Source organism: Mastacembelus armatus, chromosome 22 (genome assembly GCF_900324485.2).
Source record: "Mastacembelus armatus chromosome 22, fMasArm1.2, whole genome shotgun sequence".
Taxonomy (NCBI): Eukaryota; Metazoa; Chordata; class Actinopteri; order Synbranchiformes; family Mastacembelidae; genus Mastacembelus; species Mastacembelus armatus.
Genome location: NC_046654.1, coordinates 9,811,043 through 9,951,793, shown reverse-complemented (window position 1 = coordinate 9,951,793; position 140,751 = coordinate 9,811,043). Strand labels below are relative to the sequence as shown.

At 40.4% G+C, this 140,751-nt stretch overlaps 8 protein-coding genes across 14 annotated transcripts; 4 read left to right on the top strand and 4 right to left on the bottom strand.

The window, feature by feature from the left end:
- Nucleotides 1-6,383: 6,383 nt before the first annotated feature.
- Nucleotides 6,384-21,252, bottom strand: grhl1 (grainyhead-like transcription factor 1). The gene is made up of 16 exons (XM_026309809.1): nt 21,087-21,252; nt 18,619-18,808; nt 18,292-18,365; nt 17,612-17,745; nt 17,286-17,521; nt 16,607-16,689; nt 16,118-16,271; nt 15,893-16,004; nt 15,448-15,542; nt 13,329-13,572; nt 12,730-12,857; nt 11,003-11,031; nt 10,678-10,763; nt 8,780-8,865; nt 8,139-8,203; nt 6,384-7,738 (listed from the first exon to the last, which is right to left on the bottom strand). Exons 1-16 carry the CDS (start codon nt 21,104-21,106, stop codon nt 7,624-7,626), a joined length of 1,851 nt encoding a protein of 616 aa, XP_026165594.1. The 5' UTR covers nt 21,107-21,252; the 3' UTR covers nt 6,384-7,623.
- A 30,639-nt stretch (nt 21,253-51,891) lies between these two features.
- On the top strand, nt 51,892-59,479 carry LOC113127164 (14-3-3 protein beta/alpha-1). Of its 3 annotated transcripts, none has more exons than XM_026301493.1 (6): nt 51,892-52,030; nt 52,622-53,042; nt 56,267-56,390; nt 57,072-57,235; nt 57,344-57,439; nt 58,417-59,479. In XM_026301493.1, the coding sequence occupies exons 2-6, from the start codon at nt 52,749-52,751 to the stop codon at nt 58,489-58,491; spliced, it is 753 nt and encodes a 250-aa protein (XP_026157278.1). In that variant the 5' UTR covers nt 51,892-52,030; nt 52,622-52,748; the 3' UTR covers nt 58,492-59,479. The 3 variants fall into 3 exon arrangements, with proteins under 3 accessions (XP_026157278.1, XP_026157269.1, XP_026157287.1); XM_026301484.1 differs by having other exon boundaries at nt 51,892-52,034; XM_026301502.1 differs by lacking the exon at nt 51,892-52,030 and adding an exon at nt 52,240-52,481.
- Nucleotides 59,480-60,397: 918 nt separating this feature from the next.
- Nucleotides 60,398-73,264, top strand: adam17a (ADAM metallopeptidase domain 17a). Of its 2 annotated transcripts, XM_026309742.1 has the most exons (20): nt 60,398-60,599; nt 60,925-61,057; nt 61,820-61,953; nt 62,174-62,262; nt 62,755-62,944; nt 64,335-64,465; nt 64,725-64,811; nt 65,522-65,647; nt 66,233-66,377; nt 66,544-66,635; nt 67,533-67,685; nt 67,886-68,085; nt 68,203-68,306; nt 68,427-68,561; nt 68,823-68,950; nt 69,088-69,166; nt 69,341-69,429; nt 69,600-69,659; nt 71,360-71,827; nt 72,453-73,264. In XM_026309742.1, exons 1-19 carry the CDS (start codon nt 60,494-60,496, stop codon nt 71,777-71,779), a joined length of 2,601 nt encoding a protein of 866 aa, XP_026165527.1. In that variant the 5' UTR covers nt 60,398-60,493; the 3' UTR covers nt 71,780-71,827; nt 72,453-73,264. The 2 variants fall into 2 exon arrangements, with proteins under 2 accessions (XP_026165527.1, XP_026165520.1); XM_026309735.1 differs by having other exon boundaries at nt 71,360-73,264.
- Nucleotides 73,242-75,843, bottom strand: iah1 (isoamyl acetate hydrolyzing esterase 1 (putative)). Its single transcript, XM_026309772.1, has 6 exons — nt 75,687-75,843; nt 75,527-75,579; nt 75,213-75,361; nt 74,167-74,328; nt 73,960-74,081; nt 73,242-73,617 (listed from the first exon to the last, which is right to left on the bottom strand). The coding sequence occupies exons 1-6, from the start codon at nt 75,747-75,749 to the stop codon at nt 73,444-73,446; spliced, it is 723 nt and encodes a 240-aa protein (XP_026165557.1). The 5' UTR covers nt 75,750-75,843; the 3' UTR covers nt 73,242-73,443.
- A 290-nt stretch (nt 75,844-76,133) lies between these two features.
- Nucleotides 76,134-78,127, top strand: LOC113131973 (uncharacterized). The gene has a single exon (XM_026309760.2). The coding sequence runs from the start codon at nt 76,183-76,185 to the stop codon at nt 77,137-77,139; it is 957 nt and encodes a 318-aa protein (XP_026165545.1). The 5' UTR covers nt 76,134-76,182; the 3' UTR covers nt 77,140-78,127.
- Nucleotides 78,128-78,155: 28 nt separating this feature from the next.
- Nucleotides 78,156-83,525, bottom strand: LOC113131965 (cleavage and polyadenylation specificity factor subunit 3). The gene is made up of 18 exons (XM_026309751.2): nt 83,305-83,525; nt 83,124-83,187; nt 82,915-83,012; nt 82,612-82,740; nt 82,342-82,519; nt 82,129-82,218; nt 81,887-82,037; nt 81,560-81,735; nt 81,289-81,447; nt 80,957-81,103; nt 80,711-80,863; nt 80,517-80,625; nt 80,341-80,439; nt 80,157-80,251; nt 79,972-80,059; nt 79,743-79,809; nt 79,496-79,592; nt 78,156-79,397 (listed from the first exon to the last, which is right to left on the bottom strand). The coding sequence occupies exons 1-18, from the start codon at nt 83,373-83,375 to the stop codon at nt 79,296-79,298; spliced, it is 2,073 nt and encodes a 690-aa protein (XP_026165536.1). The 5' UTR covers nt 83,376-83,525; the 3' UTR covers nt 78,156-79,295.
- A 12-nt stretch (nt 83,526-83,537) lies between these two features.
- itgb1bp1 (integrin beta 1 binding protein 1) lies at nt 83,538-87,199 on the top strand. 3 transcript variants are annotated; one of them, XM_026309801.1, is made up of 7 exons: nt 83,538-83,856; nt 84,675-84,781; nt 84,861-84,939; nt 85,039-85,169; nt 85,262-85,354; nt 85,739-85,888; nt 86,059-87,199. In XM_026309801.1, exons 2-7 carry the CDS (start codon nt 84,710-84,712, stop codon nt 86,128-86,130), a joined length of 597 nt encoding a protein of 198 aa, XP_026165586.1. In that variant the 5' UTR covers nt 83,538-83,856; nt 84,675-84,709; the 3' UTR covers nt 86,131-87,199. The 3 variants fall into 3 exon arrangements, with proteins under 3 accessions (XP_026165586.1, XP_026165578.1, XP_026165570.1); XM_026309793.1 differs by having other exon boundaries at nt 83,540-83,791; nt 84,861-84,948; XM_026309785.2 differs by having other exon boundaries at nt 83,541-83,856; nt 84,861-84,948.
- A 2,387-nt stretch (nt 87,200-89,586) lies between these two features.
- On the bottom strand, nt 89,587-134,897 carry asap2a (ArfGAP with SH3 domain, ankyrin repeat and PH domain 2a). 2 transcript variants are annotated; one of them, XM_026304709.1, is made up of 28 exons: nt 134,367-134,897; nt 119,732-119,804; nt 112,592-112,737; nt 111,628-111,702; nt 105,906-105,955; nt 103,147-103,276; nt 102,658-102,743; nt 102,491-102,566; nt 102,292-102,378; nt 100,953-101,056; nt 100,481-100,550; nt 99,650-99,737; nt 99,165-99,213; nt 98,648-98,814; nt 97,626-97,759; nt 96,897-96,991; nt 96,502-96,691; nt 96,270-96,355; nt 95,752-95,867; nt 95,294-95,361; nt 95,059-95,166; nt 94,123-94,357; nt 93,073-93,225; nt 92,402-92,507; nt 91,858-91,916; nt 91,613-91,692; nt 90,959-91,078; nt 89,587-89,724 (listed from the first exon to the last, which is right to left on the bottom strand). In XM_026304709.1, exons 1-28 carry the CDS (start codon nt 134,490-134,492, stop codon nt 89,650-89,652), a joined length of 2,952 nt encoding a protein of 983 aa, XP_026160494.1. In that variant the 5' UTR covers nt 134,493-134,897; the 3' UTR covers nt 89,587-89,649. The 2 variants fall into 2 exon arrangements, with proteins under 2 accessions (XP_026160494.1, XP_026160503.1); XM_026304718.1 differs by having other exon boundaries at nt 90,959-91,075.
- Nucleotides 134,898-140,751: the final 5,854 nt, after the last annotated feature.

The following is a 140,751-nucleotide window of genomic DNA, read 5'->3' as shown; positions in this document are numbered from 1 at the left end:
TGCCAGCCGCGAAACTAGGCGAAAGGTCGACCGAGTCTACGGTGCATTCACTGGGTGTGGGAACGACTGCTGAAAAGACCAGACCTCCAGATGCAAGATTTCTGTCATGACTTTTTATTGCAGCTAGAATATGTCATGTTTGTTTTATTCTTTAAGATGGTTGTTTGAATGTGCATAGATATTGAGCTAAATGTTTTGACTGGCTTTGAAAGTCAAATTCAGTGTACATTTTCTAAAAGTGTACAAATCATGGATTTTTCAATCAAATGCTATCTGAACTTTCCCAAATATTTGTCATGTTTAAATTTTTTTAAAAACATGTTCTATGAAAAGCATTGAAACTGCTTAATTTTACACTGCCAATATCAAGTGCTTAAATATGAGATGAAATGAGATTAATTCAATTTAATTAATCCCCAAAGAGAAATTGGGATCTATGAATATGGTTTTATGTGTAATGTTCCATGCCGCAGTAAAATATAACCATTGTCAGTAAAAATGCAAAGGAGGTGAAATAGAGAAAAATTTTTTTTTTTCCTTTTTACATAAGTTCACAAGGAGGTTAGTCAGTTTACATTACGTTTACACTTTATCGAAACGGTGAGCTAAGTTGCAGTATGTCATTAATAATTATGCACACATCATTTTTATGCATATTAGAAAATAACACCTTTCTAGAAGGTCAATCCTTGATATCATAAGGTATTTTTGCTACCTTTCCCACAGCATGTGAATGCACCCCCGAATCGCGGGTTTCTGTGTTGTTTTGGAGCTTTTGAACAGCTTTTTTTGTCACAGAGAAAGCATATAAACAAGTGCTTAATTGTTAAAACGTTCACATTTCTACCCACAAAGGCAAAGTCTCAAGGCTACAAAATGAGTAAAATGCTTTCCTTTCAATGCTATACCTTAACCACATTACCGCTGTGAGATGTTAGGATTCTCCCTTGAAATGTTTCCTACATCAAAAATTTTTGTGGTTTCCCAGTAAACTGGTTCACCTAAGAGAGGCCACCAGTTAAACTCAATAAGTATTAAATAAATTATGCCACAGTGTTACTCTGTAGTCAACGTTTGGTCATGATGTTGACATATCTTTTGTCTGTAGGTGTGGCTATTTTGTTAAATAATTTGGGGTGGAGACAACCCCACTGCCCCAATTATATCCATATGGACAATATAAGGGTTTTGATTAATATTACTCCAGTTACATTGTCAGACAAATTCCTCCTTTAATGATCTTCCTCCGGCATCCAGGGTGGAAGATGCATTATTCTGCGTGCAAAGCAAAGAATATTGTGTTTTGTTTACCAGATATTAAATCCATCCATCCAAGCTACACAGTTTATCCTGTAAAAGAGGGCTGCATTGGGGGCTGGGAAGGCCAATTCCAGCTGACAATGTGAGAGAGGCGGGGGTACACCCTGGACAGACCACCAGTCTAACACAGGGTTGATACTAAATATATTCTTTAAACTTCATGTAAATGTTGATGTGTGTGGCTCCTATTGTCAGCTCATTTTTACTTATTGCGAATTCTAATTGGTCTTGACCTACATTTGTTGTTTCATCACCAACTGCATTCAGAAAAACATGTCAGAAGGCACACCCAACTTCTGGAAGCCATGATTTGAAAGACAATTTTAATGCCTTTAAAAATGTAAATAATTTTTTATTTAAATTTTAAACCAGGATACTTTGGTGTCATTTTCATGAGCATGTCAGTGATATCTGACATTCATTTTTTTTTTCTTGCTTATATCCTACATGACCACATTTACAATGTGTTGCTTTTAAATTGTTTTTTTGTGTGCAGCTTGCCTGCAGCAGAAGGGAGTGTAGCAGGTGTGTTGGCCTGGTCCAGGCAGTGCCTTGCTGCTAACGAAGGCCTTGCTTCAGTATGACTCACATAAGCATGACCTCAGGGAGCAGGGAGGGCTTGGAGCTGTAGCAGTGCAGACTCAGTGCCAGCAGTTAGCAAGAAGGGAAGAGGGAGTGGTTACGGGGAAAACAAGTTAGCACGCAGGCATGACAGGCAGTGCAGACCTAAGTACACCAGGCTGTTTGTGATATAAGTGGGGCAGTCAGTTTCAACTTAGTTGGGAATCTGGAGGAAAGGTTACATTGGCCCTATCTGGGCCTCCACATGCACACCTCCCCTGTTTACCCAACTCCCCCAACTCAGGAAATCCAGGAGCAGACTTAGAAAGGGGGAATTGCCCCAGCAGGGCTAAATATACCACCCAGGCAGCCACAGGCAGTGTCATATAGACAAGACTACTCATCCACATGAAGTATCTCCACCCAGACTGTTAAATGCCATTCTATTTGCACTATAGTACCTTAATCCATTCTTCAGTTATTAGAGTTTGTCTATTTTCATTATTTTATATATTATTACATATTCTTACCAAACCTTTGCATCCATAATGGATTTGCCAGCAGGACACGTGAATCTGAAAAACCTTCAGATCCGTGCTTGACTCGTCCCTCGATTTAATTTACAACTAAAAACTAGAAATTCATTTTACTATTCTAAACTGCCACACGTCCTCTCGCAGTTACACATGTTGCAGATGTGGTTATTCATCAAGTCACTATTGTTAAATTACCACAAATTATCTTACACATATTTTTTTTAACTGGAATACATGGATTTGTGGACAACTTTTACTGTACCAACAAGGATTGAATTTATGATTTATAACTTTGTTAGAATACACCAAACAGGAGAAAACCAAATGATAATTTAAAGCACAGCAGAAGAGAAATATTTTGGTGTTGTAAAACCCCTCCAGTGTGCTGTTGTCACTGGTTTACATTTGTTTGATTTTAATAGAATGCAGAGCCAAAATGGATTAGCACCGTATTGTTTAAAATAATGTAATGACACTTGGAGATATGCTTCTGAATAACTTTCCTTTTATTTTTTATATTTATTTTCCATTCATAGTTTGAAATGGTTTGGAGGGATTACCTTAATCAGAAGAAGTTGTGTTGTGTAGGCATTCAGAATGCTCTGTGGTATCACTTGCATAAAACATTGTCAGTCTGAGGCTCCTCCCCACCATTACTGCAAGCTGGCATTTGGGTGAAAGGACACAGCAAGTAAAAACATTGCAGGCTGTATAGAAAACCCCCACAGAAGAACGCTTCATCATTCTTTCTATCTACCCATTCTGCCTTTCTTTCTTTGCTTCCTTTCTTTGAATCAGATCAATGCAAACATTGGACAGAGAACATAAAAACTCTCCTCCTGCCTTGGGTCTAAGCATTAAAAATATGATGAAGAGGCACATTCTGAAAAAAAGATAATACTTTACTATTGTCGACATGTGACGTTCAGATAGGTCACTTTCAGAAAAAAGAAGCCAAAGTAAGTGGAGCTACTGTGTGTGAGTTTTCTTACTGAAAAGATAAATGATTTTGTCATGAGTTTTGGATGCCATGATGCTAATTTGACCACCAATGTATTATTTATAAATGGGGGGTGGAGTCAGAGTCATGACCAATAATTGCACATTCGAAGTACATTGTAGAACATACCAAAGGAAAGCATAAGCTTAAATGCGACTCTCAATCATTGTCAAAATCTATTTGATATGAACTATGATCATGTGGTACAAGGGCACAACCATTGTCAGGCTGACATGTGGGAATACCTTTCATTTCCGGTTCCTGACAAAATCATATAGTATTTTTAAGTACTTTATGTGTTTATGTAGTTTATTTTTATGTAAATAAATCCTGACAACAACAACAGATGATGTTGCAAACCACCAACATGTGACTCCACCCTCTCCTTCTAATCTGGAGGAGGAGAGGACTCCTCAAGGATCTGGCTCCTGATTGGTCGGAATGGGATTCTAAAGTCTAAAAACTGTTGCTATGAGACCCTGACTCCAGTGCAGCAAGTCTGATGTCTGTTGTCATGACAACGTGAGGAACAGGAGGTAGGTTTGAGGGCTCCCTGGAGGAGCTACCCAGGAGATGGTCTGAGCATGTGTGGAGCCTAATGATGAAGGCTTGGAAATCTGTGATATTAAATAATGGGCTTTAACTGAGGGGGATGTTATTCTGCCATGGGTTACCACACAATGACATGATAATCTGCACTTACTGCAAGATCGTTAGTAGTATAGTGAACTATTTTTGTTGTCCATTTTAATATTTTCCTGTGATTGCTTGACAATAGATGAGCTTATTCAGTGGCCTGTAACTGCTAACTGGTTGATTATCAGAGTAGAGGTTGGTCCCCACTCCATTTTGCATTCATATAACCTTTTGTAGTATTGTCTATGAAAGATACTGCCAAATACTGCAAGTGTCTTGGAAGAACACTAAAAGGTCATAGTGTAACTGTGTGGGTACAGCATGTGTCGATTTTCAGTGGCAGATTATGAAGATCACCTATTTGCACTAGCTGCACAATGAATAATAGAGGTGCAATGCAAAGACATTTCATACTGGTATGTCACCAAGTCTTCAAATGGTGAGCAAAAAATAACCAGCAGTAGATTTTTTTTTCATTATTTTGAAGATTGTGTCTATAAAAATTTCTATGAATCATCCAGAAACAAACTCACATGCTGATTCAATGAGGACAAAGCAGACGTTTGTGACTAAGAACTAAACTGAAAGTCTGTATTGTTGTAATTGCAAGGGTAATTTAAATACGCATAGAAAGGAAATATAAGAAATCTAGTTTAAGAAACTTTATACGTTCCAGTGGAAACCAGTCAAAGACCTATCCTAATATGAGCGTCGAGGGCAACATTATCATGAAACTGTGAAACTGTATGTGCAAATGTTTATCCGGACTTCGGCCTGATCCAGATATGGAACAGGATGTATCTAAGAGGTCACTTGAGATGGATTATAGGACAAATGTGTTTAGTTTTCTCAAAGTTGAAAACCAACTTGAGCTGAACTTCAAAGTAGGTCACTCATGAGCTTGCGTGCCAAGATTATGCATACTGTCATCAGAGCATGGAATCTGAATCGACAGAACTTAAAGTGGTGCAGAATTTAACCTCAGAAAAGTCAATGATGTCAAGCTGCCGGCAGCTTGATAGGTTGATTAACCATGAGTCATCTGTTTTGACTGAATGTCTTGTGACTCAGCAGGGAGTGAACATCATTTACATGTAACTTCATCTGACGTTAGGTTATATTCTGTTATCATATGGGTCCATTTATATTTTGTTACATGACATGGCACAAACAATAAATCATCTATACCAGCAAAAAAAATCACAGGAAACAAAGAAGAGACACCACGTGTGGAGTCACCTATACAGAGGAAGAAACTGCATCTTGACACCAGCTGTGGTTTTAAATAAGGATGTCTCTGAAATTATAGAAGAAATGGGGAGAATGAAAGAGATAGTAAAGAGAGACAAACCACTTGGCCTTGCAACATTGACCTGATTGGTTATTTAAATTAGAACTAAATGTGTCTTCAGGTCATTCTGGTCCTAAACACCCAAACTGTTACTAATGTGAAACAGCTGACAACAGTATCACCTGACACAAAATATCATCACAAAAACTACAAATGGCCCATTTAACATATTTAGTTACCGATATGTTATATTCTACAAATTCTACTTTATATAATTTTTAAATCAAATTCAATTTATTTTACACCCAATCAACAACATCAGCATCTCTGAGCCTGTACTAAATAGCTGAGGCTGATGGCCATTAGCTTTCTATGTACCAAATTACTAGACAGTAACAATCCAGACCTGTGCCAAAAGTTGTTACGATTCGTTGTTGAGAGAGCATGATGGTGTAACACATTTAATGCCAATCCAATCAACAGGTGCTGCCACTCAAAACCACAAATGTCAACCTCACGATGGCACTAGAGGTTAAGGGATCACCGAGGTCATAAAAGTTTCTGGGATTGTTGAATTGCTGCACAAATTATAATGACAATCCATCTGATAGGTGTTGAGATATTTCAGTTGCCAGCATGGCTAAAAAAATAATATAACCAACAGCTTGACAGCAAATGGGAGCCTACTTTTATCAGAGGGTGTATGTAGGAATCTGTGGCCAGGTTTCCGACAGAGCAGCTTCTCTGCACCAGGCTGTCCTGTCAAGCCTGTTTCCTTTCCACAAGGATAGAGTTGATGCCCAGACATCTGTTCCTGTGGACAGACAGAAAACACTGGCACGGGCACAGTTAATTTTCAACCAGACAGACTAGCTATTATTTAATTAAACAATTTCATACCTAGAGTTTATTGTAAGATCTAAGTTTATAAGTGAAACACAATAAAATAATTCAAATGGTATGAGAGAATATGAGTAAGAACCAACCAAAGAAAAAACAACAACTGAAATATAAGCTACTGAAGAGCTTTTATTGGCCATCAAATCCTTTACAAAAAAAGAAACAATTAAAAACATGATAATAACTTTTTGCCCTCTGACATGTAATGTTCATAACTTCATATAAAAAGGCAGAATATTATATTATTAGGAATAATAGAAATTTGGATATATATTGTAAAAAAAAAATTACCCACATCCATTCTCTTAATAAATATATACACAATAAGTACTGAGATACAAAAGGAGGGATCATAGATCCTTTTTTTTTTTCCAGAGGATATATACAACATTATTTCCATTTTAAAAAAATCTGTTTTATCAGTTAATATGTGTATATACTGTTGTTGTGACAATAGAGGATTTTTTTCTGAATGCATCTGTACTTAAATATCATATTGCACTTCCAGAACAGTCTAAACTCAAAACTATCCTAGACATTCATTGACCTATTTCATCAACAGTCAGAAAACTACTCTACGGGTGAAGGGTAGGTGTTTTAGCATTATCATCAATATATTTGGTAACACTTACAAAAAGGCCAATATTTCAATTGATCTAAGGAGAAAAAAAATCTTTAAAGCCATTTCATTCATAAACAACATGTATCTTATTGTTCAAAACACAACAAACATTTACAATAGTGTATCCTAACTAAATGATGGCTGAAGAAAGTTTTACACACTAAATACTGCCATGTTGTTTAGTATTAATACAGGAAACCCACGGGTTCCATTTACAATTTGCTGTCTTCATTTTCTGTACTAAATACCTTAATCATCAGTGCTATGGCTTTAGGAAGGGAAAGATGAGCCGTTTCTCCTCATAAACTCCAAATATGTGAAAAACAGTGCTGCTTGCGTAGCATGAGGTATAGCACCACCGCAGTCACTCTGCACATTTAGAACAAAATTTACAAAAGTAGTAAGCACTAATATTTGAGCTGCAACCCATCTTCTAACTATACAAAACCAAGATGTCGTAACAATCAGGATGTCCTCACATGTAAAATGCCATGCACAATGAAAGTTTTAAAATGAATAAAAATGTATAACTTACATCTCTAATGATAGTGTCTATTAAGAGCTATGGCTTTTTAGATGTCTATTTTGGGACTTTGTTTTTCAATCTGTGTTTTTCAATCTGTTTGCCTGAAATACAGAACCAAGACAACATGATGTATGTTTTAGATCAAGTCTGTAATCTCTGCATAGCTACACATGTAAACCACTGGTCCTGATGGCACCTCTGTTCAGGATGATGTCACCTGCTCCTGTCCAATCAGATCTCAGTGAGGGTGAGTTTGTACATGCCGCCCAACTCCTCCATGCTGATCTGGAAGGTGTCTTCGTTGGAGTAGTGTTTGATGATGTTGTCATCCATGTGGACTAGAATACTGTAGTGAAAGAGATGTGGGTGTTATTGTCTCGTTTACTTCATTGTCATCCCAAAAAATGATTTTGGTTTTAAAGCTGCAAAGAGTGGAGGACCAATCCTGATGTTTTTTAATGTAAAAGAAGAATTAATAACATTACACTTTTAATATTCCACTTTTAAAGGATTACTTGTTAAGCTGGGAAGATGAATACTGCTCTTAGTTTGCATCTTTATTATTTGCATTTTAAAAGAAAACTATAGCAACAGCTTCATTTGCATACTAGAGGTAAAACTCACATACCTGAGGTATATAAGGAAAAAGATGGATTGTCATTTCTGTAGTTGGTAATTAATTTAACAGGTTTTCTCCTTCACAAAGTTTTAAATATAGTGTGAATGTGTTCATCACTGATACTCACCCTTTCTTACACTTCTTATACACCTTTCCGACCTTTTCCAAAGGCAACTCATATTTCTCTGAAATCTGATTGGAAAAAAAATATAAATCTCTTAAAATATGAATGAAACATAAAAACAAATACAGATTGTGCACGGAAGACTTGCTACTGTTTCTAATCAAAGACTTAACCTCTTTTAGTTTCTCAACTCGTTACTGTTACTGGACTCCATCTGTCTTCATAAACTTAAAGACCCATGAAGTTGTTTTATTTTACACCTGTGTCTTTTTTTTTCTTAGATTTCCCTTTGCCTTTTAGATGTCCCCATTTCCACTTCCTCTCCCTCCCCAGGACACCTCCACCTTTTTTATATGACCGTTAGGCCCCTTCTGTCCCTATCTTGACTTTATGGTCCTCCTGGGTCTCTTTTCATTAACACCTACACACTCTCTATGTCTCTTTCCCCAGTCCACTCCTTGTTCTTATGTTTCCCATCATTTTTTTCAGGGTTCTGTCACAGCTCAATTGGTCTGTTATTGTCCTTTAGACACAAGTGAGAATTTGGTCTCAGGCTGCAGCATGGAAGGCAGAGACCACCAATATTAATGAAAATAAAAAGCAATGTAAGCCATTTCTGGTTCAGTAAAGTGAAGACAACTTACAGCTTCCACCAGGCCTTTCAATGTGGGATTCTTCAGCATGAGGGCATCAAACACCTCCTCTGTCTCCTTGCGCACGTACAGCAGGACTGTGTGGGGAGAATAGAGAGAGGAGGAATGCAGGCGTTAAAGCCAAAGCACGTATGTTCATTGATTAGACACAAACCCAAATGCTAATCTGAGCTCTGACAAAAGTCACTGATAGGCACAAAACATGTATTTGCATCAGACCAAACAGATTGTTTGCTGGTTTGAATCATTTGTGTGGGTTTGAGGATTTGTGGGCTTACTGCATTCCTGTCTTATTCTAAGTAGTAAGGTTCAAGCACATGCACACATATGTTAAATGCATTAGTACATTTCTCTCTCTCTCTCTCTCTCTCTATATATATGTATATGTATCTGCAGGCCATTTTAAGAAACCCCCATGTTGGCACACATCCAGACTCTAAGCAATGGCACGGGGCCCAGACAAAGCAGATTTATCATCATCAGTACTGTGGTTCTAAAGGACAGAGCCACCTCTCATTCACTACACAGAGTTTCCTCAAAATAGATCAAGCTCCAAATAGCTTTTCTCATATTGTTTTCCAACATGTTTGCAGGAACTGGTGATATGTTCGGTCTCTAAATAAGGTCTCTAAGATGGGGTCTATTTAGAGACATAAGTTTTCACTAGCTTGATCCACATCTGTATATGGAATAAAACTAAAAAAGAAAGAAGTGAAACCATAAAGTCTGTGACTGTATGCTGATGTTTGGCTTCGTACTGCTATGGTTATTGACAGGCCACAGTTATGCTTCGCTCATTGTGGGCTTGAGCAGCCATGGATGACTGTTTGAGAACATTTCAAGACCACCAGAAAGCTGAGGTTGTTCATTTGAGATTGTTCAGAGGCTTTAATGGCTATAAATTAATGTTAAACAAAAAAATAAAATCAAGAAATCTGAAATAATATATAATATACAACAAAACTGAGTATGTATTTGCATCATCTTAGTATTGTATAGTTATAATATATAATTATTGTATATGGTTTAAGTTGTGTTCGTTTTGTAAAAAGGATTAGATAGACTACACTGAAAATATGGACAATGTTCAACCTCAGTGCATTAAAAATGATTTTATTTACAATTAAAAATAATGTACATTTGTCTGACTGGTAACTTTGTGCATAACAAACTACCACGACAATTGCCTGCAAAACAACACTGTTGTGCGGTGGAAAATGAAGTAACAAGTTTCATGATCATTTATTTTGATTAACTTTTGCAGATATCTGCTTTGCTGAGTTAGTGTTAGCATTTTGCTAATTATTGGCCCGTTAACGTTGTTGAACTCACATTGAACTCACATACTCATACACGCACTGTACATCATTTTGTGTGTATCTCAGTTTTTCTTGAAATCCCTGAACATCTCATCACTGTTAACTGAAGTGAGGCCTGTTTAAAACCATCCACTTCATTTTAAAGCATTTATTTATCTACTTAGCACTGGAAAAATATCTGTGTGCCTATGAATAGGATATAGAGTAAAGGTCATTGGCTTGTTTGCATGTGTGTGCACGCTTGTTTGGTCAGTGGAGGACTCGGGAACATGTGTGTGTTTTGAAAGACCTGGAATAATCACATGGCCCAGAGAGAGATAGTGTATGTGTGTGTGTGTGTGTGTGTGTGTGGGGGGGGGGGGGGTGTAGTGCCTTCATGGGTCAATGACAGTAAACACACATCCTACACGTACATTCCTGTGCACACACTTTTACACAGTGATTTGGCCCCAGTGAACGACCCCTGATCAGCATGTCTCATCATTTCACTACAACAAGAGCACACACACACACACACACACACACACACACACACACACACACACACACACACACACACACACACAGTACCTTTCTTTGGTTCCTCCAGCCTCGGCATCTTGTTTGTGGGAGAACCAAACTCTTCATCACTGAAGGGTAATCTCTTCATGCCTGAGCTGCAGCAGACACACACGAATCACTACTTAATAAATGACCTTAAGAACCAGCTAGCAGATTATACAACACACACGTGCACACGTATGCACTCAAAAGCTCATAGACATTTCCTAGAAACAGCGCAAGTATCCTTGCATGTCTTTAAATGGGAAGATGCCAAAGGTTGTTTTCAGTTCAAATCAAGTAAAAAGCAAGTGTCAAAAGAACACGTGTGAAATCAGAGCTTCTGTGAACTCACCTGTCCTCACCATCTTCTGCAGAAAAAGGCTGCAAGAAAAACAGAGGCAAAAATTTACTCAAATGGAACATAAAAAATAAAAAACAATACATAGGGTTTGCTCTGAAGTGCTAATAATATCTGCCATAACTATCTCATAGTGGGGTGTCAAATATTCATGAACATGCAGTTAAACATAATTTTGTCTACAGTATAACCTGCAAAGTGTAACTGCAGAAACTTCCATCTCCTCTAAATCACTGTCTGCTCAAAGCCAAAGGTTTCCTGTGTTCAACTTATTTTTCCTTCATCACTGAGAACTGTCAACACAAACAAATCTGCAGCTGTATGCATGCAAAGGCTGTGCAGATTCAAATGAAGAAACAATCAAAGTGCAGGTCTGGACTTTAAAAGAGGGTCATAGGTTTGATTTTTTTTTTTTTTAAATATTAAAATCAAAAGGGAAAAACAAAAAAAGGAAAAAGTATTTTTTACTTTAGTTGCTGTTTTTGAAGCCTTTTGTCCCAGACCCGTATTGATTTCATGTGTTTCCCTTAATAGAAGTCTATTCTGAGAGGGAACCTAGTAAACTCAGGGTTTATCAGAAACAGTGATAGCACGGCTCTGTGCAGTTCAGTCAGGTCCAGTGACAAAGTCAACACCTAAAATAATCTCCTGCCCATCCTTCATCCATGGAGTTACACAAAAAGAGAGTACATTTTTGTTATTTGTGCTCAGCTGGGACTGTTCATAATTTGACCAGCAGGGGGCAGCTAAAGTTAAAAAATAATGAAATTTCCTAATGGGTTAAATTCCTTTTACCTGCTGTCACTTTCTATATAACTAAACCAGCTTATCATACATGTTCACTGACAGAAAAGATTTTGAACAAAGCCTGAAACGCCCAACTGATGTTTTCTTTTCTAAATGAAACGCTCAAACAAAGCTTGAAATGCCCCACGAACACCACCCAAAATGTGTGCAGGCCAGGTGTACATGCACACACACCCACACACATCCCTGTAAGTCAGGTCACATGTTAGAGGAACCAAAGCTCAGAGTCCAGTTTAGGAAGAGATGCCTGCTGCTTGTCAAAACCCATAAAAACATGACAAACGTCACACACGGCACAGCCTTGCACAGGATAATTAAGTTAAGTTAGTTAAGTTATTTACCCTTATTAGTCACACAATGGGGAAATTGCACAGCAATGAACACACACACCGTGAACACACGCCCGGACCAGTGTAATAATGTATGGATATGAATATGTGTATGCATATGTTTGTCTCCTGTCTGCTAAGTACAGTAACCACATGCCAGTAACAAAACTGCAGCTGTCCCTCCTTATTAAAATCTACCTGTTTCCTTTACCCAGGGCTTAAGGTGGCAGTGCAGGTAGTATGTTCTTAACCCCCTGGTCTGTTTCAAGTCATTGGTAAATGATTCATAATGTTACTAAGCAGGCTGAAACACAGCCATCAGTATATAGGACTCCTATCAGAGCACAAAACCAGAACGTTATGTTCCTGCCAAATAGTAAGCAAGCAGGTCACTTCGACCCAGTTGGCTGCTGAGTGGGAAGAAGCTGCAACACAAACTGTTTATAGACCACCTAAGATGCCATGAGTGGTACATAACAGTAGCAAAAACATGTTCAGTCCCAGAAATGAAATACAAGACAGGTTATGTGCTATATTAAACAGAATTGGTGATATCAGAGCTTTGTGCCAGTGATCTGCACTCACGTGGCGCTGGAAGGTGGAGAAGTGAATGTCAGGAATAAAGAGGACAGGCTGGGTCTCGAGGTCATTCATCATCTTGAAGATGGTCACATCGTTGCGTTTCTGGATGATGGGAACTTTGACATCCACAACTGTAAAGAGAGAAAGATCATGACGGGAAGTCATTGTTAAGTCTATTCATGCAGAAGGTCATTAAAAAGGTTTTAAACCTATTTTTATAGACTTTTCTGGGCTGGGCTAAGTTGGGGGTCTGAAGCTAAAACAAACTCAAGGATAACCACAAAGTTATGATAACTGATAACTCTTTTGGTTCACCAGGATAAGTATCTACATTATTTGCATAAAAAATTGATAAGTGAAGCTTTAAGAGAAAGAAAGATCACCTTATATGATTAAATGACAGCAAGTTTGGCTTTGAGCAAGAGATATTTTCTACATGGCTGCATGTTTTCTACTGCAGTCGTGTCTGAACTTGTCATTTTGACTTTGTCGTGTGAAATGTGACGGCTCTTATCACTACGTTTTCTTTTCCAAAGGAAATCAGTGCATGTCGATGTTTAATCATTGTGAAAACACACTTAACACAGTCCTGAGCGACTCACAGGTCAGGCCAGGGTTGAGCTCAGCCACCTTCCCTTTCCGGCGGGACTGCTTCCTCTCCTCATCTCGGATCTTCCTCTCAGCTCCTTTGTCACAGAAGACTTTGATCTGGCAGTAGGCGCGGTGGATGGGCTTGTTGCTGCGGTTGTTGTAGCTGTAAGTGTCAATCTGCAGGTTCAGAGGAAGACCTTTCACCCCCTTTTGAGAGGAGAAGTCAGTGCTCAGACAGTTGACAGAGATGAAGATCTGTGGACAGACAAAGGAGGAAGAAAACATGAGAAAAGTAACATGAAAACATCCAACTACACCTGTACAAAATTGAGAACAATTAAACATCGAAGAGAAGACAAGATTTTTAATCTAAGTGTTTTATCATTTATGTAAGTGTAACAAAGGCTTTTCTGCAGCAGAGCCCTCGACTGTGAGTCCATTCAGTGTTCTCTGTTGCCCTCTACTGATCGACTTCAGTGATCACAGGCTCAATGTGAAGATGCTCCTTTGTCCTCCTGGTGCTTGTATTGAAAACAGGTTATCATTGTGTCAACAGAACGCACTGTCATAACAGAACATTTGAAACACCAAATAGAGGGGGTCCAAGGTGAGCATTTGGACATTTAACATTTGAACACAATCATAAAATCACTTTACATTCACATAGACTGTGTATTAGTTTTATTTTGGGCATTTTCTATTTTCTGTTAAAAGTTAAATAACCTGCCCTTTAATTATACTATGATACTTATCATTTTTATAGATGCCTGTGTCATTTTTTAATCATTGGTTTGGTGTTGAAGTCTCAAAATGATCAAGAAACTTACTGACTGATAAAGTATATCATACTACGAGGGCTGAGGGGACTTTAAAAGATAAAAAAAAAAATGCATAGACTGTGCCAAAAAAACGTCGACGATTCCTGTTAGTTGCCCCAGAGCAGGTACACATAAGGGAGGGGCTGCCCTTCGCAAATACATGTATGCTGCAGGGCAATCACCGCCAGGGCAGGCCACACATACACACATCTTCATCTGTCATCTAAAACACCACACCAATGAGGTGCTCAAACAACCTGGCGGGGCAATGTTTCCAAAAATACACACACAGTGAAGTCATGAACACACACAAGGATGAACATCCTATGGACACAGGCCTCTAGTCATGAGGCAGTTGGACCCACATCCTGGTGTGTGTGTGTGTGTGTGTTTATTTATGTTAAGTGAAGTCTACAGTGAGGAGGACGCTGGAAATGAACCACGGAACCATGTTGTCTGTTTGTTAGCCTGTTAGTCGTCGTCCATCTCAGGTTGATGGTGAAACCGTGCAAACGAGCGCCATGAGGGTCAACAACAAATAAAAGACCAGGAGTGAAAGAGAGGAAAGCTCCTCCTCTCTGTCACCTTTCTGATCCGTTGGACACGATTTGTCAACTGACCAGTCCTGTCTTCGTCATCCCTGTGGAGTTTCCTCATTCCTGCACCTTTTGTTGCTTGTGTCTGGCGTGCAGAAATACCTTAACAAGCAGCGCTACAATAGAAGTGACGGGCAGGTCGAACCAGTCAAGAATGCATGTAGGCATAGCGCAGAAAATCTCTTACACAGACACACATTTCCTCTACGCAGCCTGACTAATCACCCATTGGGTGGGGGGGTGTGGACATGACAGTATCTTCACTCTTCCATTTAAGCCCCTATTTTTTTCTAACGACTGTTTTGGATTGAACAAAGTGGTTTATGATCACCAACAAAGGGGTGTCAACACCTGACACCTTATTTCTGGTCTGTGGTGAAAACCACACAGGGTCTTAAAAAAATAGGAGCAGTCAATTCTTGGCTTAAGGGTTTAAAAGTGTGGATGTGAAAAGTTCAAGGCTCATATTAAGAGTTCAAGCCAAGGAAGTGCATGGAGACCTTGGATCACCAGTGATCCTGAGAGCCGAACGTTATAGTTTTTACAAGAACACTGAAGCCGAAACAGCAGCTTCTATGGACCCACATTGGATTACTTTTATTTTTTTTATGGCACGTTAAAGCAGTCTTTTGATTAGATAGCATCAGTTAGTTGTGAAATTGTGTGTGTGGATGTGTGTACATGTTTCATGTACTGTGGATGTTTTACTATCTTACTTTGGCCTCCTCATTGGTGTCCCAGGTGAAGGAAATAGCATTGTAGGAAATCTCCTCAATGTTGCCGATGGTGTTGAAACTCTCCTTGTAATCAGCTGAAATAACAACAAAGAGTTTACTGATCAGGTAAGATACAAAACGTGACTAAGTATCATCAAAAAGCAACTTAATTCTAATTAAATCAAAAGAAAGACGCTTAAGAAATCAGAAAAACTTGAAGAAGAAAAGGGTTTTTTTGGTCTCGTTACTGTTGGAATCTGGAGGTTTGTAGAGGCTGCACACTTACAGTTTAACAGCCAAACTCAACTGTCACAGCCAAACAACACGCCTTTCCTGGCAGCGACTGCTAAGCTGCCCTTTCAACTCAGCCTGATCCACGTTAGAAACTAAACTCTAAGAGGCCTCGGCTGTAACTGCCTGATTTAAGTCACTCATCAGTTCTTACCGATGTCGAGACACCTCTGTTTGGCAGTGTGCTGTCTGGAGTGCCAGTACTTCCAGTGTTTCAACTGATCGTCTCTGCATTTCTCCTCTCCAAACACCACCATCACCACACTCTGGAAACAATATTATACACACAATGACAAGTTAATGTGTTTTAATGATATTTAGCACACGATTACGGTCAATAAACCTGCGTTGTTTTAGATTTTCTATCCTTCTTTCTTACCCTGACTTTGGTGATGGGTTGCTGCATGCCTTTGGTGTCAATCTCCCTGAGGGTAATTGGGTAAAACTGGCCTTTGTTGAGGTACGTCATCGTCCCATCACCTGTTTTCTGACGGAGAGACTTGGAAGCCTCAAGAGTGTACTCAAAATTATTCCTAAAATAAGGAAAAGGGCAGGATCCAGTAAGTATTAAGAAGGAAGTAAAACTTCACAAACTTCTGGGATATCTCTGCATTGATAATAAGAAAATTTCAATTAATTCATGTCTGATGTGAGACAGAAATAAAATAGCCAGTTAAAACTTAACGGGGCACACTTCATTTAGCTAGAGTAGGTGAATCGTGACTTCAAATCAGCGTGGCCAGATAACACTCGTGCAGATTCTTGTCTTTCACACGGAGGGGTGTCTGACATCCCCCCCAGGCGGTGGTGTGTCAAAAGCTGAATGGTGGCGTGGTTGTGGAAGTCGGGCGGTGGGCCAGCGACTTACCCCGGCACAGTGTCAAACTGACTGTAGTCCTCGGGCGTCATGGAGGCCATACGTAACTGGAGATCCCCTGGGAAGGAAAACACCTGCAATGCAAAGAAAACACAGAAAAAACTCAATGAGACACAGAAACACCTACTTTCACTTAATTTAAAATGATTCATTTTATTTGTCTCCTGTTATAACATACCAAAGGAATTGTCAATATCTTTAAGTATTTCCCCTTAGGGATTTTTATCTCTTTTCGTGTAAGTTTTATTAATTCATTTCCTTCATCCCATTTATTTTTGTTCAAATGTCTCTATGATGTGCTGTTAACCCCCCCTCACCCACTCCTGTACTGGGGTTTTGTTGGGCTACTCTTTTCTAAGGTAATTCCCCTCTAGGTTAAAAAGAGAAAGAGAGAGAAAGGGCTTTGGCTATTGTAAGAGAAAAGTACAGCACTTTATTGTGTTGGTGAGACAATGGCATAATAACACACTGGCCGCTATTTTGGCATGTTCAAATAAAACCGGGGAAGGCTAAGCCCACCGCTGGCTCCATGGGATCAGGTGAATATCCTATTGTCTGACAGAAGAGATCTGAGAGAGAGGAGAGGAAAGCGAAGGAGAGGAGGAGGAGGAGGGGAGATTGTAGGGAGAGCATTAGTGGAGTTTTGAGAGAGGGGGATCGAAACACTCACCTCCTGGGAACCTTCCTTGAAACTCTCGGAGAAGGTGGAGTCGGGGGGCGTGCGGGACTGAGTGCTCGGGCTGAACTGGACTGTGTTGTGGGTAAGCTGGCGGTCAAAGCCGGGCACATGGTTGTCGGTTTCGTTGCAGTTGTTTGGCACGGTCACTGAGAAGCCGTGGGCAGGCACCTCTGTCTTGACGGGTGGGTAATTTGGCATGGTGGCAATGGAAACTGTGACTGTCGTGTCTGAGTAGACAAAATCAACAAACTCAGAATTAACTTTTCTCTGTTTCTTAAGCTCCTTGTGTCAGTTTCTGTTACTGACTCTGAACATACCTGGTGAAGGGAACTGGGCCCTTTTGTCCTGAGCCAGCTGAAGAATATTGAAGGGTCCCTTCAGGACCTGGATTCGGCTCTCCATACCGGCTTCTTGCAGTGGAGCTATGGAGTGTCCAGGCTGGATCTGGTGTCTGCAACACATTAAGAGTCTTTTCCAGCATGTTATGAAAAATATGATATTAAACTATAATGATATTAGATTATTATATGATTATATATGATATTAAACCATTTCCAATTAATTTGAAAGCTGTCGAGCTAAATTCTTCATTAGCCTTATATTTAATGTACTGTACAACTTCTGCGATTGTCTAGGTTGTTGATTTCAGTGAGATTAGTTGAGGAGATAAAGAAAACCTCATGAGCCTTGTGTTTTAATGCAAACTAAAAAACAAAACATATAGAAATATACAAGGTAAAAACAAGGCAGGTTTCTTCCTCAAAAGTCTTTTTCTCTCATCTGAGAAAAATAAATATGTGAGCAGATTTAAATAGATTTTAATAAATGGGCTTTTTAACCTGCACTTTACAAGGTTCGGCTCCCGTGTACATACAAAACTCCAAACAAACAAAACAAAATAATTAAAGAGCCTGACCCTCCCCATGCCCTTCTTGTCGTAGTTCCCCTCTGCTTTTATTTTTAAGGGGGGTGGTATTAGGTGAGGGCTGTTGTTTACCTTTTGTTGGGATCCACATCAGAGACCAGTGTGTCTGGCTTGCTCTGGGGTATTGTTCTCTTTTCCCTGGGCACCTGTATGGGAGGGTAAACACAGCCGCTCAACGCCTGACCACATCACACCCAACAACTCAGGCCACCGTCCTGTCTACATGGGCAGCTAGATTAGTTACATCACATAGGCTCCGCTACACAGACGTCACTTAATGGTCAAACGTCAGTATGAAGAGAGGTCATATAGGCAAAGATTCAACAAAGGAAACTATGAAATGTGGAAAATTTTATTCCTGCATGGTCAAGAAAGTAATGTCTAAGGTTTCTCAGATACCTTATAGTAGTCGTAGAGCAGGCCAAGAGCTGCAGCGCTATCCTCGTCTCCATTTATGCTCATCATAGCCTTGGTGGCGGCAGTCAGTGGGTTTTCCAGAAATGACTTCCAGGCTTCATCTTCTGTGGTGAAGGAGCGGCGCTGACCACCATAACCTGGCTCGTTCTGGAGAACCAGGACCGCACGCTTACTGGGGGAGGACAGGGTTTTCTAAATTACTGTCTACAGACCACGTACTAAGATATCAGTGCTGTTATTAATGCAGAGATCTGCTTACAGGACGTCATTTAGATGTATGACGAGGACGTCAACTGAAGGCATTATATCAATAAAAGTGTATGGGAACTACTTTTCATGTTTAAAAGAGGAAAAAAAGGGTTTATTGGTTTCTCCTCAAGCATTCAATCAGATTGATTCTCCTCACTGACTTTGTACAAGTTCACAAAGCCAAGACCTAAAATCACGGCCTCGTTCAAAACAGACAAACAGGTTTTTAGACGGAGAGCTCATGTAGATGGCCTTTATGTGTGAGACCTGTTGTTCAGGCTTTTCCATGATTGTGCAACATATCTCAGCCATCGAACCACCGAGGTGTCTCCACTAAAAAGATGCTCTACAGGCTCGTCCAGTGTGACGACTCTGGTTCGAGGACTCGCTCATTGGCTGAGACATTGACCGCGACTGACGTATGTGACCAGGCCACATTCCTGTGTCTTAACAGCACCTTGCTATTGTTTTCGTAAGGAGACCTGTTTGTGAAAAATAATCACGAGTTTTTATGCACCGCCTGCATCTTCTTCCTCCTCTACCATCTTTTGAGGCCTTGAGAGCTGCTGTTTAGTAAACAGCACAGAGTGGGACCAATGCAAATACGCCATCATATGTTTTTGTGTGTCTCGCCTGCTTGTAAAGGTTTAAATATATTAAATAATAATATATTAAATTTTTTAGGCTCAGTGAACTCAGGCGAACATCTTCAATTTAAATGGAAACAAAAATACAGCATGTAGTTTCACCAACTGGGAAAATATTGAGTGTTTAAACAGTGAAGTTGCCTGTTTACAGTAAATTTAAATGTTTGCTCAGCTTCTGTTTATATAGACATGTCAGGCCTAATGACTAGTGAAATCGTTTGGTGAGCTCTTCCTATTAAAGTTTCATCATTACCTTTACTTGCCGAACCTCAACAATACATCTCCAATCACCCCTCTGCCACAAACGGGTAGTTATGATAAAGTGGAAATGGACGGGCTCAGTTTCCATGTTGAGTATCTACAACAAATGCAGCTTTTTCTCCTCTCAATGGTCCAAGCAAAGTGATAATTAGTAATCCTATATCTAATTGTGCTGTTCATAACCAGCAACCTGATAAGATCCACCATTTACAGGCAATAAAACTCTCAGGAAATGTAACCCATTACTAAAACAAACTGTTCTTCAGACAGAAATGTAAATTAGATTATACTTGGAGAGAAAGACGTCAGTAGTGCGGCATGAAATTCACAAATTATATATATATATATATATATATATATATCCCATCTATGCTTTTCTATGTCAAGTTTAGAAATGTTGCATTTATCTCTTTAATTTGTGATTCATAGATTCAACACTTTAGAGTAGCTCAGAGTAAAATCCACTAAAACCTCATATAGCCCTGTGCCTGCTTACATTGTGTTAGTAGTCGAGCCAACGCCTAGCAGGTGTACAATTTCACCCCCCTCAAAAGTCTCCTTGTCATTACACTCAAAACAAACAAAAAAACCAAAAAAAAAAAACACATATATAGACTAATCATCTCTCTCAACATACATAAAATACTTTCTATATATGTTCAAAGCAGCTGTTGATCAACTCTCTTGCATATAAAAAGCATGTGCAGAGACAGTTCTCATCAGATGACTGCACGCTGCTGAGGTGCAGGTTTATTCCTGAACAAACACCATTAACATGAACATAACTGTTAGAGCTTAAAGCAAAATCAAACACTAAACCGCCCATCGCTATCACGGGACAGTTTTTTACTCTAACAGGCGCCTCCGCTCTCACGACAGGTGGAGATACACCTGTACAGGCTTGAACATGACAGGTGAAATAAGCGGAGTCAGCCTGGGAAACTATGAGAAAGTAATCGCTTTGCCTCTCGGCAGTCAGACTCAGAGTAAACGTACCGTATGAACAAGGAGAGATAATAATCCTAATATAGTAATGCTTCAATTCTAGGCAAATGCCACTGGAAACTTTTAACATTTCAGGCAGAGGCTGCAGGTCAGAGCTGGACCACACTTTGACTTCGGCTCTTAAAATCCGTCTGTGCCATGAACTTTTTTTAAAAAAGTGCAAAAAAAACAAAAACAAAACAAAAACAAAAAAAATTCCACAAAAAATATTTAGTGTCAGTATTAAAAGCTTATACTGACAAGCTGCTTGTATGTGCAGGCTAAATGTGAAGAGTCAGGACAACTTACTTGTCATGCTCCTGTGACATCTCGGTCGGTCGAACTGGACTTTCTAGTTGGTACTGAAAATCCGATCCGTCTTCTTTACCGTGGTGAACTCCGCCGCTAACACTGGATGAGGGCCGCGGCAACAAACAACGTGTCCCCTACTGAGAGAACGGGTTTTGTCGGCTTTTCTCGCTTTTTGGGGGCAATGCTGAAAAATTGAGGCCGGTTTTACCTGTGACACGGCCGCGGATTGGATTACAGGTGGATGGGAGGGCGGGGTCTCACTGTCAATTACCCTCTCCGAGGTCGTGATTGGCTCACCTTGTGGCCTACCTGGAGCTGTCGATAGTCTCGGGATGAGCCAGTGGAAGAACAGGGTTTAACAAATGTTATTTTAAAATTGGGAGTGAATGACTAGGGGGGGATGTATTACTGAAAAACACACACAGGACTGAAGGACTAAAGGCAAAGAAAAAATAAAAATAACTGAAGGATTAAAAACTGGACTGTTGAAAATGAGTCACAACCTTGTGAAAAGCACTGGAGAAGTTTATTTTCAACACACCCCAGGGGTTGGCTGCTGATTTACAGACTGCAAAGGAGGAAGATCTTTCTAGCAAATAATCACTACAGCATTAGGTGCAGATACTGTCTGAAATAATTTGCATGTATGGACTGATTATTGCTGCAATGCAACTTCAGCTCTGCCCCCCAGCAAGAAGCATTTCAATCATTTTTATGCAAGGTAACACAAGGCCAGAGGTTCCTGTGACACTAGAAACTGGCTCGGTTTATAATGACAAAGATGATGCATTTGAGGGAGAGTTTCATTTTTTCCACATCTCTCTTAAAACAACAGTCTGCACAGTGAAATAGATAGTGGCCATTACAAATTGTCTTGATGTGAAGCTTCCAGTGTAAAAGGTGGGAGACAAAAGACACACCCCTCACTCTGTGTAAAAGTACATTCAAATATTAGATGTATCTGGGTATTTTCTAAATAGTCTTTTAGGTTCAAAGTTAAAGATAGAGTAGAAAAATTGAAATCTTATTGAAATAGATTGATGAGTCTAACTTCCAAAATATCCACGAACTTGGATCCTAAATCTGGTTTTCAAGCATGCAGACAAAATGTGATATCACATTTTCAGTTTTGCATCCTGTGTAACTGCAGGTAAACCCTTCTCATTACTTTATGGATAGTCCCGCCTGTGTCATTGACAGAAAGTCCTGGAGGACAGATAACCATCAGCCTGCACAGCTGCAGGTTAGAAACAGGCAAATTAGGCCCCGGAACCTCCAGAATAATCAAAAGCGTGCAAATGAAATGATCATTTAACATGCAAACAAATGGGGAGGGGGACTGGGCTGGCACTGTTAACGGCTAACAATCTGCATCCTGCAGGAAGGAACACTGATGTTCACGTTTTTTTTTTCTATGGACGTCTGGAAAAGAAAGTGAAAAATGTATGAAAATTTCAGGTGCTTATCTATCTATCTATCTATCTATCTATCTATCTATCTATCTATCTATCTATCTATCTATCTATCTATCTATCTATCTATCTATCTATCTATCTATCTATCCTCTTAATAATCCTCTGCAACTCATTTCAATTAAAACCCTAATACAAACACACATTTACAATAAAACTCATAAGCCCAAGATGAAAAGAAACAAACAGAGGGGGCTTAAAAGATGCTATCAGTTATATTGAAGGTTTCTCCTCCACAGAGACAGAAAATAACGTAATTCCCCTCCCCCCCATTCACACACACACACACACACACACACACACACACACACACACACACACACACACACACACACATTCAACCTCCTGCTCCTGGATCCTGGTTTACTGTTTATTTATCTCTATGGAAGGACACCTGCTTCTGCTGGAGCTTGTCTGCATGAACACTGGAGGGACACAGGATAATCTAATATGATAGGGAGGGATGAAGAGATGTGTGCGAGTCTGGTTTTTGGAGTTCTGTGTGAGGATGGGAGTATGACAATGAGCTGACTCGACAGGGAGCAGAGAGACCAAAGACCCACTGAGTTACTCTCAGGGAGTGGAAGATACAGTAGATTTACAAAGATAATATCCTCGAGTCAAAGTACTAAAACATCCATTCGTTTTCTTCCCTTGGGGAGTCAGGTTGTTTATTCTAACAGTCACCATCCTGGGGGGGTCGGACAGTAAAATTAGCGGCAGGAAAGAAGAACAAAACATTCTGCAACACCAGTGTCACCACCTTTTTTGTACTTTTCTCTAATCTTGGCTTTTTTAATTTTAATTCTTTTGGAGTTAAATAAATGAAACCATCTGAAGTGATAAAGGACATGAGTTTTAGAAATGTATTTAGTCTCAAGGACAAAAGACATATCATGCAGATGCACTGTCAGTTACACGTTTTTAAATTTTCTTCAGCTCGATGCTGATAACAAAGATCTTTATCGGTGCCTCTGCTGGTGCAGGAAATCTCTCATCAGTTAAATCCATGCACAGAAATGCAGGTATCACTCTTGACAAGACTCTCTACTCTCTACTGAAAAGTGTGTGAAGTGTTTGATTTGTTTATGTATTGGTTTTATTATATAGTTTATATGTCATAACTCCCTCTTCACTTGTTTTAGACGTCCCTAGATTGTTTACAAAAAAAGTCCTCAAAATGGTCTGTTGTGGATCTGGTCTTGGGTTTTGTTTTTTTACACTGGCTCAACATCAAATTCAGAATGAAATTTAAATTTGTTACATCATGTTTAGACTCAGACTCAAAGTTGAGGTTCCTAAACTTTACACCTATTGGCTTTAAGATCCTCTGGCAGCTTTGGACTAACCAAATAAATAAATAAAAATAAATAATAAAAGGAGAACTAAAGAATACGATTAAAAAAATTTAAAAAAAAACTAAAAAGAGGACATTGTTTAATAATTCCCTAACCAAAACACATACCCAGGCCAGGCTTGCTGTAGTTACTGATGTTCAATAGCCCGAGGGAAAGAGATGATCTCATGAGTGTTTTGGAAGAGACAGAGAGACACTGAGAAACTAAAACTGCTGTAATAAAACATACACAAGTGAAAGAGCACAAGTCAAACATGTGCAACGAGGAGCATTTCCAACAATTTCCAATGACTCCAACCCTCCTGGATGCTTTGTGTCATTGCTGTCATTTTGAACCCCCCAGTCCTGTCTCCCACCATGCTTTCCCAACTCCGCTCCCGTCTCCTCCCTTATCCCAGAAAACAGTTGGCTTTTAACGCTGTCCCGCCTCACTCAAGGCATTTAACTGGGATGGAAATAAGATGCAAATGAGTCTCCACTTCTGCAGCGTGTGGGTACTTGTCTGAGCAGCTAGAGCTTGTAACTGTACTGAGGTCTGAGGACTGAGTCGCACCGGACTGTCAGTTCAGTTGCAGCTGACGTTTGGGAGCTCATGGTAAAGGACGCTGCTGTTGTGTAAACAGTGCAAGAGCCTATATGAACAATGCAGCCATGTTGTAATATGTTTGAAGATTATTATCACATTGTTAGTTACAGGGCATATATGCATACAGAGCAGTTGAGGTTTAAAAGTGATGGGAGCTGTGCAAGACTATTATTTACATCCACTCAACTTTAGCTGGAGGACACATGAGTCTGATCAACAAATATTCTTCTATTGACATTGTGGGATTGTCTTCCTCGTGTGTAACTGATTACTTGTTGCCTTTGCTATTAGAGCATGATCGACTAGGACTTACCCATTCATCCTTTTTATTTAAATCCTCGATAAAACAGTTTTAATCAGGAGGTGGATGTTTCAGAGTTGAAGAGTCCAAACGAATTGAGGGTCACAATGTTTTTGCAGCGTTTTGCTGAGGCCAGGGTTAGATGGTATCACACTGTTTCCCACTGATGACAGTAAAAACAGTCACAGACACTGAGGGTGTGGCAGACCCGCATGCTGCTCCATGATTCCTAAAACACTTGTGCTAATGCAAGCACACACACATACACAGACTCAGAAGCAAATAGCCCAGTGCTTTTGTTCAGGTGTTACTGGAATCTGGGATTTGTAATGGAGTGTTTGTGTTTGTGTGTTTTGCTTCACAACACTACTCGTGTTTTAGCCCTGAGCTGTGGATATTACTGACAATTCAGGCTAATTAAAGAGACCGTTATTATTCACAATATTAGTATAAGATGGACTGGACTGGATTAAATTTTTACTGCAATGTGCTGTGCCTCATGATATTCAGCAATACATCAATATCCTTTAAGTACTTAAATAATTACTGAGTCACTGAGGGCGTTAATTTGATTTGAATTATTTTATTAATTACTAGTATTTTATTAATTATTATTATTGATTATTAAAATGTAATTAATTTAAAATAATTCCATTTTAATATCATTGTATTTATATTTATACTTTTGAATCCTGTGGAATTAACTTGTTTTTCTGCATTAATTTGCCATAAAATGTCATATGATCTTCATCGAAGTCACAACAACAAACACAATGTGCTAAAGCAGATAACAAACAATTCTAATTTCTCCAGGCTTTATTGAACACACCCATTAAACCTTTACAGTTAATTAAACCAGGTAATTTCAAGAGGTTTTTCTTGCCAGTTAAATGTGTTTGGACAAATGCATGTTTGTGCAAACAAGCAGAGCATAAAAATGTTATTTTGACTTGATCAAATAAGTTTTATAACTAAACTAAAAGTCCGTGCTGCAGTATGATTAAACTTACAATACAGTCAAGCTCACTTGTACCTGAAAGAGCTGAGAGTTTGTGATGTAGCGTCAACTTTTTGCAGAAAAGAATAATAGTTGGTCAAATCTGAGAGAAAGTTAGTTGACAAAATGTACATTTACAAACCTGATCCACTAAATGTAATTAAGATTGAAGAAAAAGTAATGACTCATCCTGAACATGCAAAAGAGAAAACATTTTTTAAAAATCTGATGCAACCAATTGTAGTAACAGTCACCAATCCTTCATTCTGTGAAATCCTTGCTGCCATAAATGTGTCATCTATCAGTGCATGTGACTTCAAGTTGACTGAACCATTTCTTGAGTGATGAGAAGATGATCTGTGAACCGTTGGGATGTGTGTGAGTGTGGGATTCAGACACCTGACAGATGAAAACACTGACAGTAACCTGAGCGTTTTATTGTGCTGCAGATTCGCAGGCCCAGACATTTCCATGAGTAAATCTAGAAGGATTTTGCAGGCAACAGACACACAAATTACACTGAAAACAAACTCTATTACAGCGAATTAAAGACAAACATTTATTCTTTTCAATCATTTCAATCCACCTTTTCTCTGCTGTACGAACTGTACTGTACCTGTCTGTCTGACTACTTTGATTCATGCTTAATCCCATAAAAAGTGACACGTTATTAACTGTGTTGTATTTACAGTCAGCTGTAAGACTGAGGTCACACAGCACTCCTGTGTGAACACCTTAGTGCACTTTTATTGGACATGGGAGATTTTGTCACTGTTACATAAAGAAGTGCATTTCATAAAAAGATGATAAATGTATCTGCAGAAAAGAAAAAATCACTATTGAGTTTGAATAACACGTTCCAGTATAACATATAATCAGATGGAAAACCGGCTTTCTATTGTTAAACTCTCTCAAGTGAGTATTTTAGTGAAGAGGCGAGTGATGTAAGTGTGATTATATAAATCAAGCTGTGCTGCTGTAAATCCTAATCAGATAAGCTCGCATCAGTTCAAATTTTCTCATCAAGCTTCAGAAAAATGTGGCGGTTTGTCTGGATCGGCTGGAGTGGCTGGATGTTTGCAGCTTTGTCTTAATATATTATAAATTTCTTTCAACAAACAGCTAAAGTTTGGTACAATTATTGTAAACAAAATCCCCAGAGAGCGGTTGGTAATTGCCGCTACAGGCTCCTTCGTGACACAAAGATAAAGACAATGTGTGTGTTATTTACATGTCACATGGACGCTGAACACCCTGGTGGAGGTTTACGGATGGGACCAGTGAGGTGACTTTTGACTGAAGGCAGTTATTGTTGAAGAAAGCGTGAGAGACTTTGACAAACAAGCTCTGCCACTTGTCACCTGGTTCAGCCTCCCATTCTGCCCAGTCCAGTTTTCTTTCTGTCATGATTTATTCTATCTCGCCCACACAGGCAGAAATCACAGCTTGCTTACTTCTTGCTGCGAGTGAATAAACGAATCAAAATTACTAATGCACGTATGGCCCCTCTGAACTAATTATTAAAGTAACTAGTAATAACCTCTCTGAGGTGCCTCATGCTTGTACTTAGGTGCAGTATTGAGCAAATGCAATAATTATACTCCACCACTGTACTTAAGTGAAAGTACATGTCCACCATGTAAAATACTTGATAATTGGTCAAATGTATTTGAAGTATCCAAAATAAATGTTAAACTCAATGTGATTTCTGATGCATTGATATTTTAATGTGACAACTGCTCAAGGTGGAGGTAAACTTATCTATTAAACATACTATAAGGTAGATGCAGAGCATTACTCATTACAGTACAGGCTATGGGCACACATGAAAAGTAGAATGAAGTTGTACCTCTGATTTGTGTTTACTGTGCTTGATACAGTAAATTGGCAACTAAGTTACTTGGTCTAAATGCAGCAGTACTGCAATGTTGTTTCACCTCACGTTGTTCAGACAGACTCTTGTTCAAACGTCAGGTTAAGAAAAAAGACGCTCAGAAGATGAGAAAGTTAAAAATAGCTTGGTTTATTGTTTAACATGTTCAAGAGTACTTTAGGTTTTCTCTTACAAACACATTCGTGTACTTTTTCTCACACAGCAGAGAGGAATCCTTCCTGAACACATTTGTCGTCAAACCTGATATGTGTCTTTAAGCGGAAGCAGGAAACCAAAGCAGAATCTTTAGTGTTTCTCGAAAACGTGCTTAGAAAAGCAACAGGGTGATATTTGCAGACATTTTGATTTGGCAGCATGGATTTTTTTTTTTAATAAAGCTATTCTCTAATATCTCAGTGGTGGATCCTTGATCTGTGAGGAAGACTGTATCTTTCTCACTTTGAAAAGAATAAACACCATAGATGCAGAAAAACTTGTTCACGCATTTATCTTCAGTAGGTTAGATTATTGTAATGGCTTGTTCACAGGTCTTAGCAAAAAGTCAATCAGGCAGCTGCAGCTAATCCAGAATGCTGCTGCCAGAGTCCTTACAAACACCAAGAAACTGGACCATATCACACCAGTTCTCAGATCACTACACTGGCTTCCCGTTAGTCAAAGGATAGATTTTAAAATTTTATTGCTAGTTTATAAAGCACTAAATGGTTGTGGACCAAAATATATCCAAGATATATTGGTTCCCTATGAGGTTTCCAGACCCCTCAGGTCATCTGGGACAGGTCTATTGTGTGTTCCCAGAACCAGAACCAAACAAAGTGAAGCAGCATTTAGTCACTATGCTCCTCACTTGTGGAACAAACTTCCTGAACACCTGAGGTCTGCTCAAACTGTCAGCTCATTCAAATCTGGACTGAAAACTCTGTTGTTTACTGCTGCCTTCGAATAATTGTTATCTTTGTTTTCTTAATGTGCTTTTATGTTTTATTTTAATTTACTTTACTTGATTTAAATTTATTTTATGTTAAATGTCTTTATTTTTAAATGCTCTTTTCAATGCTTTTAATGCTTTTAATGTAATTGTATGCCTTGTAAAGCACTTTGAATTGCGTAGTGTATGAAAGGTGCTATACAAATAAATTTGCCTTTGCCTTTGCCTTTATATCATCAACAAGGTCACTGACACTGACCTGATGTAGTTCCTTCTGCTGTCTGTTGGCAGAGATGCTGCAACATTGGTCAGTGTCATGAGGTCCAAGTTGATCATTGCATAGAGGTGTGTGTTCTTCACAGTTTTCTACGTTTTTACAAGAGAATACGCTTTAGAAAGCATTTGATATAATATAATTAAGGAGTCCATCCTTTTCCTGGCTCAGGGTCACGGGGATATGCTGGAGCCTATCCCAGCTTTCTCTCAGGTGGAAGGCAGGGGTACACCCTGGACAGGTCACCAGTCCATCACAGGGCCACATATAGACACACAAAGACAGACAACCTCACACACTCACTTCTACGGGCAATTTTAAAGTCACCAATCAACCTAACATGCATGTTTCTGGACTGTGGGAGAAAACCAGAGTACCCGGAGTAAACCCACACAAGCACAGGGAGAACATGCAAACTCCACACAGAAAAGCCGGGATACGAACCCACGACCTTCTTGCTGTGAGGCAACAGTGCTAACCACTCAGCCACCATGCTGCCCTTATAATTAAGGAGTGAAAATAAAAACTTTTTTCTTCTTCATTTGTGCTCAGTGACTGAAAGATGTGAAGATGAAAGCAAAGTAGTGAGGAGCAAATGATAAACGAGAAGCTTCGCTCAGACATTATCAGTTTGATTTATCACAACACTCACACATCCTCACACACACACAACACACACTTTCCATACCCGTAAACCAAGTCAACCAAGTCCCCACAGTGTCCCCACAGTGTGAGTGTGTAAACGGGTTTCAGTCCCCACACAGTGAGTAATAGCAGACACACACATACAGAGTCTCAGATTTGATTTCTCTATGATGATACAGTCAGCAGGATCTCAGACGACATGTATGAACCTGCAGGAGTTTCTGTTGTGTTCAAGCCAACCGTTGCTGTGCTCTGCATAAGGTGAAGAAATTGCTGCAGTGTAACCCAAATGCCTTCTCCACTGTCACTTGTTTGAACAGTAACTATGGTGCAACACCGAGTTTGCTCTGCTCTTCTAATAAACTAATATACATATGTGGGGGGGGCAAGGGGAGAGCGTAACAGAAATTTTTGAGAAGTCTTTGTGAAATCCCTTGGAATGAAAACTGTTTTCATGCTGCATCCCGGTTAATTCTGGGTACAAGTGGGTCCCTGCAATAGTGAAAATTAAATGTGTACTCCCACAAAAAAAAAAAAAAAAAAGTCCGGAGACCTGGGACAAGACAGTCAAAAAACCTCCTATCAAGCCAGGACAGAGAGCAGAAGAAAACAGGGCAGTTTCACTTGAAACAGGGCCAAGACTCTGAGCCTGAGGGGAGTGAGATGCATGGATGTTTGTGACGATAATAGATTATTAAAAATAACAAGGTTTATTAGTGATAATATAATACAGTGGTGGAGCAGAGCAGGAAAGGTTCTCATTACCACAGTCATGCTGATTAACATGGAAATAAACCACAATCTGGTCAGATGAAGTCACGGCCTTTGTATTTTTTTCTGCCTATATGAGGTTTGTTGCCACATGGACCAAATTAAGCCACATAAACAGGTAAGCAGAGCTATATTTTTGGGAAACAAATGTCATACTGCTGGAAGCTGTTTTCATGTAAGTACTAAGTGTGAGCAAAATTAAGTATTATCTTTTACTTAGACATGGCTGCACTGCATTAATAATGGAAGTTTTGTTGCTTTTCTGTACATGCTCCTTTTAAGAAAAACTTGCATAGTCAGGTTTTTAAAATCTTTACACTCTGTATAGCTGATAAACTACTAAACTACTCTAATACTGACTTTTTTTCTATCTGTCATAACATCATGTGTCAGGCTTTCATGTGTGCACGGATTCGTGGGACAGAGGGACTGTAAAACAGTTTCTTTACATGAAAGGCTTTTGTCAACTGATTCACAGACCTGTCAAACCAGCAACACCTCTGTCCTTAGTCCATCCCAGGGTGGAGCAGAGAAATCACTGCAGTTGACAATCTGGATTAGACTAACTGCCACTTTTGGTTTTTGATTCCATGTAGTGTTTCTCTCACAGTGAATGGCAACTAAACTTAACTGATTTCCAGATGTGAGTAATTTGAGAGAAGATACAGAAACGCAATACAGCAGTAAACAAATAGACAAAACATTTTAAATCTTGGTTTACAAAGTGGCGGCATGGTGCATCAGTGGTTAGTACTGTTGCCTCATAGCAAGAAGGTTCCTGTTTTGAAATCCATCAAAACAGACCTGTCCAGGGTGTACCCCTGCCTTCCACCCAAAGAGAGCTGGGATAGGCTCCAGCAGAATCCTGTGACCCTGGTTAAGGAATAAGTATTCATAGATAATGGATGGGCTTACAAAGCAGGAAACACTGCGTGTTCTTATAATCGTACCACAAACAATGACTGGAGTGTATTACAGTTTAAACAAAAGAACAGGGTGACATCTTCTGGGTGGTGGAAAGATGGAAAGAGGTGTTGTTTTGCAATATTTCTTAATTAGAAATAATAAAACTACATGACAAGTAACAGAATGTTGCCAGTTCAATCTAGAAATCCGAGGTGATCAATTAAATGTAATAAATGTACAAAAGTCTGATAAACTGTCCAACAAAGGGAAATAGAGCTATAGAAAGAATAATAGGCAGAGAGGTGAATGATGGGTCTTAGTCTGGGTAGAGGTTGTGTTTTAATATTGTTTTAATAACCTCTAAGACAACATCAGGATTTGTTTAGAGACAGAACATCAGTTGACCACCCCCTCCCTGCTTTCTCTTCTTTAATAGCACTGTAATGGTCAGTGCAGCAGTGGAAGCAAAATGCCAGAAGAGGGCACTGTGTGACAACATTTATGTGAAACCCTCTTGCAATAATCAGATCTGCTCCTCCTCTGGTTTTGTTTTAAAAGAAACTGGTTGTATAACATTGATCATTTTCAAAGATTTGTCCCAACATGCCTTCTGTTCTGCCTTCAGGCAAGAAACTGAGCTTCACGCACATCTGCACTGCTGCATACACACACACAGCATCACGCAACCAAAGAGGGCTTTATGTGCTCTCAGCCTTCTCTGACCCCTCTATTATTATGCAAATGTCTTCCTGTAGGATACTGCACAGGAGCTCTTGTCTATGGAAATTAGCAGCAGGCTGTAACTAACACTGCAGAAGACTATGTTTAATACGAGGCCTCTTATTAGGATAATACTCTCCTTTTTCTTTACACACCGACACACACTCCCCTGCAGTGCTGCTCTGTTTCTGACCCTTCGTCTCTTTCCCTTCTGTTCTCCTGTCACTCTCTCATGAATATTTCACTATTTTCATTCCCCTGTTCAGTTTCTCTCTTAAACCCCCCGTTCCTCTCATCTTCTTCTCCTCTTTTTTCCTCTCACTCTTATCTTGATGAGCGTTAAGGTGGGGGTTTGGTATCGACCTGTTTGTGTCTCAGTCAAAGCAAAAAACAGGGATTATTATCACAGATGTGAACAGGAGGGTGAACGAGCGCCACTTGCAGAGCTGTGAGCTGCTCAAACACTTAGATTCAATGATCAAGGGCTTTTATTGTCATTTCAACCATGTGCAGTGAATATATTTAGGCTTGGTCACTGTATTGGTCATCTGTGTCCTTATATGTTTTCCCCTTTTGTCTCTAACTGGAAACCTCAGTCTGATGGTTTGAAATGGTTTCTCTCATAATTAAGGGTCTATTTGATCTGAAATCCTTTGTGTGCTGCATCTTTCTACACAGGACACTGGAACACGTGTGACAGACAGATCAATTTGAAAAACTGAAGACAAAAGGAGACAAAGAAGATGGACAGACACTCCACTCCAGTCCACACACAGGGGGAGGAAACAGGAAACAGGACACCAAGACAGGAAGTGCAGCAACAACATAATTCCCTCCCCCGCTGTCCCTGTCCTCCTCTTCCTCCTCTTCCTCCTCCTCCTTCTCCTCACACACAGTCGTTTCCATGTAATTTCCCTCCTTCCCAATCATCAGCACTTCAAAAACGTCGGCGTGCAGCTGGTAACCATGGAAACCTCTACGTGCCGACTGTTTGAAATGCATTCACAGTGACCATGCTGTGAAAACAGGCCTGTCCCACTCACCGCAGGGAAGGAGGCTGCATTCATCACCATGACGAGGGCAGCACCGAGTGTAAATATGGACGACTTTACTGTACACACAACAAGTCAGGTCCAAGAATGACATGTTCTCTTGTTCCCTTTCTGCTGAAAGCTCTCAGTGTGTATTTAAAGCAGTGGTCATACATACACCTGTGTGCAGTATTTCACATACACTTTTATTTATGTGCATGTTTAGTGGCCTCAATCTGAATTTAAAAGCTGAACTGAAATAAAGACTGCTAAGTAGCTTCAGCCTACTATTACACACACACACACACAGACACTGATTGTATTTCTTCGTCCAATATAAGGTTTGTCTGCAAACACAATAACTACTATAGATTGTCATGATGTTAAGAGTTGTCCTATGTTGGATTAAAATAAAAACTATATATTTACATAGGAAGAAAATTAATTATGAACCTTCAGTACAAATGTTTTTTGCTTTAATCTTGTTTTCAAGCTTTCAACTTCATTTGACATCCTATCTGATGAACTATCTGATGAAACCACACCACTTCGCTGTCTGCACTCACACCTTCCCGTCTTCTGCTCTGTCTGCTTTTTCTCATTGTGTCTACTGGTACACTCTGTGCTCCATCAGCCCCTAGACAGCTGGCATTGTCTATGGAGTTAAGACTCATCATTAGAGTTAAAAAAAAAAAAAACCTAAAAAAAAAAAACCCCATTAACACTAAAAGCCACAATGAAGAGAAAGACTTGCCCTTTATTCTGTCATTCTTCTTTTGTGTGTGTTTGTAGTACCAGGTGTCGGCCAGATTGCTGACCAGTCGGCGGTGACACACTCTCCCTACAGCCTCCCTCTGTCTGCCTGTCTCTGTCTGACTCTCGTCATCTCTCTCTCTCTCTCTCTCGCTCGGTTTACATGACCTCACTGCCCAAAGATCACACAGAGATGCTAGAGAGCATGTCAGTCTGTTTGTATATATAGATATTTTTTGCTGTCCTTGGTCTCTATGGCAACACTAAAAGTCAGAGAAAGAGAGAGAGAGAGAGAGAGAGAGAGAGAGACTGAGAGTCTGTGGAGATTAATCACAACAGGATGCAGGACCATCTATGGCTTTGGGTGTAACAGGGTGTCACAGGGAAATGCTGAGATTAGTTATTATACCTACTCTACATGCGTGAATGTACACTCAGTTCCCGCGTTATTAGTTAGATCTTGCTAGAACAGCGGCACTGTAAGCATAAGAAAAGAAAACCTTAATACATTGTTATAAAAAAAACCTTTCTGAATGTTTTAATACTCTGTTTTTGTTGAAAATCTTTGAGAGAGGTGTGCTTAGCTGCAGTGTGTTCTGTACTACATTATACAAAGAGGTGTTTCTAATACCCTCTGATATAAATGGGCTGAGCTAAATATACCCTTCATTAAAGCAGGATTTATTGCAGTGCTGTTGTATTAGACCTCATTAGTTTAGCGATGGGTGCCTAATAAACTCAGATTTGAGTGTAGACTTATGTAAAGGTTAATACTGTCAACTTTCTTCCTTTTAGGGACACATAGTTATCACCCACATATAATAGCCACACATTGCACTGTGGCAGTTAGCACTGCTTCCTCCTAACAAGAAGGTTCTCACCCTATTTGAACCTAGGATCTCCCTGTGAGGAGTCTGCATGTTCTTCCTGTGTTTGTGCTGCTTTTGTCCAAGTGCTCCAGCTTCCTCCCACAGTCCAAAGTTTGGTTTTAGGGTAATTGGTGACTGGTGATTGGTAAATTGCCCATAGGTGTGAATGTGAGTGTTTGTTTGTTTCTATGTGTCAGTGAGATGTGTCTCATACCTCACCCAGTGTCAGCTGGGATTGGCTCCAGCCCCCCTGACCCTGAATTAGATAGATAGAAATGGAAAATAGAAAAGAGGACACACAACATATGACGGAGGTGAGGAACTTGGAAATTAATCTTTTTTCATAGGCTCTCTGCTGCATCATCAGAGAGCAGGGTCACCTTTGGAGAGGAGAGGAGCAGAGAGGGAGGAGGAAATAGAAATGAGAGCAGAGTGCTAGTCATCAGAGCAGAACGTGACCTGAGGCCTGGACACAGATTGAAGCCTCTCTCTTCACTGCCATCTGTATTTCTCAGCCTTTTAGCCATATCACCTCACTGTAACAAAGTTTTGTGTCAACAGCTTAGTGTCACTAGTGTAAAACATAAAAAACAAGCAGCTCCCCATCTGATAGTTTTCCATAATCAGCTCAGAACAGACAATAGCCTAAAGTGAAGTAATAAATGATCTATTACTCTTTCTAATACAGCAGAGCACTGTTAATGTTACACTTCTGTAAATGTAATGTTAACATTACACCAATTAAAACATTCAAACTAAAGATGTTTGGAAAACTGATGAAGCACTAAAGCACCAGACATCTTATCAGGTTTTCCATATTTGGACAATAAATCACTTCCTGGTGAAGAAATGTCTCCAGGAAGACAGTGGCAGCATACTTCCTCCAGGGATATCCTTTGTGTGTTTATAGTCACAGGATATTTGTGCCAGTTCTGGCTCCCTGACTCTTCCAAAAATAATATAATATAGGACATTTTACAGAAATAGTAAATGATAATGATAATTTCATGTCATAAAGTGACCTTTAATGACAGAGACCATGTTTGCAATCTGATTACTGTGGTTATTTTACATACTCAGTGTCTTCTCTGCTTTCAAAGAGCCATTGTTTTTAACGATAATAGGAAGTGTGGGTAGGCAGCTCACATTGCTATGGTGACAACATCACAGCAGGAGGTAAGGAAGGCAAAGGAGCAGTAAACTGTAACATGAGCGGGAAGCGTGGCCAGTAAATAAACTGAGAGGGATAATAAATCACACTTTAAGTAAAAGTATAGACACAGTCTATCAAAACCTCCAAACTCTATATTTAGCACATTATATCTTATATCTCACTATATTTCTTCAGTCCAAAAACTCAAATGTAAAAAAAAAAAAACATAACCATGGCTTTGGATGAGACTTTATCTTGCTCACACACAGTAATTTTCTGGAGTCTTGACGTTGCCATGAGGTTGTCAGGCAAGTTACTGCACCCGCCCCAGGAATAATCTTGGACAAAGTTTAATTTTTACACGTCTCTTTGTCTACAATACAAAAAAACCCCACCCAAAAAACATTAATTCATGAGTTTTAGGTAGGTCTGAAGGCAGACTTTGTTACCTTTGATGGGACCAGGCTAACTGTTTCCCTTTGGCTTTTCTGGTTAAAGCTTTTCAGTGTTAAAGCTGACCTGTTTTACCTGCTGTGGCTCATTTGTTTCCCCCCCCCCTCACCCCTCCCTCCCCACACACACACTCACGCTTCCTCATTCCCTCTCTATCTTTCGATTAGGGCCGCAGTCTGACCTGACTAGCTGTTACTAACTTTATCTCTGTGCCAATCTGCGCCCCGGAGGCATGCAGAGGCAACCCAGAAAAGACAGAGTGCACTGTCAGTTAGAATAATCAGGGGAGGGAGGAGGGGATGAAAACATGCGCTGTCCTGCTCTTTTTTACATGAGCTATGAGTTGTAATAATCTGCAGACCAAGGGGGGCTGTGGGCGAGCATGTGTATGCAATCAAGTGGTTTTGTGAGCATGTGGGTGTGTGTGATGGTGAAGTGTGAGAAATCATTTGCATCACATAACTGTAGCATCAAAATGTTTGCTTTAAATGATAGTAGGGTGCTTTTTAATCATTAGAAATTACCACAGTGGCCTATTCCCAATGACCTTTCTGCTGCTGTTTTCATGCAAAGCTCTGGAACTGATTCAGCCACTTAATAATTAACACAAACCCCTGACTCTATTTCATGTTGCCCATACTAATTATTAATGTCTGTTTAATAGGCTCATATGCTGCAGCTTTTCTTGGTGATTTGTAAAATAAAGGCTTGGCTTCACACCATTGTTTGAGGGGATGGTCTTTGTTTGTGTCCTTGACAAAAGACACAAACAAAGACCATCCCCTCAGGTTATTTACAGGAAGCACTGACCCTTTTTAAGTCTTGACTTGTGGTTTGACCTAAAATACACCTTCACAGTTAACAGGAAGTCAGAAAAGAGTATTTATGGTCCAGAACAGAAGAGCAAATACACCACAGTTTTGCAGTGTAGCAGCACAGTATAACTGGTGTACTGGCAGATACGCCAAAACTATCAGTCAATATATTGATCCATGCTTGTGAATAATTGAGTTTATGACCTCTATGCAGTGAGCTGACATCATCACTGTGGGTCTGGATCCAAACGCCCTGCTGCACTGGAGAAGCCTCTTTGGCTAGAAGTGGCAGCTCTCAGCTGTGTTGTTTGATATAACACATTTTAAACACTGAGCTGTAGCTGGGTGTCGCTGTTTTTTTTTGTTTTGTTTTTTTTCCACTGACTTAATTTTAAAAAGGCATTGTGCAACATGTCCTTCCTCATTATATAATACTTGCAGAAAGTTGCCTAAGTCATCACCAACTCAACAAAAATAAATGGAGTTTCATATTTATATGAAATTATGTCTCCTGCATTTTCTCTCTGCTATTTCTGAGGAATGATAAACGTATCTATGTAATCTAAACATGTCTACTATAAGTGTCTTTTCATTAGTTAATTAGTAAAACTCCCATTATCCATTTAAGATTTAGCAGCAGGAACTTTCTCTTCAGGCATGTTGAAACAAAGTCAGGGCTGTGTCTATTTGCCTACTGGCCCAGTGGTTGAGCCCTGCCCTCTGATGACTCATTAAATAAAGCTTGGGACACAGAAAAAATGGGGACTGGGATTGTGCACTTTGCAATTATGCCCATCTCTTGGTCAAACTGTTGCTATTTTGTTTATCACAAGCAAACCTTGGCATTTATTAGTCATACACTGCTGATCTGTGCTGCGGCCACACAAGGGGACACACCCTGTGACAGACTGCAGAGCATGCCTGTGAGGGACAGAGCAGCAGCAGCAACACCATTTACCTCACCTTTGAGTAAACCTCAGGGAGTGGCTGGCATATCATAAAACCCACTTTAGTAACTTTCCATTTCAGTTTAATTCACCGCTAAGGAGGAGTGGAGGGGTATGTGTGATGTGGCTAGATGCTAAGCTTGAGTCATTTCATACAATATCATACAACCCCTAGATAATTGAAGGGCCACACCAAGTGTGTGTGTAAATATAACTATTATGTATATTCAGCATTTCTGTTGGTCAGTTTCAATGCAGCATTTGGAATATATTTAAAAATTATAAAAGTTGGCATCTATATTTTTATCAAAGTTAAATGTGAAATCACACAACACAGACTAATTGTATCAGTCTTTGCTTTGGCTGCATTAATATGGAACAAAAACGAATCCAGACTTTATGATGACTGTGTTGCAATTACAAAACTCAAGTAAGTTTCAATAATCTGCTAATGGCTGTTCAAAATGTAAAGAAATTTATGCAAACCAATTGATGCTTGCAGGGGCAAATGAAATGCATCCAAAGCAGAGTAGTTTCTAATAATTAATATATGTGATTGGGAGTAAATGCGGTAAAAAAAAAAAAAGGGAAAAAAAATTGTGTGAGCCATAGTGTGAGTGTGTGAGCCACAGTGTGAGCTCTCATGCTCAGGCTTTGCTTCCTGCTTCTACTACAAAAAGTACTCCTACTAGCACACCAACGCCTTTCCCCTCAGGAGACGCATGTCCTTATCATATACACTTCCTGGGAGAAAACATTCACTCTCTTTTTACAGTCTCCTCTGCCTCATTCTTGGCTGCATTCCTGTGCAGAGTTGGCTGTGCCTCATCCCTGCAGGTCGACACAGGAGCCCATCAGGCCTTCTGTCTGATCTCATGACAACTTGGACACAGGGTGTTGATATTTGGGTGGGTACTCTGGAAAAGCAATAATGCTTACTACACAGATAAAGAGATGATTTTTCCAGTGGTGGCATTGAATGTATGTGTGTTTATAGAGAAAGGGGGTGTGTTGTATATCCTCCCAAACCCAGCAGCACAAAGCAAAAATATGGTGAGGGAAAGAGGGAATGAAAATGAAACATGATAGAGACAGATGGCAAATGAGAGTGAAAAAAAAAGCACTTCAACCTACTCCTATCACTGTTTCATTTGGCTAGGTCTCTGGTACTGTAGCACCCTGGGTGGGTGTACTGGAAGCCCACTTGTTGTGTAACACCTTTTCCCTCCTCCACACTATCACCAAACTCTGCTACATCAAGGTTGAATCACAACAGCTTTCATCTTCCGGTGTGGGATAGTTCAAGTTTTTATGCTTTTTTTGTGCTCCCCCCCCCCCTTTCCTAATTGCCCCTTAATACACTGTAAAAAACAGTCTCGTTTGGAACATTGAAGATACTTAGCTGACCATCTTTTATAAATTTACAATGTTCAAAAATATAGGCCTAGGACTGTCCACTTTAACACTACTACATGGTAATGTACCATTATGTGTTCGTTCCATAAATATCGGACACGTTAGGTGAATGCGTATTGCATTGTCACAGTACAGTTATGGCTCCTCACTGTGCTGATCTGCTGTTCATGTATTTTTTTCATCTCCTTAAGATGAAATGAAACAGTGTTACAACAGCCTCAGCACCTTGTCGTAACTTCACTCTAACATTAATTTCTTATTGGTCCAGGCTAGTGCCCCCACAGTTGACATCATCATAATTAGTAGTTTTTATAACATTAAATGCACTACTGTGGGGGAACTCAAAAGCATTTTTTGCATTGATGACCTCCACTGTTTAATATATTACATTTCCAACTTCTGTTTTACTTTCTCACAACCCCACTGTGACAGAGACACATAGTCTTGCCAGATTGTGCCTTGCTTAGGGCTCTTTTGCAGCCAACTGTCACTACAGCGTGGGGGAATGGTGCTTTGAGCTTTGAGACTGGAAGTGCTGCAACATATTTTAATATATGCATGTGAATGTGTGGCTATGGCACTGCTGGGGGAAAGTTGGCGTATAGACATGTTCATTTAGGCACTAGGTCCACAGGACAGGAAGAAAGATCATAATGGGAAAAATTGGGAAAATTGGGCACGGCTCTGAACAAGCAGTGTGATTGTCTGCCAGTGATGAGCCGGTGCATATGTGTGTGTCTCAACATGTTCGCCTGTCGAGCATCCCTGGAAAGGCTGAGTCAGTCAGGAGAAACACAGAGTGAGTGAAAAGAGAGAAGGGAGGGAGAAGTGGTTTTGAGCAGATGCCATACATTATGAAAGCAGAAAAGGAAAAAGAATAGTGACAACACCACAGAGGACACTGTTTAACCTCAGTAAACCCTTTCAAAAATTTCGGGAAGAAAGCCATCATAAAGGTTTTCTGTTCATTTTTTTTTCTTGAGCACAGAATTCAGGATAAAAAAATGTGTGGATTTAATTGTATTTCAAGTCCACATATAATAAAATTATCTCAAGAAGCAGTTTTTTTTGAATAATTGTATTCAAAGTTGGAGTCAGGAGTTTCTGTACTTCATATAATGCAGTTTCAATTATTTCCAAAACATTTTTCAAAATTACATTAAATTCATTTGGTTAAATTTTGACTGTTATGTAAGTCTTGCGGCATAATGTCTTTGTGCTTTTTATGCCAGTGGTTAGTGTTGTGTTCAGTCCTCACTCATTTGTGGATGAACTTGACATTTTTTCATTTTAAGTCATTTTTAAAGAAGTATAGTATTACCAGCAGTGAGGACAGCGTCTGTAAAATTCTGCTTTCTCTGAACAAGCATCTATGGTGACAAATATATCCGACATGTTTATTCACTGTCTTCCAGCAGAATAGGAAAATGGAGTATGGAGTAACATGCACATATCTTGGTTTGTCAAGAAAAAACATTCACTGATGAATAATATGATGATCCTCCCTACCCTTTGGGCATCAAAGAACAATTACTCATCTGTCTCGGGGTGCACACAATATAAGCTGTATTTTCTTTTCCGCAAGACTGAAAAATACTGCACAGACTGACTGCAAATTGTAAATCTTTCATTGTAGGAGGAGATGAGAGGTGAGGTGAGGTGATCAGAGAGAAGAAAGCTATCAGAGGTTTTTCAGCTGAGTTTGATATGTAATGATGGCATAAGTAAGCCTGTACTATTTGACAGAAAGGTATATGAGCCTATAAACACATATACTGTACACACAGTATACAGTATATAAAGCATTGGTGAATCTCTACATGTGCACATGTGATGCATTATTCATACAAAGCGTGAAAGAATGATAGAGAGTGAATGTAATGCATACCAAGATATAGGTACACACACAGCATTTTATGAAGTTAATTTTCCACATAGGCCTTACCAGAGCAAATCTATGTAAAAAACAATGCATTGAAATGTACAGAAGCTGACTTCTAGGTGTGAGGACCGATAAGCTGAGATGCAGCTCAGCACATCAGCACCACTGAAAACTACTCTAGCTATAAGAAAAAAGCACACTGGCTTTGCTGAAACGCAGAATGAAAGTCTAAATCCAAGTTAATGATTTACTGACATTTGTATGGGGTCTAATTAGAGTCTATTGAAATACTGGTCTATTCTCGCATCTGTGTTTGCAAGTGTCTCTGTGAAAGAGTATTTTAATTACCACCAATTAGAGCTGAGAGATGATGAGGCCTAACTGTCATGAGACGACCTCCCATGAATGTGCAGTGTGGAGTGGAGACCATTTTCTTTGTCAATTTGCAGCTACAAGCCGCTAAATAAACACAATGAGGTTTAATTTCTGCAGTGCACGTGAATGCAGCAAATTTTTGTTAAAACTGACTATGACAGACAAAAGTTGATGCCTCTTAAACACAGGATAATAATCTAACAAGGTTCAGAAAACAGTCTCATCTCTCATCTATTATTCAACCTCCTGCCACCAGCAGCTCCACATACTATCTGTAAATGTGCTGCTGAAACTCCATTTGCAGTCGCACATTGAAAGTCCATCTGAGGCAAAATGAGAGAAGGTATTTAAGTGTGCAACACTGTGTGTGTGTGTATGAGAAAGAGAGAGAGAGAGAGAGAGAGAGGGAGAGACAGAGACAGAGATTTTATGTGTGAGTTTCATAAAATCTTTATAATATTCTCTACTGCATAGCCAGTAACATAGCCAGAGTTTCATTTTAATCTATAAATCACTTCTTCTTTATCTTTGCTGTAACTGAGATGGCTGTGCATGTCCTCTTTTCCACCTCAATACAGCAAAATGTACATTTATGTACCAGACACAGAAAACACACAGTAGTTACTGTAAATTATGATAAGATAAGATAAGATAAGATCTTGTAGTAAAATAGACATGTTAATGACTCATCTACCATTGGCTAAGGTGTTGTAGAGCCTGATGGCAGTGGGGATGAAGGAGCTCCTCTATCTTTCAGTCCTGCAGCACAGTGAGGTGAGTCGTCTATTGCAGCTGCTTCTCTGCTCCATCAGGTTGTTGTGACGGAGATGGTCAGTGTGTTCCAGGATGGCCTCTACCTTTGTCTGTCTGCATCTCTCCACCATAGCTTTCGGTGCACCCGGTTTTGATACAGTCACTGAAACAGCTTTTTCTCTCACACTTTACAACCTTCTGCTTTATGTTGCCTACCCAGCAGCCTGCAGCATAAAAGAGCACACTTGCTGCCATAGTCTGGTAAAACATGTATGGCATTTTCTTACAAACATCTAAGGACCTAAGCTGCCTCAAGGGTGCATCATAAGGGTGCAATAACTCATACTAATCGGCTTTTTTACAAATGCCATTTCTATTTAATGATTGAATATTCTAAAATATTTTATTTTAGGTTTATGACTTGATTTAAGGTTTTAAGGTTAGAATCTGGAATTCCCCCAGTACCCACTAGGAATGAAAACAAACGTGTGTGTGTGTGTGTGTGTGTGTGTGTGTGTGTGTGTGTGTGTGTGTGTGTGTGTGATATGACATCACTCCTTTGAGCTTCAGAATCCCTTGTGACATAATCAAACTCCATGGTTACAAACCAAAGTAACCTGCTTTGTAACATGACATCATTTAATTTCCTTCTCAAATAGTGTCAAGAACAGACAGAAACCCCATTGAGCATCTGAACATCCGTGAAGACGTACAGAAAGTTTCAAGCAAACCGAAGAAAAGCAACCTCATGAAAGAAGAAATGTCGACTGCAATGAGCCAGCACATTTCCACAGTGAACACTGTCATCATCAAACCAGAGGCTGTTGTGCCAATAATTCACAAACATTTTGAAAGACTGTCTGCAGAACAGTGGAAAATGATGGCTGCAGGAACTGGAAGCACCACCATAGATATGATAGTGAATGACATGTGCACCGAGATCATACAGACATCTGCTGCTGATGTCCTGAAAATTATCAGACCGCTGTTGGTGGAGCGCATAGTCAACAGCATTTCTCAGGCTGGTGCAGGTACAACGATGGAGAACTTCCATGTGCGCATGGGAGACTCCATTGCTTCTATCTTTGCTGCTGTTCTTCAAGTCCCACCGGAAAAATCTGAGAGTGGTGAAAAGCTGACGTCACTGCTGGAGAGCGAAGTTACAGACAAAGTAAACTCCGTTGTATCTGTGGCCATTAGCAATCCTGTTTGGCCTAAAGAGCCAGCTATTTATGTCAGTAGCACCATATCCATCAAGACTCTTCGTGAAATGGTGTCCCATGCAACCCAATGTCTAAGACAATTTCTATGCAAGATACACTACCACTGCCTGAGACTGTGTGGCACTGAGATAAATGTAGTGGAACCAGTGCCATACAGTTTGATCCAAAGAAAGCCCTCTACCCCCTCACCCACTACACCTTTGAGTGATATTCCCATCAAAAGGTCCAGTAAGACACCAGCAATGACAGAAGAGGATGAAAATATTGCCCGGCCTCTTCCCATCCTTGTGAAGGCTGATGAGGAAACACCTGAAATAGTCATAGACGTAATCGATGACCAGCCATTGCCTGACTTTGAAAATAGGATCCTGCCTCCTGCCATCCTTATGAAGGCTGATGAGGAAACACCTGAAATAGTCATAGACGTAATCAATGACCAGCTATTGCCTGACTCTGAAAATATTATCCTGTCTCCTGGCAACCTTGTGAAGGCTGATAAGGAAACATCTAAAATAGTCAAGACAGTAATCGATGGCCTGTCATTACCTGAAAATTCCTCTCAAGTCAGTGAGAAAAGCACTTCACCCAAAAATGCAAAGAGACATGCAAAGCTAATATTTAGCAAGTTAAGACGCTTTTTTGCACCCACAACTTCAAAAGACACAACCAAACCTAAGAAACAGCTAACCACCAGCTTTTCTGAATTTTCCCAAAAACAATTTGGCAAAATGATTTCAGAGCTGAAGACTGCCCTGAAGACAAAAGATGCTAAATTCGTGGTGAGTCTCACAAGCAGTTCAAAGGACTCTCCGAAACGTGTGAATTCCGATGAAGCTGCCGAAGTCTTACTTCCAGGAGTTGTCTCAGAATTGCCTGAACCTGCTCCTTCCAGTCCAATCGCAAGAATAACTGTCAGTGTGCCAGACGCGGCGTCTAGTCCAATTCACTTTGAGGACATCAAACCAGAAGTTGACAACTTGTTTTATATGCTGAAGCAGTCAGAGAAACCTGCAGCACCTTCCATCAAAACACTGGAAAACATCACATCCAGTGGTGAGATCAAGAGGTTTTCAAGGGAACTGACTGATAAAATATTCAATCATCTGATGGCTGGACAGACATATCAACTTCCCATTATCTCACCAGGAAGAAGTCTCTCTGACTCTGTCATTTCTGAACTTAAGACGAGGGTGACCACAAATGTGCAATTGCCTCCTGAAGTTCTGTATGTCATGACAGAGGATGCAGTGGAAAAGTTCTTGCAGCAGGTAATACTCTGGACTGAGAAAGAGACACACGCTGACACTGAAGGTCTAATCACAAATGTTGGAACCCCACCACAAGAACACAGCACCATCAAAAGCCCTTCCTGTCCATCACTGACACCTGAGGCCTTACCTTCAGCAAAAGACAGAACGAGCAATAAACTCATCAGTGCTCTTGTTAGGACGATCAACCTTGAAGTCTCTCAGAAAACCAAAAAATCCCTAAATATGGAAGACACATGTGCCCTCGTCAACCGTCTGTCCCTCAAGGTGGCGAGCAAGGTTGACATTGATGACATTCTTATTGGAAAAATCAGAGAGAGCATAAAAAAAATCAACAACGCTGTGTTTGAAGACCTTTACTCAAAGTATGGCAGTTCAGAGAAGCTATTAGAGGCTGCAATGGCATCAAATAATACATCTTTTGATGATGCTGTTGAGAAGTATCTGCTAATCCATGTGAATGCCTTCTTCAGTCCAGCGCCAAGGAAGTGTGCACTTTCCAGATTCTGTTCATCAGTGAAAAAAACTCTAACAAAGCCTTTCAACTGGTGTATTAACTAAATTACCTTCTCCCACTTCAAGTCCCCAACCACCTTCAGTTCCCCCTACTTCTTTTACCATCTTGAAGCAAATGGTATTCTTCTTGAAGGAAACAATTTAATAAGTTCACCAACCATCATGCCTTCTAATTCACGTCACTTGTACTAGGTGAGATAAGGTGAAGAGTAGTGGTGGTAAAAAATTCCATCGTAGAACCTAGAAAATTTCTTTCCTTCAAGATGAATACTACTATTAGACCTTTTTCACAGCGGGCATTTTAACATACAATACCAGTCCAAAGTCCAAAGTTTGGACATACTAAAACTGTCCGCTGTGAGAGACGTCCAGGGCTGCACGGTGGGTCAGTGGTCTTTGCTGTATAGAGTTTCTTTAGGGATGAGTTTTCTCCGGGTGCTCCGGTTTCCTCCAATATTAAATAAAAAATAAATAAATAAAAATCTTGCTTATAATGTTCTTTCTTTCCTGCCAGATAGGGTTAATGCTGTTAGGATGCTTTAGGTGGGTGTTTTCTGTTCAATTCAACAAAATAAGCTGATCTATGGCGTATGTAGATGTATGTTTTATCTGATAGCGTTAACCAGAACATATAAAGTGTTTTTGCTTCTAACAAAAGCGTAAAAGCTCCCTGAGCACAACAGAAAGATGCTCAGCAGGTGTCTAGTCTTCATCTGTGCATGACACCTGCCTATATTCTTGCTAACCGTCAGTATGTCAGATTAAAAACACAAGACAATATATAACAATGTAATTCTAATAATGATCTCTGAAAGTGCAGATAATGATGTCATTGAGTGGTAACCCATTGCAGAATAACATCCCCCTCATTTAAATCCCATTATTTAATATCACAGATTTTTAAGCCTTCATCATTAGACTCCACACATACTCAGACCCTCTCCTGGGTAGCTCCTCTAGGCAGCCCTCAAACCTGCCTGGTGCTCCTCACGTTGTCATGACAACAGACATCAGACTTGCTGCACCGGAGTCAGGGTCTCATAGCAACAGTTTTTAGACTTTAGAATCCCATTCTGGCCAATCAGGAGCCAGAGCCTTGTAGAGTCCTTTACTCCTCCAGATTAGAAGGAGAGGGTGGAGTCACAGTGGTTTGCAAAGCATCTGTCAGTGCACAGCTGACTGTAAGAGACCAGTTGTACAACACATCATCTGTGGGTTGTCAGGAAATATTTACATAATAATAAACTACATAAACACATAAAGTACATGTCACATGTCTGCCTGACAGTGGTTGTGCCCTTGCATCACTTGATAAGGATGGAAAAATATACTTTAGAGAATAATGTGTAAATTTCACTCTCACAGTACAGTTCTGTTTTCTTTTAAGGATATATTAAAGCACTGAAAGTGTTTCAATGAAATTCACATGAACTTGCCTCTTTCAGTATCTTTTGACTGAGACCTTGCCAAAGCTTGTCCATGACCATAATCCCATGTGAAACTTTAAGACCAACATGCCATCAAATCTGTTTTTGTTTCTCATAGCTTTTGCAGCAGTATCCAGATGTTTTTTTTTGGAGCCATTTGATTGAATTGGGGATCCAGTATAACATAACATATATGTGAAATAAAAGCTAAAGGTGAAGGTAAACAGGGAGGTATGTAAATAATGGCTGAAATTCTGTGTTAATGAAAAAAAAAAATATATATATATATATATATGTAATAATTTACCATATAATTCATTGCTGCAATTATAGGCTGACAAAGCTGGGACTCTCTGATACCATTTCATTGCCTTCTGTGGGCCATAAAAAAAACTTACAAACTCAAGGAAATAAATTCATCTTTTTGGAAATTAATGTCAATACAAAACCACATTATAATATTTTATAGTAGTAATATAATAATAAATATAATATATATAATAATAACATAATAGTATTTTAAATTTTCAGTGGAGAGTTGAAAACAGCTAAGCTTTTACTGTTCTTTCAGGACACTAGCACTAACACTTTCATTGATACCTAGTACTATAAGAGAATAGTGCACACAAAGAAGTGGGTCCCAGAAGGGGGAAGTATGAAAATATATCCTTAATAGCAGCTAGTATGGAATGAACAACTTCATTAAAGAATAAAGAGTGCCCTTTTCAGTGGGTCTATTTAACCTAATGTACTTAACCAATCTAAATTAAATCTGGTAAGATTTGGTTTTGGTTCATAAAGCTCCAGGTTCTGGTTAGGTGCAGGTTTGGTTATCATCAAATGCAATTTGTGAAAACATTTTAATCATTTCATCCATGGTGAGCAAAAGGTTTTTCAAACCTCATATTTTGGCTGCTCCACATATCCAATGAGCTATAGAAGCTCACACAAGCAGCTCAAAACTGGAGCTGAAGCCTTGGGATTTCCCAACCTATTAACCACTGCTATTTATATTTATAGCTGCGTCCTACTGTGGACAAGAGACTATTCATTTGAGATCATCATGTCTAATGACAGAAATAGACGCCTTAGTTCTTAGCCTATGGAGTTTAAGATGGTAATTCGTTCAAGTTGAGAGAGAGGGTTTGGTTGTGTTGAAAATAGAAACGCGCCTTTCAGCACAGGTGTAAAATATACAGTCCTTTCCGAATGCATGAGCACAGAATAACTCCTATACATTTTATCCCATTGCAATCTACTACATCAGAGAATCACTGGAATCGACTGGTAATATAGTATATATCCATATTGAAGCTACATATAGTAGTCATTTACTGTAAATTCCTCTGCATTCTTGAAAGCAAGATAATACTTGTTGTGTGGTTATGTTGGGCCATAGACAGGATGTTACCCTTTATGTTCTTTCCTGTTGAGGTCAGTGGTACAGTAGCTATTGTAATGTACCCTGACCTGTCTGCCAGTTGTCACCGTTTGTTTAACATTTCATCAAGATCTGAATCTAAAACATTTAGTCTCCATATGAAACTATTAATATTTCCTACACTAGACATTAGATGATTGGAGAGAAGTTGTTGAGAGTTGCTGTAGGCAAGGCAAGGCAAATTTATTTGTATAGCACCATTCATACCCTACGCAATTCAAAGTGCTTTACAAGGCATATAATTACATTAAAAGCATTGAGAAAAGCATCTAAAAACAAAGACATTTAACATAAAATAATTTTAAATCAAATAAAGTAAATTAAAATAAGATGTAAAAGCACATTAAGAAAACAAGGATGAATAATTATTTGAAGGCAGCAGTAAACAACAGTGTTTTCAGTCCTGATTTGAATGAGCTGACAGTTTGAGCAGACCTCAGGTGTTCAGGAAGTTTGTTCCACAAATGAGGAGCATAGTAACTGTACTACCCATTTAAATACTCTAATTAAAATTGAAATAAGGTTAAATCAACATAAATGAAATTGAAGTTATATTATCAGCACCAGCAACATGTCTATAGGGCAGAACCACACCCACCAGGCATGTCTGAATCTTGTTCAAACAACAAAAATGTTTGTCAAATTGTCAGTGACTCAGCTTGCGCTGTGATTCATCTTGAATTTGTCCTTAAATCATGTGTGTTTTAACACTACCGCATCAGACAGCTGGCTTCATCACTAGAGAGTCTGTTTAAGAGCAGGCAAGCAGTCAACCATGAAGAAGAGAGGAGTCAAAAAGTAAAAAACTAATTAGAACAGGTTTTCAATTAATTTGTCCTTCATTGTCATTCCCTGCCATTCCCTGTGGGACTGACTGTTGTGATTCTCAAAGAAAAAGGAAATTCACACTGTAACGCTAAATTGTCACCTGTGTTCAAACTTTTACCCTGCCTGTCTTTTTGTCTGACTGTTCCAGTCTCCTCCAACTGAGGCGCTGATGAAAGCTTGATTGTTTTTGGGAATGGGAAATAATATGTCTGTGGTTACCTTGGGGATGTATGACTAAGCACACAGAATATGGGAGAAATAATAAACTGTGAAACAAACAGCTGAGAACATAGGAGGAAAACTAAGGCTACATTACATTTTTTATAGTGCATGCCCAGAACAGTGACATACAGTTATTTGAAATACGCACTACATTTTCCTTACATTGTTGGTTTGTTGCATGATTAAACTCTATCAGTAATCATACAGATCAAACATAAGTATTGATCAACCAGTGTAACAACACTTGCAAGTTTCTAACAGCTTTTAGGCGAAATGTGAAACATGCCACACAGAACCTGTATGTCCACTGACCATGCCCCTATGTAAAGTTACAGAGAAACTGAAGGAGAACAGGTTTCAGCTGAGACCATCTACACCCAGGGGTTTCTATACATTATGTAAGCCCACGCCTTCTCATGACCTTAGCAGCCTGTCACTCTGCCTTCCTCTGATGGCTGAGAGGTAAAGCAAGGTGGGGATCAAGCAAGAAACAAAGATCAGAGTGAGAAGGTTTGAAATGTGTAAGAAGAAACAGGCTTACAAAAGCCCTTTAAAGAGGGTGAGTGACGGCAAACGCAATTTGAATAGAAACTGCTCTTAATATTTTCCCACTAGCTCATGGTCTCTGATGTTTGAATCACTGTAAGCTGTGCACCAAATGAGCCAGATATTAGAGAAAAGCCATACATGTCTGTTTGAAAGTCAGAACACTTACATATAATGTATATATAGTCATATGGATATGTCTGGAAATAGTCTGTAATTGGAAGAAAAACTGACCAAGACCAAAACCAAAGTGTTCAGAACTAATATGTTCTGTATTGTCTTTGCAGCTAAAAGCCTTGTAGTTTTCCCCAGTGCTGTGGAGGTCCACTGTTAAAAACACATCAATGAGGCACAGCAATGCAATACAATGAACATAGGCACCACAGTTGACAAAACAAACCTCATCTCAAGGTCCATTTATTAACTAAGCTGGTGCTTTTAAACATATCACATGGTCTTGTGTGGGTTTGCTCACTTGTTCTGAAATTGAAATGTTTGACCTGCTGCTTTAAGTATACACCAATTCAATGGGGGAACCTGAATACTTGGACCTTTATTCTGTGTCCAGTGGGCCTGTGTGAAAATCTATACTTGCTTAAGAAAGATGTGAATTAGTTTCTAATATTTTTAAAACATTATACAAGTCCTGGATCTAAGCATAAGGCTGGTGTTGATCGGTCTTTGTTACTGTCAACAAATTTCATGAAAAGACCAAAATCAACAGTTAGTACATCTCTCGATCAACTTCTCCATGGCTGAGTGCTACCACATTCAGAAGTGTTCTGATGATACTGCAATTGTTCCATATATCAGGAATGGACAGCAGCAGGAGATCAGGGGTCTGATAAAATCAACATCTGTGGAGCAGACACCGAAGTGGTACCAGCCTACAAATATCTAGCCTGGTCAACAAGTTGGACTGGACATTGAACAAAGATGTACTATACAAAAAGCGCAGAGATAACTTCTCCTCCTAAGGCAGCTTAGCATTTAAACGTCTGCAGGAAGATGCTGCACATGTTTTACCAGAGTATGGTAGCAAGTGTGCTGTTTTAGACTGCAGGCTGCTGGGGGAGGCAGCATAAAGCAGCAGGATGCAAGGCAGCTGGACAAACTGGTGCAAAAAGCTGGTTCAGTGATTGGAATGAGTCTGGACTCACTGGAGGCTATGGTGGAGAGATGCAGACAGACAAAGGTAGAGTCCATCCTGGAATACACTGACCATCTCCTTCACAACAACCTGATGGAGCAGAGAAGCAGCTGCAGTGGACGACTCAGCTCAGTGTGCTGCAGGACTGAAAGATAGAGGAGATCCTTTATCCCCACTGTCATCAGGCTCTACAACACCTTAGCCAATGGTAGATGACTACTGACTACTGACTACTCTCACTACTGACTGACTAATTAACTACATGACAGCCTGAATTTCCCTTTGGGGATAAATAAAGTTGCTCTGATCTTATTTAAAACCTGGGCATTGTATTTAGCAATGAAGAGTTGACAAAACAATCTCATCTGAGTTTCACCAATTGAAATGCCCATTTTAAGGAGTTTCTGCTCATGTTGTCTTTAAATTAGACAAAAGATATAATTTTCTTTGACAAAAAGGCCAATTGGTTGATTTTAAAAGCCTGACTCAAACAAGGAAGGTGCAAGGCTTTTGCTCAAATATTAGTATTTAACTACGTACACAGTACTTGTGAGTGGGATCAAATCATTGCTGATTGTGGTGTTTTCTTGAGACTTGTTAAAAAATATCGCCTGTTATAAACTTAAAAACGTACCAAATGTAGATGTGCCACACCCGCCTACAGTGCCTACAGCATGTGAGAGCACCCAGCGATTGGGTGACGATCACCATGGCAATGGAATGACGTCTTCATCCCTTGCTGTAATTGGAGGAAACCCCGTGGCCACAGCCGCTGCAGCGTTCCGGTCTGTCAAACTATCCCCGAAGGCCCGCCTCTTTTCCCCGCGCTGAACAGTCATTGGTTTACACTGATAGATCCTTCTGTCGATCAGTTAAATTACGCTTTACAATAGGAGAGTCGACACGCAGATGAGTCGCCCTATTTCAGCAAGTTCAGTTGGATTTTCGCTGCTACTGCCGTTCTTTGGCTTTTTGAACAATCTCTCAAGTCGGATCAATTTGTGGAGCGAATTTGGACCTCTGTAAGTCAGAAACGATGAGTATTTAATTCTTTTCCTTTTACTGTGTGACCGGTGGTTGATGTGTAGACTGACAGATTGTAGTTCGTGGTGTATTTTGTATGAGTACCGCTAAAGTGACATCTTTGGAGAAAGGAGTGGTCGCTGTAGCTAACGAGGGCTAGCTTTCGTTAGCTTCCCTAGCTGGACGCACCAGACTGCTTTGTGGCGGGTTGCCGTGCGAAACGGGCTCGACTTCGATGCCTGCAGCCGACTACAGCTTTGAAAACGCTCGCAGAGACCGATTGTTCGCTGTTTTACACCGCCATTTACGGGACATTTGATAGCCTCCTTAATGATAGGCAGAGCAGGCTGGAGATTTTGTAACTACAAGTGAAAGTGTGTGCAGACGGGTTTTCTTCCGCGTAACGTAACGTTAACTGTTGGCGTTATTTTAACAACTGATCTCGCACAGGTAGTGTTACTCTCCATTTAATACCAGGCGGATGCATGGTATTTGTGTCAGGATGATGATCGACAGGTTACTTTGTCCTTCAAATGCATATAGTATAATATACATCTGCTAATTTTATCAACTTTCTTTTTTTTACACAGCTCGTAAGGTTACTGTGGGAAATAACATCGCCAAGCCCTTGTTCCACCCGTTCTCTAACTCAGCAGTCCTTGACTGTCACATACCCCCGGATTTCTGATTTCTCAGTCCCCCTAAAATATATAAACAATGGATAGAACGGATCTTATTCAGAAGGCCAAGCTGGCGGAGCAGGCTGAGCGCTACGACGACATGGCAGAGTGCATGAAGGAGGTTACAGAGAAGGGAGGCGAGCTGTCAAACGAGGAGAGGAACCTGCTGTCCGTCGCCTACAAGAACGTGGTTGGGGCGAGGCGGTCCGCATGGAGGGTGATGTCCAGCATCGGATTGAAGACCGAGGGGTGTGAGAAGAAGCAGCAGATGGTCAAGGAGTATCGGGAGAAGGTGGAGAAGGAGCTGCAAGATATCTGCGACAACGTTTTGGTAAATTGTCGATTTTGAATTCTGATTTTTTTTTTTTTTTTTTTTTTTTTTAGTCAGAATCCGTGTTGCTCATATGTAGGATGAGAACACCTTCCTGAAAAAATAAGAGCAGAGCTATATTGGTTGACTGTGAATGACATTTGAATGACTTCAGTCAACTTTAATAGATGGTGACTACATCTGTAAAGCTAAAGAAAGCGTGGTTTCATTACGTTATCATCCCACTTTTATTCTTGGGGTGAGCAAGGGTTTAAGTGTCATATTCAATTAAAAGAAATATCTTGCTAAACTAAACATAGATTAAAAACTATATTTGCTCAACCTAAATTTTGACATCTGCATTGAGAAGTTTACCAGTTTTCATAAAAAAAAAAATATGTGTGTGTGTGTATATGTGTGTATATATATATATATATATATATATATATTTAGAGTGACACATGATTATTTCGGTGCAATAATGTGTCAAATGACATCTTCCCTGTTTCCTGTGAGCTGCTGTGTTGTATAAATATGGCCTCTATAGCCGGTTAGGACAAGGAAGTATTATGTAGTCCTCCCACTGTTCCTGCCTTTTGGGAATCTGGATTCAGAACAATGGGACTGAAACCTTGTGAGGGTGTGAACTGACAAAGGTCATAGTGACTACACCCACAAGGTGTGTCTGAATGGGTGGGGAGAGGACTTAGACTCCACACAGGAAAGATACACTGTAAACTCAGTTTTCTGTTAGGCTGTGCTGTGTTCAGTATCATCTGGTAAATAAAGGCCTAATGGGATTCGCCAAGTGCAAGAATTAAGATGCATAAAAGACTCATACTCACACAAGCCCAATTTATACAGATCATGAAAGATGGCACCAGTTGTATCCAGTGACACAGACATTACTTTCCATACTATGTCAGGGCAAAGATTTACTGAAAAGTGGGTGGAGGCTGCTTTCACCTCTTGTTTAATGTAATGTAATAGCCCATAGAGTGGTGCATGGTATTGTTTGTAGTCTGCATTGATAATTGATTAGAGGAGATTTGGGTGAAAGCTTAGCTGTAAGATAATTTCCCTGAGCTATTGTCTTTAAAAGTGCACTGTAAAGCTGCGAGGGTCATTCATTTTCCACCAGCTTCCCATGTGTGTTCCCGAGTGTGTGCGCGCTTGTAGGCCTGTGACTCAGCTTTCGGTGTCTGTGCTAGTGAGTGTTGACTGAGGGTTTGTCAGCAGATGAGGGTGTGTCGGTCCTCATGCCTTAACTTGTCTGCAGATGCAGGACAGGTTAGCTGTGCATCCACAAAGGCATATGAGCAGCGACCGCAATAAATGCTCCTCTGTCTTGGTTTCTTCCACAGTAGATTGTGAAACCAGATGGACTTGCAACCCAGGCTGAATGCAAGTCTTGGTCAGGAGGCATCAAATATATGGGGATATTTGGCCTCCTGTTTACAAAGACTGTTAATGTAGGACCTGCAAACCAGAAAACATATCAGCTTAGTGGATTCTGGCTATTTACTCTTGAGGACTAGATATTATCTGTATCAGAACAAGTAAAGTACTACAAAAATGTGAATCAGGTTTTCTTAATTAGAGTCCAGTGTTGGAACTAAGTTAACTTAAGGATTTACAGTACATTTCTTTGTAGTGTGTTTAATCATAGGATATTGCGGGATTAGGCCAAGCTTGGAAAGTATATCAATTAATGTGAGAGCTGTAAATGCAGAGATACACAACTTGTCAGGCTTTCATCAAGCAGCACTGCGTATGCTTTCTTGTGAGCACTGGTGACTGAGAGCTTTGTGTGAAAGCACTGAGTGTGAGGCTACTCGTCGTCTTGTCTATTGTGCAGAGCATGCAGTGAAAGAGGAATGCTCAGCACTTGAGACATGCGCCTGTTCCGGCTGAGCCAACCTTTGTGTCAGTAAATGACTGGGGAGTGGTTGCTGGGGTGGGTTTGGCTCAGACAAGGGCAGCTTCTTCCTGCTGAGGTTTGAAAGGGAAACCTAGGTTAGTTAGTAAATTGAAAAGAATGTTTAAATCCACTCTGAGCACTGTGTTGCTCTGTCAGGACTGTCATTAGGGTTGAGGTGAGGTGGCAGGCATTTTCCTTCTGAGTGAAATAGTTAATCTGCTTTCTAAGTCAGACAATTTAAGCAACAGCTACAGTTTCACTGACACAGATTAGCGCTGGTAATCTTCTCACGTTCATAAAAAAAAAAAGACTTGTCCTAGATTGTAATCATAGAATGTGGTTTGATTTATATATTGATGAATGACTGCAGATTTATGAAGATGAGATAAAATTAGAAAAAACTTTAACCCCTGAAGGAAAATTTATAGTCTTGTATTGAAAGTAAAAAGTACTAAATGTAGTAATCTGCCACTGGCTAAAGTGTTATAGAGCCTGATGGCAGTGGGAATGAAGGATCTCCTGAATCCTTCTGTTCTGCAGCGCAGAGAGGTGAGTCGTTCATTGCAGCTGCTTCTCTGTTCCATCAGGATGTTGTACCATCGCTTTGCTTCAATTCTTTTGTAGTTTAAGCTGTCTGCTGTTGGAGAGAACAGGATCTAAATGCTGCATTATGCATATTGTTAATTACAGTAATCCTAATGTTGTAAAATTGATTTTGTCATATTGTGATTAGGAAGAAAAAAAAAATCTAATTAAAGATTATATATATTAAATATGCTAAACTGCAGTAAGACTGGTGTCAGCAATAAGGCATGAAACGGTGACAGAGGAGAGTGCTGGAATCTGGGGCAGAAGACAGCAGGGCACACGCTGGAGACCTGTCCTGGTTATGAACAATTGGAAGAGACTTGAAACTGTCACAGAGCAAACAGTTTCTTCTGAATGATACTTTGTGAGCACATGCACTTGACTCCTAATGGAGCAGAGCTATACCCATCAATCATTGAACTCAGCAGCTATGAAGAGCCAAGGGAGTAGTGCTCTCTGGTGGATGTAATAGGACACTTACCATTGGTGAGCCCCACCTGTGTTTAGTGTTGCACTGTGGTTGTGTGGGGTTTGTCACCATTTGTGCCCCGATACAATAAGTATCAGATCCATAAATACAGTGACTGAATTTCAGCTTTCATCATTTGGGTATTTATTTGTCACACAGATGTCAAAGTGTTTTTGCGGTTTAGTTATTTATCCTGATGAATCGACCTGTGCATTATTTGTCCTGTGCATGTAAATAAATTGATGTGGCGCTTTTCTGTCTTCACAGAAACTGCTGGATAATTATTTAATCGGAAACTCTGGAAATCCCGAGAGCAAAGTCTTCTATCTAAAGATGAAGGGGGACTACTATAGATACCTTGCTGAAGTTGCCTCTGGAGAAAACAAATCAAGTAAGTTTACATTAGTACTTGATTTATTTGTTTTTAACCCTAACACTTGAGGTTTTGTTTTTGTTTTTTTTTAATTTTCAACCACAAAACTTCATATGCATTATTCCAGGAAGAGTCTTTAAGATGACAATTCATACCCTAAGTAGGAATGTGTCAGATTTCTGTCTTAGAGCTAAGAGCTGGAAATAACCTCAGTTGGGTCGATGTATCACTGTTGTGTGACCACAGGGTTCTGGGAGTGCATAACAGAAGTGACAGAAGTGCAGAAGTGGGTGGTCACTGACCAAGAGGGTGTTGGTTTTTTTTTTTTAAGATACAGAATGTCTTATCAGTGTGTAATGCACATTGATATTTAACTAAAAAAAATCAAATTTTTTTTTTTTGGGCTGCTGTCAGTTACCTTTTTGCTTATACTCTTATGCCTTTCTGTTGTTTCAGTTAAATTCCTAATATCCCCACTATTTCACTTAAATGCTAGTTTTACATATCTGTCATATCTTTATCTTTGGATAAAATAGTTTTAAAGATCATAACATTAGAATTTAGTGACATAAACAATATTATTGTGCAGCCACAAAGATGCTATCATTATACAGGTTTGGTCAGATTAAACTGTATATTCAGTTTTCACTTGAACATAAATTAACTTGTTTTCTGTTTGAATCATTTCTCTTTATTCAGAGACCATTGAACATTCACAGCAAGCATACCAGGAAGCATTTGACATCAGCAAGACTGAGATGGACCCCACACATCCCATCCGCTTGGGCTTGGCACTTAATTTCTCTGTGTTCTACTATGAGATCCTCAACTCTCCAGAAAAAGCCTGTGAATTGGCCAAAACGGTCTGCAGAATTTTATCCCCCCCCCCCCAAAAAAGAAATCTTAAAAAAAACAAAAAAAAAAAACAATTCTATGTTCAGACCGTTAATGTTTTCCTTTTTTGATTACAGGCATTTGATGATGCCATTGCAGAGCTTGACAAGCTAAATGAGGAGTCTTACAAAGACAGCACTCTTATCATGCAGCTCCTCCGAGACAACCTGACAGTAAGTGTTCTCCTTCCACATAGCACAGAATTAATAATATTGACTGTCTCAGAAAGCCTTGAACTTGTACAACATGATGGTCAAAAGCAAAAATATGTTCAGCATTTGCCTCATTGCCATTCATTTGGGTTCATGCTGTGAAGAAAACTCTGGAGAAGTTTTTAAAGCAGTCATGTAATATGATTTCAGGAATATTTGAATGTTATGGAAAAAGATAATCATTACTTGAAATATGGTCAACTAGGTATTTAATTTGGATGGAAGTAAATGAATAACTATATACATAAATTCATATATGTTGGCGGCACTGCTCAGCAGACATGGACATATAGAACAGACTGGCTGTGTGGTCTGGCAGCCATCGCACAGTCACTGCACAGATTGTCTGACATGGACATGTTTGTTGACCAGTCTGATCAACTTCCACTAAAAGTAAATAAAAAATTTAATTAGATTATTGGCCAGTCCAAGCATTTAGAAGGAGAGAATGATGAATAGGTGAAAATGTCCGAATTTCATGACCTGAAAATTGACAGAACAAATCTTTGGATGTCTGTGAATGGTTCAACTGAAGCCATTGGTTGAATCTCTGAAAATATTTAGAGAGCCTCAGACAAATTATGTCTCAGTAATGGCCCCTTTGAGATTGAGAGTGCAAAGATTGAGAGAAGCTGTTTATAGGACATCTAAAGGCATTTGTAAACATTTCTGGTAAGACCTAAATGTATAACCACTGCCAAATAGTACCTCTACAAATTATTTCACAAACCTTAAAAATGCATATGTAGATAAGGTTAGATTTTTATTTTTTCCATAAATTTGCTGCTTATGTGTTTGTCATTATGAGGTTGCACATAAACTGATGGGGGTATAACAGAATTCAGAAATTGAGTCCAGATTTTTTTTTTTTTTTTTTTTTTTTTTTAAATTAAAACTTGCTACCTCAGTGTTTTTAACAAATGTGTTTCTCTCCTCAGTTATGGACATCAGACAACACTGCTGATGATGGAGATGGTGGAGATGGAGCAAATGAGGGTGATAATGACAGTTAAAACACAAGCCCTCAGTTTTGGGGTCATCTCCAAAAACAACAAAAGGAAAAAAAAAAAAAAAAAAAAACTTTTTACACATCCTTCATTCCTTATTGCTCCACTCAAACATTCTACCACTGAAACCCATTGCTGTAAAGAGTTGTGCAAGTAAATAAATAATAAAACAAATTCTTTTCACAATGCAGATTTGGACATTTGGTGAAGAGAAACCCTCCATTCCTCTGGTTTATGTTTGTCCAGGCCTTCCCATTTGTGCCGTTTCAGCTGTAGAAAAGTATTGATAGCTTTACAATGATATCGGACTCGTAGCTCAGTTTAGAGTCAGAAAAAGAACAAAAATTAAGTCCCATCATTGAACAACTGGAAGCCAAAATCCCATCAGCTGAGAAACTTTGGGTTTTTTCCCCTAATGAGAAGTATTAGATGTGAGAAGTTCCCCCCCATCTTTCCTTAGTGTGTCTGTCTCTCCAGTTGCGTGGTACGGTTACAATAACTGAAGTCCAACTTCAAATATAATTTTCACACTGCAGGGAAAGCCAGTGCACTTTACTGGCAACATATACTAAATTACACATATTGGTTAAATCCTCACATTTCTGCCCTGGTTCTGATGCCACTCTTTCACAGAAGCATGCCTGTTTGGGGGGAGGGAAATGCTGGGGCTTGTTTGTCTGACCAAACGCAGGGACCTTTTTAATGGGAAGAAGACAACTCTGTAATGCATGTCTCTTGAGATATTACACTGGAATGGGAACAATTGCTGTAACACTCACATCCAAGTGTCAAGTTTAGTAATTTTCAAAGCAGGTTTGTACATGTCCTTTGTACATGAGGATGGTTTGTTAGTCTGTCCAGTGATTGTCATTAGAGATTTGGACCACTATTGTTTTGCTTTTCATTCAATTGTAGTCCCCAAAAGCCTTGTGGAACTGTTTGAATCCCTATGTATCAGCTATGTTAACATGAATAAAACATTTTATAAGCCATGCTTGGGTGTTTTGTCTAAATGCACTTCATAATGCATTCTATGGATATTTTTTGTCACATTAATGTAGGGAAATTTTAACATTTACTATTAATTTTCCCTAAAACTTGAACTTAAAATTTATGACTCTTTTAATCCATTATGATGTAGGAAAGTACTCAGATACTGTTGTTGACAATCTGGTATATATGTATATATATTTTATTGTCCCACTACGTTTCAGAAGGTGTTACTGTGCTGTTTACTCCACTTTAGATTGAAATGTAAAGACAAAAGTGTTTAGGAGATACAATTTAATGGTTGAAATCCAACAGTTACCAAAGCACCAAAACCATTAACTACATGCTGCCAATTTTCCAATGGATTATTGACAGTGGGTAGTACTTTTATTTTATACTTTTCCTCAAGAGGACATTATACTTTCATTCTTATTATTAGCTATAGTTACCAGTTACTTTACAGGTTCAGATTTAATAGTAAATAATTGTAACAATTGTAGATTGTGACATATGTGATGTAGAGTTAAAGATTAAAAATTACCCAATCGTAAAATAACATGTTGCTAAACTGACTGCATCTGCACCAGCCACAATATAAAACACATCTTCAACCTAAATGTATTGGAAATTATACTTAAATTATATAAAACCCTGGCGGGAGACAGGCCGATGGGAACTTTTATATTATTGTTTACTGAATTTTTCTACAAGTTTTTTTATTCTCAGGTTTTGGAGGGGAAGTGTTTAGGTAGCCTAATTAGTAGGACTGATGACAACTCAGACATTTAACAAATGACAAGGAACCATGCTTACATACTAATTTATTTAAGAGTGTTTAAAACGCAAAGGATATTTAATTTGGTAAGCCAAAAAGTAAAAAATCTTTTTTTTTCTTACGATGCACAAAGCGGATGTTGTGCAGTCCATTTCCGGGAAGCTCAGCTAATGTTAGCGATCTAGACAAACCGATGAAATTGTGACAATGAGTTCAGAATAATAGCTAACCGAGCTGTCTAAAATGAGAACCATGCTTTTATTTGCCTTACTGGCTCCTTGTTTGTTGAGTGGTGCCCTTAAGTCCAGGGTCGACACCGAGGAGAGACACGAAGAAAACCCGGAGTTCGGTGAGTAGCTAATGTTAACTTAACAAGCTAACGTTAGCTTTAACGTTAACGCTAGCTAGCTGACTGTTTTGGGGAAAAGCTTCTATAACTTAACCTGATCCCTTTTACGGGTTATTTACTGTGATGAATAAAACTATTTGTCTTACTCGTTGGCGCTGGGGATGGACATTAGGTCCCACTTAGCTGCTTTATAAAGTCATAGTATCTTAACACAGGAAACGTATTGCCCGCTCCACAGGGTTGTCTTTAGCCGTGGTGTTTAGTCTTTTTACTGAACAAAGACTGTTTCTGCTTGGTTTGGTGTGACTATGGTCGCCTCTTTTAGATTCTCTGAACGCCATCCTGTCAGATTTCGAGGTGCTGCCGCTGTCGGGCCTCCAGCTGCACTCTGTGAGGAAGAGGGACGTCCACACTCAGTCCCACCTGGAGCGCCTGGTGAGCTTCAGAGCCCTGCACAGGTACAGCCACACCCTCATATCTGCTATAAGCCTGCCTCAAAGGACACTTCTCATCTATGGCCTCACATTTTTTCAGGTCTATATAAAAACAAAACTCATACATATATTGAAAAACAATTCCTGGTTTCTGTAAAAATTTCTTCTTTTCGTTTTCATAGAACTGCTGATTGCAAATTGTCTCAAACATCAGGATGATTAAGACAGTTGTGTCACCAGCAACTGCAGGACACTGACGCTGTCAAAGCAGACTAGTGCCTCTGAAACACTGGAGGTTTTTGGGGCTTTTATGTGATAATCATCAAAGTCCTCTCTCTTTGTCTTTTGAACAATGCCTGACAAAATGTAGGCAACAGATAAAGTTAGTGTGCTGCTTCAGCAGTTTATCTGAAGAAGTGGGTGCTTTCCAAACTTTTTTCTCAGTAGGAAATTCCCTCTTCATGTTAGACTTAATCTGTAACAAGGCAGCACTTTAAATGGAAACAGAAAGTGGGAATATGTTACACAAAAGAATGTAACGTTTGAAGGTGCCCTCGTGATTTTGTAACTCAAATTGTTCAACACTGATATTAACCTTGACTGACGGATTCATTACAGATGATATAATGTCATAATCTCAAAATCTCTTATGATATAGGATATCCTGTTATTTTTTTTCAATGCATGTGCTCTGTCCAGTACAGTGCTATACAATATTGAAAGCAGTCATTTAATCATCACTGGGTTAACGTAGATGCTGTTTCCATCTTTTCCATTCCACCCCAGGAATTTCAAGCTTTACTTGACCACCAACACAGATCTTTTCACTGATAAATTCAAAGCTGTGTTTGTTGATAAACATGGAAAGGAGCAGAACTATGATGTTCATCTTCAGAATTATTTCACTGGACATGTTGTTGGTGAGTACATGTGAGATAAATTATTGGAGTAATTATGATTAAATCATGTATGGTATATCTGCTATAATGTCATATTGATGACTGTATTAGTGTAAGATGATAATTGCTGACACCATATATGTAATATGTTAATATATCTGTGTATCTTATACTTAACTGGATTTGGTAAATAAATGTCAAACTTTTAATAATAGTAGCTTTACGTGTTTGATGTTTGCAGGAGAGGAGAATTCTCGTGTTCAGGCACACATAGATGGAGAAGAGTTTTCTGCTCACATCCTGACTGATGAAGCAGAGTACAATGTTGAGGTAAGGAGTGGCTGTACAACCATAGTTTCAGTGTAGAATCCAAACAAAAAAGCTATTGTTTACTTTTTTTTTTTTTTTTTTTTAAGACACTTAACCTCAGCCGTTTAGTCCTAGGCATTTCAGTGCAGGTCACATGCCCTGTGATGACCTAATCAACATTATCCAAGCCACAGAGCAAATTAAGAAAGTGGCAAAGCTACTGATTGTTGATTAGTTAACATATAAGGAGAAACAGAGATGACACGTAATTGATGCCTTATATAGCTACGTTTATGTCACAATGAGCATATTTTACATGTGGAAAATTTTAATCTGGTCTCATTTTCCACATCTAAGGTGTAGGGATATCAAAGCAAATGTAGTGATCTCACTTCTGTCTGACACATCTGTCAGTCCATGCTTATTGCTTATTCTTTTTAAACTAACCACATCATGGCACACCCTGCCTTTTCTTTCTTTCTTTCTTTTTTTTTTTTTTTTTTGGCCAAGCAGCCCCTGTGGAGGTTTACAGATTCCCTAACCGATGACAGGTTGCTGGTTTATCGCTCCGAAGACATCAAGAATTTGAGTCGCATCGTCTCTCCAAAAGTGTGTGGTTACATTCATGCAGAGGCCCTGGACCTTCTGCCACAGACCACGAGGAGGAGCTGGGACAGCCAGGACAAGGTCATCCAGGAAATGGGTGAGTGCTTTTGTCCCTCAATAAGGCTGGAGTGTCGTGCAAATATATGTGTATTCATATTTGTGACTGTGTAGTGGAAATGTGTAGGATTGGAAACATATAAGGGATTGGAGATCACAAATCTGGTGCAGCCTAAGCTTTTTGATCTTGTTTGTGGATGGTAAAGAGAAGTTTAAAAAAAAGAGTAGGAGGATAGCAAATGTTTAAGGTGGAGAGATGGAAGTTGGAGGATTTAGTAGTGAGACAAAGGAGGTGGGCGTTAGATTCTGTAACAATCACTTTAATAAAAGCCTTTTTATCTGTAAAACCTACCCTGTCTTATCCACATACACACTGCTGACAAGTAGGTATTATGTAAAAACCAAATGCCTGTGAATTTGTAAAGCATGTAGTAGCAGTGGTAATATGCCAGAGGAGATATCTAAAACACCTCTCACTAGCTCCTGGTTTAAAGCACTTGTTGGGCGATGAGTCGAGGTGAAGGTTCTTATGGAGGAGGCATTAAAATTCATCGAGGCTCTGCTGCCCAGTGAGATGACTCTGAGTCGTCACTGGTCTCCCACTGCTTGTTGTGGAAGCCAAAGCAGATCACGCCCACACTTCTGAACAGTGTAGAGCTAAGTGTATAGTATGATGTAATAACCACATGGTATGTCTTCCAATTGTCCATTTCTGTTATTCTTCATCTACTGACTGTTCAAAGAATTTACGATATGGAAGAATGAAGATATGAGACATCTTAAAGATTTCTATGTATCACATTCAAATATGTAAAATTAACTTTTTTGTAAATTGCAAAGAAAATTCACAGGAATACATTTATTTAATACCCTGTCCTTGTTAGGAATGATATAATTGTTTTATATAGATGTGCAGACCCCTGAATGTACCCCAAAACCATGGAACTAGCTAAATAGTCGAACCTAACAGCATTGCATGATCTGTGTGTGAAATTGGTTAGTTTACTGTGGCTGCCACCTCTAGCTCTTAAAACATACAGTAGACCCCATTCACGCTTACTGTTGTGCACTCAGGCCTCAGCTTTGAAGCTAGACTAATAAAATGAAGGATTGAAAAACAGAGGCAGTGCTTAATCAGTTCACAGGCAAGCAAAAATAAGACATGTAGCTAAATGTGTAAATGAGGGCAATTAACAATGGGATAGTGGAGCATGGCCTCATTGTTTAACTTTGTGATTTCTTTATGTACGTCTTTTATGTAAGCTTACTCTTAATTTGTATGTTTGAATATGGCACTTCAAAAAAACGTAGTTTTTCCCTCTTGTCTGTCTGTGACCTTTTTTTTTCTTTTTTCTTTTTTTTTCTTTTTTATTCCGCAACCCTTCCCGTGCTTCTGGCTGTCAAACTGCTCCCGCTGCTTCTTCCTGTAGAGTACCACCACAGAGAGAAGAGACAGGCCCTCGATCACAAAAAGAATACCTGCCCCTTGCTGCTGGTTGCAGATTATCGCTTCTTTAAGCACATGGGCCGCGGACAAGAGAGCATCACTCTCAACTACCTGGTCTGATTTTATGATACTATTAACAAAACCTAATTCAATAGTTCAGAAATAATTAACCATGTACCGTAAAGGTTTAATAAGCATCCATAAGGTATTTCATTGAATGAAGCTAAAGCAGGATGATTTCCAGACCAGAGAAATATGTAATTTGTTTTAGTATTTCTAACATATCAATAAAATGTATTGGATTGCTTCTATATTTCGTTCTTATTAATCCTTCTTGCTATATGATTATTTTTTTGTTTGTTTTTTATATCAGATTGAGCTTATTGATCGAGTTGATGACATATATAGGAACACAACCTGGGATGATGAATTCAAAGGCTATGGGGTCCAGATCCATCAGGTGTGTATGTCCCTCTGGGTATTGTACTTTGTTGTACTTTGTTGCACTTGGCTTCTGGACCAATTTGTGGCACTTTACCATCAGACAAGACTGCTCCCAGCTGCGTGATGGCTTCGTTTTATATTGCGTCCCTCTGGGAAATGAAGCTGAGAATTACTCAGCCTCTCAGTGGGTTTGAGAGCAGCATTTTTAGGAGGAACTGAAAGCTTTTGTGTGTGTCTCGTGGGGTAATTTAATTTGTTCCACAGGCTGTGGGAATGAATGGAGACACTGTTTGTCGTATTGTGAGTCTCACTTTTCTCACTGAAAAGATATGCATTCATTTAGTTATTTTCCTTTTTTTTTTCACTATAAATGTCAAGCAGAACTTGTACCAATTTAAACACCAATATCTCAAAGAAAACACTGATTAAAACGCAACCCTCAAACATAATGACATAGTTATGCTATTTAGATAATAACACGGTCCTTTGTAAATAAGGTGTTAAAGCTTAAGGGATTAGGCGAATTATTTACTGTTAAATCTGCATTACAGTTTATCTGAGGAATAAATCTAATATGTTTTATTTCTAAACAGATATCACAGAAAATATGGAATTCCATACAACATTCATTATATGCCAGTATTTTGCTTTTAAATAAAATTATATTATTCTGCAATGGCCTGTGAAGAACTGTTCATAAATGGTGTCTATGATCCCCATTCTCAGATCATCATCAACAAGGACCCTACAAAGCCTCCTTCTGGCTCTACTGGGAGCAGCTGGGCCCACTATAACATGGAGAACAGCCCTGTAAAGGGAAAAGAAATCTGGGATGTGAAGAAACTTCTGGAGGTAGGAAGAGGAGACTGGGAGGAAGATATACAGAGAAACAGACAGAAAAAAGATGTCTACAGTAGATATTCACAAAAGAAGCAGGCTTTAAATCCGGTGAAAACCACAGGACTGGCAATGATTTGTAAAAATTAAGTTCTGGTACCAAGTGACAAATACGTTTACACAAATTTGCAAAATGGCTGTCGAAGCTTATCACTGCTATGTATTGGGGGTTGGGATGGATGCTGTCTGATAGGTTATATGAAAAATATGAAAGCTACGGATATCACCAGCATATGATTAAAACATTTTTTTAAATAGTTGTCTACCACAAAAATCCAGTACTGGTCAGGCTGTACTGTATATTATTATTTAGAGTTGAAGTGGTAATTGATAATTGCATGTTGCTGTGAAATTACAGTGGTTAAGGCTCACTTAATGGAAAAATGTTGCACAATAATATTTCTTCACTTCATCCTGATGGTTTCCTAATGGTTTAGCTCTAGTATATTTGTGATAGATTTGGTTTTGAATGTCGTTGTCTTTATATTTTCTTTAACACAATTAAAACTAATTTTAAATAGATACGTTTTTCTTCCTCAGCAATTCAGCTCAGACATCGCTGACAATGCCTCCACTGTGTGCCTGGCCCACCTGTTCACCTACCAGGATTTTGATGAGGGCACACTGGGGCTGGCCTATGTGGCCCCCTCCAAACAGAATGCCCTGGGTGGCCTCTGCCCAAGACGTAAGAACATGCTATAACTTTTTCATGCAACAGCTACATTATCATGTCAGTGAAATATTCTACTAAGCAATGTTGGTCTGTTGTGCTGCTCCTGGGTCATGGTTTAGAGACCAGCTATACTGATAAATATACAAATACAGATACATTTCTTTGTGTCATTTTGTAGCTTACTACCCATCTCACTCCTCCAAGAAGCCCAGTTACCTCAACACAGGCTTGACCAGTACCAAGAACTATGGCAAAACGATCCTCACAAAGGTCTGTTTTAACCTCTCAAACATAATCTTTGACAAAACTTAGTGCTGACTGCACACAGTTTCAGCCCGGATATTGTGCAACGTGTCACCTTACTGATTTGTAGGTGCACACACTTTTTGCTGTGGCTGTTATGAGCAATGGTGTGAATGTGTGTGTTACATTTTAATACCTTAAAGAAATAATTCACCACTTCATGATCATTTAATACAACTAGACCTTTTATGTGGTCAAATAACAAAAATAAACATTAGTAATGTCTGTGAATGAAAAAAACAGTGACACCCAGGGTGCTTTGTGCTCCGTGCATCCCAACATCATGTCCAGTGTGGTTACATTTAATGCCACATTCCTCTTGATGAGAGACAAGTTGTAATCAAAGTACATTAGATTTTCATTTTTATAGTTGTTACTGATCACAGACTGTTTCAGTTGTGGTGGTGTCCACATCATAGTTCCACTTAAATATCTGCATTTATCCTTTGACCACTGAGGAAGAAATATCACTTCATCCATGTTTTTGAAAGTGTTTACAAAGAGCTCTTCACATCGGTAATACAGGGGTAAAGTATCATGTTATTAATTGGTATAAACACCTCATGCTTGAGATATAGGAATCTGGTTGAAAGGAAGTCTCTCTTTTAAGTGTCAGTGTGTTTCCTGCTCCTTTGCATAGTTTGCAGTAAAGTTTTAAAGCATTCACCTTGAGCTGGGAGGATGTTTTTAGATGTGTGGCTTATGAGTTCGGGGTCATATCGCTAACCTCTATGCTTAACCAAGCAACCTTTTTTAACTCCAGCGTCTTTAAGACTTTAGTTATGGTGTCAGTGCTGCTTTTGTGCAATTTGTTCTTAACTGATCCATTGATCCAGTAGTAAACAATATGTTCGTTATGATCAGGAGGCAGATTTAGTTACCACTCATGAGCTGGGCCATAACTTTGGAGCAGAACATGACCCTGACAACATCCCTTACTGTGCTCCCCGCGACGACCAAGGAGGGAAGTTTGTCATGTACCCAATTGCCGTGAGCGGAGACCACATCAACAACAAGGTACAGACAGTTGAGTGTCAATGTGTGTGTTTAATTTATGTTATGTAAGTAGTTTTGCATTGCAAGGATATTTATGCAGTTAGCATTCTAGTATTTTAGCTTAATGTCATCCTTTGTCCCTATCACCTTTGACAATGAGCAAACACATTTCATTTCAAGTTAATATCTAACACCTGTCTACCTCTCCTTCACTTCTAAAGCATTTCTCCAACTGCAGCAAGATCTCCGTAGGAAAGACATTACGTTACAAGGCTCCCATGTGCTTCAAGGAGAGGAACAGTAAAGTGTGTGGCAACTCCAGAGTGGAGGATGGGGAGGAGTGCGACCCTGGGCTGCTTCACCTCAACGACGACCCCTGCTGCTCATCTGACTGCAAATTCAAATTTGGTGCACAATGCAGGTATGAGATCAGAAAGATAAACTTGACAAAACATTAAGTAACTGATTAAATTTAAGATGCCAGAAAATTATTAATTAGTGTCACACACAGATTCACATGATCCATTTCTCTTCATAGTGACAGAAATAGCCCTTGCTGTAAGACCTGCAAGTTTGAGCTGGCAAGGACAAGGTGCCAGGAGCCTATTAGTGCTACCTGTAAAGGCACATCATACTGCACAGGTGATTGCCCCCTGCTGGTCTAATACAAAAACTACAGTTTAAACTTGGAAGTGGCATCTGTTTTAAATGGACACATTAAAAATACTATAACAATCTCTTAACCTTTGTTTGTCATCATAGGCAACAGCAGTGAATGCCCACCCCCTGAAAACGCAGTTGACAACACTGTTTGTGTCGACAGTGGGCGGTGTAACAAGGGAAAATGCATCCCGTTCTGTGAGGCCATGCAGAACCTTCAATCCTGCGCTTGCAACAGTAATAGCATCTCATTTGTTACAGGATTAGGGGGAAAATGTGAAAAGCTTAAACTGATAAAAGGTTTAAATGGATTTTCTGAATAATGTGGTGAATCCTAGTAGTCTGGGCTATCAAACAGTAGTAGTGTGAAAGCTTTCTATATGAAACAGTCTAGCTGTGTGAATTCATCTTTTCTTTTCTGTTAAGCTGTATGCATAGTTGCCTTTTATGGATGGTACAGACCAAAAAAAAAAAAAAAATCTTTTCTTGTGTTTCCAGAAACTGAAGACTCCTGTAAGGTGTGCTGCAGGGGACTGGATGGCAGATGTTCTCCTTTCATTGGCAATGGCAGTTTCCTTCTCCTTCGCAAAGGAAAACCCTGCACTGTGGGCTTCTGTAATGAAGCTGTGAGTCAACAGACCTTTTGTACAACACTCTGCAGACAGGACTGCAACTTTTATCCTGTCATATTGCATCATGTTCATGTAAATTATGTGAATGTTAAAATGACTATGGAATTTACTTTATTTGGACATCTTTACAGGGAGAATGCATAAAGCAGGTACAGGACGTGATCGAGAGGTTGTGGGATTTTATTGACAAGCTGGACATTAACACATTTGGTACGTTGGCTACAGTGGGCTGCTTTCAAATTTTAAAAACAATGGCTGTGCTATACAATGACATTTCCAAAATTACCATATTAGGAAAGTGACACTTGATGACTGTAGTTAAATACAATTTTTGTTTTTCTGTTTTTGTCTGTACTATGATCACTGACCTCTAAACTCTTTCAGGGAAATTCCTGGCTGATAACATAGTGGGCTCAGTTGTGGTGTTTTCTCTCATCTTCTGGATCCCTCTCAGTATCTTAGTCCACTGTGTGGTAAGAAACTGCTGTGCACCAATTTATACTAGTTTCCAGTTTCTTTAGCATGTCATTAAACACACTTTTTGGATTCACTAGTCAAAGTTAGAGCTTTTCTTACAGTATTAAACCTCATTTCTTTACTGTGCCAAAGTGCTGACAATGCTCTTTTGTGTTTCCTTTTGCAGGACAAACGACTTGACCAGCAGTACGAGGAGAACACAAAATCCTTCTACTATCCTCCAAGTGTAAGTGTCACATCTTATATGCCTATTTATGAGCCTGTAGACTAGCTTTGCAGCCACACTGAAACTAATCCCGTCCCTTGCTGCTTTTTGAAAACAGACATTTTTAATAAGGAAAAGAGAGGGCACATGAAGGCTCATTGTTGAGTCTCTTTCTGCATCTCTGCATGATTTATCAAGTCACTTCAAAGAAAATCCTGTAGAGGAAGTTACCAACAGCAAACGCTAATGGGTAGGTTAAGAAAACTAAACCAAAAAATTATCAACAGAATGGCTAAATAACTGGCTTTTGATAAAGAATATTTTTCTCGTTCATATTTGAAGTAGCAGAGCGCCATGCGAAACTATGATATTATGTCCTTCTGAACATCACCAACATGTCAATCTTACCTTTTAACTTGACATATTAATTCTCTCTTATACTTATGTGCTACTGCAAAATATTCATACAGTTACATATAATAAACAGTTTGCAACAACATTCCCAAGACACCTGGTTCTGAAATGACTCACATTCTTTATTTAAAAAAAAAAAAAAAAGCACAAATCAGAAAAAAAGATCCAAGTTAAAGCAGTATGAACACGTATTTATCCGTCAATAAGGGCCTCACTGTCACTACTGGGTTCAAGCTGCAAATGACCTCTCCATCACATCCTTTCCGTTCTCATTGGAACTGCAGCAGATGGTGGAAATTTGTAGTAGAGCTCCCGCCATAGGTGAGTGTGTGTGCTTTGGTTTGGTGTTTCAATGAGTTGCCATTGAGTCCATGATGATGCATGGTCAGTGGCCTACGTTTGGGATACTCCTGCAGTCACTTACTCCTTGATGTAATCACTGATCATTTGCAGCCCTCAAATTCACCTGTGTCTTTTATGGGAGAGAGGCTTCAAGAAAAACAATTAGTGTGAGACTGAACAGCTGTGAATGTGTTTCTTCTGCACAAATGTCCTCAATGCAGAGGCATTATTTGATCAGAAATTACCTCAAGAAAGCAAGATTGCATTTTGAGAGTATTCAAACAGAAAGAGGACAGAATAAGTTGCACCTTGTTGTCTTTTGTGAAATCAAAGCAGTGTGTGTCAACATTTTAAGTTTGCATCTGCTGCTGTTGAAAGAAGCAACAAGAAGAGGGTGATGTCCTTTAGGTGACTGTTTATTTTTTTATGTTCTTTTTCTTTTGTAATGGCTGTCTGCACTGTGTTAAGTCCTTCTGTAGGTTTGATTGGGAACATGTGGAGACTGAGGGTACATTCCTAAATAGACCCTTCTCACAGTAGACATTTTGACTTTCAATAAGAAAAGCACACGACGAGCAATTATGGAGGCTTAATTCCATTTATGTGTGCCTGTAAGGCCTGTAAGTGAGCCAGGATGCATGATGTGAGGGGCCTGGTGCCTCTAAATGGATACCAGCTATTTGACAACTCAAAATGTTCACTGTGAGAAAGGTTTATTGTTTTACTCATTCCCACTTCCACTGACGGATACTGGGGATATAAATGGGGATGGAGAAAGTAGTTACTGAATTTATCTTAGTATCATAGGAGATATGACTTGGAGCTTAAACCAGACAAACAGCTCTGGGGAAATGTCTGGTGGTTAGCTTTAAACAGAATGTAGTAAAAAGGGAATGGATCTCACCTCAGTCAAAGTTGGGCAGGTTTGATGTGTTTCTGTCTCACATGTTCTTCTCTTTCTTCAGAGTCAAGACATCCTGAGCAACCTCGAGTCAGCATCCGTGCGCATCGTCAAGCCTCCTCAGCCTCCCTCCTCCTCCGGCGGCCGGACTGCGCCCTCCTCCCTGCCCCTGCAGCATCAGCAGCTGAGCCAGGCCAGGGCCCCTCCTCCCGCAGCCAGGAGCAGCACCCAGGCCCCCGGCCCCAGCTACGGCCTCACCCCGGACAGCGCAGGGGGGGTGCGGATGGCCACCATCCAGGAGGACCCCAGCAACGACTCTCACCAGGGAGAGGAGGGCCTGTCGGACGATTTCACAACCGCAGGAGCCTCCTCGTTGGCTACGAAATCCTCCTACGAGGATCTGACAGAACAGAACCCACCAGCCAGGGACCGGCGGCGCCTCAAGAGACAGGACTGCATTGACAGCAAAGAGACAGAGTGCTGAGAATAAAGAACCAGTACTTTTATAATAAGTCACAGCAACTGCTTAGAGGTAAGAGCGTCCATGTTTTTTTAGGTCAGATTTGGTTTGTGACAGAACTAATGATGTGGGTGTTGTACAGAATTCATATTTTTGTGAGACCTTGTTGAAACGATACCATGCCGTTTTCAGTTAGGTAGGTTGTCCAGATGAATCCTTAGATATCCAAGAGGATCACTAGAAATAAATCTACTGTGAGCCAGTTCCCCACACACTAAACTACTTTCTATACTTTCTATCCACTCTGCAAATAAACCCTGTATATTTAAAATGAGTTTTCATTTGAAGTTACAAAAGCTTCATCTTTGTCTTTTCCCCTGTAATTGCTTGTGTGCGAAGCAGTTATAAACACATGCAACATTGCAGGTTTGCTCTACTTGATCAGAAGAAAGATGTTAAATAATTGATATCACATCAGTACTTATTTTCAGGGTGATATGTTCAGCAGGTGGGGACTGGACACTTTTTATTCTGTCATTACTGCACTTGAAGTATTTTTCACATCACTGGAGTATTGAATTAAGTTTTAGAAATGTACTTACTGTGTTCTGTATCAGTGGTTTCTTTGTAAATTTGCTGGCTTGTATAATATTTTGACCCCTCTGCACTTAACATGGTTGGTGCTGGTGCCTCACAGGAAGAGGTTCCAGGGTCCAGTCCCGTTGGAACCTTTCTGGGTGGAGGCTGCATATTTTCCCCGTGTGTGTGGATTTTCTTTGGGCACTCTTGTCTTCAGTCCAAACGCAGGTTGGGTTTGATGACACTAAAATTGCTCATAGGTGTGAATGTTTGTCTATCACCCCTGCCTGTGACAGACTGGCAAACTGCCCAGGGTGCACCGTGATTCTCACCCAGTGTCAGCCATTACCCTGGATGTGCAAGGATCAAGTGGTGGTCTCTTCAGTATTACTTTTTTTTTTTTTAAATGTTAAGAGAAGAATATCTTTTTTCAAGACCCTAACAGAGTGATAGTTGTCTTGTGTGGTAGATCCCTGTATGAAACGTGGTGCCTTTTATGATTTTGTGCCTAACTGTTCTCAGCAGACATATTTTTGTGCAGAACTTCCTAGCAGACAAACACAAATCTAGATCAGCCTGAATTTTGAAAGAAACTAACTGTGGTGCTTAATTATTTTTCTGCTTGGTTATTTGTCTTTGTGCCAACAGGAGGAATGGACCTCTATTTCTTATTTAATACTAGCTCAGCACTGTTGCCTGTTGTCACATTTTAAATATGTAAAATATGTATTTGCCTTGTAAGTCAAGGAAAGAAACTAAACTGTAGCTAACACTGCAGGATGGATGTGAACTATTTCATAAACATGTGTGTCCCATATTCTATTTATATTCTTAGCTTTTCTATGCCTATCAGTGTCTATCTTCAAGTTTCTTTTACTTTTCTGCTTGTATTAGCTATTACACAAAATAAAAATTAAAGATTTTAATGATCATTTTAAATGTTATTACATGGTCTTGCATTTGACATACTGACAAATATAAGTCACACCTGCTTTCCTGGCATAAATGTAGCCCAGTGCAATGCTCTCTACAGAATGTCCGGTCCTGCAGGATCAGCTCTGACTTAAAGAAACATATTTTTCAACAAATCTCCACCGACCTCCTCTTCATTAGTCACAGAGCAAGCTGTTCTCGGGGTTCTTGGCGTCCACGTCTCCCCAGTAGGGCAGGATGAATGGCAGGTCGACCACACGGCTTTCCAGCAACCCCCACAAATGCTGGGCTACAAACTGGTTTCCTTTCTCTGAGAGGTGTAATCCGTCAGAAAGATAGTCGGTATAGTCCTGCAGGGCCGATAACAAAAGAAGCTTTCATTAAACAAATTTCCAGACATTAATGGGATGCTGTAAAATATGTTTGTGCTAAATCATGTCACATAAATGTCACTGCATTCAACCATAGTTTAAATCATTTGTATTATTAAGTACTCTAATTTATCTGGTGCCTGTCTTTACACGGAACTGATTTGTTGGTCTAAAACTGACATCTTCAAATGTCTCATTCACATCCAAAGATATTTAATTTCCTACGATATGAAAGAAAAGACAGCTTGAATTAAACACCTTAAAGGCCTATAAGTTAATGACATGGAGGAGCAGGAACAAAGTACTACGGGGATAACTCACCTGTCCACCTTTCTGCATGAGCGTCCAGAGGTCCAGGACATCTGAGCCACACTGAGCAGCAGTCTGGACACACGCCTGAGCATACTGCCCTGCTACAGAGTTGTGACGATTGAGAGGATATCCTGGAATAAAGACAGGACTGGAGTCTAAAAAGGATCGCTCTGACAATAGAGCAACAAGAGAAAAGCAAAATTAAATGGGTTTTACCTTTCAGTATGCATTCCTTCTCCCAGGCTGGCTCATGAACAGGTGGAGGGGTGATGAAAATAACTTTGTCTGCCGATACTCCAGCTGATGCCAGAAGACTGCTGATCTCCTTCAGGTTCTCTAAATACTCCTCCAGAGGAACGTGCTGTTGGGGGTTTTTATCTGGAAGGAGGAAAAAGTGTAAAGAAACATCACAGACGAATGATAGATCATGTTGATGGATATTTGAGAGTGAATTTTTTCATCATCTTTTATTTTCTAAAGCTATAAAGTACAATTTGACTTTTGAAAACATTTAAAGATCCATACATTTGAGGGATTTAAAAGGGACAGATTATAAAAGCCCCTCAAGCTTGATGAACCTGATGGCATGACTATGGTTATTCAACTTCAGAAGGTTTTCATAAGGCACAGCACATAGTTATCTGAATCCTACTCCAAATGAATGAATAGTTAAGTCAGGGGTGAGCAACCCATCTTCACTGCCATGTTTGTTCTCCAATTATCACCACTGATTACCTGGATCAGGTCAGTTCGGTCAATCAGAAGCTGGAAAATGCCATCTCAGATCTCAGATAAAGGTGGAGGGGGGAAAAGACAAAATGAACTGGTATCTTCCAACTTCTGATTGGCTAAAAACAGATTATCCAGGTAATCAGCAAGGTTCAAGAGCTTTTTATTGTCATTTCAAACAATGTAGAGAGAAAATGTGGCACAATGTGAAAGGAAACAACATTCCTCCAGGAACCACAGTGCCACATAAAGCAATACATTAAAATATTCTCAATATATGATGAAATGTAACAGACACTGCCTGGCAGCCATGAGGCAGATCCATAATTTTACAGATCAATAGGGATGGTGGGAAAACCCTGCAGGACAGGGGCCCTTGAGGAAAACGTGTTTGCCCGACCCTAATTTAAGTGGATGACATTAGGAGTGCTCTTTCATGCAAGACCAAAGTAGAGATCTGTATTTGTCACAGTGTATTTGCAGCAGCAACACAGACAACGCTACAAAATTCAAACCTGCCCATGAAATCTCACCTTCCAGCGCACAGTCGTTGGCTCCAAAGAAGACAGTGACAGCTGCTATGTTGTCTGCTGAGTTCTGGCTGTGGATGAGGCGAGGAAGAACTATCTTCGCCCATCTGGTGTTGTACCCAGACAGTCCCCTGTTCACAACGTCACACTTTCTGAAAGGAGAATATATGTCACATTCAGGTGTTGGTCTTGAGCTCCGACACTGTTTGCTTACACAGAAAAGCTCAGCAGTGGCTCCAGAAAGCTGCCGGTAGGATCTGAATCAGGTGAAAGCTTACATTAATCAAATCAACAAGCTGGAAAGAAGCGATGCTCACCTCGCGAGTCTGTTGGAAATGTCTGCACCCCAGCCATTAGGCTGAAACGAAAACTGAAACAACAACAGAATTCATTAACTAGGTGGCTGCTTGGTTCAGTAACCAGGACAAATACAAAGTATGACCCTGTTTAAAACTGAATCTGAACACAGGAGCTAACCTGTGTGATGGAGTCCCCAAATAAAACCACTTTAGGCCAAATTATAGTTTTGAACCTGGACATCTTGATCCTGGAGGAACTGGCTGCACAGAACCAAATGAACTTCCGCCGGTACTGTGTCGCTTCTGCTTCTTCTTCTTTGGTGTTTTACAGTAGCGGGCATCCTTATTGCGCTGCTGCCCCCCTCTGGACCAGTCCTCAAATCATTTTAATGGCTCAGCTGAAAACACAGTTCAAAACCATTCCCAGGAACTGATAATTTAAACATGATTAAACAAAACCCTGATTAAAGTTTAAGTCTTTGCTGGTTTCCTTTGACCTCATGGTTTGGTTTTTGCACTGGCAGCTGTGAGGCCCCCTTCAAATCATGTCCAGTAACACTCTGTGGTGGTTTTGGAGGATGTAGTCTGTACCGACAGCTGCAGTTCTCCCTACTCACCGCTGGGGGCGCTGCAGCCCCACCAGCCTCCCCGAGCTGCTTTCGTTCCCCGCAAACATGGCGGAGGTCAGGCTGCGGTCCGGACGGGGACTCTGCGACTTTGCACTGAAAGTAAGAAGCTGTTACCTGCTGGGAAGTCAGCGGGGGAGACGTGGCAGGGCCGTGCAGGTTCGTTGTGTGTCGGTCGGGGCTCTGGTGGGCGATATTCACGGTGGTGACCCGTGTGAAGCTGGAAAAGACACGGGGACACCTCGGACTGGGACTGTGGACGATGTGCATGAGAAGGAAAAAGTTAGGAGTTATTTTTATCACATTGGACACAAAGAAAATTCATTTTCTAACGAGACCCGGGGTCACAGTGTAGAAGGAAATACTTGGTACCCGGGTACAGCCAGATGTCGGCGGGTCCCCTGCACCTCCAGCCTCCTGATGTTTATCAGGGAGTACTCCGGCAACGGAACCAGATCCGAGCCCCTTTATAAAAGCAAAACAGGCTACTATGAAGTCCTGGAAGTGTCGCCCTCTGCCACTCAAGCCCAAATAAAAACCGCCTACTACAAGCAGTCCTTCATCTACCACCCGGACAGAAACGCCGGCAGCGAGGAGGCCACCGTCCGCTTCTCGGAGATCAGCGAGGCCTACACGGTGCTGGGGAGCAAGATGCTCCGGAAGAAATATGACCGGGGACTGTTGAGTCAGGCAGACCTGACCATGACACCAAGACCCTCCGCAAAAGACGCCACCGGGAGCTCCGCCAAACAGCAAACCGAGCGCCGACGGTCCGTGGTGGGCGCAGGCAGTGGAGGAGGCATCTTCGACTTTGACGGGTTTTACAAGTCGCACTACGGCGAGCAGCTGCAGAGACAGAGGGACATCCGGGTCCGCAAAGAGGAGATGATGAAGAAGAAGCAGGAGACAATAGGCCAGAAGAAGATGGGCAGGATGATGGAGATGGGAGTTGCGGCGCTTTTGGCGATGGCTGTGGGGTTGGTGATCAGTATAAGACGGTCCTGAGGGTTTAGGTGGATCACAGGCAGGATCTCTGGACACCGACACAAGTCTACCCTCACCCTCCACACCGCTACAGACAGAGCTGATGATATGGCTGCAGTTAAACTTAACCTCATCACTTTCAGTGTCTCATAACAGCATTATGTTTTTGTCCAAGGAGACAGTGCAATAGTTTTTTGGGTTTTTTTAAGATCAAACCTGCAAGTTCTGCAATGATCACCTGATCATATGATGAAATATGAGATATAATCACTGAATTAAGTCATAATCCAGAACAAATGTAACATAATTGGCCACTTTTGTCTTGTCACATTAAATTGATTATTCCTGGGCTTTGGGTTGTTGGTTGAACAATACGAACAATATGAATTTCCTTATGTTACTGTATGTGGTGTAATTTTCACCATTTGGCATTTACTAAACCAAATGATGGTCATAACACTGACAGGGATCTATAGTTGCAGACCTAAATGTGCAGAGAAGCATCTACTTTAGACCTAAGTCCTGTAACTTCTCATTGTGTATACAGTGTTTGTTCGTTTGTAACAAAAAATGCTCCATATCTGATGTTTTATCCTGTACTGTCCAGACTCTGTCGCTCAGGTTGTCCTTCGCCCAGTGACCCACTGTCAGCCATGTTGTCAGGATACCATCAAATGTAGACAGAGGAAGAGTCAGTGGTTGATTTCCAACCTGGTAGTGTTACCGTTGAACACTTTTGGCTTTTATAAAGCAGAGTGTATCTTTCTTTAGGTTATGTTTATTCCTACATGAGGAATATTTGTATCGATGTAAGAAACCCACATGTGGAGCAGTCAAAGCTTGAGAGCCCATTTAACGGGTGTAAAAATGAACTGTAAGTTTATCCGCATTTAAGTTAAAGAATGTGCCTTGGGAGCTATTTATTGTAAAAATCAATGGTTAGATTGTCCGATTGTTGAACGAATAAATGATTTATAATGAGTGCCTGTCAGAGCACAGTAAAACACAAGCCGCTCAGGTCTTTTATTTTTGTTGATATGTACCAACATTCTTCATCATAACACTGATTTAAAATCTGAAAACATCTGCAGAACTAATTATAAGAAAAAGACAAGCACAGACAATATAACTGACCAGACCAGACTGACTACACACATTTACGTAACAGTTTGTTTTAAGCATAACACAATGAGCTCACACATATTAAAAATTCACAGGTAAAAGTAAACAAGTATGTCGTATCAGTGCACACCAGTATCAAAGAAAAACCTACAGGGCATCTACACACAAATACAATGAAATTATTGAACGTATATAATATTTAAAAGTGCTTCCTTTATAAAAGAACAGCATGAATCTATGAAAATAAGTCCTATCTACATAGCTTATTTCCTTCCCTTACATGCTAGTTCTGTGCTCACAGGACGTCAATGTTCCTCATGGTTCCATTGATTCATAAAAGTCCAGTGTAGACTTCACATTTCATTCACAAAGAGGGACTGGGCCTGGCTGTCTTCATCTACACCAAACCAGACTGGGCAAATTATGTGGATCTATACTTAAAGCAAAGATCGTTCAACAGCTTTGTGTTGATTTGTCAAATGGATGTGGGATAATACAATAAGATAATACAATGAGATAAAACTATTCTGGTAGTGTAGTGGTATAGCTTACACAAGTGCATGTTTTCCAGTTTTTAGCACACAAAAACAAACTTAACTTTCAACGAAGTTGATAGAAGTATCTAAATTCGACACACATTGAGTGTTTCCCAATTCCACTAACTGTGGATCTCTTTCCTTACTTGCATCTTTTCTTTGTGACTTAGTCCCATTCACATAAGATGCAAGCAAAAGAAGCAAGGCCAGAGGAGACATGGAGAGATGCTTAAAGAGATACGAGGCGACCTTTCTTTCAATGCTTAGTGCGAGGTGTTCAATTACAGAGTGATTTCAGATAAAGGGGCACGTTAAATCTGTAACAGAGTTCTGCAAAGGATGTGCTCATGTGTCCTTGGTTATAGCTCCTCCTTCAGAGCAGAAATAAGAACTTCAGGATGCCCATTATAAAAGTGGAACAACTTCCAGTCAACCTAACTCTAACCCTAATGGAATTGGGAAACACCCTCTGTCTAGCTGGCTGAGTGTGTTTGCAGACCTGCATTCTTGTCTCCATTGTCAGATAACAGGGTTAAGGGCGTCATAGAGCCGCTGCACCGCCAGCTCCACCATCTCTCTCAGGGAGTCGTCCTCTGTGCATTCATCCTCGTAACAAACCGACTGATGAAGGGAGAAAGTCAGTAAGAAAGAGCCACAAAAACAGCAACACGACAACAAGTACGGCTGTGTGTCAGTGTGACGGGCTTAAACACTCTCACCCTTGTTTCTGAGCAAATGTGAACTGTCTTCCTATCTACTGTCACGGAGATGTTTTTACTATCACTGAAATCCACACATTCTTCTCCAAACATGTCCCTGAAGACAGAAATAGGACAAATAATTCATATTAAACAAAGAACTGTTTATCAGACGATTATAACATTCTATTAAATTGTCATATTTTAATTGTATGTCTATCTATACAATGTTATAAACAAGCTAATATAAATATACTGCAACACCCACTGCAACATGACTTCTAGTCGGGATTGGAAGACATCCATGTCCAGAATGGCGCTCTGGGCCTCCATGACTGTACATGAAACACAAAGAAAATCGCTGAATTTATACAGCTAAACTCTGACATTAATTAGACACAGTGCATGTAAAACAGGTATTGAGTTAAGACAAATCCCCCAGTTAGTTTAAATATGCAAAACTGCATGAAGATATGTCTACAGTTGGCCTAACTGACCTTTCTGGGCCTTTGGGTTCGACTGGACTTCCAGCACTACAGTGGTGACAGCATCAGCATACATGTCATTCAGAGGGTTGGCTATCCACTAAAACAGGGGAAAAGACGGCCGAGTAAACGGCACTCTTTACGGACAGCAGATGTTCCATTCTTTTGAATTGTTTTTCTGTAGTTTGACTGCTCACCTCTAGCAGCACCATGCCAACCTCATGGATCAGAGTGATATTTTTAAAGATTTTCAAAGTGTTTTTCTCAGTTCCATCCAGTTCTTCCACATCACCTGACAGGTGACATTAACAGTCGGTATTATGTAAACTCAAATCTGGAAAAAATGTTTCCCAGACTGTAAATTCATTGGTGCAGTCTCACCAGTCAGGTTCCTCAGATGACAGACAAGCAGTGAATAGGGGCCAGTGAAGGGGATGGCCTGGGTCTGTTTCACGGTGCTCATGGCCAGTTCTGTGTAGGCTGAAAAACAGACACATCAGGTCAGTGGTGGACAGGGGGGTTCTGTGCTGCAGGAGGAAAAACTGAAGAGGACTTACTAGACAAGTCAGAGGGATTGAGGATGTGGTAGTTGAAGTTCTTCTTCACCAGTATGCCTGACACCCTCTGACCCTGAATGCACTTCTTATCAGCTAGAGAGCCCATCACCTTAGCAGAGGCAGAGCTGTTAGTATATGTCTAATGTATTTTTTAAGAATTTTTTTTCTAGAGAAACAACACGTGGTTTATTGACCTTGGCCAGTTTCTCTCCTCTGAAATTGAGGGTGACAGCTTCTGTGTTGCGTGGGTTGTGGACCTCAATGTGAACCTGGTCATTATCCTCATACTCCCTGATCAGTGCAGCCTTCAGACGGGCCATCTCATTTTGCTCCCCATGGACCAGAATCTCAGAATAAATTTTCAGAAATCAATTTATAGTCAAAAGCTTTTATATTTACATCTGGAAAGAAAACTAATGATTTATTTTTCTTTCTCCTACCACATGTGGTGGTTTGAGTGCCCTGATAAACTCGCTGGTCTGCTGGTAGTCTGTGTGGGCAGAGAAGGAGATGTAATCCACTGACATTTTCAGCTGCAACTTCTGTCCTGACATGGTGGTGATCTCCTCCGGTTCAGACATGATGTGCTGCAGAGCATATAAAGCAGCACACTAAGCGACTGTAATTGTTTTAATAGACATGGCTGATTTAAGTCTAGACAAACCAGAAAACTGATGTAATTAAGTGCACATTTATTCAAGAAACTAGATTAATCTGTCTATTGTTAACAGATTGGCTGAGAAAAGCAGCAGTTGTTCCGTTGTGCTCTGACCTTGGCCAGTGTGCCCTCCACACAGTATCCAGCAATGATGACTCCATTCCTCTTATCAGTGCACCAACTCTCAAAGAGCTCCCTGGACAGTCCGCTCTGCATCATTCCTGGAGATGCCATCACCACGCTGGGGCCGATGTCATCAAAGTGGTCCATGCTCTGGAGAAAATAAACACCACAATAGATATTCAGCCCCTTTAAATACTACATTTATCGAAGCAGTAGTCAGGGGTAAAGTAATACTGGTCTGTGTATCTGTAACAATGTCTACCTTGAGATTGCTGATGTGCTTGAAGACAAAAGGGTTGTTGATATTGATGGCCTTGCGGATCTTGTCATTCATTGCATTGACATAGGTCTGGTACACAGCCATGCACTTCTTGGCCAGAGATGAAGCATAATAGATAGGGATGTCATGGAGCTCTGGGTGGTTCTGCCAATACTCATCTACAATGAAACATGGTAGACAACCTTACAAGCTCTAACTGACAGAACAGACAATATTAATATTTTAAAAAGTGCAAACCTCATTAAAAACCATAATTAATGATGGCATAGAGACCTCCAGAGTCCAAATCTATCACACATGATTTCTTACCCAGGATGAGCAGCAGTTCCTGAGCCCGTCCCAAAGCGAACACAGGAATTAAACAGCGGCCTTCTCTGTTGACAATGTCATGGACAGTGTTACAGAAGCGCGCTTCTCTCTCCTCCCTCTTTTCATGGATGTGAGTTCCATAGGTTGACTCCTGCAGAAAGAAAAATAACAGTTACCACGTGTTTGATCACCATTAAAGATACTGTTCAAATGAATTATTCAGTTTAAACATGATGCCGTACTATTATTAAGATGTCAGGTTTGACACTGGGGATCTCAGCTGCCATGAGGTGCCTGTCTTCTTGTCGGGAAAAGTCTCCTGTGTACAACAGCTTCAGAGTGAAAAAAGACATTGACACTGAATGTTAAACAGCCCTACAGGTAGTTTTTATGCAGCAAACCAATTCTCTAAAACAGAAAACATTATTATATATATGAAAGAAATAAGTCATTACCTTGACTCCAGCTATTTCAATCATGAACATGGCAGCTCCCAGCACATGACCAGCGTGGTAACACCAAAACTTGATTCCAGCCACCTCCTTGACCTCGTGAAAATTAATGGTCTCAATTTTATCCATGCTCTCCTCCAAGTCAGTCTCAGTGTACAGCATGTCATCTGCAGAAATGTTGCTGCAATAAATTATAATTAAAAAAAACAATTGTAAGTTATGTTTCAAAATTAGTAGAGTGTTTCCAAATGAGCTGCATGTCTCTGCTCTTACCTGACTTTGACATAGTCTGACAGAAGCCAGCGGTAAATGGCCTTAGTGGCATGGGTCATGAAGGTCCTGCCTTTAAAGCTGGTCTTCTGGAGGAACCAGGGCAGGGCTCCACAATGATCCAGGTGGAAACTGATAAGAGGACAAATATACATCAACCTTAATGGACAAATCTCTAGTCATAAAAATGACTTGATTTTGTCAGTAGAGTATTGGTGATGCAGGTGTAGTTTGGATATGGCTGAGCTTCTATAATTTATATAAAACAGACAATGCAGCTGATAAAAGACAAAAGAGAAGACTTGCTGGCTAATGAGCAGTAGGTCTATCTCTGCTGGGTCAATCAGGTCTATGTAGGGGAGAGCATCCATTCCCTCCAAGCCAGGATGGATCCCACAGTCCAGCTGGCAAAACCAAAACACCGCAGTAGTGTCAGCACAGCTTAAATCCAACACAGGGCACAGTAAAACAACAGCAGACATATCATAGTATACAATACAGATGAAAATGTTTACCATAATTTTCCTTCCTTTAAACTCCAGGATGATACACGACCTCCCGACCTCCTGACCAGCACCCCTGTACATAAAACAGCATTTAAGATAACGTTACATTTATTTGTTATTATGGTTACACAAAGAAGCAGCCACTAAAATCTAGTAATACATATGGAAAAAAATCTATAAATGAACTCACAGAGGACGAATGAGGAGCTGGTCACTTTCCTCAGCGGGGACAATTACTTCTACTTTTCTTTTGGAAGCCATATTTGCTAAATTTTGGAGGTTTCAAGATAAAATTATTGAAAAATAAATCCGATCATCTTGTAGTGTTTGGTAAATGAATGAAGGGGGCGGACGTTCAATGGGCACACTTCCGGTGGTGCGCCAAAATACTGCCGACGAGAAACAAGAGCGTGGACAAACTTTCCGAGAAAAACGTCAGTTAGCTACCAATACACAAAGCTAGCCGAGAGAAACCGGGCAAATGGTTAAGGTCATATAATTGGTATAAATGTAATAAAAATGTTTAGCATTGTTTAAGTAACGTCAGCTTTATATACAATACGTAACAAAAGATATTATCGACTCTCAACTTTAGAGAGAGTTTTTCTGTGCCGTGCTCTAAGTGGGGTTGGGTGGAGGCTGTGAAACTCTAAGGAAGCTGAAGAGTCAAAGTTCAGGTAAACAGAAGACAAGACGTGTCGGGAGAAAATTTACTCTCACCGACACGGTCACGGTACAACAGGTAACAGTTATACAACATGTGGCTAAATAATGTTAACAATGCGGAACACACCGCCTTTATGTTTGTCCACCCGTGGTTAAAGTCCTCGGTTGTGGTGGCGGCTGTTAGTTCAGATTAAGGTGGTTTCACACCAAAACTGCGTTTCTTTTATTTTTTTAACGAAGTTGTTCAGGTCTCTGACATTTACTGAGTATAATTAGGACCGTAATGGTAATATTTGTTACAGTGTTATTACATTATTGTAATAACGTGCAGGTGGACTTTTACTGTTCCTCTCTTTAGTCTTTTATGTAACAGTCTTATCTGTTAAATGTGGATCTAGGGAGATGGTCATGGTAACTTAAAAAAACTCATTTATTTATGAAATTAATTCTTACAACATGAAAGTATGGAAACTGAAACTGAAAGTGAAACTTATTCTGTGGTTATAGAGCCAATTTCCACTCGGTTTTCCGGTATTATTTACTTTACTGTTGGAATAAAGAGCAAAATAAACTGAAGTTAGGGAAACATTGTTTACTGTGGGACTTCAAAACTTCTGCTCACAGATATTTCAAATAATATTCCTGGTTATTTTAATCAGGATCCCTGTCTGTGACTGCATTGTCTCAGATCTGTTTAACCATAACTATCCAGGAACTGCCTTTGGGATAAATTAACACTCTTATAATGTACATGAATCCTGCAAAGGTTAACTGAGAAGGTTTTTGTAGTTAAAGGTCTTCACTCATTTGCCCAGACTATACAATGTTCTGTTGTCAATTATTCATCATCTCTATTGAGACTTGAGCAGGCAGTCCTATTGTGTGTTGGTTCAGGTCCACGGGACTGGATGCGGTCGTCATGGTGAAGGATGTTCCGCAAAGTCAAAAAGCGCCACAGCAGCAGCAGCTCACAAAGCAGCGAGATCAGCACCAAAAGCAAGGTACAATAACACACAAGTCCTAGGACAGTGTAATTGTCTTTTTGTTTTAGTTCAGCCCACACCGTCTCTCTCTCTGTAGTCAGTGGACTCCAGTTTGGGAGGGCTCTCGAGATCAAGCACCGTCGCCAGCCTTGATACAGACTCCACTAAGAGCTCAGGTCAGCCAAGTAAGTCACTGAAGTCAGCAACTGTTTCGTCTCCCTCTTCCATTCCTCCGGTTTTGTCTATCTGATTGTTGCATGTATGGGCCCTCTTAGGTAACAGTGTGTCTGACACATGTGCTGAGTTCCGGGTGAGATATGTGGGAGCCATTGAGAAGTTACAGTTTGCCATGAGCAAGACCCTCCAGGAACCTCTAGACCTCATCAACTACATTGATGCTGCTCAGGTAAGAAGCTGAAGACATTTTCTCCAGAATTAAAGCAGTCGATACTCCCTCATTAATTTATGACAATGAGAATAATCTGCTCCTTTTCACAGCAAGATGGAAAGCTGCCTTTTGTGCCCGGAGATGAGGAGATGATTCTGGGAGTTTCCAAGTACGGCGTCAAAGTGGCCTCACTAAACCAGTGTGTAAGTAGCAAAGCAATACACACCTGTGATATACACTTGGTTATTGATTATACTCTGTTGTATTGCTGGGTCATCAATATAGCCCAACAGCATGGTTTGTGAGATGAGCATCAATTTATATTTTTGACATGCCTCTGCAGAAAACTGCCTACACAGATATTTCAGCGATTCTGCTATTTCTTACATTAATCTTCTTTTTAACTGATGTAGTGTGAGCTGAATTTAGCCTAGTGTTAAATAAAATCTTGAACTTTAAATTAAGATCTACTACTTTAAACACACTGTTGGAGGATAGTAGCTTTCTTGACCACACATACAAATAAAGAAAAAGTCATTGAGCTAATTAGTTAGTAATCAAGTGTTTTTAATTGCACCCTTGTCCAGGATGTGCTGCATCGCCACCCTCTTTACCTGATAGTGCGTATGCTGTGTTATGACGATGGTCTTGGTGCAGGGAAGAACCTCCTGGCTCTCAAAACCACTGACACAAAACAAGAAGAGTGCAGCATCTGGGTGTACCAGTGCAGCAGTTCAGTGAGTGCAGCAAAGTATAAAATAAAACAGTTTACTAGATTTTTTTTTTTTTTTTTTTTTTTTGGAGTCAGGGCGTTTAAAAAAATCGCCCATCTGTGGTTATCTACCCAGTCAGTGAATTATGTGTTTGTTTTCTTTTCCTGTGTTCTCTATATCATCTGTCTGAACAGGAGCAGGCTCAGTCCATCTGCAAGGTGCTGTCAGCTTCTTTTGACTGTGCTCTGATCTCAGATAAGTCCTGAGGCCACAGAAATGGATGGGAGCAGAGATCTGTCTAGAAGAGAAGTGAAACAACTGCAAAACCAGTATCAGTAAAACAGGAAACCACCATGGCTGCGTTTTGTGCACCAAAGAATGCAACTATTTTCCTTTTCTCCAGTGTATTATCTTTATCAGAGTTGTCGGTTCACATCTGCTATGTTTTCTGTGTTTACAGGAAAACATGATTCAGGCCTTTGTATTGATAGCTGAAACATCCTCCTTAGCAACTGTTGTTATTGATACTGTCACCTTCCCACATTATCCTCAATTTGAGACAGAACTACTGTGAATTTTTCTGAATCATTAGCCTGGAATTTGTGTTCTTTAATTAATTACCTCCTTTGACCTTTCAAAATAAAAAGAGCAAAAAGGAAGTTTTAGGAAGGGGGGAAATGGTTGCAAAATCGTGGTGCATAGCTTTTAGCTGTGTAGTGTTTATTAATATTATTTAATGTAAATTATAGCATAAAATTGTGTATCATGTTTTACTTCATCTACACCTACCTGTGTCAGGATGTGGAAATTTAATGGGAGATATTCATCAGTGGAGAAAGTACACGGTACACAGATTAGACGATGTGCACAAGGCTTGGTTCTCTTCACGGGGAACCTTTTCAGATCTGTTTTTCTGGTTAGATAACATTTTGTGTGTCTTTTTGTTTTGTTTTGGAACAGCAGTATTGATATGACAGCAATAATTGTTTGACTGTAAGGTACGTTACAAATAGACTTTAGCTTTGACCCACGTCTTATCCTTTGACACCTGTGTGAGAGAAATCTTACCTTTTCCTTAATTCGTGGGTTAAGCCATTTTAATGACTGTTTTCTCTTTATTTTATCTGTGGTTTACATTTCTTTATACTGCAAATTTCTTATATCATAAACTTGAGATGTATTCTGATTTGGTAAGCTTTGATTGTGGGATTAAATCTGCATTCAGTTAATTCGATTTGCTGATAAAAAGCGTTTTTGTATGAAACACGTGTTTACAATTGTGGTATTAACTTGATTCACCTTGTACATAATAAAATACATGTCCTCTTCCTGTCCCACGTTTTCACCTCAGTCCAGTTTATATAGGGTTGAAAATGTGTGACAGTAATAATATGCAAGATTTTGATCTGGTACGTGAAAATAGAAGCGTTTTTTGTTTTTCAGAATTATTTTATTGAGTAAAGTGTCACTTCTCTGTTCTTTTAGTGTCAGTTTTACTTTGCAGCATGTCTAAATATTTTTCTTACATTTTTTGTAAAAATTACGAATTGCTAAAAGTTTTGTCAGGTTGCCTAAAAAAATAAAATTTTCCTGTAAACAGAGCACAATGAATGTTTTTACAGTGCAGTGGATTCTGAAACCTGTATGCAGACATGCTGAATTATTCCCCATCAGAGGGAGCTCTTGAGACATCTGACTTTTCCTTTGACAATAATTACCATAGTCAAATGGTGATACATTTTTTACACGAAGGCCATTATATTAAACAGCTGTTTTGCAGATTAGCACTGAACCATTACAAAAAACATGGCTTCCAGCAATAATTTAGAAATTCCTGTTTTCACAAATACCTCATAAACTCCTTAATTCTGTCAAAAAACAAAACAAAGCCTTGTATTATTTTATATTTTTATTATTCCAGTTTCATTTTCCCATGTACTTGCACAATAGAGTTAAGAGTCTATGCAGTGATCCACAGACAGTGAATGAGGATGAACTAAGTTTATGTTCCCAGTTGTGTGTGCATGAGCGTATTTGTGTTTCTAGCACACACAGGTCCAGCTGAGGTCATTGCCACGAAGCATTAAAAGACATTCACTGCCCATGGTAACACTGCTCTTTTTTTTTTTTTTAACATTTAAATATCAACAAAACCAAATCTATTTACAAGAATAGGTTATTAAATCTTCCTGTTTCCAGTGGGTTAATATTAAACACGATGAAGAGAGTGCTATCAGCTACGAGTCACATGCTTCTCTTCTTGTCATTCACAAATCCATGGAAGGCTCTGGTTTCAGGTTAAATGACTAAATATCAACATTATAAACAGAAACAAAGTTGCTCTGCAACTAAAATGCAGTTAATTACATTGTATGTTTTATACTTATTCTATAATACCATAGATAAACTCATTTTCTTACAATATGTGACCCCCAGAGATGTACAGATATGAGAGGCTTAAGCTGTAGGAAGGATACTCCTCCATGTCTGGTTGTAATGACTGTATCAAATAAAAGACTTAATTTAGCTTGTCTGTCAACAGAAAAAAAAAAAAAAAAAAAATCAGCTTGTCAGCGTGTGAGAGCTCTAAAAGGCAAGAGGAAGCAAAAAAAAGTCACAGCTAACTCTCGCTTTTCATCACATTCCCACGCTCTCTTTTTTTCCCCTCAGTTTTCTTTTACTTTAATATTCTTCCATTCTCTGCTTATTCCAAGCAGGCGAGACATGACCGCACACAAAGACACACACTTCCCAGTCCTCTGATAAGGCAGATGACAGACAAAGACGGCCTGAGGTGTAAGACATGACCTAAACTTAATTACCGGCTGCTGATGCTCCAGTCAGTGTCACCCTTTGACCTAAAACGGCACAGGAGGAAGGAGGAATGTTGTTCTGATAGATTATCCAAGAATATCGCCAGAAGTGTGGAATAGACCTCATAGAAGATGCATGACGTGGAATTCATTTGCAGCTCTATTCCTCAGCACACACAAGAGAAAGCGGGTTGTCCCAGGTGTGGTGAGTCGGAGGATATATATACACATGCGGCATCCCCCCAGTCAGTCTTTGAAACAGGGGCAGTGAAGCGAGTGAGTGAAGCTTTTAGCAAATTCCAGGGTTAACTTAGCACCATTGGACCAACCTCCACCTGAGGAGGACTGCTACAGAGTGGGAAAGTTGCACCTAAACACAGACAGGCTTTTTTAAAAAAAAAAAAACAACAACAACAAAAAAAAAACTGCTCATACACAGAGGTGGAATGTCAGCTTGTTGACAATATTCACATTAACAGTAAGATAAAATACATCGTTGTAGTCTTTGAGTACTATCGCTTTAACTGACTGTCTGTACAACACAGCTGAACAGAGCAGATGAAATGAATACTGTACGTACAACCTTCATAACGTCACGTCATCTTTTGATGTAACAAGGATAAAGACGAGGAAAGTGCATTTATTGCGAGAGGTCGTTCACTACAATCATCGTTTTTGAAATCTTAAGAGTCTTTGTCAGAAACATCAACAGTGAGCAATAAAACCACATACAGTCCTGCGAGTCCTCAGTGACTCCTGAAACAGTCTGCTAAGGTTGCCATGACAACGCCCACACACAAAGTTGCAGCCAAGGTGATGATGCAGCAGTGACACTTTAACACTCATGAAACCGACGAGGATGACGAGCACGGTGGGGAAGACGGTGGATGTTTTTGTTGGCTGTCAGACCCAGACGGGTGAAGGAGTCACGCTGCGTCTCCTGGACACTTTGTGAAAAACTGGCATGACCCTTCAGTCCACGATGAAGTGTACAAATGTAACCGGGAAGGCTCCTCTTCTCAGAGGATCGCCTTCAATGTGGCCCAGCTGTAAAGGAGGGAGACAGAGGCGAGGTCAGTAGAACAACACAGCCACCTACAAAACCAAATAGCTTCAGCATTAGTCAGACTGGGTCTCTAGGTTCTTTTGGGAAGAATAATTCCAACTCATTCTGTTATCTAAAGTGTATTCACAATACTAAAACACCACAAAACACGTTAATAGGACTGGACGACTACAAAAAAGAAAATTAATAATCAATTTTCTTATGACACTGATCACTTAATGTAAAAGGTGGTACAGTTCAGGGTGTAAGACATGTATACAAAAATAATGTTTGTAAAAAAAAAAAAAAACAAACGCACACACACAAGTGCTTTTTAAATTTATGTAAAATTGGTATCTAAATAATAAATAAATCAAATCAAGACAAACTAGAACAGTGTCAACACCTATTCCTATCAAACACACGAGCACACACGACTGGACCTACACCTGTACTACAAGACGCTACATCACAAAAAACATCTTAGGAATACATTTAAAATGACTTCCCCACATTAGATTACCTTGGTTGACAAAGAAGACAGTACTTATTAGCTCCATTTAAGTCATTTTAAACGTCTTCTATACCTGAAAATAATAATTTTACAATATGTTGATATAGTCTAAACTCAACCCACAGGAGAATTAAAACTACACACAGCAAAACATCCTTCTATCATTTATTTTGCTAAGAAAGTCAAAATGAAACTTGGTAGCTTGAGTCAAAGATCAATTGCACAGAGATGCTCACTACGGGTCGACTACCTCATCCGCTCTTTATTATTGAGCTTTAATTTTAATATTAAAGACACAGAGAGGGATAAAACTTCTGAATGCATGACAGTGAGGAAGCATAGCAGGGACCTCTGGGGACTTTGGGTCCATGCAGGGACAGAAGGAGAGAGTGACTAAATACGGTCATATCTGCTTGAGGTGGCTCAGAGGAAAACAAGTTGCAGCTGGTCAGCGTTCACACAAGGAGCTCCACAGAGGAAGTAGGAGCAGCAGGCGGAAAAAGAGGAGGAGGACGAGGAGGGGATGGGGAATGGGGAATGGGGCCAGGGTGAGGTCATTCCTCTTTTACTTTTAGTTGCCATGGTGACCAAACGCACTGACATCCACATGGTGAAAATGGGATGGGAATGGGACAAGAGCTCTTTGTGCATTAATCTGAGCTCATACGCAAATATCAAAACACAAACCATTACAACAAGTCTGCAGCATGAGAGATACTGACCCACCACTCCTGGTCCTCCTCTCCGTCCACCACGATCACCTCGCCCTCAGAGAAGGTCAGCTCGTCTGGGTTGTCGGCGACACAGTTGTAGATGGCTTTCACTCGCTTCGGCCTCTGCTTCTGAGACGACAAGAACGAAAACAGGATTTCATCAAGTTTGTGCAAAGACAGCGACTGGATACAGTTCTGTGGCAATGCACAATAAATTCAAGCATCACGTTGATTTAACTTGAATTTTACAAAAGCCTGATAGTTGAAGTTTTGCTATATGACCTTTGAAACCACCGATTCATCAAGATATTAGATGTAATTAGTGCAGCACAGGCTCCAAGGCAAATTGCTATGATCCTAAGATTCTAACAAGGAGCTGTATTTTCCTTTGCAATTGTGGGCTGAATGTTGTAAATCCAACCCCATCTTCAATCTTAAAGACAAAAAAGTGAAACAGCTTCTCTACAAAAACTGAAAAAGAAGCTGTCTGTCTTAGCCCTGAGTCAAACTACACTGGCAACACCGAGACAATAGTGCAGTATATGCAACACTAACAATGGAACAAAAAAATCCACAGCCAGTGAATCAGTAAAATAACATCGAGTAAATGTTTTACAATCTTCAAGAGCTGGATGATAAAGAGAGACATAATGAGAGACTCACTGGGAAGGTTTTCCTTTGCATGGGGGCAGGAGGCAGAGACTGACCTATGGAGTTCTGGGGACATCCTGGCACTTCCTTAGCTGGAACAGGAAAAGGAAATGATATCATCAATGACAACAAAACTTTCCACGCTTGCACAGAAGAAACAGGATCTGACAGGCAGTAAAACAACTTGTGTGTGACTTTCTGTACACTGGAGAGACGCAGATAAAACAGAGTTGGTATGTGTGTATCCGTTTACTCACAAGGTCGTTCGATGGATTCTGTCCGATTTAGAGGTCCTCTGCTGAAGCTTTTATCATTGCTGAAAAGAAAAAATAGATGAGAAAAACATAAGTAATAGCAATACGAATACACGCACATTTTACAGAAAAGTGCACAGCTCTCTAAGAAGCTCAGCAGCAGATTTATTACGGCCCTGTGGGGGATAAAAAGACAAAAGGGCGACTGTGGAGGAGAGTTACTGCTCGTCTGGCTTGATGGAAGCTAATGATGCGGCTAAGCAGCAGCCATGCAGGCTCACTTTTTCAGGGAAACAAAAGGCACTTTACAAAACAGGTGTACACAACAGCAAGATACACAACCCTGGGGGCAAAGCACGATATTCTTGTGTAAGTGTCGTGAATTATATTAATCTCTTGTTTTCCTGTGTAATAAGATGGGAAGACAAAGGTCAATTCAAACCTGCCACATCTCTGCACCTTAGACATTCAAGTTACGCCTGCAGGCATCTGACATCTGAAAGATGGTGTATGTTAAGAATGCATACATGTGTTTCTATCCTCTCACCCTGCAGGAGACTTAGGCGGCACCGCTCTGGAGCCCAGCGGCCCCTGGCCTGACTTGAGCTGTATGCTCATCGGTTCCATCTTCGCCACAGGAGGAGGACCCAGGCCTGTGACACAAAGTAACACAACATGATTGGGTTTGTCTGTGCAAACTGACCACAGCACTGGATTTTCTGGACTGTCAGAAGAAAACACTATTAATCTTTGCATGACAAACATCTTATTGGTTATTGTAAAGAGATAAAGGCTTATCAATAAAGAAAACAATCAGTAAAGTTATGACTAAAGTTATGGTTTCATTTGTCCACAGTACTTATGTCTTTCATCCATTCATTTTCAATATGCAATTATCCTCTGGGAATCTGGGTAATTATATCAAAATCAAAACATTTTTTATTAAACTGATGTTAAAATGATGTTACAAAACTTCCAAATCAATACATTTAATTGAAAAATTAAGATAAATTATTAAAATAGGATTTGGGACAGATTTTATTTTTCATGTCTATGTAGAATGAAATAATTAAGGAATAAGATACGAGTTTTCATTTTAGTGCAGATATTTGCAAAAACACACTTTTACTATCATGACTTTGTCATTAACCAATGTAGTTATGTTTTAAAGGATGTTCACACTGAACTGGGCTCCACAGAGGAGGTTAATAGCCGTACCTCCAGTTGAGGTAAGCCTCATGGGGGGGACAGGAGGGTGCATGTTGGGGGGATCTGATGACGACCTTTGTCGGCCAGCCAGGTCTATAGCACCAGGCTTCCAGCTGCTGGATCCTGAGGACTGACTGATCCCACCCAGACCGGATAAGTGGACTGAGAGAAACAGAGAAAGAGATTATTAACAGGCAAGAGGAACGAGGGAGAGAAAATGCAGTGTCCACTTTAAGTCTTTTCCATTTGAGTGTGATTAATTGAGAGTGACAGTGAATGTGGAGAGGGAATGTGGAGAATGTTGAGGCTCGGGGGCTGTGGCAAAGTGAGGTGGGCAACACAGTTAGTTTCTCCTCCACTCTGGCAGTTCTCCAGACAGCTACTAATGTTATTAAAGACTGACTGCGGTGATCTCATCACATGTCAGTTAACCTAAAGAAGTACAGTGAGGTTTATTTTGGCAGCACATAAACAGGGTTTTATAAGTAACGGTTTTACTTTTTTTCCCCCTTCAAATAATATACTGTATTTTAAATCACCTCTCTTTCATTACACTGAGTTTGGTATTATAAAAACCACTTGTTTTAAGATTGAAAAGAAAACCTGGTCTTAAGGTTTGACATCATTTGGACGTATTAGGCCAAATTCCCCTGCTGAAGGGGTCAACAGCTTTTTGAAAAAGCCGTCTGTCCATCTGTCAGCAATGTGACATTTCCCTGCTTCAGTACCCAGAGACATCTGGGATGCTAAAACAGGTCAAAATGTCACAGCATAATTAACAGGAAGGCCTTTGAAACCAGTGAAGGCCAAATGAGACTGCAGATCTAAATGAGATTGTTTCTCTAAGGCATATTTTAATAATATCATTTCCCTAATGCAAAAAGTCTGATTCAGGCCAGAAAGGTTATCAGTTTTAGTTGGAATGGGGTTAAACATCCTTTATTCTTCCAGGATTTATAAAATGATCTGAAGATTTATTTCCTGACATTGGATGTTCTTAGTATTGTCTAAAAACACCTTTCATTCTTCTGTTTCGAATATTGCCATATCTCAGCTTACCGAGGTTCCTCGGGGGAAGGGGCGGAGCGGACGTGGTGGCGGGCTGAGGTGAGTTAGTGTTGACGATGGTGCCGTAAGTCTCGTTGTTGACCAGGTTGGGCAGGTAGGTGCGCGGTTTCTCCTTGGCGTGGCCGACCGCGTCGCGGCCTCCAGAGCCCAGGTTGGACTGGAGGTGGGAGTTGCTGCTCGGGGTGTAACAGCTGACCGGACGCTCATCTCTCCGGTGAGGGCTGGGCTGGAGGGGAGGCAGAGGGTCACGCCGTGTATGAGGACGTGAGATTTGTGACTACACAGTGTGAGCGTGTAATGGGTCAGACATGGTTCATCACATTTTATCTATTAGAGGAAAAACTCTGCTGTCATATAAATTTTCTCTTAAATTGTCTTTTCTTCTGCACTTGCCCACATAATGTGAGCACATCTGCAAAGTGGTCAAATCCCTGAAGTACTTAAACATTTAGTCAGACATAAATTAATCTGCTCCATAACCAATCCTAATCCAGGTTCAATCAAATGACACTTTAACAGATTTCCTTGCAAATAATGCAGATTGACACACAAAAGACTGTGTCTTCCTCCCAAACTGAGATCTTACAAAAATTTTATTTTATCCAAAGTTCAATACTTTTAGCCAGAAATCCTTAAAAAAGTCTTGAGAACCATGTGAGACTGATTCGTCTGCCAAGTGCTCAGAGGAGATAGCATAAAAAGACTGATAAATTCAGCTTTTTTACTTTTTGGAGGACAAAATTAGAAAACAAAACAGAGGGAAAAGAACTTTCTAAGTTTTTCAGTGCTCCTTTTCTTCAGTGCTCTTCGGCTGAAAGTTGCTGAATTTTTCTTGCTTCTAAATATTTCCTTCTATTCCTTTGATTCTTCTATTTGCATAAATGAAATCTAAAATATGATTCAGTGTCACCAGTATCATTATCTCACCTTTTCGTCCAGGTCTTCGTCACTCTCATCCAAGTCTTCATGCTGCAGACACCATTCATACTCAACGTGGACGTGGGCATTGAATTTTCCTGCCAGTGCTTGGTTCAACTGAACATACACACAAATAGACACACACAGAAACACGGGTTTAGAAAGAAACACATAGAAACCCAGGTGACTTTCAGGGAGCGATATGTTTGCAGGCGTGAGCCAAGTCTAAACACAGTGAGCTCACCAGCTCCTCGCACTGTAGGTGTTTGAGCCTGCGGGCGATATCCAGCGGCGTCTCCCCGGCCTCGTTAGCTGAAAGGGAAAATAACAAAACATATAATCACTGTTGTATCCACACGTCACATGAGCGCAAACACACAGTCTGTTCACTTTCCTCCCTTTTCACTGTGACATGAGACATGTATAATTAAGACACTTTCCCAGACCAGTTTCTCGCTGTCCTCCTCCTCTGCATCCATTCTGTGGCTGTGTTGCTGATGTGAGAACGGAGCAGAGAGATTGGTGTTGTGGGAAAGTTTGTGAGTTTTATCAGCAGGCAAAGCCCACATCTCTGGGAACTAAACCTGAAGAGCTTGATTAGTCAAGCTGTTTCCGTGAAATAGTCCAGTTATGAGAAAAAGAATAAAAAGGGAATGGGAGAGATGGACAGTGAATGCACCGTGTTTGCTGCTGTTTTCTTACCAGTCTCTATGGAAGCCTTTCCCCGGAGCAGCAGTTTGAGACACTCACTGTTGTCTGTTAGACAGCAGTAGTGGAGCGCTGTGCTTCCCTTGGCTGTCTGCTTATCCAAATTCAAGCTGCCAGGAGAAAGAGACAAAGAGGGGAGAACTTTAAAACCCAACACTGGAAGCATAAGACAAAGCTTGGTCTCTCTTGTCCTGCTCCACTGGATATTAAAAAAAGCCTTTAACAGCGGATAAAAAATGTAAAACAAGCTCTAGCTGCAGCTGTGTTAAGAGAAACTAAAAGCAAACCATTTCTGTTTTGTAAATCATAAGTGTGAATATCCTTTTAATAAGTTTGTAAAGCATTTAAACTACACATGCAGAGAGTGTCATTCCTCCACTTGTTTTGTGTTTCTGTTCAGTGTCAGTAGAACAATCAGATGGACACTGAACCTGTTCCAGCATTTTGTAGCCTGTCAGTGAAAAATAATTGGAGGATGGTTGCTCTGTTTTTTGTTTGTTTGTTTTGTTCACCTGTTCTGAGTGAGAAAGTCAACGATGTGAAGAGACGTTCTATCCACCAGTCTGACTGCGAGATGAAGGGCTGTCTCCCCTTGTTCCTGAAATAAAAAGAAAACATTTTGTTCTTGAGGAAAATTTTGAAAGAACGTAACAAAATGCAACAAAATATTATGAAGTGAACCCCTTGACAGAAAAAATGTGCACAAAGTATCGGTGTCACAGGTTGAACATTTTGTGTACTGACATGTCCGTTGGCCAGAGGTATGGGCTCCATGAGGTCGACCCCCTCGGCGTAGACCTGGATGAGGGAGAAGATGTCTCGAGCCTTTACTGCGTCGCACAGAGTGTGGAGCCGCGACGCTGTATCCGGACACTTCTTCCTTGCAAAACGCTTCTCTGTGTACTTGGCTGTGATGAAGTCTTTCCTCGCCTGCCTGGTGAAGGACATGGGGGCACATGTTCGGTTACAGCTGGTAGATCCCGTGTGTGATTTAAGGTCTGATTGTACATCAAATCTTAGGATGCTCCACCCAAAAGCCATAGATCCTAAACAGTCAATAAACATAAAACCTGGGTCTTTGTGAACGCCTGATTGCAAAGAAAAGACGTCACATATATGATGTGTGAGGGGTAACTTACATGTCACTGGCTGGGTTGGGCTTCACCACATTTTCAGCACTTAAACAAGCCTCCATGATTTCATTAAAACCCGCATTCCCCACATTCTTGGCCAGCTGTGGAGCCCACACACACACACACACACACACACACACACACACACACACACACACACACACACACACACACACACACACACACACATTAAATGGCATTTTCTTCACCACATCCATTTATCTTAAACCCAGCAGTTCAGTTCACACCTCCATCAGGACTCTAAATTGTGCATATGGAGCCTTGTAGGCTGCATAACGCCCGTCAGATTGTGGCTAAAATGACTGGCGTCTAAACACCAACGAAAGCAATAATGACTGGAAGCATTTAATCCCAACTGTCCCACAGGCGGTAAATCTCTCCACCAAACTGTGATTAGAAAAACCAAACAAAATCTCAGCTATTCTCAGATTTCCAGAAGTATTGGAGAGGAGGAGAATGAGGCCAAGTGTGATGCTATTCTCCATCCTTGTCCCCACTTTCACCTCATGGCTTCATTTACTGTCTCTCTCTCCTCCTCATTACTCCCTGGCCTAGTCTGATCCCACCTTCTGATCCTTTCCTCTCCACTTTTCCAATTTTATCCTGGCCAAATATCCCCCAGAGCAGTCTGTAAAGAAAATCAATACAATCTTCCGACAAAAACAGGGGATATGAGGTGATTCAGCAAGGAGATGGATGCCAAACATGCCTTACCAAGAGCTCTGAGGTGCTGAGTACATCTAGAGTGAGCGACTGGATCCTGGAGTAGTGGACTCCAAGCTCCCTGTGGATCCCTGAACATTCAATGCAAGTGAGGATGCCCAGATTGGTGGACAGCCATGTCGGGTCTGAGAGGGCGAAAATGGGAAAATACCATCAGAGGAGGAAACTGGCATGAGGGGAAAGAGAAATAATTGAACATGAGTGACACACTGTCCTTGGGCAAAACGCACTAAAGCAAAAAGTAATTTGTGCAGCAAGTGAGCCAGCTTTGATGTGTCCTTGTGGAAAGCTGTTGGCTCTGGAAAAGTAATGGCTGCCTGAAGGGCTTTTTACTATCTCACAGCACACAATGTCAGAGGAAAGTGACCAAGCCGAAGCTTAGCCAAGTCTGGCCTAGATACCCTGAACAAGAGTGAGTACACTGTATACAGCACATACAATTGTATCTGCAAGTCTGAGGAGAAAATTTCAAGGGACCTAGAAAAAAAAAATATTGGTGGACTCCAGTGTTTGGATAGTGATGGATAGTGTTTATTTTTAACAAAGGCAGGAAGCTAGGATTAGTTTTAGAGGCATATGAGTACACATGCTAATAGTCCAAGCTCACCACAGATATTTCTCCCAAGAGTTTGTTGTCCTAAACCTCATTTGGTAGCAATGAATCTTACCTGGAACAATTTATTAAATTTAGAAAATGGTTATTGAGGTGGATTAGTTATCATGAACATGGCTGTTTGAGGTGATTTTCAACCCACAATGTAATAAAATGACAATACACTGCCTGGGAGAGAGAAGATTTCTTAAAACCTTATTGGATGCTTGAGAAAAAGGTTAGCAATAATGTGAAGTATACCTGGTTTGTAGTTAATAAGTTTAAAACATGCAAAGCATCACCTTTGCGTGTTGCTTCTTGTCAGCAACATTCATGTCAAGACCAGAAAATAAGTTTTGATCCTTTGTGGTCATTCTTTTTTAAGGGATGGATTTTTTTTTTTTGCTTTTTTTCCACTCACTGGGCGCTCCGCAGTCACAGCACACATCATTTCCCGTCATCCTCTTGACTTCTCCGAGGATTGCTTTGGTCAGCTCCTGCACGATGTTGTTCTCACCAACATGCTGATCTCCTTTGAAGGCCTGATTCAACGCCTCCTCTTTGCTGTTTTGCAGCACTGAGATCCAGCTGGAGGACAGGAGACAGGACGGACGTAGAGGAGGCATGAGTCAGGCAGACGGAAATGAGAATAATGACAGAGAAGGAGAAGGTGCAAAGGGAGGAGGAGAAAGTAGGCTGAGAGGAGGGGATGGGTGCAGCTGAAGCAGAAAGTAAGGAGAGGAATAATGGAGGTGGTGAGAGAATGGAGTAAAAGACGGTTAATTGGCAGGAGATGGGACGTAAAGAAGGGGCCGAGCAGATCACTGGGTGGGAGGTAGGGAGTGTATGGAAAGTGGTGAAGGTGGTAAACAGGATGCACTTAGCACAAGACTGAACAAGCACAGACGCACAAAGGGAAGGAAGGAACAGGCACTTACATCTGACAGTCCTGGTCATCCTCCGCCTGAAAGTGATACGTTCTGTCGTCTGAAACCAAAAAAGAAATTAATGACAGAATAGATGAAAGAGGTGAGAAAGAAAAGAGAAGAAGGTATTAAGGACAAAGCAGTGAAGATGGAAAAAAAAAAAAAAAAAAAATCAAAGCATCCCACTAACACACTGAGGGTGAACTGCTGATGAGAAAACAACAAAACAGAAAAACTCATTTAGCTCTGTCTTCAGATATAAATCACTCCATAATAACAGGGAGAGAAAGCTATTTTCACACCATAACTTTAATTACGTCATGTCGCCAGAGGCTTAAGTTTGGCCTCTCCAGCTCAACATGTATTATCAGCATGTATTCTTGTGTGTGCACAAACTGGACAAACCTCCACTGACTGAAGAAAGTAAGGGGCAAACGCTGCGATCAGAGACTAAACAGAAAAAAGTGAGGTTTAAGGGAAAAGAGGGCTAAACTTACGGGATATCAGATCAAAACTCCTCTTCTCCTCAGGATTGTGTTTCACCTGGCAGGTGAGCAGGTTGAGTTTAGCTGGCGGCCGATTAGCCTGTCAGAGAGGAGGAGATGAAGCCCAGACACGAAGGGAGGGTGGAGAAAAGCAACGACATAAGCGAGTGAGAGTGTTGTGTTTAACGGTATCTGGCTGCTGCTGGAGCCAAATGAAACATCTGATAAGCTGTTACATGTGACATGAACAGCGTTAGTGAGAGGAGTCCACTGAGCCTGAGTTCAATCTTTATACGGGAACACTCAGACTCAGCAGAAGCAACGGCGTGAGAAGAATGTCAACCTGGGAACTTTGCCTCTGATCTCTGCTGCTCGCTGTTTAATTCCTTCGTGGCTAATTAAAGTACACAATGATGAGCGATGGAGATGCCTGACAGTCTGGATATCGAGCGTGGTGTGGTGTACAGTGATCTGTTGATGTGTGCATATGATTGTGAGTAAGTCTTAATCACAAATAAACTGGGCATGTCCTGGGTTTAGCTGTGTTTTCAGTTTTAGTGTTTGCTTACTGGTGGCACAGTGGATCAGTGGTTAGCAGTGTCCCCTCACAGCTAGACGGTTTGCATGTTCTCCGCATATCTGCATGAGTTTTCTCCCACACTCCACACATGTAAGTGTGTGTGTCTGTCTCTGTGTCTCAGCCCTGTGATAGACTGGTGATCTGTCCAGGGTGTACTCCGCCTCTCACCCAGAGTCAGCTGGGATTGGCTCCAGCCCCTCCACCCCACCACCCTGGATGCTCTTGAATAAGCAGTAGATAATGGTGGATGGATGTTTGCTTACTGTGCCGTGTGAGATGGTGAGATATCCGTTCTTTGCTGTGCATTTTCTCTTCTGCCAAACTTTTCTTAACCTGCAGCAAACACAAGACACATATACAGAAGTCACATATGTGACGCAGTTAAGACTGAGATTCATCAATGACGATACATGGGCTGAGCAGTACATTCATGTCTACACAAAGTAAGAGAAAAGGTCATTTATAAATCACTAACATAATTATTCAGTGGTTAATCTGTTTTATATGAAAATCTTTATTAATCATTTAAGTCATTTTAAGCAAAAATGAATGAATATGAATATCTGCTGGTTTTCATAGTCGTCTATGACAGTAAATGATTTTTGTTTTGTATAAACTCAGCTATTTGAAGATATCGACATTATACAACACAAAAACTAAAAGCCTTAGTTCAGCTACACTTTGCACTTTAAATCTCTACTTTCCAGCTTCGCTAAAGTTATTTTAAAAACTCACCCATCACTTTTCTTGTAAAGGTACCCACTGCGCTCGGTGCCGTGCTCCTTGTTACCCTGCGGCTGGTGCAGACTGTAGGTGGTGCTCTGCCGCACCTGTGAATCCTGGGAGGACATGCACAAACAAACAGAGATGACAGATCAGAGCTGCCCAATAGATAGATAAAACATGTAGGATGTGCAAATCCACATGGCAGGGAGCCACTGAAGTGTTAAATTGCTTTGATTTACACTTTGCTTCTACGTCTCCTGCTCCTCTGAGAATTTTACAGCAAGTATGGACAACAATAGGAAGACTGCAGCTGTGAGGCTTAGCATGAATAAAGCAGTGCATATGGGGAAGGCCAAAAATAAATTCGAGCTTTTACACCTCTGAAATCAGAATTCGCAACAGCTGGAAGCCAAAAATCTTTCATTAGCATTTCAGTCTCATTAGTGACTGAAAGAATCAAAGCGAAATCATTAAAATTTTGATTATAAGCATGGAGGCAGACAGAACAATAACTAGATTTTATTTGAGTATATTATTGTTTAAATATGCAGAAGAACTGTATTAAAAAGGGCCAAACAAAGGTCAGAATTTCAAACAAATTATATCATTTAATACCTGGAAACACTATTGGAAACAGAGGGGACAAGCACTGAAAGGACTGTAATGATTTTCTTAGCGTGTGCTATTATCAGCAGACACACACTCAAAGAATAACCTTGGACTGCAGCTCCAGCTTGAGATTTTCTCACTAAAGGTCATTAAACTCAACAGCACAACTAAAGTCAACCAAAGCAATGAAATATGTCAACGCCACATTTGAACAAACACAGATTAACAAAAAAAAATAACAAAAACAAAAAAAACAAAGGAAAAAAGAAATTTCAATAAACGATTTTGCACTGCAACTGAAATGACACCACCATGGAAACGGGATGCAAACAACCACAGAAATGTTTTTTTTTTTTTTTCAAGAATTCCACTTACTCTCCTAGACTTGTTTCACAAAAGACGGAGGCAGTGGAGGAGAGAAATAAAGAAAACAATCTTCAGGTGAGACCAGGAGCTGCTGCTTTAGTTTGAAGCTTATTTAATAGTTCGCTAAGCACAGGGCTGGGCTCATTTCAATCAGATGTTGGAATAAATGTTATATCAGCAACACATATATGACAAATAAAAACTTCTGCAATTAAAAAACAAATAAATAAAAAGTGTGTAAACATCCTCAGTGGAAGAAACTGACGGTTAATAATGAGGTTTGAAGGATTGTTGCTATTATAAATAACTGAACTGAAGTATACTTTGACACTGACAAGTCACAGAGAACCGTCGCTCTTTTTGTGTGTGTTACCTCTTTCTGCTCCACCTGTAACGCTGACTTGAGGACATCTCGTAACTGAGTCAGCTGCTTCCTCTCCTCATCCTGCACCTGCTTTATCTGTTGATTGAGAAAGGAGAAAGCAAGAGCGAAAGAACATGTACAACGTGTAAATCAAAAGGGGGAACATGAAAAAGTAATGTGCAGAAAACAGGCATGCTGCTGTTCTCACCGTGTGCAGGTCTGTGGCCAGTTTCTCTATAGAAGGTTTCAGGTTGTCCACAGCTTTCAGACCATCCTGAAAGAAACTGAATAGGAAGCATATTAAGTTGGATTATTATTATCCAGCATAACAAGTGTTTCAACTCTGTGATAATGTTTTGGACTTGAACGTCTTACTTGCACTGTGCGTGGAAGTACTTGATGAGGTTCTGCAGCAGGTCCACGCCCTTCTTGATTTTGATCTCATTGACTTTGAGGAGATACTGTAAACATAGAACACAGATCCGCTCAGACGGAGTGAGCCCACGTTCAGTCAGAGGGAAAGACAGTATATACATTGCTTTAATCTCATATCTACACACTTCAAAGTGAATAGATTTCAAGTGAAGCTTAATTAAAGCGTAACATCAAAAACGGCACAGACCACACAAACATACTAAAATCTAGAGAGCTGTATTCCAAGAGGCGATGCAGCCATTCAAATATATTCCACTTTAAATATTGGACAAAGATTTTCAGGACCTAGTCTGCAAAAATATTTTTGCCAGACCACTGTAATATGGTTATATATATATATATGTGTGTGTGTGTGCAGTCATTTAGCCACTGCAGGGTTCATGTTTTATGTGCATATTTGCTATTTTTCACTACTTGCTGAGTACAAACCTCGCACATCTGTAGCTGAAAGAACCTCCGCTCCTTCTCCATCTCTTCAGCGATTTCCGCCCCGCTGATTTCCGTCCTGATCATCCCATGTTGCCTCGCATGCTCCTTCTTCTCCTTCTCTATCTTGGTGCTACCAAGAAGTGACGTCACATGTCAAAGAGCGCACAGCACGTTCATGACGGCGCCACAACGACACAAGAAATATGGCAGTGTGTAAAACCAGCCCTATCTGTGCCAGGCATTAAACAATGGCCTGGGGAAGCTATTAGATGCCCACGGTTCCACCAGTTAAAACAAAGATTAGGGATGATCAGTTCTATGTCACTGCGGCTGTGTTGGCTCATCTAAGTCACCAAAGTAAAAGCAGTTATTGGTGAAGGCAAGGCAAAATCTTGCATTGCCAGATGTGCAATATAATGAAGAAACATCTGGCTAATTGCACAGATTCCACACTGAGACGATAGTGTTTTGTTTACATTTTTTAAATCAGAATTGTCAAGAGGTGTTTCGACTGCACTAAGCTCAATAGTGCTGTTAGAGGTTTTACATTAGTAGCAAAAACATTGCTGCTTTTCACTAGTTACAAAAATAGAGCCTGGTCCATAAAGGAGAATGAATTAAAAAGCTCTAAATCTATTTTATACAGAATCACTGTATACTAGGTCTTTGTTTGGTTATGTGTATGTTTTTTATATTAAAGATGATTAAGGTTAGATACAGGTTTAGTGTATTAAAATGTCAGAAATGAGTCATTGGCATGTTGCTCTATTGTCAGACAGTCAGTAATCGGGGCTGATTTATCACACAGGAAAAAAAAAAAAAAAAAAGAAAATCTGCATTTGCCATACAAAGAAGAAGAGGCACTATCCCATGCAACAGGGCGTTCTTTTCCATATGCTGTTATTTCACACAGCATATCCCCTTCAAAAAGGATGCAGCATTTCAATCCCTCTCAGAGAGAAGGAAGTGTGTGTCAGTGTCTGAGACTGCCAGACATTTGAGAGCTGTCCATCCTGGTTCATGTGCATTAAGACAAACGTCTGTGCTTCATATTCAGCTATGCTATCAGCCCAACCTGCAGCAAGGCTTACTACAACTAAAGACACAAGTTAGCACAAAAAGACCACTCTAAAATCTAATATTAAAGAGTTTGTATGTTAGTTAGCTGCAGATGTACTAATCTGTGGATTGCATTGTATTAATATTCACTATGCAGCAATGTAGCAATCGTCTCATTTCACTCTTGCTAAATAACAATAGGCTGACTGCCATCTTACTTCCTTTATTTGTGAAGCATATTCTTCTGTGTTCTGGCTCTTGCACAATAAATATCTAAAGGCCTTCAACCAAAGTGGTTTGTATTTATTCTTATATTCTGAAGTCACACTGTGGCTGAGCATCACACCTAAATCTGCAGCTGTGTTGAGCTGAAGACAAAAAGTCGGCTCCCTCCCTCTTTTTATTAATCCAACATAAGAAAAACACTAGTACCATTGTTACATTAGGCACGGCTGGAAAATCCAAAATGCACAACCTCAAGGACAGCAACAAAATGTTCCAACAGCCTTTAATTTTGGTCATAAACTTGTCATTTTGCCTGTGTTAATGTGCCAAATTTTATTTCATTGAGACTATACTGCTGGCCTTTGTCAGCACATGAATCTTCAGCCCTGACAGCATTACAGCATCGTCAGGACTGTGACTAATAGAGAGACACATGTTAGCCAGGCTGTTTGGCCACCAGCCAAACTGACAGTTGCTCAGCCAATAATGAGGCTGACAATCCCTTCACTTTCAGTACTGTCAGTTCAGGAGGAGCTTCACTAAAAAAAACAAAATAAAAAATAAAATGACTGGATTCTTCTACATGTACTTTGCATTTAGATTTTGAAATTTCTGACATGGTTTTAATCACTAAATTTAACATTAAACACTCCTTCCTGACTCAACAGCATTCAAAGTGAGATGATCCCCAATCTGGAGACTGAGTGCAGAATTTAGGTGTCGGATGCAGAGATCTCACAAGCTAAATTAGGGAAATCAATGCAGTGTTGAGACCAAACAATCTCTCTGTGTGTCTGTGAATATGAAAACAGCCTGTTACTGTGGCAGCAGACAGCACAGAGATCAGAGACGACCAGAGGATCACTGATGAAGAGGAGTGGCAGGATGTTTGGGTGGCTTTCCAATTAGGCAGAAAACTGGACTCTATTGATGGCCACGGTTTTCCCATCAATAGAGTCAAATCAAAAGAATAAGTTGGGACGGAGGGGAACAGTGACATAGCATTCGGCTGAACTCTCGATGTCAGTACAAAGTCTGTACTGTCTGATCAAAACAGTTTGGAGAGAAGATGTATTACCCTTTCAGTAAAGAATGTCCTTTGCAGCTTGAAAAATATATGAAAGTGCTATAAAAAGTCATGTGTTTTTGCATGCACAATCACAATGGAGCCTCAGTTTAGGCGTGGAAAGGTGACAGTGAGGGACAGTTATTCACGTTAAGGGCTGTGTTGACAGATAATCACAAGGTGAGATTAGAGAGGGAGAGCGGTTAGTCAAGACAAGTCAGGGACATGACACAAACTGCACATTTCAGTTTCACATGCTTCCTCACAGCTTAAATCTGGCTTCAATCTGAAAAATGAGACCAGCCTGAACCACTGAACTTAAACTAAGATTATATCATGTTGCACAGTTCAAACAAATTGTGTTTAGTAAAAATACAAAAAGGACTGTAGATGTATTGTAGTTTCTTACACTTTTGTTTCGTAGTCCTTCCAGGCTTTATCAAAAGGCTTTTTCAAATCCTGTAGAGAAACAACACAAAGAAGAAAGTTTAAGATCATTAGAATAAGCAAGGATTAGTATTGAAATATTGATTTAATGCATCCATTAACTTTTAGAAAGAGAATTAACCTTTAAAACAAAGGGTCTGACTAACCCTTAAAAGTGCTTTAAAAAATGAAATCTAAACACCAAGAATTTAATGGAAACTAGGCAACTTCACCTGCTAAGGAAACACCATGGGATATGATCAGAGGCTACTAAATGGACCAGGGGCAGAACTTTTCTGTCAGTGACCATTTCCAATGTAACAAATGTAGTTTCAGTGAAGTGGTTATCTTTGGGGTTTTAAGGTCTCACATCGATGTGTCACTATTTTTCACATGTATTTAGGCCACACAGGTAAAGGGGTAGTTCAACATCTGGGTAAATATGCTTCTGTGCCTTCTTGCCAAGACAACAGACTCATGCCTGCATGTTACAACACAGTGCTAAAGTCAACAGCAGATTTACTCAGCTAAGCTTGAGGGCTGGAAACTGGCTAGGCTGGAAACAACCAGGCTAACTGTCCAAAATCCACACACCAGTGCCTGTCAAACTATTCCTGTATTTAAAGAAACATAACAGATAGAATAATTGATAACAAAAATAATCATTTAATGCAGCCACACGTCAATACAGTCAAATATACCAAGTGAAAGAAAAGACACTGGATTTGAAGCAAGAAATTAGACAATCACACTATTACAGAAAAGAGGAATCATAGAAATGTCACCATCATGTCCACTATCAGTGCTTACTAACTGTGACAATAGTTTAATTACTGTGTGTGTGTGTGTGTGTGTGTGTGTGTGTGTGTCTGCAGGTGTGTGTTTCATCACAATGTGAATCACTAAGCTGAATCATCCTCCTCACAGATGCAGAACAGCCCGCTGCTGTCTCTGCAGGGAGCTGGGTGAGGTTACGGTGGAGAGATTTTGGGAAGGCTGGAGCACTCAGTACATTTTGAATTTCTTAACGGGATTCATCTGGTCACGCAGACAACAGGCATTACCGATTTCTCATTGTCACGGGTGGACTGCCAACAACGCTTGGTTAAACAACATCCCCACTGCTGTGGAGCTGATTAAACAGCGATTAGGGCAAACGAAAGCAGACTGAGCGCAACTGCCAATTTCAGGCCCTGAAAAAGATAATTCAACAAAATTAACTGTTGTCTACTAACAAAGCAAGGACACCAGGAGAATCTGCTCAACACATAACAATAAAAAACAATCCAGATAATGACGTTGCATTTAACAAAAATGCTGCAATTAAATCTCCAAAACTACAGTGAGAACCTGCTGAACCGTGGCAGTGAAGTGAGATTCTGAATCTTTACATTTAAGCAAGAAATGCTTAAGCAGCACTCCTGGTCTACTGTGCATTTCTGTGCATAAATGTGAAAACCACACATATTTCTGTTTGGCTGGATAAACAGCTCATGGCTATAGTGCCATTGTAAGAGCTGCAGAGAGGACTGTGACCCCACTGTTGACCTCTACTTCAACAACAGAGGACTGGCAGGCTCAACCTGTCTGGTTCACCGGGTCAAGTCAAGGAGCATCCAGCCATTCACTCAACCAGCTGAACGACAGAAACCACCAAAGGAAAGAGGGCATAAAAGACCATAAAAATACAGGGAAAAAAGCCGAAGACCAAAGTGAAAGAATGGGCCTGTGAGGGGAAAAAAAGAAAAGTGCAAAATGGTAAAGCAAAAGAGGACGCCACAAGAAGAATGAACTGCAGGTCAAGAGGGAGCCAGAGAAAAAAGAGAGGGTGAGCGGAAGGAAATGTCAGCGCCAGAGAGAGGAGAAAAACTGTAACAATGGCTAAAAATACCAGACACAGGCATTGCTGGGCAGGGAAGGGCAGAGCACGGGGCAAAACACTGCCTGAGAGAGAGCAGTGAGCCCTTAGCACCCTCATTCACTGTCTGTGTGAATCTAAAGAACAGAGGAATGTCATGCCCTTGAAAAACAGCTTCCATTTTCAAACTTTTCACCTCTTACAACATACGAGCAAACATGTCCAGGAAAAGCAGTTCCCGCTACACATTCCCCACACCTATTACCACAGGTGGGTGTTGGAGAAGTTGTAAAACTCAGCAAGAGATTCTTACATGCGGGTCTTTTTGTTGATCTATTATCTATCACTCCCTTTCTCCCTGCAAAGTACTTTGTAAGTCTGTCATGAAAGGTGTTATATAACATTGCATGAGTATTTTTCTTAGTAACCAGGACAATATTTCTGTTGTCTTGTCACTGTAATGTCAAACTATCTGTTCACTTCCGGTGTATTTGCATGACTAGATACCAGGAATAAAACAGCAAAAGTGGGTGAACTGATCCTTTAATCTGCTGCTGCTTGCAACTTCTTGGTCAAATAATAACTGAGGCTGTTAATGTTTTACTTAGTTTTATCTAAAATCTAAAACATGCATGAATGTATACAACCCAGAAAACCATAATGAGTGAGTAGACTGGACTCACATCGCTCAGTCCAAAGGCATTAGTGGACAGAGTCCCCCTACGCTCCCTCCTTACTTATGCAAACACAACAGTATTACAGCAACTACCCAGACACTGTGAGTGAATGGCAATAAGCTGATATGAGTCACGATGGGTTAAAACCACAGACGGGTCAATAAGCCGAGGATGAGAGGGTCTGCTGCAGGCATGACATCATGCCGCCATCCGCTCTGAATGTCCGCTGTTAGCAGAATGGTCTCATTGACTCAGCACTTTCTTTTTTCCACTGAATGAGAGTTTGTATATGAGTGTTTTATCTTCACTAATAACATGACCGGGTCATCCAGGGAAACCATCCTCCTCCTATTTTTTGGTAGTACTGCACTGATTAAGCTTTATCCTCAACTAAATCTATTTCTGTTAAGTGTTTCTGTCACAGCATTTTTGGTGTACACAAAATGAGTCATTCAGATCACCGAGAAGTGTGAAATTAAAATAAATGCAAGGTTACATTGTCTTTATATATGAGATCTCAGTCACCCTGTGGTGTAGGACGGTCATGGAGGTAGATGAGGTGGAAAATGGTTGGTTTTTAGCTGAGGAACAGCAGTGATAGGTTGCTAGGTGGTAGCCCTCTAATCACAGAGCCATTAGCTGCTGCCTCCCTGGGGTTAGTTCATCGTACTCGTTGCCAAAGACAGCACTGGCAGAATATTAACAAGCTCCTATGGAGCAGTGTCCACCAGAAAGCCATTAAGTCCTGAGTTGAATCAAATGAAAAGACTGTGACTATTGTAGCTGCCACACAAATGCAGTAATTGTGGAGCCTTTAAAGATACCAGACTGCAATTTTCACCTGCATTGAATTAGAATTAGGAAGGACATTATTAGGGCTGTGTCACAAACACTCCTTCAGTTGCAGCTTTTCCAGGCAGTTTTGTTTCTTACACTGCTGAAAGTATTTTCCAAGCTGTATTTGTACATATACATATGTTAAGTTACATTTCTGTGTGAAGTTTTCAGACCATTTTTCTCACGTCTGATCCACAAATGCATATTGTGTGTAACTGCTGGTGGGAACGCTGCTGTTCAGCACATTCATGAGGAATTACATAGCGGGAATGACGTTTTCTTAAAGTACAGGATTTTCCCTTTCAGTGGACAATATTTTTTACTTTTATTATTTAATTCTGGCAACTTTGCTTTGTCAAGTATTTAGCGGTTGTGTGTGCATAAGAAGAATTTCCAAAGTAGATTTTATTAGATTAATGAAGCTTATTTGAATTAAACTGAAATTTGTGGGTGGCAGCTTTGAAAATATAAATTGTGAACACCATAAAAAAAATCATCATGGGCATTTGTACCACTTCTTTTATATTTGCCTCATGGAACATTATCACCAGTATTGACATTCATTTTTCTTCACAGGCTTTGTTGGTATTTTAAACACGTCTCTTCTTCTTTTACGACATCCATATCAACCCATTAACTTCATCTCCTTCCTCCTGTCCCTGCAGTCTAAACAGTCTGTCATGGAGGTCTGGACTTCTTCCTCCTTCCCCCCTCTTCTAACAGGTACTTCCCCTGTGAGAGTACAGGAGTGAAGGAACACGATAGCGACAGAGGAGGAGGAAGATGATGAAGGGGAAGGGAGGGATGAGGGAGAGGTTTTGGGTTGCAGAGGTGAGCAACAGGTTGGGAGGGAGGGTGTAGCTATTGCCTAAGACAGTAACTAATCTGTTACTTCATTTCTGGATGACTCTGTTTATAACTTGCTTTATTTGACACTGTGAGTTTCATTTCTGAGGTTTACTAACATGACAGCTGAGCATTTATTCAAGTGTGCAAATGTGTGTGTCTGTTCAGAGATATAAAATAAGCAGCGGCTCATTAGCCCTATGTCAGTGGGGTAATGAGAATCACTCAAGGGCTAATGAACAAACAGAGTGGGTAAGTATCACAGATGTGGCTGGCTGCCACAGTCGGGCTGTAGAGTGAGTAGGTGGAGACAGATCGTAGGGGAGGAAGAGGACAAAAAGTGGGGGAGAGGATTGTAGTGGAGTAGGGAGGGAGAAGAGGATTATGAAAGGAAACAGAGAGGAGAGAAAAGTAGATATGAGGCTGAAAAGAAAGCAGTGCAGAGATGCACAAAGGAGCAACAGAAAACACAGGACAAAAGACAGAGAACAGTTCGGATGTCGAGACAGAGCTAAGTGGCCAAGGGTCATGGGGACAACTGGCGTTTCTATGGCAACCAACCTCATTAGAGAACTGACTTAATCGCATCATACCTCGGCGAAACCCAGAGCCAATCACGTGCCTCGAGAGTGAAAGGTCACAGCCCGTCACGGACAGTAACAAGTCCTGATCGTATTAACAGAGCTGCAGACACTGTTCGCGACTGTCTGTCTGGGTTTAGTCCAGTTGGCCGACGCACATGACAAACAAACTGATTACATCAAGGTATAAGGGGGTAGAACTGGGTATCAGTCACTGATACGTTTTGGTTCCAAGCAAAGTCTGTGGCACAAAAACTGTGGAGTATCAGCAGTCAGATTTCTCATTTTGCTTAATTATTCTCTGAGACAAAATATTGGGCTTGAAAAGTGATATTTCTTTCTAACTGTTCACCCTGATGCTGCATGCAAACACATCTTGCTGAGCACACACACTAACTCTCTGCTTCATCAGACTTAAAACATCTATCATGTTGAGTGATTGCAGACTCCAGACTCATGTTAACCGATCATTTACTCCAGTCTGACATCAAACACAGCTTTCATCATGCTGATGAATTGCAAGCGTCGTTGTTAAACTCTGGTTACATGTGAAGGTAGTGGATTCATACATTCACTCCTCAAGCCAGATGGACTTTTAGGTACCACTAGTGAGGCTTTTACCTCTCACATCTGGATTTCTAGAAAGGATTAAGCCAGAGTCTAGATAAACATCGTTGATAGCTGATATATTAGTGGAGAACTGGAACAAATGATGTACTGACACATACAGTAGATGATTCTGTACTTGCGTCATCTTGATTAACATACTGCTACATTTGCTGTATTTTCTTACACTCACTGATGGTTCACCACAAGTCTGCCCTCTATTAATTTACCCGTACAGAACATACTGCTCATTGGTGGAAAAACAATGACAAACAAGACCAAGATGCTTTGTTTTCTTACCCCTTTGACTCCTTTCAGGTCTCCTTTCAGCAGGCTGTCCAAGGGAAAGGTGATGATGTTGTTCATGTTTTGAAACTGGAGGAGAGTGAGAAGGGGAATGTCAGAGTTGAAAGGTTACATCAGGATTTAAATCTGCAGGACACTAAAAGTCAGAGGGCCCCGACGCTGCTGAGATATAATCCTGTCAGTGCCGTATGTGTTGGCGTATATGTGCACAAGTGGGTTTTTTACTGATGTCATTAGTAAAGCCATGGGGGATAATGAGCTCATTATACTTTGCTAAATCTCTCTTATACCTTAAATCTCTGCACCCTCAGCACCATGTGCATCATCTTTAAAATCAATGAATCAAATTTCCACATCATTAACAAGACAAAACTATAAAGCCCATTCATTATGAAACCACAGTCCCCTGTGGAAGTCACTGTTAAGACTGTGTGTGTAAAGCTGCATGTGTAATCTAGGAAGCCACAGCTTGCTAAAGCTCTGAGAGATTACATCTTCACATTCAGGGCAGACGGCAGCTCATGTTTCCTTAATATAAGGTGTTGAGATATCACAATACAAAATCTCAAGCTCCCGATTTCAGTGCGAGTTGATACAGTGTCCAGCAGGAGCAACAGGCCTCACATGATGGTGTCAAATTTTTCTAATAAAGCTCTGGCCTCAATACAAAGCCTGGCTGGCTGGATCCTGTAGAGCAGGATAAGGCTGAATTAGATGCAGCAGATATTTGGTTTTGCAGTAGCTCTTTGGCCACCTCAGTGGAAAACTAGAGCCACCTCCTGAGGACTTTAAGATCCAGCAGGACTCGATATATGTTTGTTAGTGAACACACACAGTGACTCCAGGGGATTGAGACAATTAGGGAAAGGATGGAAATATTTCCTTTGCCCAAAGGATTTTACCCATCCAGTCCTCTGACCCCTACACACACAAACAAACACACAGAATGCAGACTCACCAAGTTTTTGAAGAGTGCAGTCAGTTCCTTAGTGAAAACAGAGAATTTTAGAAAGGCCGAACCCAAGTCTGGATCATCTCTGTAGACGCAGTTTTCTCCAAACCTCTCCAGGGCCTGAGTGTACTGCTCCTCATTCTCCACATGGGCTGGAAACACACACACACAGACACACACAGACACACAAAGGTCAGGTCTTTTACTCTCTGACCTGACAAGTCAAAATTCAATCAGTGTGTATTAATAATAAATGGTAGCCTTTCAAGTGATCTTTCCAGGCTGATCAACTTTCCCATTACAGTTCAGGGTTTTCTCTGGGAAACTGATTAGTGCAGATGGAAAACACCTCCACCAACTGGACTTTCTGTCTTCTCAAGTTATTACAAGTCAGAGCATTTTCTTCGTCAATGACTGATCGATCCATCCCCTTCAGAGCTGAACCACAAGGATCCTCTTGTCACCCTGTTAGCAACCCACTAACTCAATGAATATTTAAACAAACGCCTCAACCACTCAATAACTGGACTTTGCATTGTGATATAGCACCACTGGTCATTCTTCCTAACGCTTAATAAGTACTCTATCAACTCAGAATTGGTCTTCTAAAAACACTACCAGACTCACATTGGACAGAAAAAAAAAACGCATTAAAATAAATGCAGTAGAACCAGAGATAGCTTTTTATTACACACATTCTTCTTCCTGGTCATAACCTGGAGCCTCATCTCACATTTCAGTTTATCCAAAATTTAACATCAGTGATTTTGAAATCTCCACCTTCATTAGCTGTAATTAGACCTACGCTTTTCCACCCATGATGAGTCTCATCATTGTTTGATTTTTGGTTTTGCATATTGTGCTTAGCCACAAGAAAGAAACACCATGGGGAAAAGGAATATTGTGATCTCAGTTTAGACAACAATTCCACTGAGACAGAGCTCGTAATGACACCCACAGGGAGGCAGCGAGAGAGTTCAGAGGCAGAACCAAAGAGAAACAACAGACAGGAAGACAACTAAAGATGGACATGGAAGAAAAAGAGAAAAATGCACTCAGTTGGTTCCCAAACTAAACATAGCCCCAGTCATTCACCAGTCAGGAGGAAACCGTCACACAGCATGTCTAAAGTCAGTCTAATGTACCATGAGGTTTAGCCTAGATTCTACTTAACACACTTCACGGCAGACTGGGAAGATGACAACAGCTAATGCCGCTGGGACAGCGGTGAAGCGAGAGATGGCGCACACTGTTGCTATGACGACACACATTCACTTAGAGTCACTTAGGATGCAAAAAAAAAAAAAAAAAAAAAAAAGAGGGTTGGGTGGTGTAAAAATGTGAGACGATACACCAAGAGACACCTGCTGCCACACCATGAGCTTGCCTATTATACGGCTAACGCACAAAGACCGATAAGAAGTAGCCAGACCCTGCTGCTTCACAGATGTGGCGGGTTTATAGATGAAGCTAGATAAGCTTGTGTCTCAGCTGCAGAGATATCCATTATGTTATTAAAAAGGGGAAAAGCTGAAAGCCTCTGAGTCACTACCTGCAGACCTCTTCACATCAGACAAATCTAATTTAAGCCACCAAATATCAACTGATGCAATGGGTGAGCTGGATGATAAGGCTCCTATGAGACTCACATGAGAGTGAAACAGCTTCTAGCTTTTTGATACTTAAGACAATAGCTGTGCTTTTACAGGATTCAGTTTATTGGTTAATTCAATCTCTGTAGTTGATCAGACATAAAGAAAGTGAATACATATCTCACGCCACCATCCCAACTAGAGGTGGTTTGAACAAAAATAAAGCATGTCGGCAGGCAGGAGTAGAAAGCTAAATGTGACAGACATTTTAAAATTTTCTGACATTTTATTTATTCCTTTAATTGAGAAATAATCCTTAGTTGAAGAAGTGTAAAAACAGTTTCTGGTTGAATGCAGTGAGCTGTGTTATACAAGACAAAATTAATTTCAGTCAGTGTCATGTGTTAGACACCACAGACCAGTAGTCTACATCAGCTCCAGTTGTTTGGCTGTGGCTCTGCCGCCCCAATAGGCCGTTGGCCTGCGGTGGCTTCTGAAGTGGCAACCAAGAGCCATGTGCTCCCCCCTGGGCTGCGGAGTGTGTTTGTTGTAGCACAACGTAAACACATCACACATGCAGCCTACAGTACAGAGCAGCTTGGATCCTCAATGGGCTACTTGACACACTGAGTTAGTTTATAAGCAACGTGGCAACGAGAAGGAACCAGAAGAAGCAAGACACAAGGACAGAAGAGGTCTTTTCTAAAGTTTACACTGTAAACACAACCTGCTAATTCCATGCAGTCCTACACATGTTGCCAAAACATTTCCATCACATCAAGCTGGTGTTCAAGGGCTTTCCTACAGAAACGTAGGCTCTTCATGATTCAAGAGAGTCACTGTAAAAACAAGGCTCTCCTTAGAGAAGGTCTGTGATTTTTTGTCAGTGTTATGTGGCTTTTATTTACAGTGAACACCCTGTGTTTGGAGGATGTAGAGGTTTAGAGGATATGAATGAAAGCTGAAATGACTCAGATCAGCAGTTCCAGACCTTTTTTTAGTTTTAGTTAAAGTTTTAGTTTTAGTTCAAGGTTCAATGTGTAATATTTAGACGGATATGTTAGCAGAAATGGAATATTGTATTATAAATATGTTGCCATTAGTGTGTATCCACTAGAAAATAATAAAATAAGTGTTGCATTTTTTTTAAATCTTAGAATGGGTCTTTCAAATCTACAGAGAGAGCGGGTCTCCTTTCACAGAGGCAGCCATGTCGCACCGCCATGTTTCTACAGTAGCCCAGAAAGAACAAACCAAACGCTGGTATCACATTTTCACCTTACGGCCACTGGATTTCTAACTTAAAGTGTTAACCAATAAAATACAGGAGTTCAAGCACTTTTGAAGCTATACTGTAGTTATTCTTCTCCCTATAAAGCTCATTTTAACAGCATGGGCCCTTTAAATCCTGCATGTAACCATGTGCTTGAATTGGCTATGTTTGAAATAGAACTTTGTTTTCATGTACACTTAATTTAAAACAGCAAAATCAAATCATGCTCAGGAAAGAGCTGTAAAAGGCAGTATGGCAGAGGTTGTCCCTGAGAAGGATTCCTGCTGCTTGACCTCCAGAAACTGTGACCTTGTGTTTACTGTAGGATAGAGGCTGTAATACACATGCAAACACACACACACACACACACACACACACACACACACACACACACACACACACGGTTTTGTACTACAGTCTTTATTGTATCTTCCCTCTCAGCTTCAAGTCATCTGGATGATCTAACATCCCAAAGATGTGTTGTGTTTTGAAGCATCTTCCATCTGCCTTTCTCTCACTCTCACACACACACACACACACACACAGACACACCAGGCTGAATCACCAGATAGCAGGCTGGCCTCTGCTTCCTCTCTCAGTCTCTCCCACACTCGTCCCCTCACACACAGCTCCATCAGGCCTGGTCGGCTGACGCTCACTAACAATGTGCGGCCACCTCAGATCAATTCCATATCTCCCTATGGACTCATATCTCCCTATGGACTCATATGAAAACAACACTCAACTCCACATCCACCAGCAGTGAGAAAGGGGAGTGTAGTTCACTTTTATCAAGAGAATACAGAGGCAGGAGAATTACAGGATACTGAAAAACAACAAATATGTGAAAAAGGGTCATAGTAAAGAAACTGCAGTTTGGGAAATATGCACAAAGTCCTGTAAATAAGGAATATGTATGAAAAGAACCAGTACTATTTTTCCTTTTCATTAGATTTTCTTTGTGAATGTTCTTCCACCTTTTATTCTCCCTGGGTTTTATCCTCAGACATCCATCTAGTTTAATTACATTAGAGCTTATGGGAGTCTCATTTTCTTGGTTACCTGGCAGCCAAAAGAGAAAAATGTATGCATCTGTGCAGGCGGCAGTGACCCGGAGGACACTGCCTGCCCAGACCATCAAATTCAGTGTTTTCAGTCCTGCATTATTTGGCAAGCCTATTCACCTACAGATACAACAGCTGGAGCGTTCACTCGTCTGCCTCAAGATGTTACCTGTTCAGCAGCTTTGGCAGGTCTGTCCTAGCAGCTCTGCTCAATCAGCTCTGGCTCCTTCCAAGGGTTGAGATGCTGCTGCTGGTTTATTCATCAAAAACCCACAAGCTGACAACCTGACAGCACCCTGCAGCGACACAGGGCTCTCTCGCTCATCCGTAAGCTTTCTCCTCCATTAGCCCTTTCCCTCTCATTTCTACATCTTTTTCTTACTCTCTGCTACAAGCCCTGGGCCATATAAACAATAAGCTCATACAGCTTGCTCAGTCTCTCCACTTCTACCCAGCATGGTTGACTCTTATAAGCTTGTTTACTTTTTTTCTCCTGTAACCAAACTTCCTTTCTAAGCTCTTCTCCTCTTCTTCATCACTTGTCCTAGTGTGTTAGCCAAAAATATCCTTGCAGTGTGTTGGACCCCAGTCATACCAGGAGTGTATTTTCTGAGAAGGCTCCCTGTTGTGTGTCTCATTATTCAGACTATCTCACCATCCTCTCTGGAGAGCAGAGAAAAAACTCTGCAAAAACTCTGTGCTTTCACTCTTTTTCCAAACATGGCAGAGATGTGCTTTAGATGTGATCTGTAGTGCGACTGTTTCCATAGATCTCAGCATAAATGCTTATGCATTGCACTGTAATGCAATCCAATTTAGCTGTATTGAGACTTTTTGATGGTTCTTGTGTATATTTTGTTTTAGTAATGCAAAATCTTACCTGGATGTTTTAATTGTTTTTAAGCTCTGGGGTAAATTTCCATTTATTATACATTATGTGTATAATAGCATTTATGCCCACACAGAAGTGCTTACTGTTGATTTAATCAAGCTGCAGTCTAATGTATATATAAGAGCTCATATTTTGTTAAAACCACTTCACATGCATTTTATATATAGTTCAACTCTGGAGTCAAAAACTGAATTACCACAAAACGGATATTACTGAAATTAATGTAGAAGTCCTAACTGATCTTCTAATTATAAAGACATGTATGGAAAAATACTTTCACATGTCTGAAACATCACACTGACCACTTGGGGGCAGGAGTACAAGTCACCAACACTGACATATACCTAAAGCTGCCCTGGTATAATATACTGGTATAATTAATTGTACCAGTGGATGGACAGTGTCTTGCACATTCTTCTGGCTGCTACCCAACCAAACAAACTGTACATTGTAAATATGTAAATTATTGATCTGTATTATGACAGTAGGCAGCATGCCATGTTTACATTTCCCACATCTATTTTAAAAATATATTGCGCTACCTCATTTGCACTCCATCTGTTTGATGCTGCACTGTCCTTAATTGTGCTTTTGGCTAATGTACTTTCAACACTGCATGCACTTTACGTCACTTTTTTTAAAATCATCATCATTATTATTATTTTTTGGGCTCATAGTATCAAGGGCTCTTGGTTCACTATCAATCAGTCAGTTAGAAATGTATCTTATATATGTGTATTCTTAAGTATTGCTTCATTATAGTTATAACTCACCATGGTTCCTGGAGGAACCTGAACTGTACTTGTACCTGTACTTGGCTGAAATGACAAAAGCTGAGAAACTGCTGTGTGCTGCGTCTGGTAACAGTGCACATGAGAGTGTAACGTAACTGTAAAGTTGCGGGCAGTGAAACCAAAGCGTTGGCTTGAAAGATGCTTAAACTCTTGTAAAGCTGAGAAGAACTGCAGAGGCAGATGATTTCATCACTATGAGCATCACAGATTTAAGTAACATGTAAAACCTCTGACCTCATACTTTGACTCTGTAATAGAGAGAACCGATAGACGAGCTATTACATTCTCTACATCATCTGTTGTTTTTATTTTTCCCATCTACACATTTCTGGCTCTTGCTTTACAGATACATGGACTTATGCAGACACAAAACAGAGCTGGTTCCATTGAAAACAGATCAGAATCTGGGCAGCTGTTGAGGTGACCTAAGTTTCTCTTGGGAAAACTGTAAATAACAACATTCCCAGTGGCATTTCCACAGACAAAATTGCGTTTCTATCATAAACACTGCTAGAAATCTGGCCAAGCTTCACATTTTAATCTTCAAGGCAAAAGTTTTCCCTGCACTAGATTGTCTGGCTGATAATGAAAACAAACTCCAACTGCCTGAAACACCTGCACTTCTCATACGTGTGTGCTCTGCTGCACTCTCCATGCAGATTCAAATGAAGGTAATTCATCCACAATGTGGCCATTCATTTCGGCAGCTGAAAAGTGTGAGAAAACTGATCAGGTTTATTTTTCACATCTACACCGGCGCACGCACACAATATCAGACTGTCGTGTCCTGGGAGTCTGGCGACAAAGAGGCAACATGTGCAGTATATGTGTAAATTTAATAGTGAGGTGAAGTGGCAACACAAAGTGTGTCCATGCCTCAGCACCCACACACAAACACTGTGTGCGCCCCTCCCCAGCTGTTCCTCTGGGGGTCTGGATCAGACAGCTGTCCCTCTGGCCTGAACAGAGCTCACAGTGTTCTGAAAAAGACACGCTCAGCACATTGTTCAGAGGTCTCTCTCCCTCTCTCTCCCTCTCTCTCCCTCTTTCTCGTGCTCAGCGGGGTTCTGTCAGTGAAGCCAAACAAAAGACACTGGAAACACCCAACACTGGCACAGGCAGCCACAATGAAAATGGCAGTAACACACACACACAAGCAACCAACTACCCTTTCTAGCTCTGCCTCAAAGGCAATAAAGGCATTTGGGAGCAGTTAATAGTTTTCATTTTTAATCTATTGTAGGTTTTTTGGATTAAATTCTGAGTAAAATGAGAATAAAACACAAATGATTTAAGATATTGCAGCTGATTTGGATTAGTCTTAGTCTTTCCAGCAATTACAAAGCCCAAAATCTTTAACTTTATGCTATCAAAAATATGAATGCGATAAAAGATAAGAATATAATAAATACCCAAATGAGTAACACTGAAGGGAGCAGGTGTTCATCACAAAGCTGACCCTGACCTCTTTGAATAGTTCTGACTATAATGAAAGTGCTAAAACAGGGATATGAAAATCAGGGGGACTCACCGAGACCAGACGTGTAGATGGCCTTCACAGATTTCTTCATCTTGTACAGAACACTGCGGTCCACATCCAGAGCCTGGACACACAAAAACAGGAAAAAGAAATAGAAACAAAGGGAAACTGTTCAAACACTAGGTGGTCAATGTAACCATTACTATAAGGTGAATATATATATATTCATGGTAAGGATGAATTTAGACCTGCAGGACTGCTGCGAGCACAGTTCACCTGGACATATAAGTCCAGGGTCAGTGTATACTCAAGTGCGTCGAGTCAATAATGTAGCCAGAGTTCATTTTCATACTGGGAGTTGAACTGTGGAACAGGCTGAAGATTCAGATTTACTATATTAAACACAATCTAATTTATTCTGATACAACAGCACTGCAGTCATATTTTACAGTATCTGTCAGTCTATTCAGCTCTGGTTTTTGAAGTTTGCATTGCTGCTGAACTGAATTAAATCATTCATTTTTGTGTTTTGTGTGGTTTTTCTCTACACTCTGAATGTATGCATGTGGGGGGTACAGTTTGTTTGGCAGTGTCTTTATGCCATCTCCCCTCTGGCTGCGAGTAATGCATTATTCAAGAAAAAGCTAAGAATAGACCAGGGAGCTCTCCTCAGTTATAGTGTTCCTGTTTGTGTGAGCGTGTGTGTTTGTCAGTAGAATAGCTTGTCGGACCAGCAATTAGCAACCGAGGTTCCTTACAAGGACATTTTTCCGGACCGGTATTCACTCACAAACCTATGAATAACCACACACTCTTTGACGCACGCATTAAGCTTGGACACTCACACACCAGAATGAACTCTGAAAGAGCGGAGACAATGCACCACTGTACCAGGGATGAGTGAGGGAGTCTCTTGGGGTGAGGGGGATTTTGGGAAATGAGTTTTTGGGGACTTTATTAAATACATTCGTCCAACTCGGCCAGAGCCGGCGCCGCTTTTCCCTACCCCACTCCCCATCTGACTGACACATATCGGAGCCCCAGGACCCTCTGAAAACAAAAACACACAAGGCCTTCCATTCAGCCACAATATGCACACCAATACTGTACACACACACACACACACACACAAAACACTCTGTCTCTACAAGACCACTAGATGCGATGACAAAATGTATTCCATTAATAAACTATCTGATACTATATATAATTAATAAAAAGCACAAAGTAAGTGTGGATATAAGTGGTGCAGGCAGTCCAGAGTAATAACAGTGTGCTCTTTTACTCATCTATCACTGGTCCAATTTGGCACTTGGTAAACCTAACACCTGAGAAAAATAAAATCTTCTACCAGCAGAACTGTGAACATGCAAAGAAGTCAGAAGTTCCTTGTTCCTCTGAGTAAAAGCTGTGGTTTTAGTTCCACCAACTCCTGTTAAATGACTCATCTGTTACACATGCCATTACCCCATTAGCTCTGTCTGACACAGACAGGCTCTGTAGCTCAGACCCCACATAGCCAATGTGTGTCTGCATACAGGTATTTTCATAACAAACAGAGAAATAAGACAGAGAAGTACAGCTGTTCCTCAAAGCATCACTGACTATTGTCTGCCTTCACTCCTCACTGCAAACCAATCCAACCACACAGAGAGTTTTAAAAGGTAACTGAAGAAAGCCTCTAAGAGAGCAAAATCCCCAGAGTTTTAGCAGGACTCTCTACATTAAATTTACGGTCAGTACTGAGAGCGCTGGGCGTTTCTGCTGGTATCTCAGCTTCTGTGAGACAGCAGAAAGCTTGAGTGTGGTTGGATCTGCATTGATTTCCTGTTCAGCAAGAGATTTTGGGCCCCATAAGCTCCTGATGGGAAAAGGTGTTGGTCAAAAACAAAAACTCGCAGTTCGATCATATAGCATTCATATATAAAATTCTGACTCATCTCTCTCTCAGAGAACTGCTGCGTTTGAGAATTACAGGAAGCAATTTCAAAATGAGGCCCCAAAACGTCCTTCAAACTGATGGCCATTTATCTATTGATTATTTGATGCAGTGAATGTGTTTGGCTGTGGGGGATGTGAGGTCAAACAAGGGTGAGTGACAGAAGTAAAGCATGTAACAGTTTTAAACGGCAAATAAGCAATAACAATATACAGTATTGGCCATTGTTCTTTTTTAAATAGAAATATATAACACAAACACGTTTCGATAAGAACAAATTGAACAGAAACAGTGCTAATTAAATAGCTCAAGCACCAATTGCTGACCTTCTCTTAATTTAATTTCTTGTAATGTATTTCTCACCTGATAATATCGGCCCTTCAGTGTATCGGTCGGACTCAACTCAGTTGGGCTCTCTGGCAATAGCGATTGTTTTCATTGAGGGAAAGAGGCCAAATGGATGAGAGATTTATAGCAATCTGTTCACTTTATGACTAAAGCTTTTGGTGCATATGCTGCAACTACCCAATCAGTTACATGTTTTCTTCTAGTATCAATATTAAAAGCTCTTCGTCAGCTTCGTCAGACCACATGACATCATCAAAGGCACCCTTGTGACCCAGAGCGTACCACTTCGAGTTTGCCAAACAAGTTTGGAAATCGTGATGAATAAAGCTGTTCTGAATGCTTGAAGGTATAAGTGTGTTAAGCTAATAATGTTATTATGAAGCAGGTTTGTCTTAAAGAAGGGTTAGACATTTGTCATAATATTATGCACATCTATAACAATAACATTAGATATTGCACAGCAGAAGATGTAGATTTTTACAGCTGTAGTAAAGCAAGTTACTAACAGCTGCAAAAAAGAGATTGCAGAGGCTGCTCATATCTAATCATTCATTGATTGATACGTACATCAATGCCAATAAACTGTTTCTGGAACAAGCTAATAAGTCAATCGGGCTCTAGTGGCTTTTCAAAGCCCCAGATTGAGTGCTGTTGACTGGTGCACATTACTGCATCATTTTCCTGTGAGAATGCATGAAATGCTGACAATGCTTCATGATAGCAAACCTTGGCAGACTGGTGGCGCTAAGCCCCCATTTAACCTCCACATAACATCAACAATCAGACTGTGAATCAATTGAACCAGAAAAACAAGGACATCACAGCTCCCATCGACCCAAGGTTACCTCACACACACACACACACACACACACACACACACACACACACACACACACACACACACACACACACACACACACACACACACACACACACACACACACACACACACACACACACACACACACACACACACACACACAAAATCAGGCAGTATCACACTCCAGCAGCCTCTTTCAGTCTGCAGAGTGGTCTAAGGAGGGAAAGGGGGAAGACAAGAGGCAGGCAGACAGGTGGGGCAATAAACCAGCTGAACACAACAAACACACAGCCCTAAATCACTCTCTCACATCCACACACACACACACACAGGTACACACAGCGCCCTTCAATCATTTTCACATATCTCCAGGGTTGAGCAAAGTGACTCTTCAGTGAGAACTGGATGACCTTGTGCACGAGCCCTCTTGCTTGGGTCATTCCAAAACTACGCACTTTTAAACCCAAAACAACTATTCACACCAAGAGGGGAATTCCACCGCCTTGCACCATTTCGACCGTGAAGGATAAGAGATGAATCCTCATCCAGCCTTTTAGCCTGGAGCTGCTTCACAAGCACACTTCATATAACATTACTGCAGAGTCAGCATTCTGCATCTCACAGCAAACTAACCATAGTGGCTCTTTTCTCCCTCTTGTCCTGAACGCAGTGGCCCGAGTCAGAGGAGGCTCAAATTAGATTAATCCTCCTCTTAATGCCTGACATCATCATTGCCAACATCATCATCATCATCTTTGTGATTACAATCGAGCACCATCTGCTGCAGCCAAACTACAGAGACTATCACAACACTGCCGGGTCACAGGGGTCGTTGCCAAGGTGATCCATTCACTTATGGTGCATTTCCTGAATAGTAGAGTAATGTGTGTTAGGTTACTGATTTCTGTGAGCACAGTACAGACAGATAATATCCAATGTGTGCTCAGAGACAGACAGAGCAGGAAAGAAGAATGTAAAGAAGACTGTAAACATATTTAATGCTCAGATGATGGTATACATTTAAGCACAGGCACAAGCAAGTAATGTTTGCTTCCTTAGAATAGACTTTCTGAATCTGCAACTATTTCAAGATGAACAAAAATGTGAGTCCAGAGATTAATAAAATGTGGTTTAAAAAAAAAAAAAAAAAAAAAATAGAGAATAACGAAGTCAGCCCGAACAGATTTCCTTCTCCCAGACTTTAAAACCACTTCCCGTTGGCCAAGCAGTTACCACAGCTACCTTTGGGGAAAACAACTGTGTAAGCAGACAAAATCCCCAAAATAGTCAACTAATTTCTGTAAAACCAGCATTTTTGACTGCAAACATGAGGCAAAGCTCAGCTAGGTAAGCAAGTAGCGTTGTGGACCCAAGCCCAAACTAATAAAGCCAACACACTGAGATAAAACATTATACTATATAATAATGAGAGTGACCCAAACAAAACACCGCTGACTCCAAACAAATGTGTGTCCAGCTAACATAAGCTAACATTTTTTTTAAATCACCCTGCTCTCCTCCTCTTTCTGTTCCAGAAGAAGAAAGACATTCCTGGATGATTGCACGCTGGAGTGACTGACAGACAAGACAGAGACCCAGCCCCATTGTTCCTGCCAACTAACTATCCGCTGATGACAGCATGTCTGTTTGGCAAGACGCTGTCCCGTTTCTCTCATAGGGCCCATGTCGATACAACACAGACACACACACACAGACACACACAGACACAAAAACACTTTGAACTTTAAGAACAGACAAGCCAAGCAGTGCTCCCTGTCTGAAGTATTACTACAGTCATCACCACACACTTCTTTAAAGCTCTCACACACAAACACATCTAGGTTCTGGTGTCTCTGTAACTTGTCTACCAACCATGCCAACTCCATCCCAGTGCGACAGTCATGTGAGGAAACAGCCAGCCACATACTGTGGAAATCAATAACAAGGCAACAGGCTGGAATGTAATTATCCAGTTTATTTGGTGGGTGTGTGTGTGTGGGTACAGTATCTGTGATGGTGGTGGTGATGGGTTGTAATCGACATTTCATGGAGGGACCAGATGTTACACTCCTGAATGAAAACTACTAAAACTTCTAAGAGTCCATTAAAAGGGTTTTGCTCTTGTACAACCTACACACACAGTCCATAAATAAAAAGCCATGGTTTTGATGTGAAAATCAAGGGGAGGACTTGACATCTCAATCATATTTATTTCACCACTGTGGTTTGTTCATCCCGCACTGTTTAGAGAAGCAGCAACAAGTGAAACATGATCTCTAAGACAGATCTCATCTGTTTTCCTCAAAAACTGCCACTGATTGCAGCACATCCACAATATCCATCCTATAGCTTTAGACCGTCATGCCACAAAATTACAGATGAGCTGTGATATTTTCACAAAATGCCAAATGACACCGGACAGGTCGGACTACCAGCTGTTTATCATGACAGCATGGGTAGTTATTGTGTAACGTTCTTTCTACAATGGATTGACTGAAAAAAAAAAAAAAAAAAGCCTGTGGGATTTTCTAACAACATCTGTTCTAATGTACATATAACACTCCAGAGTTAATGTGTATGGCAGCCAACAGTTGCAGTATTTTATGTCACCTGAAAGCAATCTGCAGAGAGGTCCCCAGCAGAAAAATAACTAAAACATCACTTCATTAGTAAGCAGTCTTGTGCGCTGCATTACAGAATGAGACTCTTCAGCTTCCCTGCAGGTGTAGCATCAAAGCGGTCGCCTGGTCCTGTGTATTGTCTGCTGGCCAGACACAGAGCTGGTGTCCACGGCTCCGCATGTGGCACAGAGTCAGGAAAAACACAGGAAGGGCACAGCCTTTCTGCTTCATCATCCATAGAGGAAAAGCTGTGACTCATTCAAAACATATGTCAAATATACAGTTCAGGCCTACAGGCAATAAAGACAAGGAGGATCTTGAGAAAGCTGTTCACTGAAAAAACTCCTACAGTCTTGATAAAGTCCACTAGGGAAAAACTACCACCTTTCTGCAAAAAAAAAAAAGTCACCGTTTCAAGTGTCTCATTCACAACTTCTCTTCATGCTGAATGAGTAAAAACAATATTTGGGTAGAAGTGGCTTCCATCAATCACAAACAGGTCATGTTTTCAGGTGGAACTGTGTGTGAAGTCAGCCTGCCCCGAGGCAGCATGGAAAACTTCAGCCTGCAAGTTCAGTAGAAGTATAGGACAGAGAGAATATGAAGGGGGAAGGGTGGTTTTTACTATGTCATAAGAGCGTCTGACAGAAGGTCATTAACACACACTCTCTTTGAAACCAGAGCTAATGTACACTTCACCACAAAACTGAGAAGGCTGAACAAGTAATAAAAGCTTGAACACTGGAAGTCAATAAACTCAAGGGAGCCTAAAAACTTCTCATGTTTGATAGGACCTCTGTTTCTGGTTTGTTTTTTTGGTTTTTTTTCTGCCTGACTGCAAGTTATTCAAACATCTCATCTACCTTCTGGTATTTTAGCACAGGAACACTTGGTGCTTTACAGCTCCTCAGCGAGCATTACAAAGTCTGGGCCTTAAGTGTCATCTGTTAGAAATCACACTGGGATGCCAACATCAACTGCAGTACTCAAAGTGTTTCATGTTTACTGCTGAAGCGTTTTTCATGACATTTTATATTTTACAAGGTGAGAGACCCGGTCAGAACTTTTGTTTCCGCTTGGTTTTCCCCAGATGGCTGTGCTGTCTCATGGTGCTTGTGTCTAATCCAAAGAATCCCAAGCTGACTTATTAAAGCACCGACCTTAATTGTTTTGTCATTGTTCTCAGGTGAAGATCACTACCTGTGTTTCTAAAACCATCCTTATAAAAAAAGTGATTAAAAACATTTGTTAGACCCTGATAAACCACGGATAAAAATCTTAACAGAGACCCAGTGGCACAAAGTTTAAAACCCTGATAAAATGGCCTCACCAACTGCTGAAGTAGTTGAGTAAAGTTTATAAACTAGCAGGAGGCTGATGAAAACCAAGTTTCAAGGAGGGATAAGAAAATATGGACCAAATGTGCTGCACTTCACGGGGAAAAACTCTCTTTGACTTCACTTAGGAGGTTCTCTTTGGCTCTTTTTCACAGTCATACGTGCCAGCATCATTCTGTCAACGCTGCGATGCCAGAGGCAAAGTGCCCAGCAGTTACAGAGTATTGTATTTGATGCCTGAGAGAGACAGAAGGAACATGACCTGATATCTCCTGGAAGCCACTGCAGTAAAACACTACAAAGAGGATGAGCGTAAGTGCACATTTCAGAAGCACTTCACTTCAAAAAATACCTTCTTAAAGAGAAAAAAAAAAACTTTTTTTTTTTTTTAACTCTCAGACTTTTGCAGAATATATACATCAAGGAAACCCATTGTTGGTACCATTGTTCTCCTATCACGCAACTGGAAAAAGGAATCATGGGATTGTCATAGAAACTGGGAACACTAGATTGATCATCACATGGAGCAAAAGGGAAGTCAAAAGCAATCAAGACTAAATATGACCTTTCAAACTTAAAGCATTTCCCCAGTGGAAAAGACGTCGATTCCCTGAGTGAAAGTGACAGCAGATCAGCACAGCTGTGAGGATTCAACTCCTCCCAACACAAACCGGCCCCAACTAGAGGCCAAGTGGCCAGGACTACAAATCAGTGGTGGAGTTCATTAATGAAGAGGCCGAGCCCGTCAGGGAACAATAGCCATCAACAGCAGCCATCTCAGACAATCTGGGCCAGGACACTCTGATGGCTGGGATGAGCTTTAAGTTCCTGTTTACCCCCAGTAGCCCCTGATGTCCAACCCTGTAACCTCTGTGTAGGGCAGAGAGGAACAACTCCCCACTTTCACTGCATTTTCATCCCCTTTACCATGGTGGACTGAGTTTTCATGATCATTTTCACCCCGACATCCTTTCTACAAACAGACTCACCAGCCTTGTCAATGACCAACAGGATTCAATTCAGTATCAAAACCAAAAAAAAAAAAAAAAAGATCATATCACACAAACAGTTAAAGCCCATCAGAGGATAAGCGAGATCATGGCTTTGAATCGACTGTGACAGGATCATGACCTTTGACCTTGGTAGATCCATGGGGAGGGCTGCTGCATCTTAATGAGGGCCTGGCCAGAGCCTGTCTGTGGATGATAACATAAACACTGAACCAGGCCCTAAAGGCTGGAGCGACACCTCTCATTTCAAACAAAGAACCCATGGGCAGCACTGAGGTAGCAGTCCCACATAGAGGATGAAAAGATTTGATTTTATCTGAATTAGCTCTGCTCATACAGTGAGCATCAATCAAAATAAAGAACAAGCCCAATCCAAGACTAAAGTACTGACAACACTAAAACATTTATTTATATTTTATTAAACATGTATTTGGAATATTAAGATATAAAAGAACATAAAGAAATCTCACAAACAAATTTTCACATAAAGCCCAAGTGTTCTTACCCAGGATTTGGAGGAGCGGATGCAGTTGGCTTTTCTTCAGAGTACTACTCTGGTGCATTAACTACTGCAAGGCAAAGTCGAGGGACAGCGGGGACAGCAGTGAGGGTGAGGGGAGGAGACAGGACTGCAGTGATCCTGCCAGAAATCCCATTTCAATTAGACCAAGGATTATGTTTCTTAGGTGGTATACTGAGAACTGCCAGGGTGGCTGCTGGTTTTGGCTGCTCACTTGGGTCAAACTGCACATTTGGGCCATGTGTGTGTTTAAAGCTCACAGATCCATCCATGTGTCATTAGAGCTTTAAGATGTGGAGTGTCTTTGTGTCAATAATCCCACTGTCTAAAACCTTGCTAAAACTTTCCTGTAGGCCACCTGTTCTGGGGGGTGGAGGGGTGCAGCCGTTCCCGCCAAACATGTCTGTTATGGGGGGAAGCACCAGGACTGAGGAAGGTCAGGCCTTCCCCCAGCCTGGGAACAACTCCATCATCAGCACATGCCGACAGACTGACACATGAGCTATGAGAGCACATTTACCTTCACACGTTAATATATTAGCCACAAATTGTAGAGCTGAGTTGAAATGAAATCATTCAATACAAAGCAGAAGTAGAGAAGAATAACTGTTTTGTCCTTTGACACACGGTTATGCAAAAACACAGAGCAGCACAGTCACTAGGGCATCTGGAAGTTAAACAAAGTATCATATTGTGTTAAAAGTCGATACGAGTTAGTGTCAACTTAAAGCCTGTCCCCAAAACAACTGGTGGCCTGAGATTAAGCTTAGAGGTGCTATAAAGAGATGAGGGACTAAAGACAATCACAGCAGGCATCCATAAACTGCTTTTTTACACTCATGAACTCATTGAGAATCTACTTAGTACTTACTACTTCTAAAGTCCCATTACCTTGTTGCAAACTATTGTTGGTGAAGCTAGAAACTGTGAGAAGTAAGCTGGAGGCTGGTATGACATACACAGCCAGTGCCAACCTGTGTATGTTGTGAATACCATCACCATTCCCAGCGGTACTCCCCAATAATCTCTCTACAAAATCAGGCACCAAGGCCAGTGCATAGTTCTCATACCAGTGTGATAGATCCCTGTTGAATGGAATAATAGCCAGACGGAAGGCTAATGACGCTAGTCTTCAGGATTGAGTCACCCCCAACTCCCCCTTAATGCCAGTAACGGCTCATGAGAAGCTGACTTCATTATAAATAACAATTATTCACCTACAAAAAAATGAACAAACTTGACAAAGGAATATGGGCCAGAGGGAGAGGCCTAATGATAGAGTGGGTGGGCTTTTGGCACTATATAAGGGAAGATACAGACCATTCAACAGCTCTCTTTTATCTCCAGGGATACAGACCTGCTATTAGTGCAGCGTTTTGATGGTTATTTGGGCTTAAACATCCAGCTTCTAGAAAAATCACGATAAACACACAAATATGCAATTACTAATTTGGGTACAAAGTCAACAGTAAGCTCTCAGCTTTGCTAATGTTAAACTCAAATAACCAGGCTCTGTAGGCTCAGTGTCATGTTGAATCTGATTGTAGCTCAGTAACGTCTACAGAGACATGTAACATGCCCTTAGACATCCTTTGAAGAGACGTCTGCCTGTCTGATCTCAGAAGGGAGCAAAACCCAAAGGGGACTGTGAATGGAATCATTTGAAGCTCTTTTTTTTTTTTTAATGACATGGCTAATCTGTTGTTGTTCATGAGCCCATGGGATTTTATATTGCATGTATGGTATTTGGGTTTTTTTTCTTCTGTTTTTTGTATGTTTTTCTATTGAACTGTGCATATTTGGACAATTGCCCAGCTAGGACAAGCATTGCAAACTAAATTTTATTTATTATGACTACTGTGGCATGTGATGTACTTGTCCCTGTAAAATGAAATATTAAATAAATATACAGGACTAGAGACAGGCATGCGATGTGGACATAAAGACCAGAATACTACACATGGCCTAGAACAGCTTGGGGATATTAATACTCATGCAACAGTAAAAAGGAAATGTTCAGGAATTATCAGCAAGCACTCTAACTGTCAAACAGCTTAAATTACAAAGCTGCTGTAATGTCATGAAACATACTGTATCTGTGCTACAATACGCAGCTGACAGACTGATCAAAGAACTGCACTGCTGACAACACAAAAGCTTGTCTTGAATGTCAAGTAGTGGAGGCTGTTTTTTTTTTTTTTTTTTCTAATACTCAGTAACCAACTGCAGCTTACTGCACTAGTCAGATCTGTTTCATACTCATTCAGCGAGTTGACACTCTGAGTGCACCGCTAACGTAATGCATAGTGATCCCAGTAAGTGGCCCACTCTGCCAGAGAATTAATATACCGCTATAGCTTTACACGTCTGCCACAATGTCGTGATACAATGTTACAGAAGAATACCTGTCTTAACACCTGAATCAGAAGTGGATACACGTGAGATTTGTTCAAGGAGACAATTATTTCACATTATTTTAGGAGTTTCTCTCTTACTGGCAGGATTTAATAAGTGCTGCATAAAAACAGCCACAGATGCAAAAATAGACCTAAAATGACTAGAATGTGTGCCAGTTTCTGGCGTCAGACAGACATCCTCATGAGTTTTTCCTTGGGCGAGACATAAGCACACGGGGCAATTTTAACCATGATCAATACTTAACACAGAGAACCGCTCAGCCCTCAGGGCTAATGCTTCCTTCAAATGGGACTTGTGAGGTCATGTTTTTGACACAGAAAGTTGAGCACACAATTGGCTTGGTGTTGAGAGTGTGGTTTACCTCATGAAAACAACACACAAAAGAAAATGGGACATTTTCAGTCAGAATTCTGCACTTCAACATCAGCCTTAAAGTCATCCATTTTTAAAATATTGTCATATGTTACAACTCATAAATAAAGAAATCCCCATTTACAACGTTATAAATACCACCACTCACTTAAACGGACACACTTAAAATGAGAAATCAATAATTAAACTATCACACAAAATGATTCATTCATTCATTCAGATCATTTTAAACAAACCTTTGAGGGTAGGCCAGATCCTAGAGAACATAAGTGTGAAGGCAAAAGCCACGTTTTTACAGGGGCATTAAGGGAGTTGACAACGTGGAGTGGGGGTAGGGGTCATGACACAACACAACATCCTCTTACTGGATAAACAGGTTTTTATTGCTGTGGTTTTACTTACACTCACACACACTCACACACTCACACACTCACACACTCACACACTCACACACTCACACACTCACACACTCACACACTCACACACTCACACACTCACACACTCACAAGCCTCTTAATTGCCAACAGCTTAAAACTACTAGCATAATTAAGATTCTGTCAGTTGCAATTAAGTTTAGAAAGAAATAATTACACAACATTGTGTACCCATTTATGTAAAACCACTGCCCGAATCTCCTCTCCTGTTAGGCTAATGTGTTTAAAGGCTCCCTATAAACAGGCAGACCCAGGGGTCAGTTTGAAATGCCTCTTAAGAAGGTGAGACCATAAGTGCATCAGCTATTTTAAACAGCCTGAATCGGAAATACGGATCACAGGATGCACTTTATTCCATACATTTAAGTTAAAGCAGTCTGATTAACAGAGAAATATTTCTTTAAAGAGCAAAACCTATACTAAAAAGAAAAAAAAAAATCAATAAAGGACTTCACAGATATGCTAGATAGCTCAGAACTACTACAACGTTACCTCTGTTCTTGCCAGAGGAAAGACAACACATGAAGAGAAAATAGCATTAAAAAACAAAAACAAATCCACCTACACAAAAGGTAAATGTGTGTCCAAGCAGAATATACAATATGCATTAGTGATTTAAGAAGTAACCAAAGCCTCTGTTGCTTGCTGACTGCACTTCCAAAATACTGTGAAATATATTATCATGAAAACCTTATTACATAGCATTATCTATAATATGTACAAAAACACCAACAGGTAACAGGGGACCAAACACAGACAAGCATCTATCAGAAGCCATAGGTGCCAATTCACATAACACGAGACATCTTCTCAAATCATATACCAGCTCTCTGCAGCATTACACAACACTATGAACACTGTGCTGCTCCGATCTGTCGTCCCCGGTCGTCAGTGGAAGAGTCAAATCTTAGAGGTGAGCGCTTATATAACAAACTGCTGTTATAGAGAAGACCGGAATCAGCACAATGCTGAAAACAGCACAGTCTGGTGTTTTTATTTTCATTTAGCCTTCATGGACAGGGAGTACACAGATGTCCTATTATAACATTCAAGGCTGAAAGAGTCACCCTCTTGATGTGTTAGTCAAAATCTTAAGAGGAATATAAAAACACCAGCTACTTGTGGGTACCAGTGTGTGTGTGTGTGTGTGTGTGTGTGTACATATGTAAATGTGTTTTTGTTTGCCTGCATGTGTTTGAGATTCCCAGCAGGCTGGCAGACAATAAGTGGAAGTGTTCTCCGTCCACTGGAGTGTTTAATTGGTCAAACAGACCAAAGTGAGCGAGGTCTTGTTGTCCCAACAATAAGGCCTTGTGTTCTCTGGGCCTGAGCACAGCGAGGTCAATGTGAAGCAACAACACGCTACTCCACGTCCCCGCAACAACAACGCAGGAACACAGCTGCTGGATCTGGATTCACAACCCAACAATTGCAGCCTAACAAAGTCAGCAATTACAGCTGAGCTACTGTTTAAAAAAAAAAAAAAAAAAAGAGTCAAATCCAAACACTTATTTGCTTGCTACGACAGAGAAGCACGTTCCATTGGAAGCAGTGGTGCAATCTTTCACAAAAGCAAATGAATTTCTATTTTCGAATAAGCAGCAGAGGTTTGAAAGAAACAGTGTGTGTTAAAGAGACTAACACCCAAGTGAAGCACCTGTCAGCCTGAGCAGGTGTATGTCTGGCTGCCTGGCTCAGCCTTCCACAAACACCAGTTAAAAATAAACCACAACCCTCACTCAGGTGTGTATGACCAGGCAGCTTAAGTAAATGAGCCCACATGTGGATTAGTTGAGAAAAACTGACATCAGATGCTGACAACTTATCACACAATCAGATGTCCGTTGTACAAAAAAAAAAAATAATTCCATTCAATTTGAATGATGACTTTTCATCAATGAAAGCAGGAAACATTAGCCATTTCCTCAGACGTCACCTCACGTCTACAAGCGTATTCTAACTTACAGAGCAGAGACACACTAACACACATAACACGTCGAGCTCTTCATGTGGGAAATCCTATTTTTACCACCAGGCAGGGCGAGGCTCTGCCATGCAGCACACAAAGTAGGGAAACTATAACAAGCGAGGGAGGGCAGTGGAAGGTTGTTAGGGAACAAAGCGGAAGGGTCCTTCCTCCTGGTGACCTGCGAGTTAAAGGAAGAAGGCAAAGTGCTCTCTGTTGATACACACTGTAGTGCGGCTGTACAATGGGCCTATGGCATAATATTTCTCCCCTTATCACTGTGGGAGGGATCATTTAGCTCAATATCTACAATGACCAACACTGAAAAGTGTGTGTGATGACATTTCGGTCTTTTCACTAACATATATTTGCACTCTGTTTACCTCATATCACTGTGTTGCTTAGTGTTTCTCTTCTTTCTGTCCACCCTTTATGCAGGATCCCTCTTATTTTGTTTTTCCTGAGGTTTTTCCTTTTTTTCTCACAATGAAAAGGTTTGACTGGGGGGGGGGGTTCCCTTATCTGACATGAGGGTCATATGTAATTAAACCGTAAAACTCTCTGAGGCAAATGTGTGTATGTATGTAAATAGAACAGATCACTGACTACACCTGCCCTTGCTGGGTAAACCTTGAGAAATGTAACTTATGATGAAATCTACTGTCTAGTAGCAGACTATAGTGGTTGATCTTATTAGAATAGGTGTATGGAGCATGAGGAATGGAGTAGGGGTGTAGTGTTGAGGCAGTTTCTGTACAGATTAAATAGAGGTGACCTCCTACTCTGAGCAGATACAGGAAGATTTATGGCAGCTCTTCTAAAATCAGGTGTAAGATGCATATTCTCTTTTTATCCTTGGTGGATGTTGATCTATAATCTCTGTGCCACCAGAGCCACTCACCTCCTCCAGAGCGGCCACTGTGTTCCTGCAGTGGGACATCCTGGTGGTGAAGTTAGAGGCAGTGGGCGATTTATAGTCTTCGTTCGTCTCTGCCACAAACTCTGAAACTGTGATTTGGTCCGGCATAATTAATCCCTCTGCTGATAAGAAGAAGCGCTTTTCTTAATCCCTCTCCGCGGCCGTACAGTTTAAGGACAGAAAAGTTCACAGCAGCAGTAATGTCTCTGAAGGTCCCCGCGAGTAGTAAACCATCTCTGGGTGTGTGTTATGTCATTCCCTTGTTTGTTCCCAACACATCCAGTTGTAGCGGTGCTGCACGCTGGCTCCGGGACTTGCAGCGTTGCCGATCACACCGCCCTGTGCTTCAAGGTGATGGATAGGTTATATCCTTCCTGGCTTCTGGCTCACTGCTCCCTTTCCATTCAGTTTCATTGGCCGCGATCTGGTCACAGAAGAAAATAAAGCTTTTCTCTGTCCTTCCTCGATGGCCCCTAATGTCCGGCTGAGCGAGTGAATAACTTCTTCCTCCAAGCGCAGGGAAACAACAAATAGGCGCTTCAACGGGAGCGCAAGAAATTGACAAAGGTAGAGGAGGAGATTCAATGGACGCGCACCAGCCAATAGAAGACACCGCTTGGTAATTGGTAGCCAATCAGAATTCACGGAAGGTGGTGAACTCACGCTGCCTTCAAACGCCCCTCGTAAACTTTCACATCTATGCTGTAGCGAGATTTCTAATGTGGTATTTAAACCCTGAACAATACCTGGTTAATAAAAAAAGTTTTAACAGTATATGTATGTAACTTCAAAATTACATGTTTACTGTCTTCATTTGTGTTTCCTTAGTAATACTTAGCAACATAAATGCCGTTTATGTAGGGCATTAGCAGACGGTACTTCAGAAGCTTTAATGCAGGTTCACAATAGTTTTTAATGTTTATAATAATTTCACAATTTTCTTTGTATATTTTTTCTGTTCATTTGGGCACTTGATTCATCAGGCACAGTAAAGGCTGAATGTAATCCAGATATTTCCAACAGCACTTAAAAGCAGCAGTTTTATTATAGCACACTAGTAGATTATTTTTTTAAGGTGGAGATGGGGGAAGTCGCTGAAGTGTGAAAATGATGCAGTGTGGCAGTAGAAGGTGGGTAGAATATGTTTCTGTACAAAAGTCTGTAATGTAGGCCTATGTATATTTGTCTGTTAAGTGTAAAAAGCAGGTAATGTTTGGTCTGTACACACTTTGCCTAAAACAAAAACTGTAAATGGAGTCCAATTCTAATTAAAATGTGCACTTCACAAATAGTTACATTAACTTTGATCATTATCAGTCACAGTGGTATTAATAGGAAAGGGGAAACCAGAATTCTAATATTTCACATTCAGGGACTGTTAATAGTATATCTACTCATACATAACGCACAATACAAACTGAACTGAGCCACCATTCTCTGACAGCAATATCATATAAATGTCTGTGAAAGTGTATTTTCAAGATGCTCTATCTTCTGTTGAGCAGCGTAAAAGCTTTTCATGCATGGGAACCTTAACATGGAAAATACACCTTTTTGTTCCTGCCATTTGTTTGATCATGTCAAAGAGTTCTTTATCTCCATCTTCTGTTTCATTGTTTATTATGTCAAAATTACAGATAGAATCCACAAGAAAACAAAACTACAGCTACTATGATTCTTAAATAAGCCTGTAATATAGTATTTGGGCCTATGTTATACCCTATATTATAGCATTCTGTCTCTCTGAAGAATTTTGATTAATACAACTATGCAAATGACTAGAGATAATGTTTGTACACACCTCTGATGAAGACAGAAAACTTTTGTGAAAAGCCTCAACAGCATCAGCACTGGTGCTGGTAATGAGACAGAAGATATGCCATCAAATAAATAGGGTAATTAGAAAAGTAATTAACACTAATTATTATCAACTTTGTGTCTCTCTGTGCATGGGTTTACATGACAATAGCATCTGTATCATGTAGGCTGCATGTGAGAATATGTTTAGAAAAGATATAGCTGTATCTCCCAAAAATTCTGTTGGGGGGGAAAAAGCAGAGTAGAAAGATTAAAACTGATTAAAACTTGTGAAGGCACATCTTTACAGAAATTTTGAAAAACACAACCTTCATTCTCAGAACACTTGCATTTTTCTCTAGACTTTGGGATTAAATATCTGCTGATGTTTCCTAGCTCATTCAGCCTGGCGGGACAAGTACCGGTATAAATAGTATCCCAGCGGCCGAGGCAAAACCCTGGGCAGCCTTTAAATCACAAACTGGGCAGTGTTCACACATTCTTTCAGCTGTGCAGCGTCGCCTGGCAAGCTGCTAAATGAAGATCCCAAGACCTAGGCTGACCCTGACTGGCTAGTCAGGCTTCAGCTCCCTTATGAAATGAGTACGCATACTCCCAGGGAACATCTGCTAACCAGAGACACAGCAGCTCATCCAGTGAGGTCAGCAGAACCAAACAACACCAGCCCTCTTCTTCACCACTGACATGGCTTTATGTTTCCAGTGCCATCTGCCTTTTTAAGTGCAGGTTTTATCCTTTAAATCAAGACAAAACCAAACTAAAAATATCTTAACTCTAAGTTCTGTGTCACTTTGATCTTCTCCTTGTTGAAAAGATGCAGGGGGAACCAAGGTGAATGGGAACATCCAGCAGGTACAGGTTGTGAAGACGACATGAATAGCACATTGAAGTAAATCTTAAAAAACCTGGAAAAGCACAACCAGGCTTATCAGTCATAAAAGTACAGCTCCATGCAAACACTTCACTGTAAAATATAGAGAGACATGAATGTAGCCTTTCAATAAATAATCCTTTCTCCACTTTTATTGTGTCATATAATCATTAAAGATTTGTTTTATTTTTAAATTTACATCCAGGCTGTTTTTGCTGCAGCCTGCTAAAAAAAGGTGCCAAAGCAGAAGCTGTCAGATACTTTATTAAACCGAATAGAAGCCTCATTCATCAGCAGAGCCCATCCTCAATATAGACCTTGTTTGCATGCAAGCGACTTACAGCCTTGGAGTAATGAGTCAGTGTGGAAGCTGTTGGAGCTGCTTATTTAGTGAACCGCCAAACTGAGCTGAGTGAACCATGTTCACTATTTTTGGACAATGTACCTTTTTCCTTTAAAAGGAATGCCGATCTGATAATGAAAAACTGAAACCAAATACATCCAGACAGCTGCAGACAGAACAATAGCCAAAGCAGATGTCATACTGTACATAAAGGCCCGTGTGGAAAAGATGTTAGTAATTTGTATTGTGAATTTCACCAGAAAAAGGACAGGGTGTGTCAGTCCACTAGTTTTTGGTGAAAATGTGCCACAAACATCCAGTAAAGTTTCACTGATCTGGCATTTGAGTCTTAGTGGGACCAGAAAACATGTTAGTGTTTGAATGGAAGTCACTTTTTCCTAATTGCACTGCCATGACATCACGATTGTGTAACAGGTGGGATAACCTCACAATCCAGCTTCTAATGTTATAAATAAATGGAATGAATGACTTCTTTGTTTAAAGTAATTTGCAACTAATTTACCAATCTGCAGCTGAAAGTTTCCATCTCACAAGCAGATGAAATAACACCTTTTCTTAACTTCTCCTATACAGCATTACTGACTACAGACTAAAGAATACATTAACACAAATGAGTTGGCTGCACATAGGCATGAACTGAACCAGCATGTGTCCAGTGAACCTGAGCTGTAGCCTCACACACTGGGACTCCTAACAGGAGAGGGATGAGGAGATGAAGGGAGGGGAAAGGCAAAGGAACAAGGAGCAGGGAGGGAGAGGAGCAGTGAACTGTAACAGACCTGGTCTTTTCTTACAATCGTTCAAAGAGAAAGCTCAGTAATGAGTACAGGCAAATTTTGGACCAAGAGATTCTATATGAATGGATGCTTTGTAGAGATGTGGACTTGCAGAATGTAAACTAAACCCAAAACAGTATAGCACAGACACACATCTGTGTGTGTACCAACCACCATATGGAGATGTTCTTAACCATGTGCATAGTGGATTTCAGCAACTGCAATGCTATTTCCAACCCTGTTTTTACAAATTCTAGTTATGTCAGACATACTCTCAAAAAAAATTAAGTAGACTGTCTAACACATAGTGTCTGATTAGCTGCAGATGTTATTGTCTTATTTGACCAGCAATGCTCAATGTTGGATCTTTGTAGCATTACTAGATTTTACATTCACATGATTTGATAGAATTGCTTATCCAATTGCTTGCTAAACCCCTTCTTGAAATCAGTTGTCCCATCACAACTTTGCAAAACTCGGCAGATAAACAAGCCTTGCCAACAGTCCTAACTTAAACCACCAGGATTTCCATTAATATCTAAATATGAGCATGCCTAGACACGTGAACCAGAGGACTGCCCTGCCATTTAACCTTGTCACCCTGAAGGACATTCAAGAAATAACGTTCTGTAAAATGATTGCATGACATTTTTAGGCAGCCCTCACTACCTGAACCCATCTGAGTGATGACTGCAAAGAGCCGGGGGTTTGCAGCTGCTTAACGATCATCATTAGGATCAAGTGGCTTTTACAATAATTATTGGTGCTCTCAGGATTTGGCCCTGTGAGCCTGTCTCACAAATGTCCCTGTGCTTCATTATATCCTGACAGACAGCATGGCAACCTGCCTCATCCTCTCTTGGTTTCCTGGTTACCAAAAATATAAGATGCTTAATCAGCAGTTTTACTTCCACACTTTCATTTTGCAACCGCTTGAAAAATTTCTCCACATTTCAGAAAAGCAAAATTTGTTTTGCACACAGTAGCAAAAATAGATCCAATGTTATTCCATCGCATAGCATAGCATCCCATTTTATTCAGTATCCCCTGAGACAGTGTGAGGACAAAGAAACCTTGAGCACGCTCCCACTGGCTCCTCAACTAATAAAAGGTTAGTGGCTATGAATTCTCCCTCTGTATATTGCTGATCATCTCTTCAGGTCTCCAAGAAATGTTATCCACAGGACATTAACTGTTAAACCACTGGACAGAAACAAGCACACATACCCTCATTTATTTGCAGTAGATATAGAACAAAAAACAAAGTGCAACTCTGTCAAAACAATGTCACAAGGTCAGTGCAGATATCTGGAAACATTCTGACTGTACAAAACATCTCCATCTTTCTGATGTCCGCAATTAAATAGTCATTCTGCATCTTAATTGCATCTAAATACAGCCGTGATTTCAATAAATCTATTTATTTCAGGAATAATGGAAAACAAACGGTGATAAGCTAACAACACTCATGACACATTTGCTATGGTCTCTCTTACAGTCAAGTCACATAGAAAACCCACATTCAATAAGCTAATAGTCTCCTTCCTGCACATAAAGACACCAATCACAGCAGTTGACAAATATAAGATCAGTACTCGGGAAATTGTCAGGCTCTTGAGCTGTATCCCTCCAGCTCATCGATTAATTTATTTTAATCCAGAATAAACATTTACCCAGAAAGTAGTTTCTGACTGAATCAGCATTTCTGCAGCACTGACTCCTCAGAAGGCTACTGTCATGGTGCAAATTCTCAGGCGGTGTTGCATCTGTTCACAACAGATGACATGAAAGTCTATCAGGCATTTGGACTAGCTGGAGAAAAAAAGATCAAGTGTGATGGGATCATGGTGAGAGAGATAAAAGTTTACCTCAAGGGTATTTGCTTTCTGCTCTTTATTGCCTCGATTAGATGATCCTTGTATCTTGTAACTCTCCTATCATTTAAAGTGGTGAGTTCAAAGAGAACGAGGAGTCTGTGCTTCAGCATGGTGTGTCACTGGATATAAAGTGGAACAAGCATCATGTGTGCAGCAAATCTGTCAGTATCCTTCTGGGAACACTAATGGAGGGGCAGTGAGTTCAGTCCATGTTCACTCAATGTTGGTGCCTGTCCTGTTCATAGAGAACAGTTCAGACAGATTGGAGGCTGAAGTGGTCTTTATGTGCATCATGTTCATCTTCCTGACAATATGGAGTTTTATCCATATAGAAAAGTTAATCATGGAAAATCTGTGTGTTTGTATGAGATCAATGCTGAAGCCAAAGGGAACATTTTACATTCACCGCAATTTGATTATTAAACCATATCCATGATGGATCACTTAATTTCACTGAATGTCTCTGACAAATCACTGTGTTATTGGCCTTTTGGTTTTATTACCTTGTCACCTTGAAGAAAATCTAATATCATTATCTGTTCATCTGAGAACTAAACCCTAGAACTGCTGTTTTTTACCAGGTTTAGATGACTTTAAAGGAATACAGGAATGACAGTATGAAAAATACTTTACATCATTTTTACAATGAAACATAATTCTC

What these genes read in the sequence shown, in the direction of transcription:
- grhl1 (XM_026309809.1), bottom strand. Translation starts at nt 21,106, where the DNA reads ATGTCACAGGAGCATGACAA. An exon ending in ACACCAATGAGGAGGCCAAA is followed by an intron (nt 13,573 to 15,447) that starts GTAAGATAGTAA and finishes GTCTGTCCACAG; the next exon opens with ATCTTCATCTCTGTCAACTG. An exon ending in GCTGGAGGAACCAAAGAAAG is followed by an intron (nt 8,866 to 10,677) that starts GTACTGTGTGTG and finishes CTCCCCACACAG; the next exon opens with TCCTGCTGTACGTGCGCAAG.
- LOC113127164 (XM_026301493.1), top strand. Translation starts at nt 52,749, where the DNA reads ATGGATAGAACGGATCTTATTCAGAAGGCCAAGCTGGCGGAGCAGGCT. An exon ending in CCTGTGAATTGGCCAAAACG is followed by an intron (nt 57,236 to 57,343) that starts GTCTGCAGAATT and finishes TTTTGATTACAG; the next exon opens with GCATTTGATGATGCCATTGC. An exon ending in TCCTCCGAGACAACCTGACA is followed by an intron (nt 57,440 to 58,416) that starts GTAAGTGTTCTC and finishes TTCTCTCCTCAG; the next exon opens with TTATGGACATCAGACAACAC.
- adam17a (XM_026309742.1), top strand. Translation starts at nt 60,494, where the DNA reads ATGAGAACCATGCTTTTATTTGCCTTACTGGCTCCTTGTTTGTTGAGT. An exon ending in TTTCACTGGACATGTTGTTG is followed by an intron (nt 61,954 to 62,173) that starts GTGAGTACATGT and finishes TGATGTTTGCAG; the next exon opens with GAGAGGAGAATTCTCGTGTT. An exon ending in GAGACCACATCAACAACAAG is followed by an intron (nt 67,686 to 67,885) that starts GTACAGACAGTT and finishes TCACTTCTAAAG; the next exon opens with CATTTCTCCAACTGCAGCAA.
- iah1 (XM_026309772.1), bottom strand. Translation starts at nt 75,749, where the DNA reads ATGTCCAGGTTCAAAACTATAATTTGGCCTAAAGTGGTTTTATTTGGG. An exon ending in TTGGGGACTCCATCACACAG is followed by an intron (nt 75,580 to 75,686) that starts GTTAGCTCCTGT and finishes TTGTTGTTTCAG; the next exon opens with TTTTCGTTTCAGCCTAATGG. An exon ending in GAAGGAATGCATACTGAAAG is followed by an intron (nt 74,082 to 74,166) that starts GTAAAACCCATT and finishes TCTTTATTCCAG; the next exon opens with GATATCCTCTCAATCGTCAC.
- LOC113131973 (XM_026309760.2), top strand. Translation starts at nt 76,183, where the DNA reads ATGGCGGAGGTCAGGCTGCGGTCCGGACGGGGACTCTGCGACTTTGCA.
- LOC113131965 (XM_026309751.2), bottom strand. Translation starts at nt 83,375, where the DNA reads ATGGCTTCCAAAAGAAAAGTAGAAGTAATTGTCCCCGCTGAGGAAAGT. An exon ending in AGCACATCAGCAATCTCAAG is followed by an intron (nt 81,448 to 81,559) that starts GTAGACATTGTT and finishes TATTTTCTCCAG; the next exon opens with AGCATGGACCACTTTGATGA. An exon ending in CACTCAAACCACCACATGTG is followed by an intron (nt 80,864 to 80,956) that starts GTAGGAGAAAGA and finishes ATTTATTCTGAG; the next exon opens with ATTCTGGTCCATGGGGAGCA.
- itgb1bp1 (XM_026309793.1), top strand. Translation starts at nt 84,710, where the DNA reads ATGTTCCGCAAAGTCAAAAAGCGCCACAGCAGCAGCAGCTCACAAAGC. An exon ending in AGATCAGCACCAAAAGCAAG is followed by an intron (nt 84,782 to 84,860) that starts GTACAATAACAC and finishes CTCTCTCTGTAG; the next exon opens with TCAGTGGACTCCAGTTTGGG. An exon ending in TGGCCTCACTAAACCAGTGT is followed by an intron (nt 85,355 to 85,738) that starts GTAAGTAGCAAA and finishes ACCCTTGTCCAG; the next exon opens with GATGTGCTGCATCGCCACCC.
- asap2a (XM_026304709.1), bottom strand. Translation starts at nt 134,492, where the DNA reads ATGCCGGACCAAATCACAGTTTCAGAGTTTGTGGCAGAGACGAACGAA. An exon ending in CATCTACACGTCTGGTCTCG is followed by an intron (nt 112,738 to 119,731) that starts GTGAGTCCCCCT and finishes GTGTGTTTCCAG; the next exon opens with CCCATGTGGAGAATGAGGAG. An exon ending in GATGACCAGGACTGTCAGAT is followed by an intron (nt 98,815 to 99,164) that starts GTAAGTGCCTGT and finishes CCTGTCCTCCAG; the next exon opens with CTGGATCTCAGTGCTGCAAA.